General features: G+C 44.1%; 1 protein-coding gene and 1 pseudogene across 2 annotated transcripts; one reads left to right on the top strand and one right to left on the bottom strand.

Moving 5' to 3' along the window:
- Positions 1-27,462: 27,462 nt before the first annotated feature.
- LOC147457148 (protein-L-isoaspartate O-methyltransferase-like) lies at positions 27,463-105,894 on the top strand. 2 transcript variants are annotated; one of them, XM_086512136.1, is made up of 9 exons: positions 27,463-27,557; positions 27,656-27,849; positions 82,871-82,981; positions 83,106-83,137; positions 100,164-100,268; positions 100,496-100,619; positions 100,722-100,793; positions 100,873-100,946; positions 105,506-105,894. In XM_086512136.1, the coding sequence occupies exons 2-9, from the start codon at positions 27,684-27,686 to the stop codon at positions 105,587-105,589; spliced, it is 768 nt and encodes a 255-aa protein (XP_086368262.1). In that variant the 5' UTR covers positions 27,463-27,557; positions 27,656-27,683; the 3' UTR covers positions 105,590-105,894. The 2 variants fall into 2 exon arrangements, with proteins under 2 accessions (XP_086368262.1, XP_086368263.1); XM_086512137.1 differs by having other exon boundaries at positions 27,494-27,557; positions 27,656-27,722.
- Positions 105,895-127,241: 21,347 nt separating this feature from the next.
- On the bottom strand, positions 127,242-128,692 carry LOC147457147 (uncharacterized; annotated as a pseudogene).
- Positions 128,693-144,179: the final 15,487 nt, after the last annotated feature.

Here is a 144,179-nt window from a genome sequence, read left to right as displayed (position 1 = left end):
CTAGAGGTATTCATGCCTCTAGCTTCATGCTAGAATATCCACTTGTTGAGGTAGAGAGGGCATCCTCTTCTGGGATATTCATCATAGAAATTGGATCAAACAGTTGGATTAAGGGTTTAAGTCTCCATCCATTGACTTTGGTTTGATGCAATTTTCCAATGGCATCCATGAGTTTGTAGCTGCCATTGGTGTAGCATTTGAGAATGATAAATGGCCCTTCCCATCTTGACATGAATTTCTCAACCTTTCAAGTGTCAAACCTATTGTCATATCTAAGCACAAGCATTCCTTAAACCCTTGGCTTTGAGTCCCTTTTTGAATTAGTTGTGCCCTTGCTCAACCTATGTAGCATAATGAGCGATGAATTTATCTTTATCTAGTTGTAATTGCTCTAGATCCAAAATGTTATCCATTAGGTGCATTGCAATAGGTTTTACCTATCTAGCTAGCACTTTGAAGCTTGCTAGTTGGACTTTTATGGGCAAAATTTTTCTCTTTGCCATAAACAAGATGAAATAGTGTGAATCCAAGTGATGTCCTAAAAGATGTTCTATAAGTCCAAAGTGCAAAATAAATGTGTTTATCCCTGTCATTAGGCTAGTTGTTTACCTATTTAGTAATGATCGTGCATATCATATTGTTGGATTTTCCACCATGCCATTGCATTGCAAATAGTATGGTTTGGATTGTCATCGAGAGATTGCTAGGTTTTTCATGAGTTCTTCAACCGGATCCCCTCAAAATCCGAGCTCCTTGTTTGAGATGATCTCAAGAGGAGTTCCAAATCTGCAACAAATTTGCTCAAATACACTCGGCCACTTTCTTAGCAGTGATGTGAGTCGTTGCCATTGTTTTTGCCTATCAAGTCATGTAGTCCACGCCCATGATGATATAGCACTTACCAGATTGAGCATAAAGTAGGGGTCCAATGGCATCTATCCCCCATTTCTCAAATGGAGTATATGAGATGATAGGAGTTTGTGGCTCATAGGTGAGCCTTCATTCCCAAGACGTTTGATAGTATTTACATGTCTTACACCAATGGTGAACATTCCTTTGTAGGCTAGGCCAAACAAACCCAACTTATAGAATTTTCCTACAGGTAATGTGAAGTGAAAAGTGCCCTCCACAGACTTCATCATTACAGCTTGCTAGTATCTCCCTAATGTCAATGGAGAGAGGCACCTTTCTCATGATTTGATCCTTACCCTTGTAGTAAAGATCAACATTGATAAGACAATACTTGGATTCTTTGCATACTAACCATTGCTTTTGGCCCACCACTAGGGCACTCACGTGTTTCTAAGAGGTGGATAATGTCAGTCATGCAATCACTCCCTTGAAATAAACAAGACTTTAGTGAAATTGCTCTTGCTAAAAAACTTTGTAGTTGTGCACTAGCAAGAGCATTAGCTTCTTGTTTCTCTTCTCTAGGGACATGGTGTACTTGTACTTCCCTAAATTAACATAAAAGAGCTTTTATATGATTTAATGACTTAAAAGACCATGATTCTTGCATGCCCAAGTATCATTCACTTGTTTCACCACTAGCGTTGCATCGCCAAAAGCATTGAGACGTTGAATCTCATTTTGTGCGCACCACTCCAATCCTAGGTAAGGCAGCATACTCAACATCATTGTTGCAGTGGACTTCTTCCAATACTCGCCCTTTGGATAACAAGCTTTACCCATGATCATCAAAGATAGCAAAGCCTACTACAGTCTTGTCCAATGAATATTTTGGTCCCAATTGTGAAGTCCTAAATATTTAATTGATTCCACAATGCTTATTTTAGTCCCAATTGTGAAGTCTTTTGTTGTTCAAGGAGGTAGAAAGCCTCAGAGATGCAAAAGAGAAGGTAGAGTTAGCACAAGAGGTGGTTCAAGACGAGGTCATAGAGCTGAAAGATCAAATCCAAGTCAAGGAGCAGACCATTCAAAGGTTGAGGGCACCTCCTAGAAGAGCAAGAATTGGCTCAGCAAGTACCAGCCAAGAAGCCAATGTGTTTGAAGAACAACTCAAAGAATTGCAGAAAGAATTGATGCTAGAAAGATGACAAAGGATAATGATGGTAGAAGGATCCCTTGTGGTGGAGAAGATACTAGAAGACAAAAGGAAGGTCCTTAAGGAAGAGAACGAGCAGTTGATGAAACTCCTAGAAGAGATGAATGACTTGCTTATAACGACAGCCAAGGAAGCAACAAAGGCTGAAGAGGAACATAAAAAAGTCCATAGAAGAACTGAAGAGACAAAGTGTGGAAGAGCCACAGTAAAGCCAAGGCCCTGCCACCGCGAAAGGAATCAACCTAGAAGACTTTGAAGATCCGAAAGCACAACCCATGCAAGAGGAAATCCCTGTAGGACCCTCTGAAGAGCCAAGGGATCTAACCAAGGAAGAAGAAAGTGAGCTACAGAAGGCCCTCACTCCCATATCCTCTACTGAAGTATGAAGCAATAACCCTGAACAAGAGAATACAAGAGGAGGCCATGGTCCCACTTTCCACTAGAAATATCAATTGGCCAGATGAGGCAATCTAATAGTGAATTCAAAGGCGAAATGGAGAAAGGGGTGGCTTATTAAGTACCCACAGTACCTAGTCCATCTGGTAGAAGCACCTAAAGCCATTAGAGATTATCTGAGCTTCTGCATTCTACCACGAATGAGAACCTAGAAAGAGCACTCTCTCATCCGACGCAACCATCCCACATGGCTTCATTACCCAAGGTTACCTCGCTTGAAGGCAGGTAAGAGAATGAGTGAGCAATATATGGTGAAAACCCTAAAGGGTGTCATAAAATTGTTCACTAGCTCTCCTGACGTACCTTGCATAATGATGAGAAAGATATGCAAAACCCTCTTGGAGGTTTTTGACATCTTCCAGCCAGCTCAAGCCTCGGACTCCATCTTTTTCTAAGACCAGGAAACTAATGTCAGATGCGCCTATGACATGTCTACACAGCCGAGTCCAGAGGTGATCCATCAGCCCTATCAACGAATTATGTTTTTGTTGGGGTATAAAGCCCAATGTGGTCGCCCAGGTAAGTGGGCGGGCCGCCAGGTATATACACATATTCTTTTGTAAAAACCTAATAAGAACTCACTATGCTCTATACATTACAGTAGAGCGAGTTCACCATATCATCGTGCTCTTCTTCTCGCACTCTCTCTCGCGTCGTACTTCCACTCGTACTCCTTCAACTGGTATCAGAGCTCAGATCGAGGCTCGAGGCAGCACTACAGGAGGCTAGAGTCACCAGCTCAAATTGGAGTGAAATTCGACAAGCAAAGACACGGCCCCAAATCTTGTGGGAGAACCCGGAGGGCTTGGTCTGCTTAGAATTTCATTATGAGGTCATCTCGGCCACCGTTCGGCTTCGACAAAGTTCTGCGCGGGCCATTTTTGACTACGTGGTCTCAGCGGGTGCAGATCCGACTCTGCAAATTTGGGGTTTTCGGCCTACGACTGCAGGTGCTGAGGATATCGACACTCCCAGAGTGTTGATTTGTGGTTGTCTACACATCGAAGGACAGCTCACAGTTCTTGGAGGCGTGTCACATACGACACGGGCGCATCTACACACAGACTGTAGGCGACATCCACTAGTTCATCAGGTAGCTTGTGTTTGCTGCTTGATATTCCAGATTTCATCCTGACATTGCAGGTACTTCCACATGGGATGTATTGTCAGAGATGATGTATGTTTGTTGAGGGTTTGCTGGCTGTGAGTCACGCAGCAAACAACTGCCACAGCGGTTACAGTATACAGTGGGAAATTTGTGGATGTATGACTCTGTGGGAAGTCTATGTACTGTCAGATTTACTGCAGCCTTTGTTGAGGGTCAAGTGAGGTTTTATTGAGCTGGGGGATTCTCGAATGTTGAGATCCTTTCGGTGATATAGGTCTTGGAGCGATCCCTCGAGCACCCTTAGATAGGCAGCTAGGATGTATTGACTATGAGTTAGACAGTTGGGATTGCATCTTTGCTTTACTGCCGTTGAGGCATTGTCGCAGTCTATGCTTACAGGACAGTGACAGGACAGTGCAGGACAGTGAGAGACAGTACAGGTGCAGGACAGGTTTACCCACAGCTTACAGTGTTAGAGAGATAGTGGTTTTTTGAGCTATTTTTGGTCTGTTTTTGAGTACACCATAGCCATTTTACAAAGGAGACTCTGCCAAAATTTCTGCAGAATCTGAAGCTTTCTTGGTTCATTTGACAGGTTGATATTGGTTCAGAGGTCAGTTTACATGGGAAACTCTGCCGAATTTTTCCTAGGAAAGTAAACTACTGTGAAGCGTGCTATGGCTGGATCACAGGACACTGCTCTTTACAATATCAAGAAGCTGGATGGAACCAATTTCCCATTGTGGAAGAAGCAGATTTGGCACGTGTTGGTACAAAAGAAGCAGATAAAACCTATAAAGCTCAAGGGGATAAAACCAGAAGATATGGACAAAGATGAATGGAGCGAAATGGATGAATTGGCACTTTCTACCATTATGCTGACTTTGGCAGAAAGCGTTTACTTCAATGTAGCAGACGAGATGTCGACTTATCAAGCATGGTTAAAGCTTAGTGATCTTTATGAGAAGCAGAGTGCAGCTTCACAGGTATACTGGCTTAAGAAGCTTGTTGACTTGAAGATGAAAGAAGGGACACCTATGTCCAATCATCTGAATGAATTCAACACAATCTATAGTCAGTTGTAAGCTCAAGGTGTCAAGTTTGATGAACCTGTTAGAGCTATGTTCCTGTTGATCACATTGCCGGAAAGTTGGGACACTTTTCGCACAGCTTTGAGTAATTCTGCACCTCCAGATGGCTTGAACATAGCAGGTGTATAAGGAAGTCTGCTTATTGAAGAAACCAATAGAAAGACAATGGACAAAGGCAAAGGAACAGCCTTAGTTGTCAGGGGAAGAACCAAAGAAAAGTACAAAGGTGGAAAGAGGAATCAGTCTCATAGAAAGTCCCGCAGTGCTAAAGGCAAGAGTGACATAGAATGCTACCATTGTGGCAAGAAGGGTCACATGAAAAGAGACTGCAGAGAATGGAAAGTAGAAAAAGGCAAAGAGAAAGCTGAAGACCATGGTGAGAAGAACAAGTCCTCAGTGAAGATTCAAGAAATAAATGTGACAAACACTGTTGCAGAGGATGACAGTCTAGTGTCAGGAGACATCTACTTTTTGAAGAATACAATGGACTCAGCTCTTCTTACAGCATCTGATGGAAATGCACTGAGTGACTGGATTATAGACTCAGGGGCATCACTTCATGTGTCTCCAAACAAGGAGTGGTTTACCTCTTATGTGACCACTAAAGATCATGTTCGGCTAGGCAATGGGCAGACATGTGAGATCTTAGGTGTTGGAGATGTTCAATTGAAGTTTCAGAATGGCTCTTCTTTCACGCTGAAGAATGTGAGACATGTTCCCGCAATTACAAAGAGCTTGATCAGCACAGGTTTACTTGATGATGCTGGCTACGTCACCACTTTTGGACAGAACATGTGGAAGATATCCAAGGGTTCTATGACAGTAGCACATGGAGTAAAGTCTGGAGGACTTTACATGATTTATGTATCAAATGTCTCTAAAAATGTAATCAATGTAACCGAGCAGCCGAACGTTTCTTTGTGGCATAGCCGGTTAGGACATATGTCCAAGAAGGGAATGGAAATCTTGTCTCGTTTTGGTTATTTGACTGGCTTTTCATTTAATGATTTTGAATTCTGTGAACATTGTCTGTATGGTAAACAAACACAGCAGCCACATAAGCATAGAAGCAGTAGAAGAGATACACAGTTGGCACTTGTTCATAGTGATTTGTGTGGACCTATGCCTAACCTATCTCTAGGGGGAGCTTCTTACTTTATGACATTTATAGATGATTACTCGAGGAAAGTATGGGTTTACTTTCTCAAGCACAAGGATGAAGCGTTTATTGTTTTCAAAACGTTTGTGACACTTGTGGAGAATCAGAGTGGCAAGAAGCTTAAATGCTTATGCACTGACAATGGTTGAGAGTATGTTTCAAAGGCCTTTCAGGACTTTTGTGAGTCAAAAGGTATAAAACGTGAACTTATTGTTCCTTACAGTCCTCCTCAAAATGGTGTTGCTGAGAGGATGAATAGGACCATACAAGAGAAGGTCAGAAGTATGTTGTCTAATGCACAACTGCCAAATGGGTTTTGGGCTGAAGCTGTATCAACAGTTGTTCATCTTATAAATAGATCTCCTAGCAAGTTTTTGCAGAAGGATTTAGTGGTAGAGATGGTATGGTCAGGTAAGGTGCCCTCATACAAGCATCTCAGAGTCTTTGGCTGTGAGGCATATACTCACGTTGCAAAGGAATTTAGGAACAAACTTGAGCCAAAGAGTAGAAAGTGCATCTTTCTAGGCTATGGTAATTCTGGTGAGATGGGGTACAGACTTTGGGATCCTGAATCCAGAAAGGTTATCCGCAGCAATGATGTTCACTTTAATGAAGCCAAATATCATTCTAAACTAGAGAGGGTTGAGGAGATTAGAAGAGTTGTCTTCCAAGAAGATGGACCTGCATGTGCAAGACAAAATGTCAGGGCTCAAGAGGAGCAAGGACAGGATAGAGTGGAACCACAGGTTGTGGCTGAGCCTGAGCCACCTATTGTGCGTAGATCTGGACGTGTCACGTGACCTCCTGATAGGTTTGTTCCATCTATGAACTATGTCATGTTGACTGATTGCAATGAGCCTTCATGTTACAAGGAAGTAGTGCAAATGAAGGACTCCGGGAATTGGCAATTGGCCATGCAGTCAGAGATGACAACTCTGCATAAAAACAAGACATGGAAGCTAGTTAAATTACCACAGGGCAAAAAGGCTCTACCTTGTAAATGGGTTTACAGGTATAAGATCACCGCTCATGATAGTCACCCAAAGTACAAAGCAAGGCTTGTTGCCAAGGGCTTTAAGCAAGAACAAGGCATTGACTTTGATGAAGTCTTCTCTCCAGTGGTCAAGATGACTACATTGAGATGCTTTCTTGCATTGGTTGTCATATTAGATTTGGTGTTGCACCAAATGGATGTCAAGACAACGTTCTTGCATGGTGATTTAGATGTGGAAATTTACATGCAGCAGCAAGAAGGGTTTGTTGAGAAAGGCAAGGAAGATTGGGTATGCCAGTTGTTAAAGAGTCTTTATGGCTTAAAACAATCACCGAGGGCATGGTACCATAAATTCCACAAGTTTATGCTTTCTCAAGGCTACAAACGTAGTGAGTTCGATCACTGTCTATATACAAAGAAGGCTAAGGATGGTAGTTGGCTGATCCTTATTTTGTATGTGGATGACATGTTGATTGCTGGCAAGCACTTGGAAGAAATTTCAGCTTTGAAGTCAAAGATGGCAAAATCATTTGACATGAAAGACATGGGTGAGGCAAGTCATATACTTGGTATGCGCATTGAAAGAGACAAATCAAAGAAGTTGATTTGGTTGTCTCAAACAGAGTATATTGACAAGGTTTTGCAACGTTTCAATATGGAGAAGGGAAAGGCATTGAGTGTTCCATTGCCACCATATGTGAAACTTAGCAAACAAGATTGTCCTGTGTCTGAGGAAGACCAGGCTGAAATGGATAAGATTCCATATGCGTCTGCAGTGGGTAGTTTGATGTATGCAATGATTGCTACTCGCCCAGACATTGCATTTGCAGTGGGAGTAGTAAGTCGATACATGTCAAACCCAGGCAAGAAACATTGGGAGGCAGTGAAAGGAATATTGAGATACCTGAAAGCTACAAAGAGTATGCGTATATGCTATGGGAGTCAGGAGCTAAGTGTAAAGGGTTTTACAGACTCAGATTATGCAGGTGACTTAGACAACCGAAGGTGTATGTCAGGGTATGTCTTTACATTGGCTGGTGGAGCAGTATCATGGCGTTCTAGATTACAAGATTGTGTTACTCAGTCTACTACAGAGGCTGAATATGTTGCAGCATCAGAGGCATGCAAAGAATCAATTTGGATTAATCGACTAGTAACAGATTTGGGAATCAAAGAAGAGATGCCTGTGTTATATTGTGATAGTCAAAGTGCTATACAATTGGCTCGCAATCCAGTTATAACTCAAAGACAAAGCATGTGGATGTGAAGTATCATTTCATTAGGGAAATGCTCGACGATAAGCAACTTCATCTTGTCAAAGTTCACACCACAGAAAATCCTGTTGATCTACTTACAAAAGGACTTCCCTCAGAGAGCTTTGCGCATTTTCGCAAGCAGTTAGGTGTAGGATAGTACATCACTTCTCTACATCTCTTGTATATTAGCTTGTATAGTAGCTTCTCTCACACTTAAAGTACCACATTGGACTTTAAGTGGGAGGTTGTTGGGGTATAAAGCCCAATGTGGTCGCCCAGGTAAGTGGGCGGGCTGCCAGGTATATACACATATTCTTTTGTAAAAACCTAATAGGAACTCACTATGCTCTATACATTACAGTAGAGCGAGTTCACCATATCGTCGTGCTCTTCTTCTCGCACTCTCTCTCGCGTCGCACTTCCGCTCATACTCCTTTAGTTTTTTCCCTCCTACCATATGCAAGCCTTCAAAGAATCTTTCTACATAGGTTTTTTCACCATCAACACGGACATTTTCGGCTCTACCGTTGCCATACTGCATGCGCAATATGAGTCGGTCCTCAAGATGAGGGACCACATCTTCTGAAGATCTAAAAACTCAGCACGTCATGTCGAGGACGACATGAGCTAGGAGGGGGGGAGTGTTAACTCCGGACACTTAGGACATCCTGAACTTTTAGTGACGGGATTTTTCTAATTATTTTTTACGTAATGGAACCCATTTTTCTACTTGTAATATTTTGGGGCTTTGAAGAAGCTTCCAAGTTGTACATAATTCTGCCATTAGATTAGAGTAGATCTTTCACTTTGAACTTTACGGTTTACAAATGAGTGGGTATAAAACCCAAAGTGTAACCTTAATGAGAAAACCCTTATCTTTTTCAAAGTACAGAGTCTGTGTAAGCATACTGAGTGTACGAGAGAAGAGAGAGTTTATCTTGATGTTACGAGCACCTCGGTGATTGGAAATGCAAACGGAGAGTAGCCACGGGTTGCCCACGGAGAGAGATACGTGCCAATACCAACATTGTGCACATTTGGCTTTGTATCTCGAGATCCACCCGCGAGCTTCTTCTGAGGTTTTGGTGAGTATACACTACCCGTTTTTGTTTTTTAGCATATCCACGTGTTCACAACGAGTAGAGCTACACATTAGGTACTCTCTCTCTCTCTCTCTCTCTCTCTCTCTCTCTCTCTCTCTCTCTCTCTCTCTCTCTCTCTCTCTCTCTCTCTCTCTCTCTCTCTCTCTCTAAACATCAACTCTCTCAAAGAGCGCGTGCCGGCTCGTGCTCTTTGAGAGAGTTAAGAGCTCTAAACATCAACTCTCTCAAAGAGCGCGCGCCGGCTCGTGCTCTTTGAGAGAGTTAAGAGTTTTTCTTTTTAAGAGAGAGAGAGAGAGAGAGAGAGAGAGATAGATTTTATTATCGTCCTCGGAGGTCAAATATGACCTATGGGACCAAAGTTACATGTGATGTAGTATGTGTATGGCTGATGAGTGACTCTCGATGCTCCAAAATTGTAGTGATGAGAGTCGCAATGGAGAGCCCACACTTTGGCTGGGAGAGGAAAGTGTGTAGGTCTAAGTTATGGCTGAAAATGTGAGAGAAGCAAGTTCGGATGTGATCAAAAGCTGAGCACTCTAGTAGTGTGTGGTACTCATACTCTCGAACTTGTAGTGAGCATAATGTGCACAATCGATTTGACTCTTCTCCATTGCCCCAACGCCCTATCTCGCATCGAAGGAAATGGGAGCTAAGCCGAATTGCTGCGATAGTGCGTATCGCGGACAAGGGAATAGGCTCAAGCATGTAAGTGTGAGTACGGTTTCCTCTCTTAGCGAAGAACATGGTTTTGTAGTTGGGGGCAATATAGGTGGTGTAATGTATGAAGCGTGACCCACCGGATTTCTCCCAAGCCGTAATACATTGACGTTGTAGAAAAGCTTCATTCACTTGAGAGTCAATTGAAGCATCATGTAGCAAGTGTAATGCATCCCATCTCCCAAACCACTTCTTTATGTCTTGCATCCATCCTGTGCTCAAGATCTTGCTTTTATGCATCTTTTGAACTTTTTTGCTTGCTTCCCATGCAATTGTAGGAAGTCGATGTGAGGGGTTTTGACGCATCTTTATCATGTACTCCACAACCCTTTCCATGCCCATAACCTCAATTGGAAGAGATCCCGACTCAAGAAGTAAGAGCATATATGGTGTTTGTGTCTTAACTTGGAGAAAGTTTGTAAGAAAACGCTTTTGGACATTCTCAAACTCTTTCCAAGTAGACTTTGAGATGCTCCCGCCCCACACTTCAACTCCAAAAAGAAGAACCGGTGTCACCAATGCATCAAAAAAATACTTCTTGAGAATCCAACACTCGATGTTTCCCGCATTACACATGTTCTCAAATGCATAATATGCTCTCTTTCCCGCTTCCAAACGACGCATAGCACATTCATACCACTTGTGATTGGATGGAACCTCAAGCCCAAGGTACTTAAAGCTCTCAACAACTTCAAGTGTCTCGTTGTTGTACACAATGCATGGCTTCTCCTTATGGTTGGTTTTCACAAGCATAACCTTTGTTTTGGATTCATTTACAATCAGCCCACTATGCAAGCAAAAGTTCTCAAGGACAACCATAATCTTTTGTGCATCTTCTAAAGTGTGTGCTAGAAGCACTACATCATCCGCATACAACAAAAGCATGATTACCGTATTGCAAATAGTGACCTCTTCAATGCCTTCTTCTTGCATAAAGTCAAGTACCATTTGTTCCAATTGATCGATGCATAGACCAAAGAAAGTTGGTGACAATGGACATCCTTGTTTAACCCCAATAGTGCTTACAAAAATTTCTGAAATTTCTCTTTCCATGCGCAATTGACAAATCACCTTCTCATAGATTCGAGAAACCGCAAGCATAAACTCACTTGGCACTTGGAGTTCTTCCATCCTTCTCCACAAATTGTTACGTGGAATCATATCAAAGGCTTTCTTAAAGTCCACAAAACAACAATACAATCGCTTGCCTTTCAACCAACTTTCCTCCATGAGAACACGAAGAGTGACAAGATGATCAATGGTGCTATGGCATCGAGGAAAACCCGCTTGTCCCTTTGCACGCTTGTCATTCTCTTCAGCCCAATGACTCAATTTCATCTCCATTATGCACCCAAACAACTTTTCCATAAGAGACCCAATCATTATAGTACGGTAGTTGCTTACATTCTTTACATCCCCTCCTTTATGCAAAGGCTTAACCCAATTAGTACTCCAATCATAAGGCATACCATGTTGAAGTGCAAGGTTGAACATATCACACATCCACTCATGGGTAAAATCTCCCGTCCATTTGATCATCTCCGGCTTGATACCTTGAAGATCTCCCGCTTTGCGAGTGGCCAACTTTTCAAGCCCACCGTATACATCCTCAATAGTAAAAAAAGACAGCATACATGGGAGTGAACCATAAAATGGCATTTTTTCAGTATTTGCTTGCTCATATAATTGCCTACAATGTGTGTACATATCCACTAGACTCAAGTTACCAAAATTCTCAACCCGCTTGCCTCTCAAGTTTCTCCAAAATCTTCCACATGCATGTGCCTTTCCTTGGACTTGAAATTCTTGTTGCTTTACTTCCCATCTTCTTCTCTTCTTTTGAATCAATGCCTTGTATGTATGCAAATGACTTTGATAGTTGTCTTTGTCCATAGTTGCATCAAGCTTTATCAAGGACTTTCGAGCATCTTGACATTCTTTATCAAACCACCTTTTGCGTGATCTATCTTTGTTGATACCATGGAGATGCTTTATGGCAAAGCATTCTTCCGCACAAGAACAAATAGCTTTCTTGAAAGCTTCCCATTTAGTTTCCAGTGGTGCATCACATTGAAGCTTTGTCATCCATAATTTTTGCTCAACCATTTCAATGTACATTGGTGCCCGTTTGAAATCCATACATAGTGATAACTTCTCTTTCCTTTGGCTGAGATTATCATGCTTAGTTGCTTCTCCACATGAAAGGTCAATACATAAGGTGCGATGGTCGGATTCTGAGGTCCATTGACCAAACATAAAACTCTTTATGCGATGCATGATGGCTTCATAAGTAGCATATAGTCAATCACACTATCCCCATTATGTCTCCTACATGTAAATCCATTGGTTCCACTCCACAAAGATACACCATTGGCAATGAGCATACCCGTGCTATTACACATGTGTAAAAGTAACTTTCCATAGTGATCCGGCTCTTTTTCATCCATTGAAGTACGATCATACAAGTGAACTTCCTCCAACTCCCTTGAAATGTATGGCATATCAAATTGTTGAGTATTATGTTGCAATGTTTTTGTGCGAGCATTCATATCCCCAAATACAATAACATCACCTTCACCTTTGAAATAAGCAATGTCCTCTTCCAAATCAGAAAATGGTTGATCTCTATCCATGCAAACATAAATGGGAGAATCATGATGAGGAATGTAGCAACCGGCTACAAAAATGGGTGCTCTTTTTGGTGTCATAATTTTCAGCCATACATAACGTTTGTACTTGTCATCTTTCACAATTGATACAAAATCTTCCAATCCTTTCTTAACCATACATGCTAACCCTCCTTGTCCTCTTCGTTGCTTGAGATTCTTTGACCACATCAATGAATGTACATCGTAATCCTCCAAGCCGTTAATCCTTTGTGTATCATGCTCTCAAGTTTCAACAAGAAGTACAACATCGGCTTTGCTTGTTAGTACATCAATGCCAACCCCCGCATTCCATGGGTATCCATTACAATTCCAAAAGCATATTTTCAATTGTAACTCGGTCTCATAGGTCACGCATCCCTATTTGCTTGAGAGACTTGCCTCCTCCTTGGGCACATTTTCTTCATGAGAGATCTCCTTGTTTTTATTATTCTTTTCCTCATATGCCTTGCGACGCATATTTTGTTGCTTAATAGTGCGATCTTCACATACAAAACATTTTGTATCCCTCAAATAGATCCAAATATTATCAAGGATAATCTTTCGCTTGGTCTCATCCGGCATGGTGCATACAATTGGCCGTTCTCCAGAGCGAGGAGCTCCTTGCTTCCCCACTCTATGTGCTCCATAGACCATAACTCCGGACATGCCAAAGTGGGTTTTGAAGAAATCTTCAATAACAATGGCAAGAGAAGGAGGTGTCTCTAACTTCTCTTCGGGAATTCCACGAATAACAATGTTCTTGGAACGTCGCTCCCGTTCCTTCAACTCCTCCACATCCACATTCTCCACATTCTTTGTTTGAACCATAGCTTGCATGAGTGAGGAATTAGAAACCACATTGCTATCACATACATCAGCCCAAGACTTGTTTGTGCATACATTTTTCATGTCGCATACATCCCGGCTCATAGTGTCAAATTTCTCCTCTTTCAATACATGGTCATGCTCTACTTTGCTCATCCGCTCCTTCAAAGCATTCAAGTCCACAAGAGAGCATTTACATTCCTTGACTTCCTCTTCAAGTTGCATCAAACGTGTTGTTTGCATCTCAAGTGTCCTCTTGAGATTCTCATTCTCAACCACAAGTACCCTTAGTGTGCCATTCTCCATTGCAAGTGCTCATAAGTCTTCGCCTTGTTTGTTTACGGTCTCTTGCAATGATACCAAGTACGCCATGATCATGGTTTCCGATGTCGTTGGTTGGGTGGTTGTGTTGCTATCTCCACACTTAGGAGATTTTGGATCATTTTCCACAATGGTTGTGGACCTTGTTGAAGAAGAAGAACCCTTGCGAGTGCCGGAAGACATTGTATGTAAAACAGGAGATGAGAATCAATTTTGTTGAATCTGTTCACTTCGGAAATGCTGCTACAGAAATGCCTTCCATAACTTTGAAAATTTATATCTTTACATCAATGCGTAGAGGACTTCGTGCTCTTCGATTGAGGCTATAGATCACCCAAATCGGAGTTCGGATGAAGAAGTTATGATCAAAAGAGTCGACTGTTGTCTACTAGGTAAAAAAACGGCTGCGTTTTTTGAGAGAGAGGGAGAGAGGAAGAAGGTGATGAGGAGTGGTGCAAAGGAAGCAAGACTGGTCGACGGTGCAGCAGCTTTCAAGAGAGGTCCCCATTGTTTGAGAATTCGCTTCACTCCAGCCACACTTATATTCGAATCTGCTAAATTCTCCGTGTTGCCATGATCAAACCTCTATGGCACTTCCATGAGCTCCATTGCCAGCTGTGCGCCTCCCAGGCTACTACCTTGGCTGCCTTCAATTGTTCCGTCGTCATGCCCGTCGAATACCACAGAGCTATCACAACATCAATAGCTTCCTCTTCGTACATCCTCAGAAGCTCAAGCATAATATAGTTCCTCGCTGCTACCTTGGCATTTGCATCATTAAGTGTAAAAATAAGAAATAAACTATGGCGGTGGCTTGCTGCAAAGCAGCACGAGGAAGAAGAAACAGCGCCATGCGTTGTGTTGCTCTTTATGAGACGTCGCAGGGTCAAGAGTTTCTCCCCTTGGAGCCGCGACCCCGTTGAAGCCACTTGTGCATGATTTTGACCAGGTCAAAAACTGGTTCTCTCCCACTCCAAGAGAGACTGCACACGATCGCTACCAAATTCTGCTCGACCGCCTACTTAGCCTCCTTGCACATCATGGTTGCATGCGAGACATGCACGTCCTGTTCCTCAAGAAGTTGGAAAAGAGAGAAGAATCCGGGCCATGCTTCATGCTGAGAGAGAGAGAGAGAGAGAGAGAGAGAGAGAGAGAGAGAGAGAGAGAGAGAGAGAGAGAGAGTCCTTCCCCCTCCTCCATAGCTCTGATACTAGTGAAATGCCCTGGGAACTGCCATGTCCGAATCCTCCGCCCAACCTCCCTTTTATAGCCTCCTGGCCCTAGGATCCCTTCTCCACTGGGCAGCCGGCCCTTGGCCAGCACGTCCTTGACCTCCAGGGTGGCCCTTGGCCTGATAGCAACGATGGCTCCCTCTTCTTCGCGGCACATGATCCTTCACGATGGAAAGGATTAAGCGATGAGTGACAGGCCATAGCCCCTTTGGGCTTGCTATGATAGTCTAGTTGTGTGCTTGCACACAGTGGTTGGCAAGTTCCCAACCTCCAACATGTGCGGTAAAAGTGCACAAATTGTCACAAGCTGTGCTTGTTCCTTGGAGTGCTTAAAGTGCACTCACCTCTATTGCAGGACAAAGCTATGCAGTATGTTCTGAATTTTTTTTCAAACAAACTGAAAATCTATGCATACCTCGTTAGTCGTGCAACTCGACTTGGCGTGTTGTCGATCTCTTGCATGTTGCATGACAATGCTGCCAATCTTTTCGTAGCCTTCCATCGCTTGAAGGACTATCCGAGTTCATCTTAGTAGCTAGTTGTGCTCGAAATCTTCTTTCAAAAGCTCCCAAGCAAGCCAATCAACTAGGAAAACAAAGATATTTGTTGTGTGATGTGTAACTTGCAATTTGCTATTCGTCGTCGGTGATGGATTCGAAGAGATTGTCGACGTCCATGGCAAAACCAACTTGAACAACTGGCTGCGAATAGATTGGGGTTAACCACTCCTTGTAATGGCCAAAGGGGTTGGTCAAATGTGAAGGTCAACCCTAAAAATAATAATATAAAACTTCAAATTTTTTCTCTGACGCAGCTATGGCTCCCGTGGCAATGATAGAGAGAGAGAGAGAGAGAGAGAGAGAGAGAGAGAGAGAGAGAGAGAGAGAGAGAGAGAGAGAGAGAGAGACCTGTGTGGCTTGCATCGCTTTGATGCTGTGAATACAATTTCTCAGCAGGTCCGTGCGACCCCTGCGAGCCTAATTTTGCACGATTTTGCTATGCTTGAGCTTCGTCCTTTCCCTGCTCCAAGGGTGCCTATCGGGTGGTTGGCAACACGGGGTCGATTCTTGCTGGCTGCAATCCGCCATAACTGCGGATAGAGAGAGAGAGAGAGAGAGAGAGAGAGAGAGAGAGAGAGAGAGAGAGAGAGAGTAGGTTACTCACAAGTTACAAGATCAAGACACCACTTTAACCATTAAAACACAGAGAGGTCGAGAATGCTCCAACAAAAAAAAAACTCTTATTGGAAGCCATAATTATGAACATGCTTGTTAACAAAAAAAATGGAGAGAGAAAAGATTAAACTTTGGGAGCTTGAACTAGATTGCAATGTTTTAGCGGGTGGTAGGGCGGAGAATCCTCAAAGTAGTTCCCTGGGTTCTTAGATTGGTATCAGAGCTCAAGGGAGGGGAGAGCCATGGAGGAGGGAAAGAGAAGGGTCGTAGTACTTTGCATGGCTTTGCATCCTCTCTCTCTCTCGGACGTATGCGGCGGGCTTAAAAAGTTGGACACTCGCAAAGCGGGAGATCTTCAAGGTATCAAGCCAGAGATGATCAAATGGATGGGAGATTTTACCCATGAGTGGATGTGTGATATGTTCAACCTTGCACTTCAACATGGTATGCCTTATGATTGGAGTACTAATTGGGTTAAGCCTTTGCATAAAGGAGGGGATATAAAGAATGTAAACAACTACCGGACTATAATGATTGGGTTTCTTATGGCAAAGTTGTTTGGGTGCATAATGAAGATGAAATTGAGTCATTGGGCTGAAGAGAATGACAAGCGTGCAAAGGGACAAGCGGGTTTTTGTCGATGCCATGGCACCATTGATCATCTTGTCACTCTTCATGTTCTCATGGAGGAAATTCGGTTGAAAGGCAAGCGATTGTATTGTTGTTTTTTGGACTTTAAGAAAGCCTTTGATATGATTCCACGTAACAATTTGTGGAGAAGAATGGAAGAACTCCAAGTGCCAAGTGAGTTTATGCTTGCGGTTTCTCAAATCTATGAGAAGGTGATTTGTCAATTGCACATGGGAAGAGAAATTTTAGAAATTTTTATAAGCACTATTGGGGTTAAACAAAGATGTCGTCACCAACTCTCTTTGGTCTATGCATTGATCAATTGGAACAAATGGTACTTGACTTTATGCAAGAAGAAGGCATTCAAGAGGTAACTATTTTGCAATGCGGTAATCATGCTTTTGTTTTATGTGGATAATGTAATGCTACTAGCACACACTTTAGAAGATGCACAAAAGCTTATGGTTGTCCTCGAGAACTTTTGCTTGCATAGTGGGCTGATTGTGAATGAATCCAAAACAAAGGTTATCCTTGTGACAACCAACCATAAGGAGAAGCCATGCATTGTGTACAACAATGAGACACTTGAAGTTGTTGAGAGCTTTAACTACTTTGGCCTTGAGGTTCCGTCCAATCACAAGTGGCATGAATGTGCTATGCATCGTTTGGAAGCGGGAAAGAGAGCATATTATGCATTTGAGAACATGTGTAATGCGGGAAAAATCAAGTGTTGGGTTCTCAAGAAGTATCTTTTTGATGCATTGGTGACACCGATTCTTCTTTATGGAGTTGAAGTGTGGGGCAGGAGCATCTCAAAGTCTACTTGGAAAGAGTTTGAGAATGTTCAAAAGCGTTTACTTATAAACTTTCTCCAAGTGAAGACACAAACACCATATATGCTCCTACTTCTTGAGTCGGGATGTCTTCCAATTGAGGTTATGGGCATGGAAAGAGTTGTGGAGTACATGATAAAGATGCGTCAAAACCCCTCACATCGACTTCCTACAATTGCATGGGAAGCAAGCAAAAAAGTTCAAAAGACGCATAAAAGCAAGATCTTGAGCACGGGATGGATGCAAGACATAAAGAAGTGGTTTGGGAGATGGGATGCATTACACTTGCTACATGATGCTTCAATTGACTCCCAAGTGAATGAAGGTTTTCTACAACGCCAATGTATCACGGCTTGGGAGAAATCCGGTGGGTCACGCTTCATACATTACACCACCCATATTGCCCCTAGCTACAAAACCATGTTCTTCGCTGAAAGAGGAAACCGTACTCACACGTGCATGCTTGAGCCTATCCCCTTGTCGGCGATACGCACTATCGTAGTTATTCGGCTTAGCTCCCATTTCCTTCGATGCGAGACAGGGCGTTGGGGCAATGGAGAAGAGTCAAATCGAATGTGCACATTATGCTCACTGCAAGTTCGAGAGTCTGAGTACCACACACTACTAGAGTGCTCAGCTTTTGGTCACATCCGAACTTGCTTCTCTCACATTTTTAGCCATGATGTAGACCTACACACTTTCCTCTCCCAGCCAAAGTGTGGGCTCTCCATTGCGACTCTCATCACCACAATTTTGGAGCATCGATAGTCACTTATCAGCCATACACATACTACATCACATGTAACTTTGGTCCCATAGGTCATATTTAACCTCCGAGGATGATAATAAAATCTATTTATCTCTAAAATCTATCTCTCTCTCTCTCTCTCTCTCTCTCTCTCTCTCTCTCTCTCTCTCTCTCTCTCTCTCTCTCTCTCTCTCTCTCTCTCTGCACAACAGGTTGGTCAGACATGGGCAACGGCCTCACCTGTGGCCAGGGCAGGGGAGTGATCAAATGTAGAACTGAGAGAGCCTGGGGGCAGCAAGAGCTTAACCATTCAGAGCCCAGATCCGAGAGTAAAAAGATTAGTACTAAGGCATTATAGCATTCGTGCGAGCGAGAGAGAGACGTTATAACTCCATGATAATCAATCCGCCTACGTCCCGCAATGTCGCTATAGGAGAGAGAGAGAGAGAGCGAGAGTGTGTGTGTGTGTGTGTGTGTGTGTGTGAGGGGGGGGAGAGAGAGAGAGAGAGAGAGAGAGAGAGAGAGGAGAGAGAGAGAGAGAGGAGAGAGAGAGAGAGAGGGGGGGGGGGGGGGGCGGGGAGGGAGTGAGCGAATTGCTCCTAATTATCGTTTCCACATAAGGGGGGAGTGAGCCGATATGTCGCGGGCACCACGATGGAAGGTGAAGAGGCCACTTGAGCCGCAATTCGTAAATGATCCTCCCTACTATGTTGGGAGCTGGCAAAGAAACAACAGAGAGAGAGAGAGAGAGAGAGAGAGAGAGAGAGAGAGTCCTTGCCCAAGCAGCAAAGGCTTACAGGTACCAAGAAGGAGACACCCGACCATGCTCGTCTCCTTCGTGGCACCTGTAAGCCTTTGCTGCTCGGGCAAGGACTCTCTCTCTCTCTCTCTCTCTCTCTCTCTCTCTCTCTCTCTCTCCCGAGAGCTAGAGAGCTCTCTCTCGGGCTCTCTCAGGATCTCTCTCTCTCTCTCTCTCTCTCTCTCTCTCTCTCTCTCTCTCTCTCTCTCTCTCTCTCTCTCTCTCTCTCTCTCTCTCTCTCTCTCTCTCTCTCAAGAGCTAGAGAGCTCTCTCTCGGGTAGCCCGAGAGAGAGGAGCCGAGAGAGTGCTACTAGAGAGAGAGGATCCGAGAGCTCTCTCTCTCTCTCTCTCCCCCCCCCCCCCCAAGAGCTAGAGAGCTCTCTTGGTTCCTCTCTCTCGGGAGAGAGAGCTCTCTAGCTCTCTAGCTCTTGGGGGGGGGGGGGGGGGGGGGGAGAGAGAGAGAGAGAGAGAGAGAGAGAGAGAGAGAGAGAGATTTATTTAAAATTACATACCATAGCACATGAGACCTTTCAAAAGATACAAAGACCATAGACTGCATTTATAGTAACAGTGATATATAAATTAGACAGTCTATCCAAGTGATACATCAAAAAGTTACAGGCCATAGTGAGTAAACAGGTCCTGTATAATATCAGTAAGTAAGTGCACATCATGTCCAGTTTTCCCATCTAAAGACGAAGGAGAGAGCACCCTTACCTGCATCCACAATAAGAAAACAACCAATCGGTTAGCCTTCAAATAGCATTACAGGTAACTTGGGTGACCCTAGTTGTCATCCATGTCACCTAAGTTTTTAAATGAAAAAACTTAATGTTGTATGTGAAAAAAACAAATGATTGAGTAAGATTTCAGTAATTACTGGAGGTTATCTCTTTTGTCCAGTTCCCTTCTTGTTGTTATAAAAAAGATGAGTTCATTTAAAGTCATTTCTTTTAGGTACCATAAAATCCATTACCAATAACTTTTAGCAAGGTTCTATATTCAAGCTCATTTTATGTTGTTACAAAATAGTCAAGTTCTCATTTCATAGGTGTAACAAAACCAGCCCAGTTTTCACCTTAAGATAGCCAAGTACAGTTATCCAAAATGTACAACAAACCTTTCACGTTGTTTAAACCATCTGTGTACCAGAGAAGGCACAACCAACCAATGTTAGTTAGCATTGATATAGTGCACGCCATCCAGATCAACATTGTTTTTAAGCCCAAACAACACCCCCATTCCATTCAGTATGCCAAAGCTTCATATTACTGGAAAGTTAGTAACGAAAACCAAGAACATGTCTATGAAGCCATAAAGTGAAGCTACACGATTCAAAAAAAGCCAAAACCTTGAATCAATGAGTAATGCCCCAGTATATACTCCATGTACAAGAGTTATATCACTTGCAAATCCAAGAATGCTGACCAGCTACTTGGAAGATAATATAATATAGCCGGACCAGCAAGTCTTATACCAATATTATAATCACAGTAAAAACCAATATATATGACCAGCAAAGTAAAAACCTTTGGTCAGTCAAGCAATCAAATCTAGTATGGTCAACCAACTGAACTAGTCCCCCTTTCTACATTTTGGACCAGTAAGATTAGTAATTAAGAATAACAAGTACTAGTTCTATACAACCAGCCATCTGAGGAGACAAGTATCCCAAACCAGGTTGAAAAAAGTACTAAGTGTAGAGTGTGTAGCCTTCAGTATGCAAGTGTTCTATTATATTTCCGATCCTCCATACCCAACTCAAAACAACATAGCATGTGTACAGCACTAGGAATGAAGTCTTGATTCCTCATGTAGGCTTCATCCACTTCCCACAGCACCATAGTAAGTTAGGTAGTATCACCATAATACATAACCAATTCAGAGAGATAACTCCTTGCCGCGCAAGTACAATTTTATGAATAATTAAAGAGTGCCAAAAACAACCGAATTATGCAGCCCAACAATCCAAACAGAATGAATTTGGGGTATACTATGTTAGCTTCTCCATCATGAATCATAAGGTATCTTGCAAGTATAACAAGCACCAAGTCATCAGCAAAAGATAGTTTAAACGGATGTCCACTTTATCCTATTGTGTATTGACACAAACAAATCAGTTCGGCTTTCAAAGCTAACATCGCCAATAGGAACAACTACCCAAAGCTCAAGTATTTATAAAGTTTGAATGGGTAATCTCGGGAATACACCTAATACACAGTAGTCCCATAAGGAACTATAGTAACCATATAGGAGCATCACCAACCACAGTTTGATCAAAACGAGACTCAAAAAACTCCAGTAATTCATCAGTTAAATCCTAGTTTACTCCTTTGAATCATGAAAGAAATCATTAGGGAATACCTCTGAGGTTCCAGCACCAACGTTCTTGCTGCATGCCATTTGGATGGTGTGTATAACCCTCACTCACAGACAAGGAGAAAAAAATCTACGCACAGTGAATGACTTGCTAAATGAAGGCTAAGTGAGCACGAATGCTCACCTTTTATAGATTTCTAGGTTGCTTCATTCTGCATCTGTAGCACCTGTAGGTAGTAGCAATTGGCAATAGAGTAGGTCCGTGGGTAGAGGAATAATTAGCCCCATATTAGAATCTAAACGGCGCGATGGCAGGGAATACGCCCTTGCAGAAGTCGGTCCAAAAAACCAGTGCAACAACAAACAGGGTCGCGGTGCATTTTCTTAGAGAAGTGCCTTATGCATGTGCCTATAGGGTATTGTTCACACATAGCTCCGCAAGGTTAGGTAAAGACTACCAATATTACCAATACCCACCAGGTATGAGGAGGTTTAGAAGAGTGTTTTATTGAATAAAACTTCATATGACCATAACAGGGAACCTAAACGAATTTGTTAATCTATAGCATAATTATAGGTTAGTGAGTTTTAATATATTAAAGAATTGGCTTTTGAAGGACCAAACAGAGACTAGCCAGCTAATGAGACATGATGTATTAGAAGAATGGGAGGGAATAAAAGCAGACTTCTTAGCCCTGGCAAGGACTCAGAGAGAGAGAGAGAGAGAGAGAGAGAGAGAGAGAGAGAGAGAGAGAGAGAGAGAGAGAGAGAGAGAGAGAGAGAGAGAGAGTCCTTGTCCGAACAACAAAGGCTTACGGGTGCCACGGAGATGAGCATGGTCGGGTGTCTCCTTCGTGGCACCCGTAAGCCTTTGCTGCTTGGGCAAGGACTCTCTCTCTCTCTCTCTCTCTCTCTCTCTCTCTCTCTCTCTCTCCCCCCCCCCTGTGTGTGTGTGTGTGTGTGTGTGTGTGTTGAGGTGGGGCTGTGGATTATCTTGTTGTAGCTATTGTTGCAATAATTGGTGTGGATCATAGGCTATAATACTGCTCTTATAAGGCACAAGGTGAGTGGTGTCAACAGATGCAACAACAAGCGAATATCATTGCAACAGGAGATGTGGCTTATAGCTCATGGCCCACCAGGTGTTGCTCCTAGCAAGCATGGGGCATAGGCACCAGCTAGTCCAAGTCTTAGTGTGCAGGTGTAGTCATTGGATGCACTGCAAGCATTGAGGGAAGGCATCACCAAGGCAGAGATGCCGTCTGCATGCGTGGGGAGTAGGCAGAGGTAGCAAGGTCAACAGATGCAAAGCATGCAGGAGCTGCAATTGCTGCCGGCTGCGACGCAAAAGGGGCAAGCTCAAGAAGAGAAAGGTGAAATTTGGTGTAAAAACCTTAAAATGTAAAGCTTGAGTAGTAAGTGTGTCTAATTTTGAAACTGGTGTTGATTGAGAGGAATCTACCAAGATTCTTACGGGACGGAACGCGGGGGGGGGGGGGGGGGGGGGGGGTGTGTGCCTACAACCACAACCTGTTTGCCAACATGCATGTACGCATGGAAACACGGACGGTCAGGAGATAAAGACCGAGATGGTGAGAGACGTTGCCGATAGACAATGGCGTTCGGGCACCTGCTAACATGGAGGGTCTGCTAGCGGATGGACAACGGCTACAGGACTAGAGATAAGGCACAAATGTTTTTTTTTAATATTGAAGGGGTTGGATAGGAAACAAGGATGCCAATTGGTTAGGATGGCTAGCACAGAGGACTCCTTTTCTCAAGTGAATGTCTATGCTTGATTCCAACACATCTGTGGAGATTCGCGCTAATTCAAATAGGAAAGTGGAGCATGTAAGGTGAAATTTAGTGTAAAAACCTTAAAATTAGTCAGCTTATCTTTAAAATTTTCCATTATTAGATTTTGTACTATTGGCATTGATTCAGGCTTCCACATGTCCAAACATGTGTGTCCAACATTCTTTTTAGTCCCCTGTCCTACCTGCAAATCCATATAGCCTGTGGGATATCGATCAAATGAAACTAAAACTCTGCATAGTGGCTACATACAAGGATGTTCCTCAAGTCTCTAGGATGGGTCCTCAGTGAACCTCTTACTTATATAGTAGAGAGAGAGAGAGAGAGAGAGAGAGAGAGAGAGAGAGAGAGAGAGAGAGAGAGAGAGAGAGAGAGAGAGAGCTTGCTCCTAATTGCCGACGTCGAACGTTGCCACTTGAGCGGATGGGCACCCCCCTTGTAGCAGCCAAGAGGAGGGTATCATCAGTGGGTTTCCACTAGAGGACAAGAGGAGATTCCCTTATCTATCTTATATCAGCCGAGCACGGTTTACATGAAAATTTGAATCCTCTTTTCAATGAGTAGTCATTGCTTCCTCTTGCCTCAATGTTGTTGTCCGTTCGAATTGCATGTTGCATCTTGAAGCTTCATAACTTCACATGAAGGCATCGAGTCCACTCCATAGAGAGAGAGAGAGAGAGAGAGAGAGAGAGAGAGAGAGAGAGAGAGAGAGAGAGAGAGAGAGAGAGAGAGAGAGAGAGAGTTCTATTATCGTCCTCGAAGGTCAAATATGACCTATGGGACCAAATGAACATGTCACGTGGCGTGAGTGGAGGTCATAAGTGACTCTTGATGCTAAAAAATGGCTGAATGAGCGTCGCAATAGAGAGTCCACATCGTGGTTGGGAGAGGAAGGTATGTAGCAATTAGAACGGGCAACAACATTGAGGCAAGAGGAAGCAATGACTACTCGTTGAAAAGAGGACTCAAATTTTCATGTAAACCATGCTCCACTGATATAAGATAGATAAAGAGAGAAGAGTTTTAACGTGATAGCCGCTAGGAAGAGAGTTAGGTGATGTCTCTATCTCATAACTATAGCTTGTCATAGGTCCCTTGGTCGGGCAAGGAGACTCTGTCTCTCTCTCTCTCTCTCTCTCTCTCTCTCTCTCTCTCTCTCTCTCTCTCAAGCTGCGTTCCAATGTTATTGTTACTGACGTTGTGAAGGAGGCCTAGCTTATCAATATTGCCGCGACCACAATCCTATAGTAGAAAAGTTGGCTCAGGGTGGAGACGATGCCATATATTGGCCGTTCTTCTGCAACCTCCCCCTCTCTCTCTCTCCTGCATGTGTCTTCACGATATATTCATCTCTGAGGCCAATCATTCTTCTTCGAGCATTATCACCGACACCAGCTTGGCCTCTACGGATATGGCATCAACGATGCTCACAGTTGGCATCAACATTGGCACCTTCTTCTTCACAATGTGGTGTCACCCCGCACAAAGACACACACACACACACACACACACACACACACACACACACACACACACACACACATGGATCCTTTGGGTTTTGTTGGTTCCACGAACCCCATCGAGCACCCTTCATACTACAAAATGGGCTCAATAGTATATGAGTCGTGGTCTCTTTCCATGAAAAAATGAAGTTTTGGGTGAGCTAGAGGATTCAAGCATGTTATGTGGATCATGATACGAAGTTGGTGCCATTCTGCATGGCCTTGGTGCCGACCTATAGGAGGTGAAAATCTGAAGAGCGTTTGGGTGGTAGGCAAAGAGGCACCGCCTCTTGGTAGTTGAGAGAGTGTGAGAGAGAGAGAGAGAGAGAGAGAGAGAGAGAGAGAGAGAGAGAGAGAGAGAGAGAGAGAGAGAGAGAGAGAGAGAGAGAGAGAGAGAGAGAGAGAGAGAGAGTAGACTCCTTGCCACCATCGCCAGGAAATCCAAGAGGAGGGGAGTAGCCTACAGCCACCTCTCAATTGTAGGACTATTCATTGATGGATCAGTCATTAGGAGGCCTAAGAGGAGGGGATGAGCCTACAACTACGGAGAAGAGGGGGCTTGTCCACAGCTGCTAGCAGGAGGAGACTAACTGGTCTCATAACGGGGATATTTGATGGGCACTTAGAGACATGTTTTGTGCCAGTGATTGATTCTTTCCACATTCAAATGAAATCTTGCATTTGAAGGCATGTGGCATTACACAAGATTATATGGACAAAGAATTCACTATAATATTATTAGTCAGGGGTTGTTGAAAGAAAATGTCCTACTCGGCTCTGCCTTGGTTGACATGTTTGCCAAATGTGGTGCACTTTGTAAAGCATGTTAGTTAGTATGTAAGTCAAGTGTGGTGCAGTCCGCTACGAGCTTCCTATCCACAATGTTTCCTCACAGAGTGCAATGTCCAACAGGGTTAAGGTTAGGAAGCTCGGGGATATTTTGAGTAGATGTAGAGAGAGGGCATCTCTCCTAACACAATCATGTACACTTGCACCTTGAAATCATGTGGCATTACACAAGATGTTGATATGGGCAAAAGAATTCGCAAAGATGCAATCACATACTCTTGCCCCTTGATCGACATGTATGCTAGATGCGGTGCACTTCATAAAGCACAAAAGGTGCTTGAGGAGCATCCTCTTCAGGATGTCGTCTCTTGGAATGCATTGATTGTGAGATATGCCCAACTTGGGCAAGGACAAGTAGCTCTGGGCATGCAAAGTGAGGGTGTCTCTCTAGATGCAATCATATACGCTTGCATCTTGAAGGCAAGGGTCAACTGAGGTCAAGGAGCGGGTGGGTTGTTTTTAGCAGATGGAGAGAGAGTTCAACTCTCCAAATGCAATCACGTACACTTGCACCTTGAAGGCATGTGGCATTACACAAGATGCTGATATGGGCAAAAGAATTCATGGTTAGCATCCTCTTCAGGATGTCGTCTCTTGGAATGCATTGATTGTGAGATATGCCCAACTTGGGCAAGGACAAGTAGCTCTGGGCATGCAAAGTGAGGGTGTCTCTCTAGATGCAATCATATACGCTTGCATCTTGAAGGCAAGGGTCAACTGAGGTCAAGGAGCGGGTGGGTTGTTTTTAGCAGATGGAGAGAGAGTTCAACTCTCCAAATGCAATCACGTACACTTGCACCTTGAAGGCATGTGGCATTACACAAGATGCTGATATGGGCAAAAGAATTCATGGTTAGTCAGGGGTTGTTGAAAGGAAACGTCATGCTTGGTATTGCCTTGGTCGACATGTATGCAAAATGTGGTGCGTTTCATAAAGCATGTTAGTTAGTATTTATGTCAACTGCGATACGGTCCTCCAACAATCCACAATGTTTCCTCATGGAGTGCATTGATTGCAAGATATGTCTAACAGGGCTAGGGTCATGAAGCTCTAGGCTATTTTCAATGGGTGTAGAGAGAGGGCAACTCTCCAAATGCAATCACGTACACTTGCACCTTGAAGGCCTGTGACATTACACAAGATGCTGATATGGTCAAAAGAATTCCTGATAATATTGTTAGCCATGGGTTGTTGAAAGAAAACATCGTGTTTGGCACTGCCTTGGTCGACATGTACGTCAAATGTGGTGCACTTCATAAAGCACAATAGTCAATATGTATTTCAAGTGCACTAGAGTCCTCGACAAGCTTCTTATCTGCAATGTTGCCTCATGGAGTGCATTGATTGCAAGATATGTCCAACAACGTCAAGGTCAGGAACCTCTGGGCTATTTTGAGCGGATGCAAAGAGAGGGCATCTCTCCAATAGCAATCACGTACACTTGCACCTTGAAGGCATGTGGCATTACACAAGATGTTGATATTGGCAAAAGAATTCACAATGATATTGTTATTTAGGGGTTGCCGAAAGAAAACGTTGTGCTTGGCACTGCCTTGGTTGACATGTATGCCAAATGTGGTAATGATTACATAAGAGTTATGTTAACATGGGCTATATTAATATGAATAAATAGATTCACGAGATCATTATGGGGGTTCTATGTGTGCATTTGAGTAAGCTTGAGAAAAGAAGAGAATTGGCCATTCGAAACCATTGGTAAGAGCGAGCAAGACCCGCCGTATGCCTGAGCTCGTGTTCCCTAAAATTTAGCTCAAATTTTCAAAATGTCCTTTGGAAAGCTCATGAAAAAGGAATCGTATAAGGTTGTCTTAATGAGTTTTCCCAAACATTGGAGAGAGGCAAACTGTGACGTCTTCGTGGTCCAACTTCCAACGTTTGCGCTTTTGCGAGGTATGGATGTTTGCTTCGTAAGGTATTGATGCTCTGCTTTGTGAGGTATTGGTATTGATACTCTGGTTCCTGGGCCCTCGCTGGAACGGAGTGGGCAGCAATCCTTAGAGATGAGCTGGACGTGCCATGGAAAGGACAATGCGGACATGGTGGAGAATCTGCAGAGTGCGTGATTTTGCCTTGCTCTTCCTTCTGTTTTCTTGCAGCCTTGCATGTTCTCTTGCAGCTGCTGCTTCCATGGGAATTTCAGCTTCCTCACCGTCCAACTCTGCCATGGTTGCCACCCTCAAAAGTTCGCTCTCTTGGCCTTTTACTGTGTGCTTTAGTGTCCGATGTGGAGCTTGTTTTTAAGATTGTCGATGTGACCATAGTTGCATGCCAAATGGGGTGTGGATGTGTGCCAAAAGGTACTGGCTATATGTTCATGAGTAAAGGTCTTTTTTGTGTGTAAGGAGCCTTGTGGAAGTTGGAAGATCCACTTTCTTTTGTCCAGAATGTTATTTCCATGTTTATTGCATCAAGAGAACTCTTATGCAATTATAACCGCACTCTCATGGACCATGCATAATCGTTTTGTGTGTTCTTGTTGTGGTTGAAGCCACATGCTGGATCTTTGGACGAGTTATGTGATTGCAACATCCTCAAGGTACAGGTGGAGTGGTAATTATTGAGCCTAGCAAATCTTGCTTGATCAATAGGAATTGTGGTTTGGGAAGGAGGCAAAAAACAGTAAGTTTTAGTGGGGTTTATCCTAGAGGAGAACAACTCAATGTCACAAGACCTCGAAGGGATTAGGGAGCAACTGATGATCTTCTAAGATGCTTGAGGAAAGAGACCCTACGAATTGGTACATGGTATTGTAGGCAGAGACCCGAAGAATTACTACGAAGAATTACTATATGTGAGTGCGGATACAACAATAAGAGATGCGAGCAATATACATAGTGTGATCATGCTTATCTTTGAAAGGATCCATTTTATGCTATGAAGAACACCAGATGCTTAGAGACAAAGGAGTCGGAGATAGATAGAGAGAAAGAAAAAAAGAATTTATTAACGTCCTGGAAAGGCTGAACTCGAACCATGAGACAAATTAATGTACATATGTGATATATTCTTTGTCATCCCAAAAAAAGGAAGAGCTGAACTAAAAATAGACTCTACCTAAACCTAACTGATAAACTGGTGATATGGGGTGTACAATGAGTGGTGACCATGATGGTGGATTGGAGGATGGAGCTCATTTAGACAATCATAGTTGTATTGGTAGCACTTTCGGCAAGGAATCATAAGGAAACACAAAGATAACTGCAAAGTACATGCTTGGCACACTTTTAGTACTTCAAAACAACTTGAAAAAGAGAAAGAGAGAGACGACATGGCGCGACGGAGTTCCGAGTCAAAACGCGTTGGCCCAAAGATTGGTGCCCCTTCCAGTTTTTCTTTGTTATTATTGTTGCAATGTACAACTCCCAAGGGTCAGACTCTCTCCGAGACTTTGCGTCTAGATGCCCTCTAGAGAGTGGTCTGTGGGCACTTATAAAGAGTCCAAGGGATGCTATGAGCAGAGCCCCAAAAGCATCATATTCAAAAGCACTTGACCCTAAAAGCATCTGGCCTGAAAATCTCATGTAAAAGTTGTCAGAACTCAGCCAGCCAGCGAAAAACGCGAAATTTTGTACTGCTGCCACATGGCACCTGTCAACGCAAAACCAGAAAAATCCGTACAGACTTGCCACGTGTCATTTGCAACGCGATTTGCGAAAATGCTATACTACTTTGCCACATCATTATTAGTTATGCAAGGCTTTTGTGTGTGTCCTCTTTTATGAATTTAGGCCCCTCGACGGGCTGTCGTAAGTTGGTACTCTTTACTCTAGGTTTTAGGCCCCTCGGTGGTTCCTACAAAACTAAGTCAAGTTAGTCCAAGACGCGGTCATACATTTATCCTAGCATCATGCAGATGCCTTCAGATGCAAATACCACAGAGAGGATTTCGGTTTTGACCAAGAGATTGGCATGGACCACCTTCCTAGGGAGTGTGAATCTGGGGTGGGCCAAACAAACGTAGTGGATTGATGCATCTATGACCTCGACACAACCCGTCACATGTATAGCCATTGCGAGGAACTTGATGTTTTTTCCTTGGCTATCTTGGCCGATAGTCGACTTGCGAGGATTTGGCTGAGAAGGCGTCTAATAAAGGAAACAACACCGACGTGTCTTTGAGGACGACTCATTCTTCTTCTTTTTCTTGTAGTCCTAGTTTCAGTGAGGAAGAAAGGCACAAGTCTAGTAAAAGAAAGCACAAGAAAAGCATGTTAAGAAAGCATTATAAGCGATTATGTAGTTCAAATACATTAACTTCTCCGTCTTCTGATGATTTTGATGATGGATTATATACTTTCTGTAAGGTGCAGCGGAATGAATGTTTGAACTTTGCTCAAGATGAGTGCTCCGAACTGTGCTCAAGGTTCCTTTTGTTCTTATGGAAGGGAGAGCCTTCCGTTCTTAATGAGAGAGTGCTATGATCACAAACAAAGTGAATGGACACTGTGCGTGCAAGTGTATGAGACTGAGAGATAGAGAGAGAATACGACACCAGAGACGTTGTAAAATCCTCCTCCAAAGGCCTCACTCTCTATGGCGAGAGCGGTCTACTTATGATTGCACAAATCTCTGCAATGCTTGGACTTGCCGACGATGTCGACGACGACGAGACGGCTGAAATCTGAAAACTCTAATGGCTGAAATTTGCAAATCTTTATCTGCTGAATTCTGACTCTATGTCAGAGACGATGTTGATGGCGATGATGCGACGACAACGCGTTAAAAACGCAGATGCTAAAATCTGCGTTTTCCTGGCTGAATCTGTAAACCTTGCGGAAACTGATCGTGCGGCGAGGAATTGCTGCGGGAAGGTGAGATCTGCGAGGTTCGGGACTTGATCTGTGGTGTCTAAAGGCTGAAAACTGAAAACGCTAGGGGTTCTTGGGGTTCCGTCGCGATGATCTGCAAAAACGCTCAGGTTGTGATGCAAACCAAAAACGCTAGGGCTGAAAATCTGCAAATTTGTCGCCGGTTGTTCTGCAAATGCAAAACGCTAGGCTGATCTGCTGTGTCTTGATGGCGCCGGGACTCAACTGCTGTGCACCAAAACGCCAAGGCTGATCTGATCCAAAAACGCTAGCTTTATGCTAGAAGCAAAAACGCTAGGGCTTGGGGTTCTGCTGAGAAGTTGCCTGTTGAGCGAGTGCTCCTGCTGCCTCTTCTGCCAATTAGTGCTAGCCTACGTTTGCTTATATACAAACTTACTCAATCTGCCCTACCTACTTTCCAACAAAAGTCACTTAAAAATAATAAGTGAAAAATGTCAAAAATATGTAAAATAGGCTAACTGCACTGGAAAATTCCCCTGAAGGATTCTGATGGGAATGCTTATGATCATGCTGTGTGCAACCAAAGAATATGCATCTACAATAAGTGACTGGACATGCACGGTCTGCGAACAGACTCACAAAAGTGCCAGATCACTTCCTATTCTAGACTGACTAGATTGAATTGAACCCTTGTCGTGCTGTAGCTTGTCCACGGACACATAGGGTTGGATGTGTCACGTGACACTTTCGGTCCCAACTTTTGGTAAAAAGAAGAACCACGAAGTATGACAATTTGGAACCTAGAAAGGGAAAGAAGGAATTCAAGGATGGTGGACAAAGCGTCAAGTTTGACACTTTTTCAGGTCGTAGAGACACCAACAAAGTAGTATCAAGTGTCCTTTGGGGGAAAATTTTAGAGGCTACTAAGGTTTGCAAAGTGGTTTCATTTTTGAAAGGCAACATGCAAACGTGGTGGTCAATACTCTTGCTGCTGCACGACAAGGCTCCAATGAAGTTCAAATGTTCTTTTGCATCCATTTGGTTGACATTGCAATATGAAGGTGATTTATTGATGGCATGGAATCACCTTCGCATATAGGAAGTAGACACCTTGTTTACTTTCAATTAGAGATCTTGGGACACTATAGCTTCTTTTTGGAAGGTTTCTTTAAAGGAATAGATGGAGAGATATTTTTGCAGTCTATCCAAGGAAATACAACATTACTGTTTGAATCAGACAACGGCTAGCATTCAACAACTTATGGATCATGCTATGGAAATTTACCCCATGTTCTCTAGTTCCTTGACTTATTCTACAGATGAGCCATTGTTCAAACCTTCATATAAAGACTATCCAAGGAGAAGAAGGGTAAAAAGCTTGCCCACAAAAAGAAATCCACAACCCCTCAGTTGTCTGCCAAACAGGGGGCGGAATACTACAAGCAGGGAAAGTGATACGGGTGTTGTCACCTGACACATCCAACCCTATGTGTTCGTGGACAAGCTACAACGTAACAGGGTTCAGTCAATCCAGTCAGTCTAGATTAGAAGTGATATGGCACTTTTGTGAGTCTATTCGTAGATCGTGCATGCCCAGTGTAACAGACTTGGACACTCCAAGTCAAGAATCAACCGCGACAGCACCAAATAACCACTTCAAAACAATTCACAGATCACAATAGATTTGCACTGGCCTGGCGGAGTTCCGTGCCTAGAGATATTGGCCCCAAAGACTGGCGCCCCTTTCGGTATTTCTTTTTGTATTAATCAATCATCAAAGTACAAGAGAGTGGTTAGGGTTTCACTCTCAGACTCTGCGTCCAGATGCTCTCAGAAGTGAGGCCCTCACCACTAATTTAAAGGTTACAAGGGATGCCCAAAAGCAGAGCCCCAAAAGCTTTTAAAATCAAAAGCATCAGTTCTCTCTCTCTCTTAGAGACTCTTTTCTTTTTTTTTATAAAAAAAAAGCAAAAGCAAAATTCGCATCGCTCATCATTTTCCAAATTTTTTTTTTTTTTAATAATAATAATCCGCCTCCGCGATTTCCGGAATTTAGGGTTTTTGGCAAAAATTAGGGTTTGCAGGAATTTTAGGGTTTCTGCAGAAATTATGGTTTCTGCTGTCCGCCACGTCATCACTTTGTGACATACCCCCCTCTTGAAAGCATTGTAATCGACCGCGATTACGCGTGCAAAACCGACAAAAGCCATAAACCGTCTTAGCAGACACTGACTGTTAGTACCTACGTACTAGGAACGCACATCTAGCACATGTACAGAATCGACAGTCACATCACACGACATCACAGGACATCACATGACATTCAACATTCATTCGGATCTTAGACCATGATTTATCGGCAATGTAGCTAGCAATCACATCTAGGTCCAATCGGGACCTCATCGATGTCCGATTGACTAACCCCTATTGCAACCATGTCTATTCGAGATCAATCAGACCAAAATGCTGCAGTCATTTCGGCTATCAGTTCCTGCACTCACAAGAAGTCAAGAACAAATCAGTATCATAATCAGGAATTCCATTTCATAAAGTCATCCAGCAGAATACTGTCAGCTCTCAGTATCCCTGAAGCTCAAAGAGACATCAGTGACTTTAGTATCAAAATCGAGGCATCTGTTGACAAAGGAGCGGAGTAGCTCCCCTCTTGTGCATCCCACTGCACCAGATCTTCGGCCAAGCTGAGTTTTTGGGTTCCGTTTGGAGTAGACTATGCTAAACCAAAACATCGAGGTAAAGTTTCACAATCCGAGGAGTATCTGCTAGGTCCTCCTCCTCCATCCACTTCGCATCAAATGCAGGAAAGTTCTTGAACTTAACCAAGAACCGCCTTCGGACTTTACCTTTCTTCGTATCATTATGTGCCAAAATCTGTTCAGGAACAAGGATCTCCTCGTTTTCTTCCACTTTGGGTTGCTCATTAGGCTCCCCATCATAAGGCACATCACCCTTAACAGGGTTCAAGAGACTCACATGCAATGCATTGTGAATCCTCCAAGTATCTGGCAGTTTCAATCGGAAGGAGACATCATTTATCTTGTCAGTAATCTGGAAAGGTCCGTAGTATCACATACTAAGCTTTGGAAAAAGCCTCTCCTTTCCCTGTTTCTTTCTTAGGCGCGCCTTCTCAAAAGTAAGAGCACCCAATCATCCTCCTTCAGTTTCCAGTCGCGACGATGGCGATCCGCTGCCTTTTTCTGTCGTTCTTGAGACTCCTGCAAAGTCTCGCGAACCTTGGCAAAAGCCGTATCCAAATCTCGCGAATATTCATCCGCTTCAAATTTCTAATCTTTCGTGCTCAGGAAGGATGGAACCTTCGCAGCAGTTTCAACAATCTCACATGGCGTCTTCCCCGTCGAAGAGTGTATCGTGTTATTGTAGGCAAATTCCACCAAAGGTAAGTTCTTTTCCCATTGAGTCTTCTGATCCGAGATACAAGACTTCAATAAATCTAAAATCACTGAATTGGCAATCTCAAATTGCCCGTCAGTCTGCAAGTGGAACGATGACGAGAACTGCAACTGCGTGCCAATGTTCTCCCAAATTGCTTTCCAAAACAAACTCATAAATCTGGGGTCTCTGTCGAAGACAATCGTCTCAGACGTGCCATGTAATCGGAAAATCATCGTGATCATTCTGTGTTCTCGGGAGATCAAAAATGAAATCCATTGCAATACTTTGCCAGGGGTGGGTGGGTATGGGTAAAGGCTGTAACAATCCCTATGCCTTATGCCTGTCAAACTTGACCTTCTGGCATACTGAGCAACTGCGCACAAACTCTTCGATATCCTTCTTTAGTCTCTGCCAAAAGAAATCTCTCTCTACCCCTTTCATGGTGGTAGCAATGCCGTGGTGACCCTTAAAAGGTGGACAGTGGCAATCAGTCATAACCTTTTCCCTCAACGGCTGTGTAACGCACAACATAGTCTTTTTCATCAAGTAGCCTTCCCGAAGGGAGTATCCCGCTACTGTCTCCCCATCCCGTATCCGTGTGAAAATATTTGCAAAATCTGTATCTATGGCATACTGATTGACCATATCCTCGAAGCTCCTATGATGTATCGCGGAAATAGCCAGAACCAACGGTTTCCGAGACAAAGCATCTGCCACCACATTCTTCTGTCCCTGCACATGGACAATCTGGAAGTGGAACTATGACAAGATGTTCACCCACCGCATCTGTTTTTCCGAAAGCTGCTTCTGTGACAAGAAGTAGCGCAAACTCTGATGGTCTGTAAAGACAGTAAAATCCGCTCCGAGTAGGTAATGCCGCCATTGAGTAAGAGCATGGATAACCGCCAAAAGCTCTTTCTCATAGATCTGTGCTGTCATCTCCGGCCTAGAGAACAAACGGCTCTCGTAAGCTATGACATGGCCTTCTTGCATCAAGACCGCACCCAGACTACGACCACAAGCATCACAAAATACTTCAAATGACTTCTGCAAGTCCGGCAAAGTCAAAATAGGTCCCGTAGTCAATTTCTCTTTCAACGTCTGAAAGGCAGTCACCTCTGTGGGTCCCCACGAAAAAGGTACTCCTTTCTGTGTCAAGGTATGCAAAGGGGAAGCAACCTCTGCAAACTTTCGTATGAACTGCCTGTAGTACGAACACAGTCCCAAGAAGCTTCTAGCTTCATGGACATTCCTCAAATCGGGCCAATCACGGATAGTCTCTATCTTGGGCGGGTTCATTTGCACTCCTGTTGTTGACACAATGTGTCCCAAAAAATGTATCTTTGGTAGGAAAAATTCACTTTTCGTAGCATTAATCACTAATGTGTGATCTCGTAATGCCTGAAAGACTTGAAGCAGATGATCTCTGTGTTCTGCCTCATTCTTGGAGAAAACAATGATGTTGTCAAAGAAAGTGCCAACAAATAGCCTGTACTCTCGAAAAATCCTATCCATCATTCGGTTAAATGTCGTAGGAGCATTGGTTAAGCCAAAAGGCATCACCAAAAACTCAAATAACCCAAAAGTCGTCCGAAAAGCTGTCTTGTAGACATCTCCTGGCGCTATCCTGATCTGATGATATCCACTCTTCAAGTCAATCCTACTAAAGCACGAGGATCCCTGTAACCTGTCGAGTATATCATCGATCCTAGGAATCGGAAATCTGTTCTTGATTGTGATTTCGTTGAGAGTGCTATAATCGATGCACATTCTCCAAGATCCGTCTTTCTTCAAAACCAACAACACTGGAGAGCAATACGGTGAAGTACTAAGCTGGACAAGACCCTTTTCCAAGAGGTCTTTCACTGAGTTCATAATCTTTTCATTCTGTACTCGGCTCACACGATAAGGTGGCCGATTCGGTGGCGTGCTTCCAGATATCAGATCAATGGTATGATCTTCAGGCCCTCTCAAAAGCAATCGGCATGAGCGTGGAGAAAAAAAATCTTGGCGTTCTTTTCTTCAGGTCAAAACATATTCAACCTTTATCCATCGTTCAGTTCTCCCAAAAGAATGAGTAAGAAAACTGAAGTTCATCAAGTACAATCTCTAAGCCCTTCATTTATCAAAGTCGCTTTCTCGGCCCGGTAGTCAACCACGGCGTAGTTCTTGTGGTACCAAGGGATCCCGAGTAGAACGTCACTCACGTGCCCTGAACACCCCTGTCATTGCAAACGAAGTTTGCCAATGCTCGGTGTAATGGCAACATCCCATCCGGGTGCCAGTCGAACTACCTCCGCCTGTGGCGTCAGTCTGTCGGGCACAGTTCCAAATCGAGCCGCCAATTCCAAGTGAAAAGAAGTTGGCCTTGGCTCCTTCAAAAAAGCTTCCTGATCCTTCACTTTGCCCCAAAAAAAAACGGCAAAGTTTGTACTTTCATTCATTTGATTCGGTGCAAGTCCCACGCCATGTGGTACCAGTTCTGCTTTTCTATCTGCCTTTTCTGCCACATTCCTCAGCTGCTCTCGAACTCTCAGACCTGTCGTCTTCTTTATCATTCTGTTCTTTCTGTGCCTTATCAGGGCACTTCGCGGAAATATGTCCATGTTCTCCGCATCCAAAGCACTTCCCCTCTCTGATGAAGCGAGCTGTCTCCTCAGGAGTAAGCTTGGGTCGTGCATCCTTTTTTTTTTCTCTGGGTTGCTCTTTTTCATTCTACTTTCATTCCCAGAAGTCTGTTCGGCTCGTTGTGTCATGGCCTCATCTGTGGGGTAGGTCAGACTGCCAGAGTGAATGGCAAAGCCCCGCTTCTCATGACTCATCAACTCCTGAACAGAAGCTGACTTCTGTTCCAAGCAGTGATTTCGGATCTCTATAGGTAGACCCAAGGTAAACCGCTCAATCTGTTCTCTGAACGAGATCTTCTTGAATGAAGAGGCGGGTAGAAAAGAGCTCCAGAATCTTTCACAATAAGAATTCACTGTATCGCTCTTGGTCATCCGGAGATGGTTCCAAGCAGCTCGTATATCTCGCTCAAACTCTTGAGTCAACCAAGAAGAAATAAAAAGCCTCTTGAATTTCAGCCATGTAACTGGCATAGTCTTGCTTAATAGAAGCGTGGACCACCAAGTACGAGCATTCCCCTCAGAGTAAGAGGCAGCTCTCCGAATCTTGGAGTGCTCTGAATAGTGTCCTCCCGCGAAAGCGATGTCAAACTGCTGTATAAAAGACAAAGCCTTCGAAGCATCTGAGTATCCTGAAAAGTATCAAACTTGATCGAGTGGCCACCTTCCTTAAACTCTCGGACTTTCTTGCTTTTATCTTCGAGAAAGTCATACTGGTTGGCTTTGTAAAAATTCTTCTTGTTCGCATAAAACTTTTCGTCATTGGAATCTGAGCTGTCTGTAGACGAGTCCTCAGTAGAACTGTCAGTCTCTGGGCGAGATGTAGCCTTCTTTGCCTTTTTCTTGCCCGTTCCGAAGCTTTGTGTCTTGCTTCGCTTTTTTGCTTTTTTTCTGTCTTCTTCGCTCTAATCCGAGGAGCTAGAAGAACTGTCAGAAGAAGAAGAAGAAGAACTGGGTACTCCTTCAAATTGAACACGCTTCTTCCGTTTCTTTGCTTTGTCGAATGTCGACTGACGACCCAAGTATCCCGGGAAGTCAGTACCTTTGTTCTGCTTTTTGCCGTGCTTTTTGCCTTTCTTTTGCACGTCGAAAAGCTGAGCAATCCGTGCATCAACCACGTTCTCCAGTTCCTTCTCCGTATATTTCTTGGAGGCAGAAGGTTTCTTGAGAGCGGGTTTCGGGAGTGGTGTTGTGGTTCTCTGCCACTCCATCTGTACCTCTTTCAAAGAGGTCTGGTTCATATATTTTACCATCTTCGGGTCCTTGGCAAAATTGAGCATCATCTTTGTTGCATCGCCAATCAATTGATGACGCTCCATCTCTGTTTGCTCCGCCTGAGTAGGCCGAGGCGGGCGATACTCTCTGTCTGGATCTTCGTTGTGATCCCAGCCCGCATCTCCATATGCAGAGGGAGTCGACTGATCATTGCCTAAAGCCATAGGTGCCGCGGAAAAAAAAAATTCGGGGATCGGATTTCCCGTAGAAGAGAAATCGGCCGTGCTCTGATACCACTGTAACAAACTTGGACACTCCAAGTCAAGAATCAACCGCGACAGCACCAAATAACCACTTCAAAACAATTCACAGATCACAATAGATTTGCACTGGCCCGGCGGAGTTCCGTGCCTAGAGATATTGGCCCCAAAGACTGGCGCCCCTTTCGGTATTTCTTTTTGTATTAATCAATCATCAAAGTACAAGAGAGCGGTTAGGGTTTCACTCTCAGACTCTGCGTCCAGATGCTCTCAGAAGTGAGGCCCTCACCACTAATTTAAAGGTTACAAGGGATGCCCAAAAGCAGAGCCCCAAAAGCTTTTAAAATCAAAAGCATCAGTTCTCTCTCTCTCTTAGAGACTCTTTTCTTTTTTTTTATAAAAAAAAAGCAAAAGCAAAATTCGCGTCGCTCATCATTTTCCAATTTTTTTTTTTAAAAATTAATAATCCGCCTCCGCGATTTCCGGAATTTAGGGTTTTTGGCAAAAATTAGGGTTTGCAGGAATTTTAGGGTTTCTGGCAGAAATTAGGGTTTCTGCTGTCCGCCACGTCATCACTTTGTGACACCCAGTCACTTAGTGTAGATGCATATCCTTTGGTTGCACACAACATGATCATCGGTATTCCCATTAGAATCGAGTAGAATCAGTTAGGGGAATTTTCCAGTGCATTGAGCCTATTTTCCCTATTTTTGACATTTTTCACTTATATTTTTAAGTGACTTTCCAACAAAAGTAGGTAGGGCAATTTTGCTAAGTTTGTATATAAGCAAATACAAGTTAGCACTTTCTGGGAGAAGAGGCAGTAGGAGCATATGCTCAACAGGCACCTTCTCAGCAGAACCCCAACAGAACCTCCCAAGTGACCTAGCGTTTTTGCTCCCAAGCAACAGCCTAGCGTTTTTGGAGCAGATCACCGCAGGTCAGCCAGCGTTTTGCATTTGCAGAGCCACGGCGACAAGACCACAACAGATCAGCCTAGCGTTTTTGCATCTGCAGAATCCCGGCGACAGAAACACCAGAATTCAGCCCTAGCGTTTTTGGTTGCAGATCAGCCCCGGCGTGTTGCACCACCATTGCGACGGAAACTCTAGAACCATCAGCGTTTTCAGTTTTCAGCAGTTAGACTTCGCAGATCAAGTCCCGAACCTCGCAGATCTCACCTTCCCGCAGCAGTTCCTCGCCGCACGGTCAGTTTCCGCAAGGTTTACAGTTTCAGCCCGGAAAACGCAGATTTCAACATCCGTGTTTTCAGCGCGTCGTCGTCGCATCGTCGCCATCGACATCGTCATGGACATAGAGTCAGAATTCAACAGATAGAAGATTTGCAGATTTCAGCCCATAGCGTCTTTGTACAGCAGTAGAAAGATTGCAGATTTCAGCCCTAAAGTCGTCGTCGTCATCACCATCATCGTCACCGACATAGTCCCTGATTGCATCAGTCCATTGCATCGTCATTGTACCACTTTGTGCAATCATAAGTAGACCACTCGCCGACGAGAGTGGGGCCTTCGGAGGAGGGTTTTACAACGTCTTTGGTGTCGTATCTCTCTTCTCTCTCTATCTCTCAGTCTCATACACTTGCACGCACATTGTCCATTCAATTTGTCGTGATCATAGCACTTTCCATTAAGAATGGAAGGCTCTCCCTTCCATAAGAACTAAAAGGAACCTTGAGCATAGTTCGGAGCACTCATCTTGAGCAAAGCGCAAACAATCATTCCGCTGCACCTAATAGGTGTGTTGAAGAGTGATACATTCTTGCGTTGTCATGTGCACATGGCTCTGTGTGCCATGTGCACATACTTCATCGACTTTCAGAGCCAGTTTTCCCCTTCTTCCTAGATAGGGCTCTCTAGTCTTAGGAGGATTAGTACCTGCAATTTTGTGAGCCTGCTCGCAGGACCTGCATGTCCGGACAAGTCCATTAGATTAGGTTTTCCAGTTTGGAACCCTCTTGCATAAATGGTTTGTATACGCGTTTTGACAGATGTTATTACACTATGGTGGGCATCTGGCATGACGAGCATGTAGTTCTAGGTTAGAGGAATCCGACGTGCCAGACCCAGTTGGGACGGAGGTGCGACAGTTTCACAAAATCTGGACCAATTTTTAAATAAATCATTTTATGATTTATTTGTTGGGAAAACTGGTGGTGGCTTTTCCTGGCGTAAGGACTGAAAAAAGCAAACGCTGGCTGATCTGCTGCCTTCCCGAAACGCTAGGGCTGGTTGCTGAAAACGTTGTTGTATAGGGTTGAAAACACCAAGGGCTAAATCCTGCAGTCCTATGAGAATGAGAATAAGCGCTAGCTCTTGGGTTCAGCAGATCAGGCCAGCGTTTTCAGTTTTCAGCCCGTCCTTCGCGACAGAAATCCCTTGGAAAACTACCTACGCGTGTTCACGTTGCGGTATGGTACTTCGGTAGCCCATCGAGCCTCCCCTTGGCCATTCCCTCGCCGGCATCGAGTGTTGCATTGCTGTCCATCATCAGCCTCGTCGAGATCTGCATTTTTAGCCCATCATTCTTCTCACATCGGAAGTGCAAATCATCCTGTGGTTGTCATCCGCAATTCCTACATCGAGAAGGATCCAAGGTGCATCAAATTAGCCCCGGAGGTGCCTCTTCTTGAGGAGTTACGGCGGTGATTTGTCGTCGTCAAGTCATTAGAGTCTGCATTGAGGTTTTGCATTGTGTATACATTCCATTTACGCAATCTAAAGCAAATACCACATCGGTAACGGTGTGGGGGGCCTTTGAGAGGGTTGGTTGGGACCCCATCGGGTGTCGCTCTCTTCGTCTCTCTCCCTCTACACATCTCTATTGCACTCTCTCAACCCCTCTCATCAGGGGAACATAAAAGGAACATTCATTGAAGCACAAAGTACTCATTAACGCAAAGAAAGAAGAAAAAGGATGTTGTGGAAGTGTAAAACTAGATCTTCACCATGTTAATTCCGCTGCACCTGACATTGGTATCAGAGCTTTGAAGATTTTGCACTAATCCGCTAATCCCCAAAAAGTTTTTTTCTCTCGTGTTTTTTGGTCGTGTTGGCAGCCCTTCGGTGTATACTCCTCTCACTCTTGGAACAATAAACTTGCCATAACGCGTAGAGCCGTGTGCCTTGAGCGTCGTAAAATAGCAACCAATTGTATACCGGGTGTTGCATGAGGGGTGCGTCGACGAGGGAGTGGATAGTCTCCCGAAGATTAGTCTGCGACCTTCCTTGAACCAAGAGGAGAAATCCTTGCATGGTCAAGACTTGTAGCAGTATGGATACTTCCACCAATCAAGAAGGCGAGCAAGTGCCACCTATGGATCCTCCAAGCCCTCCCCCAACTCCTCCTCCTTCGCCAACAATCCTATGGATGCTATGATGCACATGATGATGGAGATGATGATGCGGCAAGACGAAGCTCGACGACAAGAGCGTTTGGAAGCAGAGGAGGCACGTCGATTAGAGCATGTGGAAGCGGCGGAGCATGATGAGCATTGATTGGCGGCCGAAGCCGAGGCTCGTAGGCTGGAAAGGGATTCCATGCGTGATCTCATCACCACCTTGGCGATGCGACCCGATCCCCCATCTTCGTCTTCGGAGCTTGATTATGAAAATCTTGCCAAGACCATCGTGGAGGCAACCATTGCTACATGGACGACCACTGATCCAATTCCCAAGATGATCACGTTTAGTAAGTATGACGGTAAGATGGATGCTATTGTCATTTACTCGTGGTTACATCAATTTACACCTATTTTGCGGTTGCTAGAAAGTCTGATATTAACAAGGTTCTCTTGGCTTCCATGCATCTCACAGGTGATGCCATCACTTGGAAGGATGAATGGATGGAGAAGCAAGCGGCGGCCCATACGGCTGCCCATGCCGAGTCCTACCTCGTTCCCCCTCTCGAGCTTAGTTGGGAGGAGTTCGCGGAGGATCTCAAGACTCGCTTTCTCCCTCCACAGTACTTGAAGCATTTGAAGGAGGATTTTCGGGCTTTGTCTCAACAAGGTAAACCGGTGATGTCGTATGCTAATCGTGTGTCACAGCTAGGTGGACAATTGCGGAAATTGGATGATGAGAGGTTAGAGGCTTTTCTCTTTGGATTGGACCACTCGATCAAGTTTGACATGGAGGCCGGTGATCCAAAGACATTGCAAGAAGCGATACGCTTGGCTCAACTCCAAGAGATGAAGCACAACAAGGGTAAGCTCAAGACGGCCTCATGTAATGGTGATTCTTCCTCTTCTGACTCGTCTAAGGAAAAGTACAAGGATTCTATTGGGAACGGTAGCCATAAAAAGAACTCTCTCAGTTCTTCTTCTCGATCTAATTCTCCATCTCGATCTTAATCTAAGGGCGATAGGATAAGGGTAAAGGAAAATCTGATAAACCTCAACTCACACATGATGAAAAGATGGCTCAAGGAGTTTTAGGTGGTCGATTAAGTGAGGAAGAACAAGCATTATATGCAAAGGAACATAGGTGTTTTCATTGCCACGTAGTAGGTCACATGAAAAGGGTATGTCCTAAGAAAGAATCTAACAAGGAAACCTCTACTGCGTCAACTTCTGATGCTACCCCTCAAGTGAATGCTATGAGTGTGGTAGAGCAAGAAGCTAAGCAGGAGGGGACTTTTGAAGAAGATGAACTCATAAAATGTTATGGACGACATGTTAATGGTCAAAGGGTCATTGTGTTGTTTGATTCTGGAAGTTCTCAAGATGTCATAAGTGAGTCTCTTGTGAAACGTGCACGTCTTCAGACTTCTCCCATCCCCACCCTCCCGGTGCAGGGGTTCTCTGAAGGCATGGACGCTTTGATTTTTCAAGAATGTGACGATGTCAAGTTGATCATTCAACAAACCCAATTTACTTGTCGTTTTGTAGTCTCTAAACATGCAGGATGTGATATCATTTTGGGCATTAAGTGCTTTCACATGTTCAAACCCATTATCGATTGGGAGAAGCTCACGTTTCTCATCAAAGATAATGTGTCGCAGCCCGTCCTCATTCGAGGCGAGAGCGGTATTCCCTCTCTCCCTCTCATCTCTCATGTGCAGGCAATCAGAGAGCTACGTTGAGGAGCCCAAGCGGCGGTTGTCTATGTCAACCCCACATCAAGGAACTTGGGTATTCCTGACAGGTATAGTGAAGGTTTTGTTAAGGTCAATTCGGTGTTTTCCCAGGATCATCATTCCCCTACACACCCTCCCCATTGACCTATGGACATTGTCTCCGACAAATTGCATGATGAGGAACATGTAGGTAAATTTTTTTTTCCATTGGATAAAGAGAAGCCAAAACCAGGTGATTTCTCATTTAGGAGGCTTCGCCCTCCCAAGGTACGGTCCTTTGGTTTACCAATTCTCTTTGTTCATAAGAAATCAAACTCATTTCAATTTTGTGTGGATTTCAGGATGGTCAAATTCCGGAAGCTGAGACCTCACATGACCGTTTCTCGTTGTGCCTCCTGTGGACGCTCCAAAGTGGACCCATCGAGTTGCTGCCACAAGGGTGGACGTCCAAGGAGCAATCCAAAAGAAGAACGAGTGGAGATCATTGTTCCAGTCGAAGTTACCTAGTCGAAGTGTTTTCGAATTTCAATTTGGCATTAAGAAAGAAGCGAAGCAACATTTCCTCAAATTCAAGGATCGAGGTACACATGAAGCGGCTTGGGTGAGCGAGGAATTCTTCACTGATTACCTGGATTTGCCAGCCTCATACAAGGAGGCCATGCAGATTGGTACTCGCACCTCACCTTAAGCAGGAGGGGATGTCACATGCACATGGCTCTGTGTGCCACGTGGACATACTTCATCGACTTCCAGAGCCAGTTTTCCCCTTCTTCCTAGATAGGTACCAGCAATTTTGTGAGCTTGTTCGCAGGACTTGCATGTCCGGACAAGTCCATTAGATTAGGTTTTCCAGTTTGGAACCCTCTTGCATAAATGGTTTGTATACGTGTTTTGACAGATGTTATTACACTATGGTGGGCATCTGGCATGAGGAGCATGTAGTTCTAGGTTAGAGGAATCCGACGTGCCAGACCGCTCATCGATCGGATTCCCGGTTGGGGCGGAGGTGCGATAGTTTCACCAAATCTGGACCAATTTTTAAACAAATCATTTTATGATTTATTTGTCGGGAAAACTGGTGGACAGTTGCTGTCACAAAGTGATGACGTGGCTACGGACATAAAAAACCCTAATTTCTGCCAAAAACCCTAAAATTCCTGCAAACCCTAATTTTTGCCAAAAACCCTAATTTCCGGAAATCGCGGAGGCTTTTTTTTTTTTTGAAAATGATGAGCGACGCAAATTTTGCTTTTTCTCTACAATATGAGAAAGAGAGAGAGAATGCTTTTGCTTTCAAGTTTTGACTCTCTGTGAGAGAGAGAGAGAGCAATTGTTTTTTATTTGAAGCTTTTGGGGCTCTGCTTTTGGGCATCCCTTGTAACCTTTAAATTAGTGGTGAGGGCCTCACTTCTCAGGGCATCTGGACGCAGAGTCTGAGAGTGAACCCCGAGCCACTCTCTTGTACTTTGATGATTGATTAATACAAAAAGAAATACCGAAAGGGGTGCCAGTCTTTGGGGCCAATATCTCTAGGCACGGAACTCCGCCGGGCCAATGTAAATCTATTGTGATATGTGACTTGTTTTGAAGTGGTTATTTGGTGCTGTTGCGGTTGATTCTTGACTTGGAGTGTCCAAGTCTGTTACAGTGGTATCAAAGCACGGCCGATTTCTCTTCTACGAGAAATCCGATCCCCGATTTTTTTTTTCCGCGGCACCTATGGCTTCAGGCAATGATCAATCGACTCTCTCTGCATCTGGAGATGCGGGCAGGGATCACAACGAAGATTCTGGCGCGGAGTATGGCCCGCCTAGGCCTACTCAGGCGGAGCAGCAAGAGATGGAGCGTCGTCAATTGATTGGCGATGCAACAAAGATGATGCTCAATTTTGCCAAGGACCCAAAGATGGCCGAGTATATGAACCAGACCTCTTTGGAAGAGGTACAGACGGAGTGGCAGAGAACCACAACAGCACTCTCGAAACCCGCTCTCAAGAAACCTTCTGCCTCCAAGAAATATACGGAGAAGGAACTGGAGAACGTGGTTGATGCACGGATTGCTCAGCTTTTTGACACGCAAAAGAAAGCCAAAAAGCACGGCAAAAAGCAGAAGAAAGGCACAGACTTCCCGGGATATTTGGGTCGTCAGTTGACTTTTGACAAGGCAAAGAAACAGAAGAAGCGTGTTCGATTTGAAGGAGTACCCAGTTCTTCTTCTTCTTCTTATGACAGTTCTTCTAGCTCCTCGGATTCGAGCGAAGAAGACAGGAAAAGCAAAAAGCGAAGCAAGAAACAACGCTTCGGAATGGCCAAGAAAAAGGCAAGGAAGTCTAAGTCTGGCCCAGTGAGTCACACTTCTAGAGAGGACTCGTCTACAGACAGTTCAGACTCTGACAACAAAAACTTTTATGCGAACAAGAAGAATTTTTACAAAGCCAACCAGTATGACTTTCTCGAAGATAAAAGCAAGAAAGTCCGAGAGTTTAAGGAAGGTGGCCACTCGATCAAGTTTGATACTTTTTCAGGATACTCAGATGCTTCGAAGTCTTTGTCTTTTATACAGCAGTTTGACATCGCTTTCGCGGGAGGACGCTATTCAGAGCACTCCAAGATTCAGAGAGCTGCCTCTTACTCTAAGAGGAATGCTCGTACTTGGTGGTCCACGCTTCTTTTAAACAAGACTGCGCAAGTTAAATGGCTGAAATTTAAGAAGCTTTTTATTTCTTTTTGGTTGATGCAAGAATATGAACGAGATATATGAGCTGCTTGGAACCATTTTCGGATGACCAAGAAAGATACAATCAATGCTTTTTTTGAAAGATTCTGGAGCTCTTTTCTACCCGCCTCTTCATTCAAGAAGATCTCATTCAGAGAACAGATTGAGCGGTTTACCTTGGGTCTACCTATAGAGATTCGAGATCACTGCTTGGAACAGAAGTCAGCTTCTATTCAGGAGTTGATGAGTCATGCGAAGCGGGGCTTTGCCATTCACTCTGGCAATCTGACCTACCCCACAGATGAGGCCATGACACAACGAGCCGAACACACTTTTGGGAATGAAAGTAGAAAGAAAAAGAGCAACCCAGAGAAAAAGGATGCACGACCCAAGCTTACTCTTGAGGAGAGAGCTCGCTTCATCAGAGAGGGGAAGTGCTTTGGATGCGGGGAACATAGACATATCTCCGCGAAGTGCCCTAAAAAGACATAGAAAGAACAGAATGATAAAGATGACGACAGGCCTGAGAGTTCGAGAGCAGCTGAGGAAGGTGATAGAAAAGGCAGATAGAAAAACAGAACTGGTACCACATGGCGTGGAACCTGCATCGAATCTAATGAATGAAAGTACAAACTTTGCCGCTTTTGGGACAAAGTGAAGGATCAAGAAGCTCTTTTGAAGGAGCCAAGGCCAACTTCTTTTCACTTGGAATTGGCGGCTCGATTTGGAAATTACGCCCGACAGACTGACGCCATAGGTGGAGGTAGTTCGACTGGCACCCGGATGGGATGTTGCCATTACACTGAGCATTGGCAAACTTCGTTTGCAATGACAGGGGTGTTCGTGAGTGACGTTCTACTCGGGATCCCTTGGTACCACAAGAACTACGCCGTGGTTGACTACCGGGCCGAGAAAGCGACTTTGATAAATGAAGGGCTTAGAGATTGTACTTGATGAACTTCAGTTTTCTTACTCATTCTTTTGGGAGAACTGAACGATGGATAAAGGTTGAATATGTCTTGACCTGAAGAAAAGAACGCCAAGATTTTTTTTCTCCACGCTCATGCCGATTGCTTTTGAGAGGGCCTGAAGATCATACCATTGATCTGATACCTGGAAGCACGCCACGGAATCGGCCACCTTATCGTGTGAGCCGAGTACAGAATGAAAAGATTATGAACCCAGTGAAAGACCTCTTGGAAAAGGGTCTTGTCCAGCCTAGTACTTCACCGTATTGCTCTCCACTGTTGTTGGTTTTGAAGAAAGACGGATCTTGGAGAATGTGCATCGATTATAGCGCTCTCAACAAAATCACCATCACATTTAACCGGATGATGGACATGATTTTTTCGAGAGTACAGGTTATTTGCTGGCACTTTCTTTGACGACATCATTGTTTTCTTCAAGAATGAGGCAGAACACAGAGATCATTTGCTTCAAGTCTTTTAGGCATTACGAGATCACACGTTAGTGATTAATGCAAAGAAAAGTGAATTTTTCCTACCAGAGATACAGTTTTTGGGACACATTATGTCAGCAACAGGAGTGCAAATGGACCCGGCCAAGATAGAGACTATCCGTGATTGGCCCGATTTGAGGAATGTCCATGAAGTTAGAAGCTTCTTGGGACTGTGTTCGTACTACAGGCGGTTCATACGAAAGTTTGCAGAGGTTGCTTCCCCTTTGCATATCTTGACACAGAAAGGAGTACCTTTCTCGTGGGGATCCACAGAGGTGACTGTCCTTTAGACATTGAAAGAGACATTGACTACAGGACCAAAGTTGACTTTGCCGGACTTGCAGAAGTCATTTGAAGTATTTTGTGATGCTTGTGGTCATAGTCTGGGTACGGTCTTGATGCAAGAAGGCCATGTCATAGCTTATGAGACCCGTTTGTTCTCTAGGCCGGAGATGACAACACAGATTTATGAGAAAGAGCTTTTGGCGGTTATCCATGCTCTTAATCAGTGGTGGCATTACCTACTCGGAGCGGATTTTACTGTCTTTGCAGACCATCAGAGTTTGCGCTACTTCTTGTCGCAGAAGCAGCTTTCGGAAAAGCAGATGCGGTGGGCGAACGTCTTGTCACAGTTCCACTTCCAGATTGTCCATGTGCAGGGACAGAAGAATGTGGTGGCAGATGCTTTGTCTCGGAAACCGTTGGTTCTGGCTATTTCCGCGATACATCATAGGAGCTTCGAGGATATGGTCGATCAGTATGCCACAAATACAGATTTTGCAGATATTTTCACACGGATACGGGATGGGGAGACAGTAGCTGGATACTCCCTTCGGGATGGCTACTTGATGAAAAAGACTATGTTGTGCGTTACACAACCGTTGAGGGAAAAGGTTATGACTGAATGCCACTGTCCACCTTCTACGAGTCACCGCGGCATTGCTACCACCATGAAAGGGGTAGAGAGATACTTCTTTTGGCTGTGACTCAAAAAGGACGTGGAAGAGTTGTGCGCAGTATGCCAGAAGGTCAATTTTGACAGGCATAAGGCACAGGGATTGTTAAAGCCTTTACCCATACCTACCCGCCCCTGGAAAAGTATTGAAATGGATTTCATTTTTGATCTCTCGAGAACATAGAATGATCACGATGATTTTCTGATTACATGGCACGTCTGAGATGATTGTCTCCGACAGAGACCCCAGATTTATGAGTTTGTTTTGGAAGGCAATTTGGGAGAACATTGGCACGCAGTTGCAGTTCTCGTCATCGTTCCACTTGTAGACTGACGGGCAATTTGAGATTGCCAATTCAGTGATTTTAGATTTATTGAAGTCTTGTATCTCGGATCAAAAGACTCAATGGGAAAAGAACTTACCTTTGGTGGAATTTGCCCACAATAACACGATACACTCTTCGACGGGGAAGACGCCATGTGAGATTGTTGAAAGTGCTGCGAAGGTTCCATCCTTCCTGAGCACGAAAGATTAGATATTTGAAGCGGATGAATATTCGCGAGATTTGGATACGGCTTTTGCCAAGGTTCGCGAGACTTTGCAGGAGTCTCAAGAACGACAGAAAAAGGCTGCGGATTGCCATCGTCGCGACTTGAAACTGAAGGAGGATGATTGGGTGCTCTTATATTTTGAGAAGGCACGCCTACGAAAGAAAAAGGGAAAGGAGAGGCTTTTTCCAAAGCTTAGTATGCGATACTACGGACCTTTCTAGATCACTGACAAGATAAATGATGTCTCCTTTCGATTGAAACTGCCAGATACTTGGACGATTCACAATGCATTGCATGTGAATCTCTTGAAACCTGTTAAGGGTGATGTGCCTGATGATGGGGAGCTTGATGAGCAACCCGAAGTGGAAGAAAACGAGGAGATCCTTGTTCCTGAACAGATTTTGGCACATAACGATACAGTGAAAGGTAAAGTCCGAAGGCGGTTCTTGGTTAAGTTCAGAACTTTCCTGCATTTGATGCAAAGTGGATGGAGGAGGAGGACCTAGCAGATACTCCTCGGATTGTGAAACTTTACCTCGATGTTTTGGTTTAGCATAGTCTACTCCCAAACGGAACCCAGAAATTCAGCTTGGCCGAAGATCTGGTGCAGTGGGATGCACAAGAGGGGAGTTACTCCGCTCCTTTGTCAACAGATGCCTTGATTTTGATACTAAAGTCACTGATGTCTCTTTGAGCTTCAGGGATACTGAGAGCTGATAGTATTCTGCTGGATGACTTTATGAAATGGAATTCCTGATAATGATACTGATTTGTTCTTGACTTCTTGTGAGTGCAGGAACTGATAGACGAAATGACTGCAGCATTTTGGTCTGATTGATCTCGAGTAGACATGGTTGCAATAGGGGTTAGTCAATCGGACATCGATAAGGTCCCGATTGGACCTAGATGTGATTGCTAGCTACATTGCCGATAAATCATGCTCTAAGATCCTAATGAATGTTGAATGTCTGGTGATGTCCTGTGATGTCGTGTGATGTTACTGTCGATTTCGTACATGTGCTAGATGTGTGTTCCTAGTACGTAGGTACTAACAGTCAGTGTCTGCTAAGACGGTTTATGGCTTTTGTCGGTTTTGCAGGTGTAATCGCGGTCGATTACAATGCTTTCAAGAGGGGGGTATGTCACAAAGTGATGACGTGGCTACAGACATCAGAAACCCTAAAATTCTTGCAAACCCTAATTTTTGCCAAAAACCCTAATTTTCGAAAATCGCGGAGGCTATTTTTTTTAATTTTTAATTTTATTTTTGAAAATGATGAGCGATGCAAATTTTGCTTTTTCTCTACAATATGAGAAAGAGAGAGAGAATGCTTTTGCTTTCAAGTTTTGACTCTCTGTGAGAGAGAGAGAGCAATTCTTTTTGATTTGAAGCTTTTGGGGCTCTGCTTTTGGGCATCCCTTGTAACCTTTAAATTAGTGGTGAGGGCCTCACTTCTCAGGGCATCTGGACGCAGTGTGTGAGAGTGAACCCCGAGCCACTCTCTTGTACTTTGATGATTGATTAATACAAAAAGAAATACCGAAAGGGGCGCCAGTCTTTGGGGCCAATATCTCTAGGCACGGAACTCCGCCGGGCCAATGTAAATCTATTGTGATATGTGACTTGTTTTGAAGTGGTTATTGGGTGCTGTCGCGGTTGAATCTTGACTTGGAGTGTCCAAGTCTGTTACAGTTGCCCTACCTAGGCCTTAATAACTACTTAAGGACTATTCCTCAAGAAAAGGATGTTGTGGAAGTGTAAAACTAGATCTTCACCATTTTAATTCCGTTGCACCTAACATGCGAAGTGTCCAAAGAAGAGAGAACAAAGTTGAGGACATACTAGATGCTTCAAAGGTGGCTGAGGATAAAGCAGAGAAAAGAAAGACAAAAGCACGACTTGCATCACTTTTCATGGGAATGCTTGTAGATCATGAGGACGATAGTACTAAGCTCTGCAAAGCGTCGGGCAAAGTACGAGATCAAGGAGCCCTATGCGTCTTTGAAAGTGGAGCGAAGGACAACTTTATTTCATCAAAGATGGTGGCTTGTTTCGAAGTAAAGACTGAGGAGATGGGACGACAGATGGATGTGGTGTTAGCAAGGGCATGAAGTTGCCCTATCGTCTGATATTGGCAAATATTTGGTTGCATTGCCAGAGTTACATAGGGCATGAGGACTTTCACATCATGCCTCTGGAAGGGTGTGATGTACTCTTGGGGATGCCATGGAACCACAAGAACAATGTTGTGGTGGAGTATTGGGCTAGGAAAATCTAGCTTAAGAATAGTAAGGGTGCATATGTGATCTTGGATGTAAAATTAAAAGGCGAGTTAGTCCCACTTGTATCAGACAAGTGTGGCTGTTTCCAAATTAATGAAAACAAATCTTTTTGTTTACTTGATCTTTCTGAATAACCTAGAAGAAAAGAACAAAATTTGTCAGAGTTAAAGTGACAAAATTGTCTTCACACTCAAGCCGATTGTTTCTCATGTCAGAATAGGCAATGGAAGACGCAATGGAGATACTAACTGGTCTCTGATCGAGTGGACACCTCAACTCCAATTTGGCTCAACTCCGAATAAATCCTTTGTCACTAGAGAAACTTGCAGTGCCACATACTTCTACAAGGCAAGTTGTCACAAGACGGGCACCACGTGCCAATAGAAAAGAACAGATTGAACAGACTTTTAGCACTTCAATAACAACTGAACTGAGAGAGAGAGAGAGAGAGACGACACGCGACACGCAGTGGCGGAATTCCACCTCAGAGAGTATTGGCCCCAAACCTTGGCACCCCTTTCGGTATTTCTTTAATATTACTGTTGATTCGCAAAGTACAACAGCCGGGGAGCACCTCCTCTGCAATCTGCGCGTTGAAGAGTGCCAGAGAGGGCCCCCAAGGCTCATATTTAAAGGCCCAAAGCCTAAAAGCATCAAATATGAAAAGTTGACCCCAAAAAATCACTTTCCTAAAATTTTGGGATTTCCCTAAAAATTCATCGCGAATTCCGAAACGTCCGTACAGGTGCCACATATTCATATTTTGATGTGCAAAGTCTTTTGAGTGTGTTTTGCTTTATTTTTAATGTCTTTATGTCACTTGGGGCCCCATCGAACGGGGTCCCCATAAGTTGGTAGGACTTCTTCTTCTGTTACTTGTTCTTCTTAGGGTTTAGGCCCCTCGGCCGATATCTGCAAGTTGGCTTTATTCTTCAGGGCTTTGACACGTCAGCTGTTTGTGACATCTCCCCTTCTTGAAAGAGAGTAATCGTCCGCGATTACAACATATCTGCAAAACAACTCAAGTTAGCTCAAAAATTTCCGAGGGTCATTTCGAGGGACATTCCGAGGGACAATCAGTTTGCTCTTTTTATTAAGGAGTTAGCTTCTCCTTTCTGCTCTTTTGATCAAGGAGTTAGCTTCTCCTTTCGGCTGTTTTGATCAAGGAGTTAGCTTCTCCTTTTTGCTCTTTTGGTCAAGGAGTTAGCTTCTCCTTTCGGCTGTTTTGATCAAGGAGTTAGTTTCTCCTTTCTGCTCTTTTGATCAAGGAGTTAGCTTCTCCTTTCATCCAGATTGGAACTCTTGATATTCCCGCGTAGTAAAATTAGCCATCACACCCAGACCGTACTGATCTTCCACGGGTGTCTTGATGCACTAAAAAATTACATGCCCAGGCAATCTCATCCAATTAGGAATATTCAGTAGTTAGCACATCACAATGCAACACAAATGCTTACATATGCATGTTACAAGACATAGAAACATAAAGTCGCCGATGAACACTCCCCCCTCAAATAACCATCCAGGTTCGGGCCATGAGCTGTTCAACAACTCCCTCATCACTCCTCTCGCAAATAACCTAAAAAGGTCCGAGCCATGAGATATAGAGGCCTTTTACAACCAAACGCCCCCCATATCGCAACCTGCGTCGTTTGGAGGTGCTGAGAGTAACCACTGCTCAGACTTCTTAATACTCCTCCCGCATAACCATCTAGGTCCGGGCCATGAGTAACAACAACAATACTCCCTCCGTAAATAACCACAAGGGTCCGGGCCATGAGTAAAAACCATAGTTACATGGGATGGCGGGTCGGGGTCGGGAACGGGGTCGGGACGGCAAAAGTCAGGAAACGGGGACAGGGGTCGGAACGGCAAAAAAAAAAAAGAGAGTTTTTTTGGCATTTTTTGACCTACACACATGCCACACACATAGAGCATCACTTTGACCATAAATTTACACTAATTAGACCAAAGAACACGAGTCATATAGGCTGAAATGTGCTAATAAAACATCGATGATCGATGGATACAAAATGAGAAGTGCATGCCACAAGGGCTCAAGAGTCAAAAAGCCTAAAGGACTTAGGACAAGCCTGAGGCCTCAAGGATAACAAAAAGTACAAAGGGCTATGTAGTAGGTAGAGTCGTAGACTCAAGAGTCTAGACTCGAGAGTCAAGTGATCAATGATCATCAAACTCAAGAAGTGCTCGCCTGCTGAATCTCCACATCGTCGTCGTAGTCGAGGTCGTCAGCAACGTATGAGGGCTCCGGCTCGGGAGGCTCGCATTGAGGCTCGAAATCCTCCTCTAGCTCCTCCAAAAGAGTATCGGCCATAGATGGATTCTCTTGTGCCATCTCCCACACAGTGAAAGGATCTGCCTTGTGTGTGATGCTCTTGGCAAGCATGCGCAAGTTAGCGCTCACAAACACCAAATCATTGGCCCTCTGAACGCCAAGGCGATTCCTCTTCTTAGAGGCAATGTGGCTGTACACACTCCATAGTTGCTCCAAGCAACTAGTGGTACATGCTTGGCTAAGGACACGAACAGCCAAGCGTTGCAAATGTGGGCCATCTCCTCCATAGTCCTCCCGCCACAAAAACGAGCCAATCTTGTTGCGATCAAGCTGTGCATCTACACATCCATAGGAGCCCTTCTTTTGCCTGTAGTTGAGTAGCTCGTCTCTAATCTTGCGCCTAATGTCACTGCTAGGCTCAAGGCGCTCCAATGCAAGCCGCCATCCTTTGCTCACCTCCTTGTCGGTCTCTTAACGCCTTCCTTGAAACTTAGGGTCAAGCACATAAGTTGCCGCATGAAGTGGAGAGTAGTATCGATTCCACCTCGACTCACACAAGCCATGAATCTCCGCATACTGAACAGGGTCAGGCACAAGCTTCTCAAGTGCCTCTATCATCCGATCCATGGCTTCGTAGACTTTGCCAATGCATGGCTGCAAGCCATCCACCACTCGAAGTAGGTGTAGAATAGGCTTGACCATGGTGTCAAGAGTCTTCACCTCCTCCCACCAAGCGGCGTCGTCGGCCCATTCTCGGCATTTCAATCCTACTGCTGATGTAGACTCCGGCATGGCCTGGAACTCATCACTGAGAAAGAGGCCCCTTAAGGCTCCGCCACATGTAGACAAGCGGCCTAGCATAAGCCAATTGAATGCAAATCTTGTCTCTGAATATTTGAGCAAAGACAACTGGCTCCTCTTTGAGAATTCATGGCGCACTTTTTGATGGTTGAGCACAAAGGAGACAATTCGAGAGGCGTCACCAATGGTGGGTGAAATCCATGACAAGTTCCCTATGTCCTTGAGGAGGTTATTGAGGCAATGCGCCATGCAAAATGTGACATGGATGCTGGGATACATGCCCTCAATGATAGCTCTGGCTGCCCTATTTGACGCCTCTCCATCTGCAACCATACAAAGGACATTCTCCGGGCCGGTGATCTCTATGGTGCTTGTCCACTCCGCAGCAAGCATCTCGGCGGCCTTGCCACTATCGGATGCATCATGTGACTCCACAAAGTATATCTCCCCCCGAGAGTAGGCCACCACCCCGTGGATGGACCGCTTGCGGGTGTCGCTCCATCCATCTACAAGAAGAGAGACACCATTGGTCTCCCACAAATCCTTTGTTGCTTGGCTGCTTGCTCCACGGCAAGCTTCTCTTTGTCAAGAAGGGTGGTGCGAAGCCTCTCCGATGAAGGTGGCACATAAGAGGAGCCATATTCCCCTATTTTCGTAACCATGGTTCGAAAGTATGGAGACCTATCCACACAAAATAGAGCATGTTGCGTTAGTATGGAGAGTCGAGAAATTATAACCCATTATGAATACAAAATGGAAGATTGCAATGTGCATATGCCAAGGGAAACTCACCGCGAAGCATGGAAGGCAATGTGGTCGTGGAAGAAGAATCGGGCAACCGACCTATCTACCTCTTCCTTCAATTTAGGATTCCAATTTTCGTTGAGAGTGGTTTGGCGATGCGGAAGGGAAGAGGACGGTGTAGATCCATGGCTCTTGAAGGTTCGAGAGATGTCGTCAAGGTTGGCTTCCCTTTGCTCTCGCGGTGTCGCCGTGGCGGAGGGATCAACGGCAACAAAACGGCCCCTCTTGGCCGCTTCCGCAACCTCATACACCGTGAGTTTCTCAAGAAGATCCAACCTCTTCTCGGGAGCTACATGAGGGCAAAACTTCACCTCGTGACAGGGTTCATGAAGAAGATGGGCTCGCACTTTGTTTGAACCACCCGATCTCTTGTATGGACATAGCTTGCACGTCCATGGTCTTGCACCGCCACCTTTGCCACGCGAGCTAAAGTTGACTTCATCCCACCACGACCACGTTTGCACGGCGGGCCTCCTTCGAGAAGAAGCGGCTTGAGAAGTGGAGTTGGCTTGAGATGACATGATGGTGGAGAGACTCGAGAGAGTAGAGCTTAGAAGTTAGAAGGGTTAGAGGAGAGCTTGTGTGGAGAGAGAGAGTAAAGGAGAGCTTCAAAGTGGGTAGAAGAGGGAGAGGAGAGCTTCAAAGTTCAAACTTGAGCCTTGAGCTAGAGGGAAATGGAATGAGCTTGAGCCTTGAGCTTGAGGGAAATGGAATGAGCATTGAGCATTGAGACTATGAGTATTAAGAGGCCCAAGGGAGCCTTTTATAGCCTCCCAAGGGCCAAGGCTTAAAAAATATGGCAGTTGGGGCTGCACAGAGCCGTTGCAAACGGTCAAAAACGGTCACTTTTTTGAATCTGACCCCGGCCGACCCCTGCCGTCCCCGTCCGGTCCGTCCGACCCCGGTCCGGCCCCGGCCGTCCCTGGTCCGTCCCCCTTGCGACCCGCCCGTCCGGCCCGTTTTCCGTCCGTCCCTCGGCGTTCCCAGCCGTTCCCGGCCCGGTTACGGCCGTTCCCCGGCCCTAGGGCCCGTCCCCCCCGTCCCCTGTAACTATGGTAAAAACAACACTTTTCAAACATTCAATACTCCCCCCGCAAATAACAACACAAACAACACTTTTCAATCATTCCATACTCCCCCTGCAAATAACCACAAGGGTCCGGGCCATGAGTATGAACAAGCATTCTCAAACATCATTTCTCACTTCTCCACCCGGGAGTAAAATCACCAATCATTGAAACCATTATCAAACTAGAGTCAAACAATTCAAATCGGCACCAAAACATGTTCAAAACAGATACCATCCATTTCAAACAAATTCCAAATAATATCACCAAACAAGAACAAACAGAACTCAAACTTAAAAAGCAATCTCGACATTAGTTGAGCTCGAAAAGTCGACTGACTTTCCATCTTGAAACCTGCACCAAAAATTAGGGTTAGGTTTCTTCCATGAGGTCGTAGCCGAGCACAGCATGGTTCATCAGCTCTTTGAAAATTAGTGTTTCTTTGGCGACGATGGTAGTCCCAAGATAGCAATCGCACCGAACCTCCAAGGTTATCAATTCAAGAAGAGACATCTTATTGAGAGATGTGGAGAAATTTCAAGATATAATCTGCTAGGGTTTCCATGGAAAGCATTTTAGGCTACCCCACTCTGCCAGAAGCTGCACTCCGAAGGAAGATGTCAGAAACCATATAACTTCGGGCAAAACCCTCAATGCCACCCTTTGAAGGTAAGGCAATTGATAGCCAAAACATTCCCACCAAAAAAGAGGTGCCTCGTCGCAAATCGATGATACATCAAAGACGGACAGAATTTTGTAGAGAAAACCCGCGAAAGACAAAGTTGAAAATAGTAGATACTTGAAAGTGGAAACATAAATTTTTACCTCTTTTATGGCTTGACGGATGTGGCGGTATATGATGTCACAAATCAATGACGTGGCAGTTTTGCCCGGACACACACACACACACACACACAAACTGTACGGACGGTGCTGATGTCACAAACTAGTGACGTGGCAAGCTCCCTAACACACACACACATTGCTGGAAGACTCCCGGAAAACGCGTCGACACGCTGACGTGGCAGTGTCGTACGGACCTTCGCAATTTTCACTGACATGCTGACGTGGCAGACGTACAGAATTCCGTGATTTACGGAGACAGGCCATACGGAAATTACGTTGGCTAAATTTGGCAGCTTTTTGGACATTAAAGCTGTTGAGTTTGAGAAGCTTTTGGGAAACTTTGCTTTTGAGTAACTTTTGGGGCTCTGCTTTTGGTCATCCCTTGTAAGAATAAATAAGCCTTAGGGGCTCACTCCTCGGGGCATCTGGACGCAGAGACTGAGAGAGCACCCGCGGGCTCTTATACTTTGCACACAGATTAATATAAAAAAAAAATACCAAAAGGGGCGCCAGTTCTCTGGGGCCAATACCTCTTGGCACGGAACTACGTCGGGCCGTGTCCCCTTTTGTGAATCTCTGCTATGTCACGGTAGAATCTTGACTTGGGGTGTCCAAGTTTGTTACAGTGGTATCAGAGCACGGCCGATTTCTCTTCTACCGGGAAATCGGATCCTTTTCTTGCGATACTTATGGAATCCAACAAGAATCAGTCGAATTCTTCTGCATTTGCTCATGCGGGAGGAGATCACGAAGAAGATTTAACCGAATTAACAGAGGAAGAGTACGGGCTACCTCGGCCTACTCAGTACGAACTTCAAGAGATGGAACGTCGACAAGAGGTTGACGAGTGCACAAAGCAGATGATTAAATTTGCGAAGGACCCTCAGTTTGCAAAATTATCAAGCAAAAAGCAAAGCTTCGGAAAGGGCAAGAAAAAGGCAAAGAAACCCACATTTCGCCCAGTTTCTGACAGCTCTACAGAGGATGACTCCTTTGACAGTTCGGACTCTGATGACCATATGTTTTATGCAAAGAAGCATTTTTACAGAGACAACTAATATGACTTCCTCGAAGACAAAAGCAAGAAAGCAAAAGAATTCAAAGAAGGTGGACAATCAATTAAATTTGAATCCTTTTCTGGGTTCCGAGATGCTCCGAGGGCTTTGGCCTTCATTCAACAGTTTGACATAGCCTTCTCTAAAGGGCACTACTTAGAGCACTCCAAGATTAGGAGGGTTGTATCTTTTCTTTAGGCTCTTTATATCTTCTTGGCTGACTCAAGAGTACGAACGAGATATACGAACCGCTTGGAACCATCTTCGCATGACCAAGGGAGATTCTTTGGACGCTTATATTGCGAGAGATTTTGGGACTCTTTTCTACCAACCTCTTCATTTAAGAAGGTCTCTTTTAAGGAACAAATTGAGCAGTTTTGCTGCAGACTCCCTACAACCTCTTTTCTACCAACCTCTTCATTTAAGAAGGTCTCTTTTAAGGAACAAATTGAGCAATTTTGCTGTAGACTCCCTACAAAGATCCGAGACTACTGCCTTGAACAAAAGTCAAATTCTATTCAAGAATTAATGGGTCATGCAAAACGGGGTTTCACGATACATTCGGGAAATTTGACTTACCCCACTGATGAGATTCTGACTCAGAGAACCCGACAGACCTCCAACAATGAAAGTAGAAAGAAAAAAAGTTCTCAAGAAAAGAAGGATACACGACCCCGGTCACTCTTCGAGAGAGGGCCAATTATATCAGAGAGGGGAAGCGTTTTGGTTGCGGGGAACATGGGCACATCTCCTCAAAGTGCCCCAAAAAGGCACAACAAGAACAAACTGAAGACAGGCCAGAGAGTTCAAGAGCAATAGAGGAACGCAACAGAAAAGGCAAGATGAAAGCAGGACTGGTACTAGATGGCATGGGTATTGACCCAAGCCTGATTGATGAAAGTACAGAACTTTGTCAAGCTTGGAGCAAAGTGAAAGATCAAGAAGCCCTGATTTTTTCGATGGAGGAGCCAAGGCCAACTTCATTTCACCGGTATTGGCGGCGCGGCCCGAGACTACACGCGACACGATGAGACCACCAGCAGAGGCAGTTCTAGCGGCACCCGAACGGGACATAGCCATTACACCTGTCATTGGCAAACTTCGGTTGCATTGTCGAGGGTATTTAGGGCATGAGGACTTCTACATAATGCCCTTGGAAGGTTGTGACGTCCTCCTAGGAGTCCCTTGGTACCATAAGAACAATGCCGTGATCGATTATCGAGCAAATAAAGCAACTTTGACGAATGAAAAGGGCCGAAAAATTTTACTTGATATAAAACTGAAGGGCGAGTCCATCCCTATTGTATCGGCTTCGGCCATTTCCAAATTAATGAAATCCAGTCTCTTTGTTTACTTGATCTACTTGAAAGAGTGAAATAATTAACACAGAACGAACATGTGTGAACTTGATAATGAACGCCATGATTTTCTTCACACACATGTTGATTGTTTCTCCGAGGGCCTGCCAAGCAAGTTGTCCCCACCTCGACCTGAGGATCACACCATTGATCTGATTCTTGGAAGCACACCACCGAACCGACCAATTACCGTGTTAGCCAAGCCCAGAATGAAGAGATCATGAACCAAGTGAAAGATCTTCTGGAAAAGGGTCTTATCCAGCTGTAAGGTGCAGCGGAATGAATGTTGAACTTTGCTCAAGATGAGTGCTTTGAACTGTGCTCAAGGTTCCTTTTACTTACGGAAGGGAGAGCCTTTCGTTCCTTTAGGGAGAGAGTGCAATGGACACAACAAAGTGAATGGACACTGTGAGTGAAGGTGCTGAGACTGAGAGATAGAGAGAGAAGAGAATACAATAGCAGAGACGTTGTAAAACCCTCCTCCGAAGGCCCCACTCTCTATGGCGAGAGCAATCTACTTATGATTGCACAAATCTTTACAATGCTTGGACTTACCGACGATGTGGACGACGACGAGACGGGCTGAAATCTGAGAATGCTAATGGTTGAAATCTGCAAATCTTCTATCTGCTGAATTCTGACTCGAAAATTTCCCTGAAGGATTCTGATGGGAATGCTTATGATCATGCTGTGTGCAACCAGAGGATATGCATCTACACTAAGTGATTGGGCATGCACGGTCTGCGAACAGACTCACAAAAGTGCCAGTTCACTTCTAAATCTAGACTGACTGGACTGACTGAACCCTTGTCGTACTGTAGCTTGTCCACGAACACATAGGGTTGGATGTGCCACGTGACATCCCCTCCTTTTCAAAGTGAGGTACTAGTATCGAACTGTATGGTGTCGAGGGGATCGCCAATAGCATCCGGAATCCTGGAAGGGACTCTTCGCCGCCCCACTCTGATGTGTGGGTCGTGCGGTACTTGAACTTCATAAAAGTCTGCAAAGCTTGCTTCTTTGGGCCGCGTCGAAAGCGACACAAAGTCTTCTGTGGCTTCTTCAATGCTTCAACTTCATCGAGTGTCATGCTTCTTTCTTCTTCAAGAATCTCCATGGCTGAAAATTCCTGAACCCATTTCCAATACAAAACCATGAACATACCTATTCCATGTAAAGTGAGTGGAAAAAATCATGTCGTCCTAATAGACTGTGCATGCAATGTAGATGAACAAAGAGACGGAGTGCCAAACCGTTCACCACACACACACAAACAATGAGGTCGAATCTTGACTTTCTGATCTAAATCAATCAACTGTGGCAATTCACAACGGAAATGCCCATGCTTGATGCTCATACTTGCTTGTGCTCTTTCTACGAATGTGTCATGCCAAGGAAGAGACATGGAATGTGACTTCCGTGAATGCATACTTTTCAGCTTTTCATGAACAATCTGCATACATTTGTTCTCATTCATGAGTGAAACGTGCTCAACGTACAATATGTCATGCCTAGGAGAAGGGATCACATAAAAATGCCTACGAAAATACAGGAAACGATCACGAATGGAACACTCGAACAATGCGTGCGTATGAATCATGCGAACACATAATACTTCGTGTGAGGGTTCTTTGGACCGAGGCTCGAGAGCCAAGATCGGTTCTTCCTGATTGATCGAATCTGCAACGAGGTTAGCTTCGCTAGAAAAAGCATCCACTAACTCATCATCCTTCTGAACAATCACATCATCTTCATGCAAATCATCATGCTTGTGAGAAATCACATCTTGATCATGCAAATCATCATGCTCAGCATTATCATCCAAATCATCATGCTTATCATTGTCATTCAAATTATCATGCAAATCATTGTCATTCAAATCATCATGCAAATTCTGTGTATCATGCTTGGGAGAAGAAAAGACTGAGAGAGTCTCCGTCTCCTGAATCTCTTGCATCTGTGCCTACACTTGAGAAAAGAGTCGCAAGAACTCTTGCATGTGTCGGTCGCTCTGTTCTTGTCTTGCTTTGGCTCCGCTCCCTTTCTTTCTTCTTCTCTTTTTGCTTTGCTTTCTGCGTGTCTGCAATCCTTTTCTGCTTTTCTTTCTGCGTGTCTGCATTCCATTTCTGCTTTTCTTTCTGCTTGTCTTGCTTCGGCGGAATGAATGTTGAACTTTGCTCAAGATGAGTGCTCCGAACTGTGCTTAAGGTTCCTTTTACTTACGGAAGGGAGAGCCTTCCGTTCCTTTAGGGAGAGAGTGCAATGGACACAACAAAGTGAATGGACACTGTGAGTGAAGGTGCTGAGACTGAGAGATAGAGAGAGAAGAGAATAGGACACCAGAGACGTAAAACCCTCCTCCGAAGGCCCCACTCTCTAGTGTTGGGATATAGGCGCCTGTGCCTTGCCCGGCCGCCCAGAGTCTGGGCGCCCACTGACTTGTATACCTTATACATAGCATAAGTGTATAGGGGGCTGCTCACTCTTTGAGTCTCCCCACCCACATCGTGTGTGTCTCCTTCTCTCTCTCTCACTCTCCATCTGTGGTGCTCCCCGATCCCCTTCAATTGGTATCAGAGCTATGGTGACCGCGGAGAGCACGACGGCTTTGAGAGCTTCGAGGCGATAGCTCGCTCGCTCTCGACGGTGGAGTTCGATCGCGGAGTTTCACGGAGAGCGATTTTAGCTTGAGGAGCATTGTCTTCGGAGCTTAGGAGCTTGGTGTGGTCAAGCTTGGTCGAGGAGGCGGTTGCGGCTTCCTTGGTGAGAGGAGCTTTTGAGCTCAGTGGAGCTCGTTAGAGAAGTGCTCGGCGGAGGAGAGCTGGACATTCGAGTGCTTGGATGCTGTTGTGGCAGAGCTCTTGGGGTGGAGCTTGCATTGAGAGGACATTGCATCACGCAGAGTGGAGCAGGAGCAGGTTCAAGACTGTGTGCAACTCGTTTTTGCCATTTTCGGGCTCTAAAACGCAGTTTTTTGCGTAGCTCCGTCATACAGAGTGAGATCTACATGATCCAGGAGTCTAGGTCAGGGTTTTGGCACGCTCTGGACGCGATGGTGATGTCTATTTGCTGAAATTATGCTTTGAATTACAACAGGTACAACAGCAGGTTTATTTGTGCACTTTCGGGTCCCAAAAACACTGTTTTTGGTATATCTCACACACACGGAGTATTTTCTGCAGCAACCAGCAAATTCATAGGTGTACACAGGTTTTTGGATATGCATTTGTCCAGAGAGCCACTCATGCGAGAGTGAGCTATGTTGCCATGGTCTTGGCGGTTTATGTATGCAATATATGGATTTGTGTATTTGTTTGTGGGTGAGATTATTTGAGATTTGGCTCAATTTATAGAAGAAATCTATTGGATTTTATCCAGGTTCTCGCCATAGCTTCTACGTATCCATAGGTTGCTCTTTGACAGTTTAGTGGTTGAGTTTACTCCCACTTTGACAGGTGATTTTCAGTCATCATTTGGTTGGAGTTTGGAGTCACTTGTGTATGCCCTTGTGTGCCGTATTTCGTATTGTGCATAGCGACAGATCTTGCAAGGTTTTGCGAAATGTTGCTATAGTTATCTGGCAAACATTTGGTCATCGATTGAAAGGTATTTTGGTAGCAATCATCACTCACATGTATGTCATTTGAGGTGCCGTTGAGTGGTACTCCGGCAAGAGCGGGTATGCTCATATGTATGACTTTGTGAGGTGATTCCGGTCGAGTTTATTCCGGGATTGGCCTTTGTTGCATATATTATTGTCTCTTTGAGGTTTACTGTTGAGATTTTGCTCCAGTTACAAAGGAGACTCTGCCAAAATTTTGTCAGATATTTATGCGCGATTGAGTCATATTGACTTGTGATTTTGTGCAAGGTTTTGCACGGTTATTGGTGGAACTTTGCATCAGGTTTTGAGCCATATTTGCAGACTTTTGTTGATGCGATTCGAGCCAGTTTAGGGTTGATTTGGTTGACATTTGCTACTCATTGTTGGTTGCTCTTTTGCGAGCATTATGGCTGATTTTTCATTTGACTTCCAGCATTATGGTCTGACACAGTTTGATGGTGTAGATTTTGTTGCTTGGAAGGAACATATGCTTGTTGCATTGGTGGATTTGGGGCAGGATAAACCCTTGCGTGGTTTATCGGCGAAGCCCAATTCTATGCGTGATGATGATTGGCAGGATCTTGATGAGTTAGCCATGTCTACGATTTGTTTGCATCTGGTTGAGTCTGTTTACTGGCAGGTCTCGAGGGAGACTACAACTCATGCTTTATGGCAGAGTTTATATGCTATGTACGCGACATCCATGTCTACAGGGGAGTCTAGTCCCACTTCTATGTCCATGGGAGAGATTGGTCCCACACGCAAGTCTTGACGGCATAGAGACTTGACATGTTGGCATTGTGGACATAGAGGGCACATTAGGCGTCGATGTTTCAGGCGTTTGAGACAATGGAGGTGACAGATGCGTGATGCAGATTTGGGCATGACAGATGCTAGTGAGATCAGTACGGTGGTTACTGAGTATGCTTGTGACGGCGATGCCACATTTACATCTAGCTTGTCTTCAGACGACCTTATGTCTACGGATTGCATATCGGATTGCACATTGTCTTCACATTGGTTACTAGATTCAGATGCTACTTTCCATGTCACATCTCATCGTGAGTGGTTTAGCACGTTTTCTAGTGGGAGACTTGGTTGTGTGCACATGGCTGATGGTGCTGTGTATGACATTGAGGGTGCAGGAGACGTATGTTTGTCCTTGCCCAGTGGTATGAGATTTACCCTACGTCATGTGCGTTATGTGCCAGATCTGAGACGGGATTTGATCTCAGTCAGACAATTACGGGATAGTGGATGTCGGGTATTGCTGCTTGAGCGATCTTTTGCGTTGCATTTGGGTTCGCTAGTGATTGCGAGAGGTGCTAGGAGTGGTACAGGTTACCCATTGCATGTGGATTACGGGAGAGACGGTGTTGTCTCTGTGATCACGCAACCAGGTAGACAGCAAGAGAGCAGGCGAGTCTCTTTTGCTTATGGGTTGCAGGGTACTTTGCATGGAGTGCAGAGTAGTGAGCTCGTTGTGCACACAGTTGGGGCACGACTTGAGCAGTCACACAGAGAGGTGATAGAGTCGGACATGCATGCTTTGCTAGTGACTGAGCAAAGCAGAGAGTCAGTTGTGCGAGATACTTCTATGCAGGATAGACAGGCAGAGCGGTCTTGCTCTAGTGAGTCACGACAGGAGGACGTTGTGCAAGAGTCTATGCATACGGAGTTAGAGCATGAGAGCTCTAGTGAGTCACAACAGATTGAGTGGTCATGTTTGCAGTGGATGATTGTAGAGGAGGCTGAGACGTCAGCGATTATGCAATCATTCCTTTCTATGCTCGACAGTGAGCATGGGGATATAGTTGTGCAGGATATATCTTCCAGCAGCTAGTGTGCTCTGAGGTTGCACGACAGGTTGATGCGTCTTTTGTGGACAGTCAGGAGATGCATGTGGCTGACACGCCTTGTCAGTCAGAGATGCCTATTGCCAGGGATATATATGTTGATGCATGCTCCGTAGAGCTAGCAGGGCCCGCTAGCATTGCATCGGCATTCGGTGGTCTCATGTATGAGATGTTGATCTTGAGACCGGATATCGCAGCTGCAGTGGGAGCATTTGCAGTTGGGGTTGTCAGTCGTTTGTTGACTGATGATGGCATAGTGCATGAGGGAGATATGCAGGTATTGCGTACATACTTGCAGTACGTGTGCGGTACGCCTAGTGGTGTATGGACTTAACACGGGAGCAGGACAGCCGGATGCACACGATCACAGCCAGCCAGTGGGTATCGGTTGAGAGCGGTTTTCTCTCACCTTTTGTAGTCTTTAGACTAGGTTCCCTTGCTTAAAGGCACAGTCGCCTTTAAGTGGGAGGTTGTTGGGGTATAGGCGCCTGTGCCTTGCCCGGCCGCCCAGAGTCTGGGCGCCCACTGACTTGTATACCTTATACATAGCGTAAGTGTATAGGGGGCTGCTCACTCTTTGAGTCTCCCCACCCACATCGTGTGTGTATCTCCTTCTCTCTCTCTCACTCTCCGTTTGTGGTGCTCCCCGATCCCCTTCATCTAGGGCAAGAGCAGTCTACTTATGATTGCACAAATCTCTACAATGCTTGGACTTGCCGACGATGTCAACAACGATGAAGACGACGACAAGACGGGCTGAAATCTGAGGATGCTAATGGCTGAAATCGCAAATCTTCTATCTGTTGCATTCTGACTCTATGTCAGTGACGATGTCGATGACGACGATGCGTCGACGACATGCTGAAAACGCAGATGCTGAAATCTGCGTTTTCCGGGCTGAAACTGTAAACCTTGCGTAAACTGACCGTGCGGCAAGGAACTGCTGCGAGAAGGTGAGATCTGCGAGGTTCGGGACTTGATTTGCAGTGTCTAAGGGCTGAAAACTGAAAACGCTGGTGGTTCTTGATGATCTGTCGCGTTAAATCTGCAAAACGCTGGGGCTGATCTGCAAATCAAAAACGCTAGGGCTGAAAATGGCTCTGCTGTCGCCAGATGGCCTGCAACTGCAAAACGCTAGGTCTCTTGTTGAGTCTTCTGTCGCCATGGATTTGCAAGAGCAAAAACGCTGGCTGATCTCGTCCAAAAACGCTAGGTGGTGGTTGTGGAGCAAAAACGCTAGGGCTTCGGATTCTGCTGAGAAGGTGCCTGTTGAGCAATGGTGCTCCTGCTGCCTCTTCTGCCAGAAAGTGCTAGCGCTAGGTTTGCTTATATACAAACTTAGCAAAATTGCCCTGCCTACTTTCCAACAAAAGTCACTTAAAAATAATAAGTGAAAAATGTCAAAAATAGGAAAAATAGGCTAAATGCACTGGAAAATTCCCCTGAAGGATTCTGATGGGAATGCTTATGATCATGCTGTGTGCAACCAGAGGATATGCATCTACACTAAGTGATTGGGCATGCACGGTCTGCGAATACTCACAAAAGTGCCAGTTCACTTCTAAATCTATATTGACTGGACTAACTGAACCCTTGTCGTGCTGTAGCTTGTCCACTGACACATAAGGTTGGATGTGTCACGTGACACCAGCCGAGTACTTCACCTTACTGCTCTTCGGTATTTTTGGTTTTAAAGAAAGACAGATGTGTGTTGATTACAGAGCTCTCAATAAAATCACCATCAAGAACAGATTTCCGATTCCAAGGATCGATCATATTCTTGACCGACTTCAGGAATTCTATTGTTTTAGCAGGATTGATTTGAAAAGCGGATATCATCAAATTCGAATCGCGTCGGGAGATGTCTACAAGACAGCCTTTCGGACGAGCTTCAATTTGTATGAATTTTTGGTGATGCCTTTTGGCCTTACCAATGCTCCAGCGACTTTCAACCGAATGATGGATAGGATTTTTTGAGAGTATAGATCCTTTGTCGGCACTTTCTTTGATGACATTATAGTCTTCTCCAAGGATGAGGCAGAACATAGACACCATCTGCTACAGGTTTTTTAGGCATTGCGAGATCACAAGTTAGTTATCAATGCCAAAAAAGAGTGAATTTTTCTTGCCGGAGATACCCTTTTTGGGACACATCGTCTCAGCAGCAGGAGTATGGGTGGACCCGACCAAGATTGAGACTATACGTGATTGGCCCGATTTGAAGAATGTTCATGAAGTTAGAAGCTTCTTGGGTTTGTGTTCTTACTACCGGCGGTTCATTCGAAAGTTTGCGAAGGTAGCTTCTGTCACAATCTGGTGACGTGGCAGGCCCCAGGACAAACTAAGAAATGCGCCGACAGGCTGCGGCGGAAAATCTGCTGGAATTCACGCTAACATGCTGACATGTGGCAGGCCGTACGGATCGCCGCAATTCGCACTGATATGCTGACGCGGCAATGTATGGACGTCCGTAAATTACGTTAACTGATTTTCTGACAGCTTTTGGACTACAATTGCTTTTGAGATTAAGAGCTTTTGATTTTCAGATTTTTGTGGCTCTGCTTTTGGGCATCCCTTGTAACAATAAATAGCTCTCTTGGGTCTCATAACTCACACCATCTGGACGCAGAGTCTGAGTGTGAGATCCTAGAGACTCCCTTGTACTTTGCTCACAGATTAATATAAAAAGAAATACCGAAAGGAGCGCCAGTCTTTGGGGCCAATACCTCTTGGCACGGAACTACGCCAGGCCGTGTTGTCTTTGTGAATCGTTTTGAAGTGAATCTCTGTTGTGTTGCGGTAGAATCTTGACTTGGGGTGTCCAAGTTTGTTATAGTGGTATCAGCGCGCGGTCGATTTCTCTTCTATCGGGAAATTTGATCCTTTTCTCGCGAAACTTATGGAGTCCAACAAGAATCAGTTGACTTCTTCTGCATCTGCTAATGCGGGAGGAGATCACGAAGAAGATTACGATGATCAAACAAAGCAAGAGTACGGGCCACCTCGGCCTACTCAGTACGAACTTGAAGAGATGGAACGTCAACAACAGGTTGACAAGTGCACAAAGCAGATTATTAAATTGTGAAGGATCGCAGTTTACAAAATTTTTGTCGCAGCAATTTATCGCAGAAGTGCACACCCAGTGGCAGAAAGCCACATAACCACCCATCAAACCGGCAATCAAGAAACCTACTTCTCCGAGGATGTTTACAGAGCAAGAATTACAAGAGGTGTCAGTCGGCTTTTGGACGCAAACAACCGATCCGAAAAGCAAGAGAAAAAGCACAAGAAGGGGACTGACTTCCCGGATTATTTGGGTTGCCAATCTTCTGTTGCATCGGCAAGAAAGCAGAAGGAGCGTGTATGATTTGAAGGACTATCCAGTTCTTCTTCTTCTTCTTCTTCTGACAGTTCTTCTAGCTCTTTTGATTCGAGCGAGGAGGACAGAAAAGGTAGAAAGCGAAGCAAAAAGCAAACTGTAAGGTGCAGCGGAATGAATGATGAACTTGGCTCAAGTTGAGTGCTCCGAACTGTGCTCAAGGTTCCTTGTTCTTAGGGAAGGGAGACCCTTCCGTGCTTTAATGAGAGAGTGCAAGTGGTCACAAACAAGTGAATAGACACTGTGCGTGAAGGTGCTGAGACCGAGAGATAGAGAGAGAAGAGATTACGACACCGGGAAGTTGTAAAACCCTCCTCCGAAGGCCCCACTCTCGATGGTGAGAGTGGTCTACTATTGATTGCACAAACGGTACAAGACTTTGATGTACTTGAGAACTATGATGCAATGTGTGGAGACGACGGTGACGACGGCGACGACTCGAATTGCTATCTGCTGTTGGTGACTTGAAGGCTGAAACTCTTGACAACTGCTAGGTCCAAAAACGCTAATGGCTGTAGTATGAAAACGCTGATTTTGCTGGCTGTTTTGTCCTGTTTACTGCTGAAAAAAAGCGCTGTCTTATGGTGCTGGAAACCGCCCTAAAAACGCTGTCTAATGGCTAAGGTACTGCTGCTGAAAACGCTGCCTGCTGGTGCAGAAAAACGCTTAATAGGCTGGATGAAAGCGCTATGTGCAAAGGCTGAAAAACGCTGCCTGCTGAGGCTCCTTCTTGCTGAATTTGCTGGCTGAAAACGCCAAGGCAGGGGGCTGAAAACGATGATGCTGTTGGAGAGGAAACGCTAGCTTTGGTGGGAAGATCTTGCTCGAGAGAGAGAGGGGTAACCTGCTGCACTTGTGCTTGTGTTCTCCTTGCTCTTCTGCCAAATGATGCTAGTCCTGGTTTCCTTATATATTATCTTACCCATTTTGCCCTACTCAGTTCCCAACAAAAGTCACTTAAAATATTAAGTGAAAAATATCAAAAATAGGGAAAATAGGTTTAATGCACTTGAAATTGCTCCTGATGGATTCTGATGGTAATGCTAATCATCATGCTGTGTGCAACCAGAGGATATGCATCTACTCTAAGTGTCTGGACATGCACGGTCTGCGAACAGACTCACAGAAGTGCCAGATCACTTCCTATTCTAGACTTGACCGACTGAACTGAACCCTTGTCATGCTGTAGCTTGTCCACGGACACATAGGGTTGGATGTGTCACGTGACATCTCTTCCTTTTTAAAGTGAGGTATTGATACCGAGCTGCATGGGTTCCTTGTAGTCCGCCAACAACTCCGGGTAATCCTTGAAAAATTCTTCGTCGACCCACAGTGCTTCGTCGGTTCCTCGATCCTTGAACTTCAAAAATTATTGTCTCACTTGCTTCTTCGAACCATGTCGAAACCGATGCAACAACACTTGTTCCGGTTCCATAACTTCAGCTTCATCTATGATCTCAGGTTCTTCTTCTTCTGAAATGTTTTTTGGAGGTGTTCCTTGAAACACTTTCAACCAAGAAACATGGAAAACGTTGTGCATTGACCATGAGTTAGGCAACTGCAATTTCATTGGAACCTCATTTATCTTTTTAATGTCTGGAAATGGACCATACATTCGAAAAGACAATTTTGGACACTTCTTTCCAACTTGCTTAAGACGTTGCTTCTGATTCTTAAATACACCCAATCCCCTTCCTTGATCGAAACATCCTGACAATGCTTATTAGCTTGCCGTGAATAAGATTCCTGAGCCTTGCTTAGCTGAAGCTTCATACTCTTAGAAATCTCATCCAATGACTGATTTTCAGCATTGACATCAGGCATTTGACTGACCGAGCGAGTCAAAAGTGATTGGAATGGACGGCCAAAAGCTGCCTCATACGGAGTTCGACCAATGGCAGAGGAAAAAGAGTAATTTAAAATAGCCTGAACCAATGGGAGATAGAGCTCCCACTGAGACTGCTGATCATGTACATATGACTTTAAAACATCAAAAGCCAATTGATTGTAAATCTCTGTCTGGCCATCTGATTGTGGATGAAAAGTCGATAAAAAATTCAACTTAGTGCCAAAATTTTCAAAGAGTGCGCGCCAAAAATTGGACGTGAACTTAACATCCCTATGTGAAACAATGGATTTTGGCAAACCACAGAGGGGGTACCGATGCTTAATGAACAACCATGCTACATCTTGTGCGGTGACTATGGCATTACAAGAAATCAACATGCAAAACTTGCTGAAACGATCAACAATTATCAAACATTGAGTGTTCCTTGAATGCAAACTTGGTGGAAGGTTAGTCACAAAATCCATGGAAATATCTTGAAAAGGTCCATCGGGAATAGGCAGCGGAAGCAAGAGGCCTTGTTGCTTACCCCGAGGAGCTTTTACCTTTTGACATATAGTGCACTGTGTGACATAACAAAACACATCCTTTCGCATTTTAGGCCAATATAAGAATCTTACTATTTTTTTCAAAGTGGTGTTTATTCCCCTGTGCCCACCCGTGAGAGAATCATGTGCATCATGCAATATGGTTGGCCTTAGAGAGGGCAACACACATAAACGTTAACGAAAATACAACAAACCATCACGAATGAGATAGTTGCTTGGCCCTTGGGAAGCAAGAGCCTGCAACCAATGCTTACTAAACTCGGAATCCGCATATTGATTCTTCATGCTGTCGAAATACACACCCCGATTAGAAATTGTGGACCTTGGCTCAAGAGCCAAAATCTGTCCTTTGCGACTCAACGCATCTGCAACAGGGTTAGCTTTTTTAGGCACATATTCAATCAAACCTCCAAATTGCTCAAAATATTGTGACCATCGTGCTTGGCGATCACTCCAATGTGCACTAGGCATAGACTGGAGCCACTTGAGGGCTTGATGATCTGTGCGAACTGTAAACTCTCTACCATACAAAAAATGCTTCCATGCTTAAGAGAGTGAATGATAGACAAAAGTTCTTTATCATAAACTGAATAATTCTTTTCTGCACTATTGAGCTTCCGGCTAAGGAAAGCTACAGGACGATCATGCTACTAAAGCACAGCCTATGGCGACATTGCTCGCATCCGTCCATACCTCAAAGGGGTCATCCCAAGAGGCAAGGATAAAACACTGTGCTTCTGTCACCGCAACCTTGAGAGCTGCGAAAGCCTCAATGGCTGCTTTGGGCAAGTCTACGCACGGACGGCGAGTCTTGACCCCTTTCAAAACATCAATCATAGGTGCGGCAATGCGTGCAAAATTCTCTATGTGCGAACTATATGCTTGACATAAACCAAGAAAAGAACGCACATCATATGCAATTTTGGGCAAATCCCAATTACGAACCTGTTCCACCTTCGCGTAAGAAAAAATTCAGACTTCTTAGCTGCAATTTACAACTGACACTCATCCATGTTGATGACATGCTGCTTGCCGGGAAACATAAGACTAGTCTTGATGCTTTGAAACATAAGCTAAATTCAGCATTTGCTATGAAGGATTTGGGTGATGCAGAGCATATTTTGGGCTTGCGTATTAAAAGAGATAGAAAGATGAAATTGCTGTTTTTATCTCAAGAAGGTACATTGCAAAAGTACTCGACAGATTTAATATAGCTGATGCTAAGCCTCTTGGAGTACCTTTACCTCCATACACTAAGCTTAGCAAAGCAGAGTGCCCAAAGGATGAGGTGGCATTGAAAGCAATGAAGGGAATCCCTTATGCATCAGCTTGTGGTTCTCTTATGTATGCGATGGTTGCCACTCGTCCTGACATTGCTTATGCAGTGGGAGTTATTAGTCGATACATGTCGAATCCTGGCAAAGGACATTGGAAAGCTGTCAAACGCATTCTGAGATATTTGAAAGGTACACAATCAAAGTGTATTTGTTATGGCAAAAGTGACTTAAAGTTGCAGGGATATCGTGATGCTGACATGGCAGGTGACATGTATACTAGGAAATCTACCAGTGGATATGTATTTGCTATTGCTGGTGGTGCAGTCTCTTGGTGTTCCAGGTTGCAGAAAATTGTGGCACTGAGTATTACTGAGGCTGAATACATTTCAGCCACAGAAGCTTCAAAGGAAGCTATTTGGTTGGGCAGACTTGCAAAAGAACTTGGCATGCTTGCTCATACACCCGTGTTGGGTTGTGATAGCCAGCGTGCTGTCTACTTAGCCAAAAATGCCATTTTTCATTCGCGTACCATATACATAGATGTGCGGTACCACTTTATACATCAGGTATTGGAGGATCCATACATAGGATAACCTTGCAGATATTCTCACGAAGAGTCTTGCTAAGGCTCAACATCAACATTGCATACAGCTGGTGGGAGTTGGTTAACTTAAAGGCGTCATTTATGTCTTTAAGTGGGAGGTTGTTGGCCTAAATAACCCCTTATGTACACTTTATGTACATTTTTTTACTTTGTCCAGGTTCACATTGAATCTGGACACATTTTTAAAAGGTCACTTCTAATAAAAGTGGAAAACCCACAACTCAACATTAGTGAGTTTTCCCAAAAATGTACGAGCTCTCTCCCCCTTCCTGCTTCAATCCCTAGCACTTCCTCTCTGCTGCACTCCGCCTTCTACTTCTTGCCCCAATCTTGCACTATATCGCGACGTGCACCTACCGGTACCTTTTGCTTTGCGCTTTCATGAAGTTGCTATCAGCAGATAGGATCGCTCTTGGAGATGTCTACAAGACTGCGTTTGGGACATCCTTTGGATTGTACGAGTATTTGGTGATGCCTTTTGGTCTCACAAATGCTCTCGTAACGTTCAATTGGATGATAGATAGGATCTTTCAAGACCTAGAAAGTTTGTGGGCACGTTCTTCGATGACATTATTGTTTTCTTCAAGAATGAGGAAGAACATTGCAAAAATTTGTTACACATGTTAATGCATTGTGTAAACATAGATTGGGATTGACCAAGAAAAAGAGTGAGTTCTTTCTGCTAGAATTACACTTTTTGGGACGTATTGTTTTGTATAACGGGAAAGAGTGAGTTCTTTCTGCTAGAATTACACTGTTTGGGACGTATTGTTTTGTATAACGGGACGGGCACCACGTGCCAACGGAAAAAGAACAGACTGAACAACTTTAAGCATTTTAAATAACAATGATCTGAAAGAGATGCACGACACACCAGGTGAGGAGTGGCAGAGATCCACCCCAAGAGAGCACTGGTCCAAACTGTGGTGCCCTTTCGGTATTTCTTTATATTGCTTCAACTCAGTACAAGCGGGTACTTTGTCCTTTGCATTCCCACACGGAGACATGCCAAAGATTGAGCCCATGACGCATATTTAAAGGCCCTTGGCCATGAAAAGCGTGAAGTTCTAAAAGTATCTGGTCCCAAAAGCCGATGCTAAAAGCTTCCAGCACGCTTCATCGAAATCCGTATAGCTGCTACGTCGTCAACGTAAAACGCAAAAATCCGTATAATATGCCATGTCAGCTAGTTAGCGAAAATTTTGGGTAGTTCTCCGTACAAGATGCCACGTCAGAAAGTCTTTACACGGGATTTTGGTGTGTGTGTGTGACGGTCCTGCTTTGTTTATCCCTAGTCACTTGGGCCATGTCGGACAAGGTCTCACAAGTTGGAAGGAGTTCTTTTGTTGCTTCTTCTTCTTCTTCTTCTTCTGCTATTTCTTCTTTGGGTTTAGGCCGCTTGGCTAAGACTTGCAGGTTTTGGCTAGGGTCGGATCTAGGAACCCCAACCTGCTGGGTCTTCAGTGGCTTGACACGTCAGCAGTTTTTGACAGTTTTGTCCAAGGGTGTTAGCATGGATCCAACTAAAGTGGCGGCTATTCGAGATTGGCCTACATTGAGAAATGTACATGATGTTTGGAGCTTTTTGGGATTATGTTTGTACTATAGGCGGTTCACCAGACAATTTGTGGAGATTGCTACGCCATGGCATGCTTTAACTTAGAAAGGGATACCATTCACTTGGGGACCTTCACAAATTGCAGTGCATCAATGGTATGCATCAATCATATAGTGGCTAGGGATGGGCATCAGCAATGATCAGAGGAGACGGGCAAAGTTCTTGTAGCAAGGCAGTACTGTGCGCACTCAAGATGCTACATTATAATGGCAGAGGAGAGAATAGGACGTTAAGATGCTAGAGCCCGTGGAAACAGAGCCTCACATAGTGATAGCAATGGATGCGACATTATCGCCGCATCCAAGAGAGGAGATAGCTTCCCTACCAATCATGGCATCGTTTTTCAGGCACACGTTTTGACATCCCCGATTTGTGAGCGGTTCCGTCCCCCATTGCACTAGATGAAGCTACTTGATTATTGACTTTTGAGCATGATGTATGCATCTTACCTAGTGATAGGTCTTCATCCCAAGCTTCCCCAGCTGTATATTCCACCCATACACTATTACAATTCAACATCCAGTTCTATTGTTGTAATTTCAGTTCCATTGTTGTGCTTGCATGATCTCTAGAGAACGTAGTCACTTGAAACCGGCCTGTAGGGTAGTAGACTTTGGCTTTCACCTGAAGCTTTATTTTAACTTTACGACACGAAGGAACTTCATGAATAAGCCTGTGATTGGAATTCAACACTTCAAGACATTTCACAACTTGGTAGCTAGAGCGCTACCAAGCAGACAACGACACCCTGTTGGCTCCAAAGACATGCGTCCCCTTCGGTATTTCTTTATTCTTATTAAACTTGAGAAAAACCTGTAAACTTCTACAAGATGTCCCACTTTCATCGGGCTGAAATTCCTCTACTCTAACGCAATTTCGGTAACATAACCACAATAGAAGTCTCCACAGACAAAATCCCAAGTACACGGTGACTCTCCACGCACTTTAGAGCACTTTACAAAACCTGGCAAGAAATTACAGCATGCTGAATTCTCTGTTTTGCGCTCCGATTTGTGTGCCGATCACTTCTGTGGATAGCCCTCAAGCTCTCGCACCCATAGGGTCACTTGCCCCTTGAATTAGACAAGATTCCTCATGGGAAATCTCTCTAAATAAGCACCCAATGCTTTCTTGAGGCTCCCCTGGAAAATAAACAATCCGAATGCTTCCACTCAACCCTCACCAAGCTGTCCAAACCTGTCCATGGCTGTAATTGTAGGTCTTTGACCCAATTTCGTCAACATAACGATGCAAATATCCCTGTAGGTCAAAAGTACACGTCAAGGACACTTTCCCTTGCGGTATGGAAGCTTTTTAGTGAGCTGCAGGTCAATTTCAGCATGCTGTAATTTTCTGTTTTGCCACAGTTAGGTGCCTACTGCCCTGTTAACGCATCCCAAGGCCTTTCCGAGGCTCCCCTGGCGATTCCTGCAGTTTAGGTGCGAAACCCTAAACCTGCAAAAAAAACAGCAGGCTATAATTCTCTGTTTTGGACTGTTTTGAGCGGAGCGAGCACGCCTACGTGTGTCTCAGGTGCTCCCGCGACAGTTCCCTTGTAAATCGGACAAGTTTTCATGCGAGAAAACTCTCCGTTTTCGCATTCCTTCGCAATGGAACTGTGCGTACGTGAAGGGGATTAGCAATTAGTTAATCCGGCTCCTGTACAGAAGGCTCTTGCCTTGGCAAACATGCATAAAACCCCCTAGAACTGTACATGGTCATCTGAGAAGCCCAACTAGTGGGGCATTACCATATGTGCAAAGGGGGGAGTGTAACAGACTTGGACACTCCAAGTCAAGAATCAATCGTGACAGCACCAAATAACCACATCAAAACAATTCACAGATCACAATAGATTTGCACTGGCCCGGCGGAGTTCCGTGCCTAGGGATATTGGCCCCAAAGACCGGCGCCCCTTTCGGTATTTCTTTTTATATTAATCAGTTCAAACTACAAGAGAGTGGGTCGGGATTCACTCTCAGACTCTACGTCCAGATGCTCTGAGAAGTGAGGCCCTCACCACTAATTTAAAGGTTACAAGGGATGCCCAAAAGCAGAGCCCCAAAAGCTTCAAATCAAAAGCAACTGCTCTCTCTCTCTCTCATAGAGAGTCAAAACTTGAAAACAAAAGCATTCTCTCTCTCTCTCTCTCTTTCTCATTGCGTAGAGAAAAAGCAAGATTTGCGTCGATCATCAATAAAATTTTTTATTTTTTATTTTTATAAAGCCTCCGCGATTTCCAGAAATTAGGGTTTGCAGGAATTTTAGGGTTTCTGGCAAAAATTATGGTTTCTGCTGTCCGTAGCCACATCATCACTTTGTGACATACCCCCCTCTTGAAAGCATTGTAATTGACCGCGATTACGCCTACAAAACCGACAAAAGCCATAAACCGTCTTAGCAGACACTGATTGTTAGTACCTACGTACTAGGAACACACATCTAGCACATGTACAAAATCGACAGTCACATCACACGACATCACAGGACATCATCAGACATCACAGGACATCACATGACATTCAACATTCATTTGGATCTTAGACCATGATTTATCGGCAATGTAGCTAGCAATCGCATCTAGGTCCAATCGGGACCTCATCGATGTCCGATTCACTAACCCCTATTGCAACCATGTCTATTCGAGATCAATCATAGCATTTTAATCATACCAAAATGCTGTAGTCATTTCGTCTATCAGTTCTTGCACTCAAAAGAAGTCAAGAACAAATCAGTATCATTATCAGGAATTCCATTTCATAAAGTCATCCAGTAGAATACTGTCAGCTCTCAGTATCCCTGAAGCTCAAAGAGACATCAATAACTTTAGTATCAAAATCAAGGCATCTGTTGACAAAGGAGCGGAGTAACTTCCCTCTTGTGCATCCCACTGCACCAGATCTTCGGCCAAGCTGAATTTCTGGGTTCCGTTTGGGAGTAGACTATGCTAAACCAAAACATCGAGGTAAAGTTTCACAATCCGAAGAGTATCTGCTAGGTCCTTCTCCTCCATCCACTTCGCATCAAATGCAGGAAAGTTCTTGAACTTAACCAAGAACCGCCTTCGGACTTTACCTTTAGTCTTCGTATCCTTATGTGCCAAAATCTGTTCAGGAACAAGAATCTCCTCGTTTTCTTCCACTTCGGGTTGCTCATCAGGCTCCCCATCATCGGGCACATCACCTTTAAAAGGTTTCAAGAGACTCACATGCAATGCATTGTGAATCCTCTAAGTATCTGGCAGTTTCAATCGGAAGGAGACATCATTTATCTTTTCAGTAATCTGGAAAGGTCCGTAGTATCGCATACTACGCGTTGGAAAAAAAACCTCTCCTTTCCCTTTTCCTTTCGTAGGCATGCCTTCTCAAAACGTAAGAGCACCCAATCATCCTCCTTCAGTTTCAAGTCGCGACGATGGCGATCCGTTGCCTTTTTCTGTCGTTCTTGAGACTTCTGCAAAGTCTCGCGAACCTTGGCAAAAGCCATATCCAAATCTCGCGAATATTCATCCACTTCAAATATCTAATGTTTCGTGCTCAGGAAGGATGGAACCTTCGCAGCACTTTCAACAATCTGAAATGGCGTCTTCCCCGTCGAAGAGTGTATCGTGTTATTGTAGGCAAATTCCACCAAAGGTAAGTTCTTTTCCCATTGAGTGTTCTGATCCGAGATACAAGACTTCAATAAATCTAAAACCACTGAATTGGCAATCTGAGATTGCCCGTCAGTTTGCAAGTGGAACGATGACGAGAACTGTAACCGCGTGCCAATGTTCTCCCAAATTTTCTTCCAAAACAAACTCATAAGTCTCGGGTATCTGTCGGAGACAATGGTCTCAGACGTGCCATGTAATCGGAAAATCATGGTGATCATTCAGTGTTCTCGGGAGATCAAAAATGAAATCCGTTTCAATATTTTCCGAGGGGCGGGTGGGAATGGGGAAAGGCTGTAACAATTCCTGTGCCTTATGCTTGTCAAACTTGACCTTCTGGCATACTGCGCACAAACTCTTCCACATCCTTTTTGAGTCTCGGCTAAAAGAAGTATCTCTCTACGCCTTCATGGTGGTAGCAATGCCGCGGTGACCCGTAAGAGGTGGATAGTGGCATTTAGTCATAACCTTTTCCCGCAACGGCTGTGTAACGCACAACATAGTCTTTCTCATCAAGTAGCCTTCCCGAAGGGAGTATCCAGCTAGTGTCTCCCCATCCCGTATCCGTGTGAAAATATCTGCAAAATCTGTATCTGTGGCATACTGATCGACCATATCCTCGAAGCTCCTATGATGTATCGCGGAAATAGCCAGAAGCAACGGCTTTCGAGACAAAGCATCTGCCACCACAAGCTTCTGTCCCTGCACATGGACAATCTGGAAGTGAAACTGTGACAAGATGTTCGCCCACCGCATCTGCTTTTGTGGCAAGAAGTAGCGCAAACTCTGGTGGTCTGTAAAGACAGTAAAATCCGCTCCGAGTAGGTAATGCCGCCACAGAGTAAGAGCATGGATAACCACCAAAAGCTCTTGCTCATAAATCTGTTATGTCGTCTCCGGCCTAGAGAACAATCGTAAGCAATGACATGGCCTTCTTGCATCAAGACCGCACCTAGACTACGATCATAAGCATCACAAAATACTTTGAATGACTTCTGCAAGTCCGGCAAAGTCAAATCTGGTCCTGTAGTCAATTTCTCTTTCAATGTCTGAAAGGCAGTAACCTTTGTGGATCCCCACGAGAAAAAGATTCCTTTTTGTATCAAGATATGCAAAGGGGAAGCAACCTCTGCAAACTTTCGTATGAACCGCCTGTAGTACGAACACATTCTTCAAATCGGGCCAATCACGTATAGTCTCTATCTTGGCTGAATCCATTTGCACTCCTGTTGCTGAGACAAAGTGTCCCAAAAAAAAGTATCTCTGAAGCATATGATCTTTGTGTTTTGCTTCATTCTTGGAGAAACCAATGATATTATCAAAGAAAGTGCCAACAAATAGCCTGTACTCTTGAAAAATCTCGTCCATCATCCGGTTAAATGTCACAGGAGCATTGGTTAAGCCAAAAGGCATCACCAAAAAAACTCAAATAATCCAAAAGTAGTCTGGAAGGCTGTCTTGTAGACGTCTCCCGTCGCGATTCGGATCTGATGATATCCACTCTTCAGATCAATCCTGCTAAAGCATGAGGATCCCTGTAACCTGTCGAGTATATCATCGATCCTGGGAATCGGAAATCTGTTCTTGATGGTGATTTTGTTGAGAGATCTATAATCAATGCACATTCTCCAAGATCCGTCTTTCTTCAAATCCAACAACAGTGGAGAGCAATACGGTGAAGTACTATGCTGGACAAGACCCTTTTCCAAGAGGTCTTTCACTGGGTTCGTAATCTTTTCATTCTGTACTCGGCTCACACGGTAAGGTGGCCGGTTCGGTGGCGTGCTTCCAGGTATCAGATCAATGGTTTGATCTTCAGGCCCTCTGAAAAGCAATCGGCATGAGTGTGGAGAAAAATCTTGGCGTTCTTTTGATCAGGTCAAAACATATTCAACCTTCATCCATCGTTCAGTTCTCTCCCAAAAGAATGAGTAAGAAACTGAAGTTCATCAAGTACAATCTCAAAGCCCTTCATTCATCAAAGTCGCTTTCTTGGCCCGGTAGTCAACCACGGCGTAGTTCTTGTGGTACCAAGGGATCCTGAGTAGAACGTCACTCGTGTGTCCTGAACACCCCTGTCATTGCAAACGAAGTTTGCCAATGCTTGGTGTAATGGCAACATCCCATCCGGGTGCCAATCGAACTACCTCCGCCTGTGGCGTCAGTCTGTCGGGCGTAATTTCCAAATCGAGCCGCCAATTCCAAGTGAAAAGAAGTTGGCCTTGGCTCCTTCAAAAGAGCTTCCTGATCCTTCACTTTGCCCCAAAAGCGTACTTTCATTCATTAGATTCGGTGCAGGTCCCATGCCATGTGGTACCAGTTCTGTTTTTCTATCTGCCTTTTCTGCCACGTTCCTCAGTTGCTCTCGAACTCTCAGGCCTGTCGTCGTCTTTATCATTCTGTTCTTTCTGTGCCTTTTTAGGGCACTTCGCGGAGATATGTCCATGTTCCCCGCATCCAAAGCACTTCCCCTCTCTGATGAAGCGAGCTCTCTCCTCAGGAGTAAGCTTGGGTCGTGCATCCGTTTTCTCTGGGTTGCTCTTTTTCTTTCTACTTTCATTCCTAGAAGTCTGTTTGGGTCGTTGTGCCATGGACTCATCTGTGGGGTAGGTCAGACTGCAAGAGTGAATGGCAAAGCCCCGCTTCGCATGACTCATCAACTCCTGAATATAAGTTGACTTCTGTTCCAAGCAGTGATCTCGGATCTCTGTAGGTAGACCCAAGGTGAACCGCTCAATCTGTTCTCTGAATGAGATCTTCTTGAATGAAGAGGCGGGTAGAAAAGAGCTCCAGAATCTTTCACAATAAGCATTGATTGTATCTTTCTTGGTCATCCGAAGATGGTTCCAAGCAGCTCGTATATCTCGTTCATATTCTTGCGTCAACCAAGAAGAAATTAAAAGCTTTTTAAATTTCAGCCATTTAACTGGCGCACTCTTGTTTAAAAGAAGCGTGGACCACCAAGTATGAGCATTCCCCTTAAGATAAGAGGTAGCTCTCCGAATCTTGGAGTGCTCTGAATAGCATCCTCCCGCGAAAGCAATGTCAAACTGCTGTATAAAAGACAAAGCCTTCGAAGCATTTGAGTATCCTGAAAAGTATTAAACTTGATCGAGTGGCCACCCTCCTTAAACTGTCGGACTTTCTTGCTTTTATCTTCGAGAAAGTCATACTGGTTGGCTTTGTAAAAATTCTTCTTGTTCGCATAAAAGTTTCCATGATCAGAAGCTGAGCTGTCTGTAGACGAGTCCTCAGTAGAACTGTCAGTCTTTGGGCGAGATTTATTCTTCTTTGCCTTTTTCTTGCCCTTTCCGAAGCTTTGTTTCTTGCTTCGCTTTTTACCTTTTTTGTCTTCTTTGCTCGAATCTGAAGAGCTAGAAGAACTGTCAAAAGAAGAAGAAGAAGAACTGGGTACTCCTTCAAATCGAACACACTTCTTCTGTTTCTTTGCCTTATCAAAAGTTGATTGACGACCCAAATATCCCGGGAAGTCAGTGCTTTTCTTTTGCTTTTTGCTGTGCTTTTTGGCTTTCTTTTGCGCGTCAAAAAGCTGAGCAATCCGTGCATCAACCACCTCTTGTAATTCCTTCTCTGAGTACTGTTTGTGATCAGAAGGTTTCTTGAGAGCGGGTTTCAGGGGTGATGTAGTGGTTTTCTGTCACTGCGCATGCACTTCCTGAAAAGAAGTCTCGCTCATATATTTTGCCAAATTCGGATCCTTCGCAAAACTGAGCATCATCTTTGTTGTATCGCCGATCAATTGACGACGCGTCATCTCTCTTTGCTCGGCCTGAGTAGGCCGAGGCGGGCCATACTCTCTGTTTGAATCTTCGTTGTGATCCGTGCCTGCATCTCCAGATGTAGAGGGAGTCGACTGATCCTTGGGTGAAGCCATAGGTGCCGCGGAAAAAAAAATTGGGGATCGGATTTCCTGTAGAAGAGAAATCGGCCGTGCTCTGATACCCATGTAACAGACTTGGACACTCCAAGTCAAGAATCAATCAGGACAGCACCAAATAACCACTTCAAAACAATTCACAGATCACAATAGATTTGCACTGGCCCGACGGAGTTCCGTGCCTAGAGATATTGGCCCCAAAGATTGGCGCCCCTTTCAGTATTTCTTTTTATATTAATCATTTCAAAGTACAAGAGAGTGGGTCGGGATTCACTCTCAGACTCTGCGTCCAGATGCTCTGAGATGCTCTGAGAAGTGAGGCCCTCACCACTAATTTAAAGGTTACAAGGGATGCCCAAAAGCAGAGTCCTAAAAGCTTCAAATCAAAAGCAACTGCTCTCTCTCTCTCACAGAGAGTCAAAACTTGAAAGCAAAAGCATTCTCTCTCTCTTTCTCATTGCGTAGAGAAAAAGCAAGATTTGCGTCGCTCATCATTAATTTTTTTTTTAATAAAGCCTCTGCGATTTTCGGAAATTAGGGTTTTTGGCAAAAATTAGGGTTAGCAAGAATTTTAGGGTTTCTGCTCTCCGTAGCCACGTCATCACTTTGTGATGACAGGGAGAGAGATGTGAGAGCAAATCATCGTGCTACATAGAGCAAGGGAGAAGGCAAGCTTTCCATTACAACTGTGATCATTTGCACCCACTACTCACACACACATTGTAGCACTTCTCAAGTCAAATCAGCCCCCTCTCTCAATTTGGGCGCCCCCTCTTCATGTAGATTTAGCAGAATCAGCAAGGAGCCACCAAGTGTCCTTATGCCTCTTTTGAGTTAATTTCCTAGTACCCACCAACTTATAAGTGTCACGAGGGGCCTAGATGACTTTGAACTGAGCCTAGACACCCTTTTATTGCTCGGATTCCACTGCCGACTGGCCCGACCATCTCGTGGCGACTTGCCCTTCTCGACTGCGGGTGAAACTCTCGGCCGTCGGCCGTTTCACACTGGCCATACAATGTCCAGCCATTTGCAACTTCAAAAAGAGGGCCCCAAAATTAAACAAAAATCATCGGAAAGAAACCAACAACTCAAGTTAGCAATTGCCACGTCCTCGTGACAGTCACTTGTATGTGGTTTTGTCTCATAAGCCAGTTCTTTTTGCCGCTAGAAGTCTGAACACATTAATATAACCTTTCTTTCCTTCTTTCCCCCCCCATGTTTCTTCTCTCGAGTCTCTACTACTCACTCTTGTGCATCAGAGCTTGCTTATTGTCCGCAATTTTACATTATTGTTATAATATAAATTATGGTTTTGTGTAACAGTTCAAACTTCTGCCATTTGCTGTTTGTGCAGGGAATAATATACTCACATCAGCTGCAGCGGCACAGGCAATGAAGGAAATTGACAGAGCAGACTTTGTCTTATCCAACAGTCCTCCATATGCTGATTCTCCTCAACCAATAGGTTTGTCAATTCTTGTCACTCATTTTACGTATTCTTTTACATCTATGTAGCAATAAAGTTTTAAGCTATAATTTGTAAGGGCCAATGAATAAAGATGGCTTGTTACTTTTGACTATTTTGACAGGATACGAAGCAACTATTTCGGCACCTCACATGGTTGGTTGCTAGTTTAACAAATTTCTCTATGCTGTTTTCATCATGTTCTAGGGAGCTACCAAAGATTTCCTTTCGTCCTTCCATGTTAAAGAGTATGTTGGGAGAGACAGATTTGGAATGATTATTATCAATGACAGTCTATTTGTGATAAGAAATGACCTTAGAGTTGTTTGGGGTCTTGAACCAAGGAAACGTGTTTCCAAGGGGTGAAACAACTAGTTACTGTTTTTTCACATTCTATCCTTATGTCTCGAGCGTGGAACTCCTTATAAAAAAACACCAGAAGGTTATGTACCTTATGGTAAACTGCAATTTACTATTAATTAAATCAAAATAAGGAAAACTATAGGGCTTGTAGGTGTAGACTCTAGCCCTTCGTATGCCAAGCTCTTGAAGAGTGCCATGCAAACACTTAAAAAGGAGGAGGGAAATTGTTGACTCTCTAGATACAGGAATTGCTTCTCTTTTGACATTTTCCAGAACAAAACTTGCATCTTAAATCTTTCGTATGTCCAAACTTTGTGATGTAGACTTTACAAGCATCCATTCAAGGATGGAAATCGAATGTGCTTGGATTGCGTGGTCTACATTTTCTGGATGAGTTAATCAGTCAAATTCAAAGAATTTATTCTTGTATTTCTTTGAGGGAGCACTTGATGTCTCAAATTAGAACCCTTCAACGTCCTCTCTCAAGGGGGAGATGGTTCAAAATCTCAAATGAGAACCTTATCTACTATTTGCGTGTTGGGATTTGTGGGCTTTGTGAAACTGGCCTGTAGGGCGGTAGTCTTCAGCTTTTCACCCGATCTTTTAAACGGTTTAAACCTTACGACACAGAGGAACTTCACGATAAACTTGTGATTGGAATTTACACTTAAGACAAAAACACGGCTTGGCAGCTAGAGTGCTTCCAAGTAGACAATGACACCTTGTAGGCCCAAAGACTGGTGCCCCTTTAGATATTTTTTTATTCGTATTGCAAATAAACGATTCATACGCTTTCACCTAAATCTCACCAAGCTGTCCAAACCTGTCCATGGCTGTAATTGCAGGTTTTTGATCCAATTTTGCCAGCATAACGGCGCAAAACCCCTGTAGGTCAAAAGTACACGTCAAGGTCGCTTTCCCTTGCATTCTGGAAGCTTTCCGGTGAGCTGCAGGTCAATTTTAGCATGCTGTAATTTCCTGTTTTGCCATTGTCAAGCGCCCAAAGTCCTGTGTAAGCACCCCAAGGCCTTCCTGAGGCTCCCTTGGTGATCTCTTGCAGTTTAAGGTGTGAAACCCTAAACCTGCAGAAAAACACAGGAGGCTGTAATTTGCTGTTTTGGATCGTTTTGAGCAGAGTCATATGATGGAAGATCTAGATGAATCCTCGCCTCTGCAATGGATGTGGCTATGAATGTAGGCTCATGATGCCTATGAACTCCCGACGGTGGTTGCCTTGAATTGGAACCTTTTGGCAAAGGATCGATGGCCACCGATTGCTAAGAAGACGCAGATGGTCTGGACCGAATGGGTGTGAGTGCATGGATGTGACTCCTTTTTTGTCGCTTTCTTGTTTTTTCTCTCTTGGGGGTTTGACCTTACTAGACCCTCTTTTGGTGGTGCTCTTTAGTGGCCATGTGGTGGTTGACTTGAGGTCTTCTCGCTTCTGCCATGGCATTCACTGGTGGTGCTTTCTTCCCTTGTTGGTGGTTCCTTTTTCAGCTTCGATATTGACCCTACGCCTGCTCTTTTGGTGTTGCTTTTTAGCTGCTTTTTCTGCAGTTGCCTGGTGGTTTCTTGGACTTCATTCATAGCATACCATTAGCAGTTCCCTTTCTCTTGGATGGGCATCTTCTATGGCAACATTTTGGTTAGGTTCTTTAGCCTCTTCTCACCATCGTCCAATCTCTTGTATAGTGGTGGATTTTCAACGCTCCTTTTGATGCTGTCTTGTGCTTCTTAAGGTACGCCCCATACCTTCTTGGGTGGTTTTTCTCTACACATCAGCTTAGAGATGCCTATCTTTTTAGAGGTTTTGGTTGATACCCTCTCTCTCTCTCTCTCCCCCCCCCATGGGTTTGGACTCTCTTGCTGCTTTTAGGGTTTTGTCACCTCTTTTTTGCTGTTTTTAGGGTTTCGTCATTTTTGGCTGTTTTTAGGGTTCCATCACTGTTTTTTGCTGTTTTTTAGGGTTTCAAATATGTGTTTTACTGTTTTTTAAAGTTTCGAAGCTGATTTTCTCTGTTTTTAAGGGTTTCACAAGCGTTTCTTGCTATTTTTTAGAGTTTCTTGCATTTTTTTGGTTATTTTAGTCTCTCTCTCTCTCTCTCTCTCTCTCTCTCTCTCTCTCTCTCTCTCTCTCTCTCTCTCTCTCTCATGGTCTCCCTCCACTGGGCTACCCATTGACCCCCTGTCACATGGCATCTCCAGTGGCTATAGCCCGCCTCCCTCTCAACATGAAGTTCTCGATTACCAACAAGCGGATATCAACACTTGAAGTTGAAGTGAAGGAGTGGAAGAAAGAAATGGAGGCAACCTTTCTTCAAAAGATGGAGGAATGGAAAGAGGAAAAGAAGAACCTATGCGAAAGGATTTCTCGTGTCGAAGAGCAAGCGGCTTCACAAGAAGCCACGATCGGAACTCTTCAATGTGAACTTCTTGCAGCAAAAAGTGGGCGGCTCGAAGAAGGCGAAATTCAACCATCCATGATGGAAGAATTGAATACCATGAGAGAAGAAATACGGATTATCAAGGAAGATGAGGAGAAGAAGTCATGGGGCCGCGGTCATCTTCGCAGCACAAAAGAAAGTAGAAGAGGCCGAAAAATGGATTGAGGTCACCAAGAAAGGGAAAGGTAAGGAAGCTCCTTGTACACCCACTCTTATAAACATGACCCTCGAAGAGGAACAAAGGAGGAGCATGCGGGCTCTACATGTGAGGGTAACCGGTCTCAAGGACATAAACAATGTGGAAAAAGAGGTCACAATCCTCACATCCATGATGGGGGTGGACAAGCCTTCACACACAAAGGCATGGAGAGTGGGCAAGAAGAGTGGTGGCTCGTGAGAATCTTCAAAAGAGAGAGCTCTCATACTACGCTTCCCCTCCTTGGAAGAGAAGAAGAAATTTCTGAAAAAGAGGCCTACTCTCAAGAAGACAGGTATTTTCCTTGGTGATGATCTCACTCTCTCACAGCTTGCGCATATGAGAGAGGTAATGCCAGAGATTACGGCGGCAAGGGAGAAGGGAAAGACGGCCTTTTACAGAGATGGTCGGGTGGTGATTGTAGAGCGGCACTCTACATGACGGTGTGAGTCCTATGGGACCACACGTAAGATGGCTACTTGGAATTGTAATGGATCTATGAGGTTGGATGTTGGTGCCTTCGACAACAGTTTCAGAGAGAGGGACATTGTTTTCTTCTTAGAGACTCATGAGGCCCCTGGACAGCTTATACCACAGGGTGCTGGGATACAGATGGGAGACAGCCCACAAAACAATCGCGAGATCTGAGCATGGGAGTAGAGGTTCAGGACGAGTAGCAGTGCTATTTAGGGAGGAGTTACAGCCACTACTACAGATTGTACGCAGAGATGATCATGCTAGATACATGTGGGTGAGGTTGAGAGCAGACATAGGCCGATTTCTATACATTGCCATATGTGACTTCCCCCCTAGTACGTCAGTATATGCTGCACCCAGAGGACAATCGCCTTTCTCTATACTAGATGATGATATATGGGAGTTTTCTAGGGATGGTGATATCATCCTCCTAGGGGACTTCAATGCCCGAACGGGCAACTCTGAGACAGTCTTCTACGACACGTCGGATGAGATGCTTGAGAGCCGGATGTGGATGACTTGGGGCTTGACAGATGCTCACATGATAGAGAGCAGACGGAGTATGGGAGATACCTCACGGAGATGACAACCACACATGGGTTAGCCATACTTAATGGCTTACAGCGATTTCCTGGAGCAGCCGGCTTCACATGCTTTCCACACAGACACAGAGCCAGTACAATGGACTATGTTTTTTTTTTCCGAGAAAAAGATCCTTCTATTAGTTAATGAAAGCTGCCCATAGGGCTACATCCACCTCTGCAGGAGAGGGCTACAACAAACATGATGGGGAGACTCTCCCAATGAAAAAACAGCATATATACAATAGGGCTAAATCAAGAGATGGGAGGAGGGAAAAGCCACACAGGTGGACAGTAGTGCCATCTGAGCACCCCCTGGACCATGGAGTAAAACGGCCCAGGGCGCCAGAGACGAAGGAAAGCCTCGCGGCGCTCCCGCATGCGGTCGGAGCAGCCCTGTAGTCCCTCAAGCTGTCCTCTGAGAGTATGGATCAGCTCTAGCCAAAAGTCACGAACAGTCTCTGCTGGTGGTACAAGGCGAGCCTCAAAGATGCGGAAACAACGGGCCCGCCAGATGAACCAGAGAGCTAGGCCGCTGATGAGCTCCCAACACTCCGCTCTCTCACTGCTCCACTCCTGTGGAGTAAGGTCTGTAGCAGGCTGGAGTGTAGGTCGACCCCCCTGTATCACTATCATCCTGCTGGTGGAAGATAGCTCAAACTGAAGTGCCGGGCCCGTGAGGGTGGACCAAGCCGCCGCCCCCCAAGTGAACTGTCGAGCCGTGGAGAGGGCAGGCATCAGCCGAAGAACTCGTAGCCACACTTGCTGGGCCGAGGGACAGTCCCAAAGACAGTGTCGCTGACTCTCCACCAACTGGTCACAGGCTGTACATGCGGCTGAGAGACCACAATGTACAAGCCAGCTCCCTACTGCTGTGGCTCTGTGTGCAACCAACCACTGGAACAAGGTGACGCGCCTCGGCTGTCTGGAGTCCCACAGCCTCTGCCAAAAAGCTGCCAAGAACTCAACTGTGAGACCCTCCTCCTGCCAATGACGTGCTGCAGCGGAGCGGGCCTCTCTGTGTGCTGCAAGTATATGACGTCCAAGCCGAACAATGTACTGAAAGAAAGGGACTCCTGGGCGGTCTGCAGAAGAGAATGGGTCCCTCCATAGCCACTCACCAGGATCCCACTGTACTCGTGCCAGTGGACAACACTCCCAAGCCCATAGCCTCCAGTGTCCTGTCTCAAGAGCTGCTGGGTCAGGGTCTATGACGCAAGTCCTCCTACAGATGCCCACAACTCGGATCCTCTGGAAACAACACTCTGCTACCTGTGGGGCCTCTACTGCAACTCTCTGTAATCGTCCCCCACCCTGAAGCTCGAAGAACAGGGCTGGGACAGTCTCTGAGCAAGCCTTGACTGAAATGAGAACCTCCAGTCGTGTGAAGGCTCCCATCCACCGGGGTGCTACTGGCTCGAGAGGCGTGAGCCAATCAGCTGGAACTGACTCTGAGATGTCCTGACACATGCTCTGAACCCCTCTCATGCCCTGTAGCTGGACAACCTGCACCTCCTCTGACAAACCTGTGAACTCTAGCCAGTCACCTAGAGAGCGCGCTGGACCTGCTGCCATGGGACCCCAAGAAACATGAGGCCTACTCCCAACCAAGTGGCCTCCCTGAGTGCTAACCATGGGGTTCCAGACGAGGGGCTGCCGTAGGCGCTCCTCCGTGCACGTAGGCTGTCGCTGCTCTAGGCCACGCCGCAATAGCTCCCAAGACCGAAGCAAACTCACAGCGAATCGGTCCTCCAGTCTCCTGCTCAAACCAACTCGGCGCAACTCTGTAAAGATCCATCTGGTCGAAGGTTGCCAAGGGCCTCCTGCCAGAGGCACCCTGGCACGAAGCCTCTGCAACAAGAACTCCTTCCAGGGCTCCTCGCCTGGAAGAAGTCCTCTGACGACGAACTTCCCAAGAAGGGCTCTGCTCTGCTGTGCTGGATCAATGATCCCAAGCCCTCCCTGAGAACAAGGAAGTGTGATGACCGACCAAGCCACCTTGGCTCGGGCAATCTGAGTGTCGCGACCAGACCAAAGGAAGTTCCTGATCAGCCTCTCTACTTGGCTGATACAAGAACTCGAGAAGATCCAGCAAGAAGTGATGTACCACATAGTCGCCAACAACACCTGGTTGGCAACTACTACTCTACCAACCAGCGAAAGTCGTGTTGAGCTCCAATGTAACAGCTTTCTCCTAATGGACAGGAGAAGAGGAGCAATCTGCTGCTCGGGGGACAAATCCAAACCAACCTGACAACCCAGGTACCGAACTGCAGTCCCTGGAGGAATCCACCTGAAACCCTCTCCTGGCATCCAATCTGGCACAGGAGCACTACCAACTGAGAAAGCCACTGTCTTTCTCCAGTTGATCAGTGCGCCCGATGCACAGCAGAAGGTCTCCAAAGCCTGCCCACATCTGTGTAAATTGGCCTCCTGGCCCTCTAAGTACAAGGCTGAGTCGTCGGCAAACTCAGCGTCCAGAAGCTCATCTCCCCGTATAGGGAGTGCTAAGCCCCTCAAACCAACCTGCTGTGACACCAAAAATCTGCTCATCGCCTCCGCATAGAACAGAAAGAGAAAGGGGGCAAGAGGACAACCCTGTCTGACCGATCGTGTGAGCATGAAGCGCTCACCTCTACCTCCTGCCAAAAGCACCTGACTGTGGGCCTGTCTGTACAAAGCTGACACCCCTCTGATCCAAGCCTCTGAGAAGCCCATCCTACGTAGCGTGCCCTCAAGAAAGTCCCAGTCAACTCTGTCGTATGCCTTCTCAAAATCGAGAAGAAGAATCACAAGGTCCTCCCCACGGAGCCGTGCAAGGGCAGAAGCCTCCCAAAAAGTGAAGATGTTGTCAAGGATACTGCGTTCCTTGACAAAACCTGTCTGAGTCCCATGTATAAGGCTCTCCAAAAGTGGCTGAATCCTCAAACTCAGAGCCTTGGCAAGAATTTTGTAGGCTGAGTTGAGAATGGTGATGGGACGCAACTGTCGAATCTCATCCAAGGAGCCACCCTCCTTAGGAATGAGGTAAATCAGGCCCTCACTCATGCTATCCGGCATCACTCCTGTGTGCAGAATGTACTGAAAGGCACTACAAAGATCTGGGCCAAGCAGGTCCCAGTACTCCAAGAAGAAGCTGGGAGTCAGCCCATTCTCACCTGGACAGCTACCACGAGGGAGGGCCCTAAGAGCCGTGTGCAGCTCCTCAAGCTGAAGAGGTAACTCAAGCCTCTGCCGCATCTCCTTAGTCACAAGACAAGGCATCTGTGCCCAAACCCGCTCCCTGTATGCATCCTGCCTCTCTGACTCTGGCTCAGCCGACAGTAGCTCACGGTAAAAGTCAGTAGCAACTGCACGCATATCCTCTGGCTCGCAAACAACTGACCCATCGGGTCTCCTCAACTGATTGACCTTGGCATGCGAGTGCCGAGGTCCCACTGTCTCAAAAAAAACACCTGTCACTCTGTCACCCACCTGAGTCCACTTAGATGCATGCCGGTGGAAGGCAAACTCAAGGCGCCTCTCCTCTGTGCAAGCAAGCTCCTGTCGAGCCTGCTGAAGCTGCTCCTCCAACCATGGACTGTCTGGATGCTGCTCCTGCATCCTCTGTAGTGAAGCAATGCCTCGTCTGAGACGCTGCTCCTCCTCTCTCGCTGCAGCCCGTCGAGCCAAAGACTCTTGGAGAAAGAAGTGGCTGAGCTGAGCTAGGCCTGAGGCCACTCTGTCTGCAGGTGGAGCCTGGCTGTCCATGCCCTCTATCCATAGAGCCTCGACCCTCTCTCTGAGTGCTAAGTCCAACAAGACCCGCTCTGGGATGCGAAGCATCGTGCTCCCACTCCTCTGCCTGTCTGCCACTGTGAGGATCACTGGTGCATGGTCCGAGAAGGATGTCCCTGCCAGGATGCCCACTGATCCCCCCAAGTCACTGAAGTGGTCACTAGTGTAGAAGCGATCTATGCGCGATAGATTCACTCCTCCCACTCGGCGGTCCGATCTAGAGAAGGCAAGACTCTCTGGAGGCCTCACAAAGCCAGAATGCAGCCATGTATCCGAGACCCTCAACGTCATACAAAACCTCTCCCAAGCTGCTAACTCGACTCCATGCACAGTAGCATGGCTGCCTCCGATTCTGTCAGAAGGGTCCTCCAACATGTTGAAGTCCCCTCCTACACACCACTGGTCAACCTGTGGCAAAGACTCAACAATCTGTGACCAAAACTCTGCACGAGCACTCGCCACATTGGGCGCATAGATGTTCAGGAAACCCACAAGGCTACCCTGAACCTGCATAGTAATCCACTGAGCCCTGCCTCGTACAATAATCCCTCTGCCCACAATGGCCTGCTGTAATGAGTCCGCAATAGTCATACATACCCCACCCTGGATGCCTCCAGGTCCAAAAGCAGCTGACCAAAAGATATCATAGCGTCCACGCAAAATCTGACCACATCGCCGAATGCGGCTCTCAGACAAATGGTGCTCCTGAAGCATAAGGAGATCAATCTCTCCTCCCACAAGGCATCGCTGAAGCTCCTGACGCAATCGGCCCCGCTGTCGCTGAAACTGGGGCCCACCGAGTCCCTGCACGTTCCACGAGACGATCCTCATGGGGAGCGAGAGAGAACAGATGCTGCCGCAGCAGCAAGACGAGCTATCTTCGAAGCAGGCTTGGATGGGGAGTAATCCGCATCCGAGCGTCCTCTAGATAGGCGAGACTGCAGTGAGTGCCTGGTCCAAGCCCAAGTAGAGCGAGCCGTGCGCAAAGCAACCTCCTCTGTCCAGGAGTCCTCATGAATGAATACATAGCAAGGCAAACACTGCGTATCAGCAAAAAAGTACACCACAATGTGTCTACATCCTGCTGAATCTGGGGGAGTCACCGCAAACTTGGCCAGTGGCCACAAAGTCTGCAGCAGATCTGTAACGCCAAGTTCTCCCATGTGGTGAGAGAACTCGAGAACCTGTGTATGCAACCATCCCACCACTGAGTCGAGGGACCACTCTGTCTCAGTCCTGCCACAGAGGGGGAAGGAGAAACCAACTGCTGAGTCCAAGGCCTCTGTCCCCCTAGCGGCGAGGAACAGAGCGTGGACTCTGAAGCAGGATGCCTCGTAGTCTGCTGCGGAATCGCCAAGAAAACGAGTAAACCCGTAATCGAAGAAATCCCAGCGGCGTCGGAGGTCAAAGCTCGTCAAACCACGAGGGATAGCTGCAAGAGGAGATGTCTGAATCTGCAATGGGGGCCGCATGAAGGGCTGACCCTCTCTCGCTAGGCGACTCGTGGCGAAGGCGCTGCGAAGAGATCTCCTGGCCGCCGGCAAGGGTCCAGTCTCCAGAGCCGACTGTGGTATTGAAGCAGGAGGAGGGGGAGAAGGGGTTGGGGGGGGCGGGGGAGAGGAGAAGCAGGGAGGGGCGGCAGAGACATGGGGGGGGGCGAGGTGGGGAGTGAGCGGTAGCAGAGGGCGGGGGAGGGCATGCGGAGGAGGAGGGGAGATCGGAAGGCGGAGCGGCTGGCGAGGGTGAAGCGGAGGTGGAGGCTGGCGTAGGGGGCTCCTCCTGCTCAAGAGGACCAAAGCGGTTCCCCGTGGGAACCCACTGCTGCTGAGTAGGCACCTGGGGGCCACTCTGAGTGCCAGGCTGTCGCTGTGGCCCCTGGCGTCGACGGCCACGGGCCTGCTGCCACCCCTCCTCCGCTGGAGCCCCAGGCTCGGAGGGTGGCATTGGATCTGTGCTCTGCGTCGCTGGCTGTGGCTGCGGCCCAGCCTTGGCAGGCTGGGGCTGAGGTTGCGGTGCGGGTCGTGGTCTCCTCCGTGGACAGGCCTTCGCTAGGTGGCCCATCTGTCTGCAAATGAAACACTGGTTCGGGAGACCCGAGTACTCCACACTCTGTCTAAACCAACCCCCACTCACCCGAGGCAGAAGGATGACCTTCGGGAGCGTGTGGGTATCTCTGACCAAAACTCGAACTGAAGGGATGCCAGCCGCCTTGGCAGCTACTGATGCTGCCGTACGAGGTGTCTCCAAGACAGTTCCGATGGTGGAGCCAATCCTGGAGAGAAGTGGAAGGTACTCCCTCCGTAAACCCGGAAAGCAGACTGATATGGGGATGTCCGCCTCCTCTACTAGCACATCCGAAGACGGGTCAAAACCATGTCGCCACTGTCGAAAGTGGGCGCGTGCTGCTCGGATGGCCAATGGACTCATAGCTATGACCTTGGAGGCCATCTCGGAAGTCTCGAACTCAATCTGGTAGTACCGAGAATCTGGATATCCAAGATCTTGCCCACCTCTGCGAGGAGGCGGGCCTGGAGAAGATCTCGCAGCTCTCCTCTGCTGGGACGAGTGCCGAGAACCTTGCAGATGACAGAAGTCGCCTGCAAGCGTTCTACCTCTGTGGCAAGGCTCGCTTGCTTTGCCGGCGTAAGAGCAAGTCGAATGGTGGGCTCAGCGGGGTCGGGCGAGGGGGCTTCAAGCGAGTCCCTCTGAGGTGGAGCTGGAGCCTCCATCTGTGTCTACTGCTGAGTCGAAGAAGCGGGCGATGAAGAAAATCTGCGAACGAGTACGCCAAGCACTTGTCTGAAGAGAAAGCGTTGCCGAGCCAGGTGCAGAAGACCTTCGGGAGCAAAGAGGACGGGGGGGGTGGGGTGGGGATGGCAACGCGAGAGGAGGGCAGCGGGCAGCCTGTGGGGCAGCGCGAAAACAGGGGGGGGCAGCAGCGCGCAGGGGCAGAGGGTGGGGGGGGGGGTGGGGGGGGGGGGGGGGGGGGGGAGAGGTTAGCGCGCAGGGGCAGTGAGTGGGGGGAGGGGGGGGGGGAGAGGGCAGCGATGGCGCAGCAAGGGGGGGGCGAGCAGCAGTAGTGAGCACCCGTCTACAGTGGACTATGTTATGGCACAGCCGAGCTTTATTCCTTGTATTTAGGATTTCATAGTGGGAGCCAGACCAGTGGGTGTAGCAGTGGATCATGCTCTTTTGACATTGTCCGTTTCATTTCAGTATAGTACAGCCCAGACATCAGGAGGCAGGTCACATACCGGTTATATATTTACACCAAAGACTGACTCGGTTTATACAAAGGAGATCTATAGCCGTCTATGCACAGCTAGTCTTGGTCTCTTAGTGGAGGAGTGCACCACTTTACTGACTGCATGGTGTAGCATCAGAGGCATACCCACACACTCAGCCAGATCGGAGGCGACATTCTGGGAGCATGCCCCAGAATAGTTGGTATGATGAGGAGTGCAGAGAGATGAGAGCCCAGCTCCAGAGAGATCTTCTTTTAGGAGTCATCACTTACAGACAGTCTCGGATTTCTTTCCGACGCCTTGTGCAACGGAAGAAACGAGCTTATTACCCAGATGGAGCGAGACTTGTATCAGCTGTTCTTGAGTAGAGACTCAAGAGAGGCATGGCGATTCTTTCATGAGCACTCCCCTCCCCCAGTGATTACTTCTCTTGATGTGTGGGGCTAGTATGCGACATCGTTACATACAGTTCCTGGACAGGACCCCCTTCCAGATCCTACAGAGCCATGCCCTCCTATCATCACCTTCTTTACCACTGAGATGGTAAAGAGAGCCATTGACAAGATGAGGACCAACAGGGCATATGATCATGATGGTCTAGTAGCAGAGCACTTTATACATGCTAGAGATATGATGGTAGCGGTTCTTGCAGTGTTGCTCAATTGTGCCATGTGTGAGGGGTTACTTGAGACTTGGAGGTTGTCTACTATGGTGCCTATCTTCAAGGCAGGTGATCCTACAGAGCCTGGGAATTACCGCACTATTATGGTTGGCACACATTGGCACGGTTGTATGCATCCATTCTTGAGCAGCAGTTGAGTAATTGGGTAGAGGGTGAGGGTGTACAAGCAAAGGGCCAAGCCGGTTTTAGGAGGGGTTTCTCCACTCTTGATCATATTCTGACACTCAGAGCCATCATTGAGGAGGGCAGGTCACATGGGAGACGGATTTATTGTAGCTTTGTGGATTTCCGCAAAGCATTTGACATGGTACCGAGAGCTCGATTGATGCGCAGATTGCAAGAGATGGGGGTGCCCATAGTGTTGATTTGGGGGATTATGGCTCTATATAGATCATTGATGGGACATTTACGCACCTTGGAGGGGATATCTGATTTAGTTCACTCCACCATTGGGGTGAAACAGGGTTTCCCATTGTCCGCTACTCTATTTGGTATGTATGTCGATGAGGTGTTTGATTACATTGACAGAGAGGGTGATAGAGGTGCCGAGCTGGCAGGGAGGTGGATCCCATTGTTGTTATATATTGATGATATTGTGTTGATCTCTGACTCACCAGAGGGTATGCAGTGACAGTTGGATGCATTACACAATTTTGCAGAGGATAGTGGATTGTCTGTAAACCTTGGTAAAACCAAGGTTATGGTGTTTAACACCACACCATAGTGGATGAGGAGATCAGCATCGACTTTCACATATGGTCAGGAGATTGTAGAGTATATAGATGCATACACTTACCTTGGGGTTGTCTCCACTGGGCCGAGGTTTTCTTTGGGGAGAGCAGCAGAGACTAGACTGACTAGAGCTTATACGGCCTTGGGAGACTTGGAGAGGATGTGTTCGCAGGTTCAGTTCCAGGAACCTCGGACAAAGTTATGGCTCTTTGATACTTTAGTAGCCTCAACTATGTTGTATGCGGTGCAGATATGGGGACCTTTTGTAGGCTAAGATGGTTGGAGACGTATGGAGAGGCCCTTGGTATCTATGATCTCTCGACTGATCAGAGCCAAGGCCTCCGTACCCCACGCTATCATCGAGCAAAGCTAGTTGTCCCTCCTATGGAGATTGAGGCGCTTACCAGATTAGTCTCCTTTGTGCACAGCTTGTGGGACACTACTAGAGACAGATATGCTAGACTGGCCCTTGAGTCTTCTAGACAGTTAGCTCTTCAGGGGGACACTTCATGCTGGTATGCACAGATGACATCATGGTTTTAGACGCATGGTTTCACCATGGGCAGGCTGCCCACTTTCCAGTACTCTCTTCAGGCACTCTCGATGTCTCTTACACGGGTGGAGATTACTAGACTCATTCGTCAGGACCTGATCCAGTTGGATACCAGGAGGACATGGATAGAGCCGCCACAGGAGTTGGGCACGAAGATGAATTTCTATAGAGAGCATCTTCTCCACCTCATAGGAGATGGGTTTGTGATTCGACCCAGCTACATGGATACACATATGTCTCATGGTGTGCAGTGTGCCATTGGTCAGATACGCACATCCTCACATCAGCTGGAGATTGAGACTGGTAGATTCAGAGGGATACCAGCAGACTAACAGGATATGCCGTTTATGCCAGCTAGAGCCACAGAGAGAGCTACATTACATATGTCATTGCACAATGTACTATGAGATTCGGGGCCGTTTCCATTGCTTATTCAGAGAGGGTTTCGGTCCTTTCTCTAGGGTCATGAGTTATGAGGATCAGAGATGTCTTGGGCAATACCTACTTGAGTTACACAAATATGGAGACACTTTACTGGGGAGAGCTAGAGAGAGACAGTCCCAGAGACGGATTACAGATTTATTTTCACTAGATATGGACAGCCAGAGGAGCAACTATCAGTGTAGAGCTCCGCCCACACTCATTTGACCACTACCGGCACTCTCATCGACCGAGCACTGGAGCTACGGAGATCCAAACGGCCACGATTGAGGAGAGGGGCTACACAGCATTGACGGAGACTAGAGTAGAGGATTCGAGCCATACTCTCTCGACATCTAGAGTGCAGATGAGGATGGATTCTAGTAGTAGTATTTTTGTTCTAGTCTTTTGTACCCAGACATGGTATCAGATTCACAATTTTGTAACAGTTTGGTCTCATAGGTCATTTTGGCCTTTTGAAGACGTTAATATAACATTTCATTTCATCTCTCTCTCTCTCTCTCTCTCTCTCTCTCTCTCTTTTCCTCTTCCTCCTCTCCCTTCATAGTTGCCAGGGCAGCTTTCAGTATTTTTAGCTTTTTCTAGTTTGTCTACTAGCCCTTGTAATGGCCTATGGGTGTCTTTGTGACAATTTCAGGTCCCCTTCAGGTCGGCACCATCTTGGGCGCTTCGAGGGAGGTCACATAATAGAATATCAGCTACACTTTAAAAAAAATATATTTCAAAGAGCATATAATGGTACCTAATTTAACATCCACTATTGGGCATTTGCGACTTTCATTGGGAATGTCATAGTAGTTAGTCAATATTCTACTTGATGGAGTTGATTGTTGTTTGTCTATGCCTTCCAGTTTTCTTAAAAGGTGAATTTGGGCTTATTCTGTATGTATAAATTGTCACAAAGTCATGACGTGGCTTATTGTACTGGACTAGAAGAGGGGAGCAAGAGTCCAACTAGAACTTGACCAGAAGGGAGGACCCATCTTTGAGCCCGGCCATGTGTGGTGGTGAGATTTACGATGCGAGTCGTGAGATTGGTGATGTGGCAGTACAGATGTGTGGTGACGTGGCAATTGGACGCGGGGATGCTTTTCCAAGGAGTTATGAAAGTCCAAGGCTTCTGGGTGCTAGCTTTTGATTGATTGTTTTTAAGCCACGTGCCTTTAAATATGAGCCTTGGGGGAGCCAAACTCGTCGGTTGTAGAGTTGTCTCTCCCCGGCATTGTATTATTGAAGTTCAATAAACAAAGAAGTAGCACAAGGGACGCCTACGTTAGGGGTTACGACATCTGAGTGGAGTGTCTTGTCTCCAGTTGTCAGTCCTCTTTCAAGTTCAAGTGTTTGTTGTTTCAATTCAGTTTGTGGTGTTGTTGCCTGTTTCACTGTCTTGTCAGTGTTTCCTGGATAGAGTGGTTCAGAGCACAATAGATTCTTCATCTAGAGTCTGTTTTTTAACTTTACAACAAGTGACCATGGATGCAGCAACAACTCATGACTTTGAGGAAGAGTACGAGTATGTGGAAGAGGAAGTCTCTGCCTGGTGACGGCTATATGATATGTATATAGTTTACCATGATATGTGATGTTATGGTTTTAATTCCAAAATGCGCGATTGACAAATGATGCATACTCTTTGAGTGAGGAATTTATTGCATTGAGACATCTGTGCGAGGTCAGGGAAGATGTGAATGTGATTGCTGATTGTTATGTGTTCTTTGTGCTAGTGCATGTCAGGTGCAGTGGAAGGTTTTAAGGATTTTAACTCAGATCTAGTACTTCGCACAAACACAAGGTTACCTTACTTCACTTGAGAGGAAACAAAACTGAATACAATGAAAGAAAGAGGCAGAGAGATTCTAGAGAGAAGAGGGATGACATTGCATGTTGGGTCCCAACCACCCTCAAGGGCCCCCTTGCTTTGTTGTTGCTTGCTCTATGCTACAATGCTGAAATGCTGAAATTGAGTGCTTCATGCAAAAGCGCTAGGCTGGATCTGATGCTGACGCTGAGGATTTACAAACGCTAGGGTTGACCTAATGTGATAGGCTGAAAAACGCTGATGCTATGGGCTGAAAAACGTTAGGTACCGTTGCTGATGGGTGTTGGATGTCTCTACGAGTATTCGGTTTTGATGGCCCAAGGGAAAGCCCCATGCCTACTTATATAGGGTCAGAAGGGTAGGTTAAGCAGCAGGTTTTTCCCGATGACTTCACTTAAACGAGGTTTATTTAATCAATAAATTGGCTAAGAGATTGTTCACATGCTACATGACTCTATGAGTGCTTTATGCAAGTGAGGGTATGCAACTATTGACGTGTTTGGGCATGTAGGTCCTTTGAGAGGCTCACAAAGGTGCCAAACTAGATTCGAACTAAGATTGACATAATCTGAAGCAATGCGCACGTGGCACTGCATGCTTTTGAGATTGTACAGCCTTGGGAATGATGGTCAATGTCTTGTGAATCTTGGTTTGATATCGGTTTTTCAAGCATAATCGCAGCCAATTACTCTTCTTTTTTTTTGTTGGGGGGGGGGGGATGTCACACAATGAAGACATGGCATGTTGAACTGGACTGGGCGAGAGGAGCAAGAACCGAGTTGGAATAGGATCATAAGGGAGGATCCATCTATTAGCCGAGTATTGACAAGGCAGTTGGATGTGGACTGCTTTGTTGGCCAGTTATGAAAGCTTTGACTTTCTATGACTTTTTGGGTGCCAACTTTTGGTAGTAGTTGCTGTTGGGCGAGGTGCCTTCAAATATGACCCCTGGGAGAGCCAAACACATCAGTTGCAAAGCTGGCGCTCCCGTCTATTTTATCTGTTTAAGGTCAAGAAATAAAGACACCTAGCTTGGGGGTAGCCTTGTCATTGACTTGCCGGTTACTGTTACATAAGCTTTCCCTCTTGCAGTTTGTCCTTTTCTGGCGTGTTAAAAGTTTACTAGAATTATGTCCCCCTAAGTGGTCTTGTACACCCCTGATTGGGTTTTTATCAACCTTTCCACGAATTTTCAATATTATTATTGTAAGAAAAAAATCCTGTACAGCTTCTAATGTACTAGCCCTACATCCAAAAGTATGTAAAGCTAGCTTTACATTCAAGTTCTTGAGATAATAGGGCGTAATATCTGGGAGTGGTAGATGCATGAGTGTTTTTCAAACTGTCAAGACCTTGGATGCCTGCACCAAATAGAAAAATAGCAGTATTACTGGTATATGCAGGCAATGACACCACCTAAGTGTAATTTATGGACAGTGTAAAACTTTTACTACTGGAAAGGGTGTTGCTCGGCAGTCATTGTATATTGTTGAGGGCGTTTTATGGTTACTGCCTTGCTAGAAACTGTGTGGGGTTTGTCCTTTGTGAAAGCAACATTAAAGAGAGAGGGTAGGAAGATTCCTACTTGGAGTTCATATCTGAGGTAATGCAGAGATTTTTGGTGTAGGCTAGTTTCTGCATGACGGCTAAAAGTAAAGCAATGAAGGTGGTGTAAGCTTTATAGCAGTACTTATCCCTTGGCACACTCGTTTCCATGGCTTTACACTGCTCTTGAAAAAGGTCTATGCAGCCATCATTCAATGATGAAAAGTTTGACTCAGCTGCCTTTGAAAAGATGAATTACTGCCATCTGTTTATGTAATACAATGAGTGATCAAGCTTACTGATAAGAAACAAATTGACATGCAGCATGCCTACTGCCTTGATCTTCTGTCTGACTATTTAAAGCCTGGAGCGACTGTTCTTGATGTTGGCTCTGGATCGGGATATTTGACAGCAGTCTTTGCAATCATGGTAATAACAAGTTTCGTTAACCAATTTTAGCATTGACAAGCTTTTGAAACATATAAACTGGGTTGGCATAGAGGCATTTTGGGTGTATTAAATGGCTGGTCATAGCTTTGATGAGGAAAATAACATGTTGCATAGTGCTTCTTTATTATTCCAGAGGCTCAAGTGCTTATTTTTTATAAAATGGACTAGGGATTTTCTAAGTGGTTTCTTTTTCAAATTTGCTTAAGGTTGGAGAGAATGGAAGAGCAGTTGGAGTGGAGCACATTCCTGAACTTGTACAGAGGTCTATTGAGGCAATAAAAAAGGGCAAAGCTGCACACCTGCTTGAAAGCGGACAACTTTCTATCCATTGTAAAAAAATTCAATTCAGAATGATTTTCTCATTTAAAAATTATGGTTTATGCTAGAATGGCTTTAAGTATGTGTTAAAAATTCAGTTTGCTTGAACAATAGCTAGTGATGGTAAGCTTGGCTATCCGGATGGAGCACCCTATGATGGCATTCATGTTGGGGCTGCGGCTGCTGGTACCCTACCTTGACTTTCTCAAAAGGAAGTAAATTTTCTCTTGCCGCTTGTTTTAAGTGGTGCTTGTCATGGTAGCAGTTGTTCCTGAGAGTTTGGTGGCACAATTAAAACCTGGAGGACGTATGGTGATTCCTGTTGGTCGAAGTCTACAAGTAAGTGAAAGAAGAATCAAGCTATATACATATAATCTTTGAGGGTAGGGTCTTCAGATTAGATCTGCAAGACTGTGTCTCCATTTTAAACTCTCAAGGTCCTCTTTTTGGGTAGTTGAGTGTGCTCATTTTAGCCCAATGCATCTTAACTCATCTTCTTTATATCATGACAGAGTGAATGTTGTAAGCATATAAGGTGTGCATGACAATGTCAAAATATTGAGTCTTGAATAGCTAAGAGAAAGAGAGAGAGAGAAAGAAAGAAAGAGTATCTCAACATCCACAAGAGCCCAAATGGGACAAATCATGGACATCATTTTCAATACATTTCCCGTGGAAAGAAAATATACTAACCCGTAGGATTACATTGTAGGCATTGTAGCATGAATAATCCACCTTTGTTGATCTTGGGTGTTCAAAACTCCTTCCACGATGAGGGTTTCCCATAAACAGCCCATTTTCCTTGGTTCCTGGCCTCGTAAACCTTCGCCAATTCTTGTTTCTTGGACTTGAGCTGAAGAGGTGTGAGCTCGTCTGCCATCCATACTTTGGTACCTTACAGTGAGCGGGTTTGCTTTATCATTTTAATATTTTCCTGCAAATTAAATATTTAATCACCACACGATTTCCTTTCATTTCAACCTCCATCCATACTCTGGTACCTTACAGTGAGCGGGTTTGCTTTATCATTTTAATATTTTCTTGCAAATTTAAATATTTAATCACCACATGATTTCCTTTGATGTCTATGAATGGTATGGCTCAGTTCATCTCAGCAGATTCTGGCCTTCGTATCAGACTTAGAGGCCACTGTATAGTTTTTAGAATATTCCGTGCGTATTGGTCGTATATTTACTCAGACATGACCCCAATCCCTCACTGGCCTTGTTGTATGCAGCATTGGCTCCAGCTGAGGGCTTCCACCATACTTTCGTTGCACAGATCTGGTCATGTATCTGGGGACTTTGGATAAGCAGGCAGATCTTGTATTTCATGTGGATGCTGTTGCATGAGGGTCTACCTGTTGGCACGTGGGAAGCATAAGCTGGACATGATCCGACTTGTAAGCGATGCTCCTTGTAGACTGATGAGTCATTTAGCAGTGGCTTCTTGGTATGTCATTTGTTTTGGCAAATGGTATGTATGCTTATGTGCAGAGTCAGATTGCCTCATGGTTCTGTGACTGGGAGGAGTCACTTTGCTTTTGCAGTTTCTAGGGTTATACTTGCTGTAGAGGGAGCCAGCTTCATATCGTATTTTCATGCTTATGGATTTAGGCTATCGACGGGGCACTTTGGATATGCTACCTCCACTACATGATTTGGATCCCCACCCACACAGCATTGTTTTTTGGTAGCAATCTGCTGCATTACTCTGGGGTCTTTCGGAAGGCTGGTTGCATGTGCCGAGCCTTCAACTACACGTGTGGTGTGCTCCACTTCTGCCAAGGCATTGTCAGTTGTGGTTAAAAACTCTACACGAGCATTCACATGGTTGGGGGCATAGACATTCAACAAGCCAACCGGCTCAACCTATGAGTGTATGGTGAGTGAGTGAGCTCTTCTAGATGCAATGAATCCCCTGTCCACAATGGTATGGTGTAAGGAATTGGGAAAAGATATATGTACTTCTCCTTGGAGCACTCAGAGTACCAAAACCAACATATTAAACAGTATAGTCTTATATGTACAGCATTCAGGCCAGGACTCTCTAAGGAGGAGATCACCACTTTACTGACTTAGACATTGCATGATGCAACAGTAGAGGCATACCCACACACTTAGCGTGATCAGAGACGCCGTTCTGGGAGCATGTCTCAGAAAAATTGGTATTACGAGGAGTGTAGAGAGACGAGAGCACAGCTTCAAAGAGATCTCCTCCTAGGGTCATCAATCACAGACAATCCCAGATAGCCTTCCGAAGCCTTGTGCGATAGAAGAAGTGAGCGTTCTTAGCTCAGATGGAGCAAGACTATTACCAGTTGTTCTCGAGTAGAGACTCAGGAGAGGCATGGCGTTTCTTTTATGAGCATTCCCCTCCCCCGGTGATTACTTCTCCTGATGTGTGGGGTCAACATGCAACATCCTTATATACGGTCCCTGGATAGACACCCCTCCCAGATCCTCTTGAGCCATGCCCGTCTACGAGTACCTTCTTTACCACTGAGATGGTAAAGACGGCCATTGACAGGATGAGGACCAGGAGGGCATATGATCATGATGGTTTAGTAGCAGAGCACTTTATACATGCTAGAGATATGCTAGTAGAGGTTCTTGCAACTCTGTTCCATCGTGTCATGTATGAGTGTCTACCTGAGACTTGGAAACTGTCTACTATTGTGCCCGTCTTCAAGGCAGGTGATCCTACGGAGCCTGGAAACTACTGTACTATTATGATTGGACACACATTGGCATGGTTGTATGCATCTATCCTTGAGCAGCAATTGAGCAGATGGGTGGAGAGTGAGGGCATAGAGGTAGCAGGACATGCCGGTTTCAAGAGAGGATTCCCCACTCTTGACCATATTTTGACACTCAGAGCCATCATTGAGGAGGCTAGGGCACATGGGAGACGGATTTATTGTAGCTTTGTGGATTTTTGCAAAGCATCCCAAAGCCAGATTGATGCGCAGACTACAAGAGATGGGAGTGCCCATTGAGTTGATTTGGGGGATCATGGCTCTATACAGATCAATGGTGGGACATGTATGCACTCTAGAGGGGATATTTGATTTGATTCATTCAGCTGGTAGGGACATGGATTTTATTGTTGTTATATGCTGATGATTTTGTGTCGATCTCTTACTCACCAGAGGGTATGCAACGACATTTGGATGCATTACATAGCTTTGGGGAGGATAGTGGATTGTCTATAACCTTGGCAAAACCAAGGTCATGGTGTTTTAACACCACACCACAGTGGATCAAGAGATCAGCACCTACATTCACTTATGCTCAGGAGACTGTGGAGTACACGGGTGCATACACTTATCTTGGGGCAGTCTCCGTTGGGCCAAGGTTTTCTTTGAAGAGAGCAGCAGACTAGACTGACAAAAGCGTATGCGGCCTTGGGAGGACGTGTTTGCAGGCTCAGTTCTAGGAACCTTGAACAAAGCTCTGGCTCTTTGATACCTTGGTAGCTTCAACTCTGCTCTATGGGGTTCATGTTTGGGGACCCTCTGTGGGTTAGGATGGGTGGAGAGGTATGGAGAGGTCCTTGGTATCTATGATCTCTTGGCTAATTAGAGCCAAGGCCTCCATGCCACACGAGATCATTAGAGCGTAGTTAGCAGCCCTCTCTATGGAGATAGAGCGCTTACCAAATCACTCTCCTTCATGCACAGCTTATGGGATACTACTAGAGACAGATATGCAAGATTGGCCTTTGAGTCCTCCAGACAATTAGCTTTACAGGGGGACACATCCTGCTGGTATGCACAGATGGATGTAGATACATGGCTTCATCATGGACAACTTGCCTCCCTTCCAGTTCTTCCTTGATGCACCATCGCTGTTTCTTATACAGGTGGAGATTACTAGACTCATTCGCTAGAACCCGGTTGGACACCAGGAGGACATGGATAGAGCCGACACAGGAGTTGGGCACGAAGATGGCTTTCTAAGAGAGCATCTTCTCTAACTCACAAGGGATGGGTTTGTGATTGGACTTAGGTATATGGATACACATCTATCTCATGCGTTACGGTGTGCCATTGGTCAAATACAGACTTCTTCACACCAGCTTGAGATTGCGACCGGTAGATTCAGAGGAATACCAGCAGCTAGCAGGATATGCTGCCTATGCCATACCGAGCGAGAGACAGAGATACATTATATATGTTAGTGCATAGTGTATTACGAGATATGGGGTCGCTTCCTCTGTCTATTCAGAGACGGCTTCGGACCCTTCTCTAGAGTCCTGAGCTATCAGGACCAGAGATTTCTTGGATTGTATCTACTTGAGTTGCACAAACACAGAGATAGTGTACTGAGGAGATTTGGAAAGAAACAATTCTAAAGATAGGTTACGATTTCTTCACACCAGACATTGGACAGATAGAGGAGCATCCACCACTGCAAAGCTCAGCTCATACTCACACGCGCAATACTCTCATTGACCAAGCATTAGAGCTAGGGAGTCGAGACGCCCACGACTGAGGAGAGGAGCTTCACAGCATCGATGGAGACTACAACAGAGGATTTGAGCCATACTATCTCGACATCCAAAGTAAGATGAGGATGGATTTATCACCCATTACATCACCCTCCTGTATTGGCACCCATTGTATAAGTGGTCACAGATACCCCACACAGTTCCAGCTAGTAGCACTTCTAGATTCATTTTCATCTCTCTTTTTTTGTACCCAGACATGGTATCAGATTCATCAGTTTGTAACGGTCATTTTGGCCCTTTGAAGATGTTAATATATCATATCATTTCATTTCATTTCTTATTCACATGCATTTCATTTCATATCTCTGTCATCAAAAAGTTGAGGTTCTATTATGTCCTTATGTGTTGGCTTTCTTACTGTTTCTTGCCTCTAATTTGCCTGGCAGGATTTGATGGTCATTGACAAGCAGTTGGATGGAACATTGAAGCAGCATTCAGAAATGGGTGTTCGATATGTGCCTCTCATTTGAACATCTGGACTTCAAAGTGCATGCATATGACAGCCCTTCACATGTAATTATTCAGCTTATACATCCTTGTGTAACTAAAAGAGAACTGCAGAAACTTTTCCATGATTATTGCTGGTTTTTGGGTAGTCATGCAGACTGGTTTCCTAAACGAATTACTTCGGGCCTTGTAATTTTCAGTATTGAACACACATCATTAGCACCTGTAGTTTTAGCCTATATAGTTTTGTGAATACACATAAGAGAGTTTCAATGGTCTTATGTAAATTTGATAGATCCATATTAATGCAGTATACTTTTTGTCCAGATATGCTACCAGCGGGCTGTACTTGCTCAGTCACTTGTTTACATTTGTTACCTAACTCTAATTTTTGACCCACCCAAAGGGCAAAGGCTACACTGATGTATACTCTTTTTGAATCGGAACATATATTTTCCTTGGTGTAAATGAGTGGTTCACATACTTAGATTACTTTTTCAATCACAAACCAACTAGTTATGATGATCTCTCCTTGAAGCCATTTGCACTCCAAAAAACGATGGAAGGCCCAAGCCCACCCCCCCCCCCCCCCCCCCCCCCCCCCCTAACCCAGAAAACAAAAAGGGAGTCTTCCGTCATGTACCTCTTCAAGGCGTGTAAGGTGCACGTTGCGTTGGTAGAAAAGTGGAGGCATCCGAGGATCGTCTGTGTCCCTTTCTCACTCATTTCATCCATGCTAAAGACACAGCCTCTTTGTGCTTTACATTCCATATATGCTAAGACAGCCTCACTCCAGTGGTAGAGCAAATTAGTTACATGGTGAAAGAACCGGGTGGCCCCTCGCATCAGCGAGGTGGAGAGCAACCTGGCAGTCTCAGTTTGATACAACAGATTTGTGCGTATTTGGAAACGATGGATATGCTAAGCATCAGCAAATTGGCGATGATTGTGCATTTGTCTCACAAAGCTATGTGGGAGATGAAACATCTAGCAATGGGATGGGTAGGGCTCTCCCCATTTGTCGTGACATGATAGTCTCTAGTTCTCAGTTTCATAGCTTGCGAGACATAGTATCAAATTCTATTGGGATATAACTTATGGTCTCATAAGTCATTTTGACTATTTGAAAACGTTTAATGTAACATTTCATTTCATCTCTTTGCTTTCTATAGAGAGCATCTTCTCCACCTCACAGAAGATGGGTTTGTGATTCGACCTAGCTACATGGACACACATATGTCTCATGGTTTGCGGCGTGCCATTGGTCAGATATGCACATCCTCACATTAGCTGGAAATTAAGATTGGTAGATTCAGAGGGATACCAGCAAACAACAGGATATGCCACTTATGCGAGCTAGAGCCAGAGACAGAGCTACATTACATGTCATTGCACAGTGTACTATGAGTTACGGGGTTGTTTCCACTGCTTATTTAGAGAGAGGGTTTCGGTCCTTTCTCTAGGGTCATGAGTTATGAGGATCAGAGATGTCTTGGGCTACATCTACTTGAGTTACACAGTTATAGAGACACTTTATTGGGGAGAGATAAGAGAGAGACAGTTGGTCACAAATTTCTTTTCACTAGATATGGGACAGCTAGAGGAGCATCTATCACTGCAGAGCTCGGCGCACACTCATTCAACCACTACTGGCACTCTCATCAACCAAGCACTGGAGCTACAGAGATCCGGACGGCCACGATTGAGAAGAGGGGCTACACAACTTCGACAGACACTACAACAGAGGATTCGAGCAATACTCTCTCGACATCCACAGATGAGGATAGATTCTAGTAATAGTATCTTTGTTCTAGTTCTTTTGTACCCAGACATGGTATTAGATTCACCATTTTGTAACAGATTGGTCTCATAGGTCATTTTGGCCTTTTGAAGACGTTAATATAACATTTCATCTCTCTCTCTCTCTCTCTCTCTCTCTCTCTCTCTCTCTGGGTCCCATGTGTTTGCTTATCAAGTTAAATGCTTGAGTATCTTGTGCATGCAACTGTTCTTATGGTGTAGCTAGCATGCCTCAAAATTCCATATTGCTCCCTGAGAATGGCTTGCAATATATATGCATTATCAATTGCACAAGGAAACTCATTTTTGGTGTATTCTGAGCTAGCGAAAATTCCATTTCCTGGGCTATAGTTCAAACACGTCTTGAAGAAAACTAGTAAATTTGTAAACATTTTAGTGTTAATACTGATGAAAAATCCATATCTTTTTCTCCTTGCTTGGAGAAAAGATTTATTGCGAACACTCCTTTGTCGTAGTATTGTGAATGCATGCTTTGTGATGCTTCGCAAGGGCTTAGCTTGTTCCCTTGAATTTTGGTGGTGACGCTAGCTATCAAACTTTGCACCTCCTTTGCTTGTAGCTAATATATTTGCTCACAACACAGTCCAATACCGCAACTACTTTCAAATGCAAGGCTCCACATCCCTCTTCTTTTGTGTCCAGATACTTGGCTAGCCATTTGGCTGCCTTGTTGTAGAATGTAGACTCAAACTCTACTTCTTGATGAACCTATGAGGGATCGGCATCCAGGAGTGCATACCACTTCTCAGAAGAGCAGACACCGCATCTTTGTCATCCATAGATTTCTCAAAGAATTCAATGGATTGAAATCAGAGTCCTGTCATTCTTGCAGTAGATGAAGCTGCTGCAACAAGGATAGAGGTAGGGAGGGATGTGCCTAGATGAAAGGTTGCACAAATTGGGGAGGAAGGGGCAATAAAATCTATCGTCAGTGAAAGAAAAGTCCCTTCCTTTGCATCATCAATTGAGGCTTCTTGGTAGGAGTCTAAAGGCGGCTCATTAGTTTCCCAATTTTATACATACATAATGTACTGTTGATAGCTAGTGTTTTCTTTGCCATCTCCACAACTTGTTCACACCTTCACATTCACTCAGATCTTGTACTAGAATTGCCAACTTCTATAAGATTCACCAAGGCCCTCACCATATGAATAGTCAAGGAAGGGCCCTACTGCTACTTCCAACTTCCTCTCAATAGGAGACCGCCACTCTCCACTAGTTTCTTTTTAACATCCACCAGTACTTTGTGTTTATGCCTGCCAGAGAGAGTGGTGTATAGTCCACTTGCATCTTCTAGATGAAATGTAGATTGAACTTTTCTTGTTATGAGTTCTCAAGCGCGGGATGTAGAGGTCTTGTAGACCTATCATAGTTTCTCCATTGGTTTTTGCACAATGGGTTGGAACTCACAAGAAGTTTTGGACAAATTCTCACAATAATTCCCACATTCTGACTTACCTCAACATCATGAGCTTCTGTGAGGGAGGCACCGCATACCTAGCTAGGTACGATTGGGGGTTGGGGACCGCCGGCCCGGCGGGGGGGCCGGGGGTCCTTTGCCCCCAATCGTACCTAGTTAGGTATGCGGTGCCTTTCGAGCAAAAGCTCATGATGTTATTCATTGTATGAAAAACACTGGAAAAGACTCCATTTTTCTACATGAGAAAATTTCTAAATCTTCTTGTGACTATGCCATCAACTAAAGTGCCACACCTGATTGCTCTAGGGTGAAAGCATGTTAACCTGTCGCGCTTTTTGTGTTAGTTAGCAGTTTCATCTTTGAAAAGTTGGGCGGCCAGTAAATTTTTTACAAATAATACCAAAATTTGTCGGTGGTTGTACATTTGGATTCCTTGTTTCAAGTGCTTTCTATTGATATATCATATGTCATAGATCTTGGAGATGTAGCTCAAGTTCTTGTACTAGTTAGCATATGTTAAAATTGTGCTAGTTAGCATTGTCCGGGACATGAAAAAGCATGACAGGTTAACATGCTTTCACCCTCTAGTGCGACAGGTAGTTTAGAAGATGTTTTCTCTTTGGCCGTTTTGTCTTGTCAAGGGTTCAATCCCACTAGCATAATCCATGATGCTATATTAATACTCTTCACATCACATTCCCTTACTGATGGTTAGCTTAGCATTTTAGGTTGCCAAAATAGATTGCAGGTCCTTTGTAGTTTAGATTAAGTACTTTTGAATTTAATAATAAATGATTACATCAAAAATTTTATATAGAAGTTAACTCTTGAAAGTAAGGGCACGCCTTTGCATGTGTGAACAGAGTGCAACTTTATAGAGTGCCTGGCAAATATTTGGTTGGTGTTTTTCCTTTGGCCAGTTTATCTCGTCAAGAGGTTAATCCCACTAGCCTCATGTAATGCTATTTTCTCTTCACATCTCATTCTCTTGATCTTAGCAACTCAAAGTGCCACAAAAGATAGTATGCCCTTTGTAGCTCAAATTTTCTTAATCTCGGGTGCCTTTCATTCAACGATAGTATGTACATCTAGGATTGCATGTACAAGCCGACTCATGAAAGGCAATGCCTTCTTATGTATATGTGCTCAGGGTTCGGGGCTATATAGTGCCCGAGAGTATTTCAATATCTAGGGTAGGGGCAACGATGTGCTAGATCTATAAGTATAGTAAAAGGTGTAAAACATGTGTTTAGTATGTGATGATATGGACAAGATCAATGTTTTTGTGATTGTTGCTTCCATCCTTCCTTCAATGATGTGCTATCTATTGAACTAATCAAACCTTATTTAGCTTTGATATGACTTGTGCTTGCTCCTATTGATGCTCTTCTCACTAAAAATGAACACACACACACACACACACACACACACACACACACACACCCCTTTTTTTAATTGAGATGAGGAGGCCATATTGCCCTTGTTCTCTCCCCCCTCTTATCACGACTTCTCATTACATAGTAGTTGGCAATAATTCTAATGATTACGTAGTCTTAATTGAATAAACACATTAAGAATACACAACAATGACAGTCATGATAGTTTAAACAACAAAAATTAAAATAGCTGGACATTTTTGCCAATGTCAATGAGAAAAACCCGCAACGTTAGATATAAGAGCACACTAAAGGTCTAGTTTCAAAAACCTTGAAATTTGGGTGTTTAAAGTTTTATCCCATTCACCTATTGAGTAGTATTGCAACCTTTCATAGCAAGCTAGCCAAGAAAACCTTGTGCATTTTGACCGATCTTGTTAACCAAATAGCCAAGAGAGAAGAGATAGAAAGACTCGAGCAATTTTTGCGTTAGCAGGCCGAGGTAGAGCAGGGCACGAGCCATTAGTGGCTAAGAGAGAGAGAGAGAGAGAGAGAGAGAGAGAGAGAGAGAGAGAGAGAGAGAGAGAGAGAGAGAGAGAGATGGATGAATGAAAAGAGAGGGGCATGCCTTGGACATGGTCTATCCCCCTCTTCCCTCCACTTTCCTCTCGACCTCTATCCCTTCCCTTTTCCAGCTGGTACCCCTACTGGCTTCAAAATAAATAAATTCAATCCTTTTACATAGTGCAAAGAAACTCTAAAGAGAATAAAAGCTAAGAGAAAGGTAATGAATACAAATGTTGAAGTCACTGTACACTCCTCACCTCTTTATATGGACAAGAAAAATGTTTTGATTTTACATTTTCATTGGACATTTTGTTGGGTTTTTAGGCCCGTGGTCGATTATGGCCGGGTAGGCGACCGCCCACTCATTCTTTTGTTCATATAGCAAATAAGGAGGAGAGAGATATTACTCTCTCAAGCCCCACTAAAAGAACTTTGTGTACTCTGCATCCCCTTCCCATTTCTCCTTCCTCTCTCTTGCACTCACCATCTAGGCACATCAAGTGGTATCATAGCTTCACGTGGATCACACAACCACGGCGTGCAGGCCTCCTAGTCGGATAGGAATCATAAGAACTTCTGAAAGACACTAAAGACGTCATTCTTCTGCTTCAAGAGATAAACCCACACCTTTCTAGTAGAGTCGTCTATGAATGTTAGAAAGTATAACGCTCCCCCTAGAGACTTGACTGACATAGGTCCGCACAAGTCGCTATGAACGAGATCTAAAGGACTCCCTAACTCCTTGTCCAAAGGCGCTGATGTCAACTTAGTTTGTTTTCCATAGATACAATGCTCACATAAAGAGAAGTTAGAGTAATTTAGCACAGGGTTATAACCAGAACGCTACAAGACTTTCATTCCCTTTTGACTCATATGTCCTAGCCGGCTATGCCATAACTCTGTAGACGGCAGCTCCGCTCCAAAAATAGAATTCTCTTTCACAGAAGAGACATAAGGTGAGTACAATGAGCCAGACTTCTAGCCTTTAAGCATGACCAAATTTCCCTTCTTGTTAATCCAAGAACCATGAGCAAATATGGTAGTGTAACGTAAATCATCCAGCTGTCCAACTGACATCAAACTCTTTGTCAATTTGGGTACATGTCTGACATTATCTAACTTAAACTCAGTGCCATTACTTATAGAAAACTTGATGCTGCCCACACCGCATATATCAAGCTCATAAGAATCGCCTAGCTTCACTGTGCCATGTGTAACAATGTACGTAGAAAACCACTCCTTGTGAGGAGTCACATGAAAGGCACCCGAGTCCACAATCCAATTCTGCACATAGCACTCATCATGAGCTAACAATGCATCATAACTCAAATACGATGTAAAATTAACACATCATTTGACACTTCAAAAACATTTTCAATGGCTAGAGACTCAACCATATTAAGCTCTTCAATTTTCATGATGCTTTTAGGTTTGTCAGACTTTGCTTTCTCTTTGCCCTTATCACGCTGCATTGTGTGGAAATCTTTCTTCAAGTGTCCCTCTTTATGGTAGTAGTAAGACTCTACATTTTGCATGTCTTTGCATTGTGCATGTCTTTGCGGTGACTCTTGCTACGACCTTGCTTGCGATCCTGTGAACAACCGCAGCTAAGACCATACTACTTTTGCTTGTCAGAATTGCCACTAGCCACATATGAATCACCATGCCCACTCGCATCAAGAGATTGACGTCAAATCTCCTCAGTGAGCAACGCACGAGCAAAACTAGTGAAATCTAGTTTTCCATGGACTACTTGCTAGTCACTGATTGCATTGAATCCACTTGCTACAAAGAGGCCATTCAAATGGATGATAGCGTGAAGTGGGAAGAGACTATGCAATCTGAGTATAAGTCAATTTTAGCCAATGAAACTTGGTAATTGATAGAGTTACCTACGGGTAAACAAGCATTGCCATGCAAATGGGTGTACAAGAAAAAGTATATCACAGATGATCTCAAGCCTAAGTATAAGGCAAGATTGGTTGCCAAAGGGTTCAAGCAAACAAAAGGCGCTGAATTCGATGAAATCTTTTCTCCAGTGGTCAAGATGGCTACATTGTGTCTTGTGCTTGGTCTAGTAGCGATCGAGGACTTGGAATTGGTCCAAATGGATGTGAAGATAGTGTTTCTTTATGGGGATCTTGAAGAAGATTTTTACATGAAACAGCCAGAGGGTTTTGCAATAAAGCTTGAGAAGCCAAAAAGGGTAGAGCTGGTGTGTAGACTCAAGAAAGATTTGTATGGATTAAAGCAAGGCTCAAGGCAATGGTACATCAAATTTGATAAGTATATTCATTCCCAGGGTTACATATGGAGACAAGAGGATCACTGCTTGTACACAAAGAGGTTGAACGATGGTTCCCTCATCATTTTGATTTTGTAAGTGGATGATATGCTCATAGCCAATAAGTCAAAAGATGAGATTGCACTTCTCAAGGATGCCTCAAGCAAACAGTTTTCTATGAAAGATTTGGGTGATGCACATCACTTTCTTGGTATGCGTATCAAGAGAGATCACAAACGTGGTATACTTGACCTTTCGCAGGAAGAGTATATTCACAAAGTCTTGCAATATTTTGGTATGCAAGGGGGAAAAGCATTGAGTACCCCTATGGCTGTATACGAAAAACTTAGCAAGCAATGATTGTCCCAAATCGAATGCTGAAAAGGCGTATTCTTCGACAATTGGTAGTCTTATGTTCGCCATGGTTAGCACACGGCCAGACATTGCATATGCAGTGGGAGTGGTCAGCAGGTTTATGGAAAATCCACGCATGAAGCATTGGGAAGCAGTGAAGCACATCTTGAGATACGTCAAGGGCTCAACTGGAAAGTGCTTACGCTTTGGAAACAGTGATGCATCCATAGTTGGATACACTGATTTGGATTATGCGGGTTGTGTGGACACTAAGCAATCCAAATTTGGCTACGTTTTCTTGTTCGCTGGAGCGGTAGTTTCTTGGAGGTCATGTATCCAGAATTGCACTTCATCTTCCACCACTGAGGCAGAGTATGTTGCAGTTTCTAGTTCCAGTAAGGAAGCTGTGTGGTTATCTTGTCTAGAGGAAGATTTTGGTATAAATCAGATTTCAGTGCTACATTGCGATAGTCAAAGTGCAATTGCATTAGCAAAGAACCCCGTGTTTCACTCCAAGTCGAAACATATAGAGTTCAGGTATCATGTGGTACGGGATATTTTGGCTAGCAAACGCATTGAGTTAGTCAAAGTTCACACAGATGAAAACCCAGTAGATGCTCTAACAAAGAGCCTAGCCTCAGAGCGATTCGCACATTGCATAGAGATGATGGACGTAGGGTGAAGCTACAGTCATGCTTCACGGTTTTTTACATTTGTACATAGTAACCCCCACATTATTTAGCCACTTGGGCCACACTGGCCTTCAAGTGTGAGATTGTTGGGTTTCAGGCCTGTGGCCGGTTATGGCCGAGAGGGCAACCGCCCACTTATTCTTTTGTTCATATAGCAAATAAGAAGGAGAGAGATATTACTCTCTCAAGATCCACCAAAATAACTTTGTGTACTCTGCATCCCCTTCCCCCTTCTCCTTCCTCTCTCTTGCACTCACCATCTAGGCACATCACATTTCATTTTCTAAACTCACCCTTCACTTATGCATTTGATTCGGGTCTTGGGTGGGTGGGTGGGTGGGTGGGTGGGTGCTGTTGTTGTTTCGGGGGGGATGTTTGGGTGGGTGGGTGGGTGTTGTTGTTGTTTTCTCCATGTGGAAATAATCTTGATGGCAATAACACGACGAGAATATTTTCGTTACCTCAACAAGGTAGCATCAACAAGTTCTTGAAACCAGTAAAAAGATTCTTGTGGAAGAACAACACTAAAGTCTCAACGCCCTGGCAATGGGCGGGGTGGGATTCCTTGGGAAGACCTGTAGAGCAAGGAAATATTAGGGTATTAACCCCAATACTCATGTGGAGGCCCAATGTGCGAAGTTTGTGGTTTCAATCACAAAGCAAGACCATGCATGGGCTATTATGACGAAGGCCACGATCAACAAGGCCAAATTGTGCTTGCAAGGTGGTTAGTGGAAAGGACTTGAGTTTCATGACATGTTGCTCACCCCTTGGTGGTCCAACCTGAAACTTAGGAGCACAATGGGCGAGGTTGTTAGGAAATGCATTAGAGTAGCAGAGGCCCTTGAATGGGGAGAGACAACAAGGTACTTTCATAATTCTATGAATCACTAGTCCCCTTGGCTTTCTAAGGTAGGAATTGTCCTTTTGAACCCATTCTGGAGGGAAGTTGCCACAAAGATCAATAACAAAGGACTTTGACGACTGAGTCAATTTTGGGAAAGCAGATGTAGAAGCTAGAAAGGATTAGACCAATTGGCCTCCTAGATCCACCTTTATGGGACTGAGAGACTGTTGGCTAGTAGAGCCTTAGAATGGCTAGACAAATATTGGCTGCCTTCCTTCTAGTCTAGCTTCAAGTGGAAGGCATGGCGGTGGCCTACGGACATACTCTTCCTTAAACCGCAAACCAAGGATGTGTACAACTCCCTTATGGTCTCAAAGGAGTGGTTTTCCCCCCTAAACAAGGAATGGGGCAAGTAGCACTGGCCATAATCAAAATGGGTAACAATTGCGAAGAACATATCGTACCACATTGGACGCTTTGAAAGTCGTTCTCTGGAAAGCTTTGTGGGGAGACTTGCCTACTGGGGTGAAGGTCCTAGCCAGAGGTATTTGTCTTGAAAGATGCTTACAATGTAGAAAGGCTAGTGAGAACCTCCCTCACTTATTCAATGAATGCCCGACAATCTGTGACTTGGCAGGGAAGATCTGCAAATGGGTGCAAAAGATGTGGAAGATGGGTTTCTACAGGAACGATCTCTTCATGGGGGGGAAGGTGTTTAAGAGCCAGGCGTTTCTTCTCGGCACACAAATTTTAAGATTTCGCTACTTCAAACATGTGTGGAAGGCCACAAATTGTCAAGTCTTTGAGAATACCCTAAATACAACTAAGCTTATAGAGATTGTACAAGAAAGGAGAGAAATGATTGTTGCCATTGGGAAGCGGGTGAACTGTGATGAGTGGAAGAAGGCAAGGGAAGTTTGTGGGTTCCCTATTTGGTTAAGCTTGCTCAATTGTCAGTCTAGGTTCTCCCTTGTGTCCTTTTAGTGGTGTGGTGGGGATTTCCTATCAGCCTATGTATCTATGGTTGGGGGAAGGAGAATAAGCGAGCTATTTCCCCTCTTCCACCCTTGTCGCCCACTACCACCAGATGCCGCTCATTGTCTCCTATACCACCGACGACAGGTGGAACTATTTTATTGAGCCACAACAACCCCTCTGGCGCCTCCACATTGCACCACCAACTTCCCTCCTCTCTCAACCTCTAACCGTCCTCTCTCTCTCTCTCTCTCTCTCTCTCTCTCTCTCTCTCTCTCTCTCTCTCTCTCTCTCTCTCTCTCTCTCGCCTTCAACAAAAACGCAGCCGTTTTTTTGCAATAGTAGACAGAAGTTCAATCTTTTGATCATAACTTCTTCATCCGAACTCCGATTTGGGTGGTCTATAGCCTCAATCGAAGAGCACGACACCCTCTACACATTGATGTAAAGACAAAAAAATTTAAAGTTGTGGAAGGCATTTCTATAGTAGCATTTTTGAAGTGAACACGTTTCAGAAAGTTGACTCTCATCTCTTATTTTACATACAATGTCTTTCGGCACTTGCAAGGGTTTTTCTTCTTCAACAAGGTCCACAACCATTGTGGAAAATTATCCAAAATCTCCTAAGTGTGTAGATAGCAACATAGCCACCCAACTAACGAAATCCAAAACCATGATCATGACATTTTTTATTTTTGTTGCAAGAGACCGCAAACAAACAAGGCGAAGACTTACGAGCACTTGCAATGGAGAATGGCACACTAAGGGTACTTGTGGTTGAGAATGAGAATCTCAAGAAGACACTTGAGATGCAAACAACACCTTTGATGCAACTTGAAGAGGAAGTCAAGGAATGTAAACACTCGTTTGTGGACTTGAATGCTTTGAAGGAGCGCATGAGCAAAGTAGAGCATGACCATGTATTGAAAGAGGAGAAATTGGACACCATGAGTCGGGATGTATGTGACATCAAAAATGTATGTACAAATAAGTCTTGGGCTGATGTATGTGGTAACAATGTGGTTCCTCTCATGCAAGCTATGGTTCAAACAAAGAATGTTGAGAATGTGGATGTGGAGGAGTTGAAGGAACGGGAGCAACGTTCCAAGAAAATTGTTATTCGTGGAATTCCCGAAGAGAAGTTAGAGACACCTCCTTCTCTTGACATTGTTATCAGAGATTTCTTTAAAACCCACTTTGGCATGTCCGGAGTTATGATCTATGGAGCACATAGAGTGGGGCAGCAAGAGCTCCTCGCTCGGGAGAACGGCCAATTGTATGCACCATGCCAGATAAGACCAAACAAAAGATTATCCTTGATAATAGTTGGATCTATTTGAGGGATACAAAATGTTTTGTATGTGAAGATCGTACTATTAAGCAACAAAATATGCGTCGCAAAGCATATGATGAAAAGAATAAGAAAAACAAGGAGATCTCTCACGAAGAAAATATGTCAAAGGAGGAGGCAAGTCCCTCGAGAAAATAGGGATGCGTGACCTATGAGACCAAGTTACAATTGAAAATATGCTTTTGGAATTGTAATTGATACCCATGGAATGCGGTGGTTGACATTGATGAACTCACAAGCAAAGCCGATGTTGTACTTCTTGTTGAAACTTGGAAGCATGATACACAAAGGATTAACGGCTTGGAGGATTACAATGTACATTCATTGATGTGGTCAAAGAATCTCAAGCAACAAAGAGGGCAAGGAGGGATAGCATGTATGGTTAAGAAAGGATTGGAAGATTTTGTATCAATCGTGAAAGATGACAAGTACAAACGTTATGTATGGCTAAAAATTATGACACCAGAAAGAGCATCTATTTTTGTAGCCGGTTGCTACGTTCGTCATCATGATTCTCCCTTTTATGCTTGCATGGATAGAGATCAACCATATTTTGATTAGAAGAGGACATTGCTCATTTCAAAGGCAAAGGTGATGTTATTGTATTTGGAGATATGAATGCTCGCACAAAAACATTGCAACATGATACTCATCAATTTGATATGCCATACATTTCAAGGGAGTTGGAGGAAGTTCACTTGTATCCTCGTACTTTAATGGACGAGAAAGAGTTGGATCACTATGGAAAGTTACTTTTACATATGTGTAATATCACGTGTATGCTCATTGCCACTGGTATATCTTTGTGGACTGGAACCAATGGATCTACATGTAGGAAACATAATGCGGACAGTGTGATTGACTATATGCTATTCTTTGAAGCCATCATATATCGCATAAAGAGTTATATGTTTGGCCAATGGACCCCGGAATCCGACCATCAGACCTTATGTATTGAGCTTTCATGTGGAGAAGCAACTAAGCATGATAATCTCAACCAAAGAAAAGAAAAATTATCACTATGTATGGATTTCAAACGGGCACCAATGTACATTGAAATGGTTGAGTAAAAGTTATGGAGGACAAAGCTTCAATATGATGCACCATTGAAAACTAAATGGGAAGCTTTCAAGCACCAATGTACATTGAAATGGTTGAGCAAAAGTTATGGATGAAAAAGCTTCAATATGATTGGAAACTAAATGGGAAGCTTTCAAGAAGTTTATTTGTTCTTGTGCCGAAGAATGCTTTTCCATAAAGCATCTCCATGGTATCAAAAAGATAGATCACGCAAATAGTGGTTTGATAAAGAATGTCAAGATGCTCACAAGTCCTTGATAAAGCTTGATGCAACTATGGACAAAGACAACTATCAAAGTCATTTGCATACATACAAGGCATTGAATTCAAAAGAATAGAAGAAGATGGGAAGTAAAGCAACAACTTTTTCAAGTCCAAGAAAAGGCACATGCATGTGGAAGATTTTGGAAAAACTTGAGGGGCAAGCGGGTTGAGAACTTTGGTAACTTGAGTCTTGTGGATATGTACACACATTGTAGGCAATTATATGAGCAAGAAAATACTGATAAAATACCATTTTATGGTTCACTCCCACGTATGGCCTCTTTTTTTACTATTGAGGATGTATGCGGTGGGCTTGAAAAGTTGGTCACTCGCAAAGCAGGAGATCTTCAAGATATCAAGCCGGAGATGATCAAATGGACGGGAGATTTTACCCATGAGTGGATGTGTGATATGTTCAACCGTGCACTTCAACATGGTATGACTTATGATTGGAGTACTAATTGGGTTAAGCCTTTGCATAAAGGAGGAGATGTAAAGAAAAAAACTACCGGACTATAATGATTGGGTCTCTTATGGAAAAGTTGTTTGGGTGCATAATGGAGATGAAATTGAGTGATTGGGCTGAAGAGAATGACAAGCGTACAAAAGGACAAGCGGGTTTGTGGTGATGCCATAGCACCATTGATCATCTTGTCACTCTTTGTGTTCTCATGGAGGAAAGTTGGTTGAAAGGCAAGCGATTGTATTGTTGTTTTGTGGACTTTAAGAAAGCCTTTGATATGATTCCATGTAGGAATTTGTGGAGAAGGATGGAAGAACTCCAAGTGCCAATTGAGTTTATGCTTGCTGTTTCTCGAATCTATAAGAAGATGATTTGTCAATTGCGCATGGGAAGAAAAATTTCCAAAAAAAACGTAAGAAAATATTGGGGTTAAACAAGGCTATTCATTGTCACCAACTCTCTTTGGTCTATGCATTGATCAATTGGAACAAATGGTACTTGACTTTATGCAAGAAGAAGTCATTGAAGAGGTCACTATTTGCAATGCGGTAATGACGCTTTTGTTGTATGCGGATGATGTAGTGCTTCTAGCACACACTTAGAAGATGCACAAAAGCTTATGGTTGTCCTTGAGAACTTTTGCTTGCACACTAGGTTGATTGTAAATGAATCCAAAACAAAGGTTATTCTTGTGAAAATCAACCATAAGGAGAAGCCATGCATTGTGTACAACAATGAGAGACTTAAAGTTAATGAGAGCTTCAAGTATCTTGGCCTTGAGGTTCCGTCCAATCACAAGTGGCATAAATGTGCTATGCGTCGTTTGGAAGCGGGAAAGAGAGCATATCATGCATTTGAGAATATGTGTAATGCGGGAAATATCAAGTGTTGGGGTTCTCAAGAAGTATCTTTTTGATGCATTGGTGACACCGGTTCTTCTTTATGGAGTTGAAGTGTGGGGCAGGAGCATCTCAAAGTCTACTTGGAAAGAGTTTGAGAATGTCCAAAAGTGTTTTCTTACAATCTTTCTCCAAGTTAAGACACAAACACCTATGCACTCCTACTTCTTGAGTCGTGATCTCTTCCAATTGTGGTTATGGGCATGGAAAGGGTTGTGGAGTACATGACAAAGATGCAACAAAACCCCTCACATCAACTTCCTACAATTGCATGGGAAGCAAGCAAAAAAGTTCAAAAGATGCATAAAAGCAAGATCTTGAGCACAGGATGGATGCAAGACATGAAGAAGTGGTTCGGGAGATGGGATGCAAACACTTGCTACATGATGCTTCAATTGACTCCCAAGTGAATGAAGCTTTTCTATAACTCCAATGTATTACGGCTTGGGAGAAATCTGATGGGTCACGCTTCATACATTACACCACCCATATTGCCTCCAACTACAAAACCATTTTCTTCGCTGAAAAAGGAAACCGTACTCACACCATTAGGAAAAATATGAACCCTCTAGGGGCCCTTTGGGATTAAGGTTAATTAGAGGTCAGCCAATATGAAGAGGGTGGTGGACACACTCTATACCCTCAAAAAAGTAGGGGGACAAGGTAGCCTTACACCTCTTAATTGTCTCTTACCTAGTGAGAAGGTAAGGGAGGTGGCTAGGGGAAAGAGGGGGGGGGGGGGGGGGACCACTTTGACCTCTTTTCCCCCACTTTTTGGCCCGGATTTCAAAATACACTAAAAATTTCAAATTTTCAAAAAATTTCAAATTTCAAGTTTTCCCTCCTTAAAAGGTCCCCAAACCTATTTCATGGTCAAAAAAGTATTTTTGACCTTCAAAAGTTAAAAACGTGCACTAAAAAATCCAAAAAAATGTTTTTTTTAAAAAACAAATCAAAACATCATTTTCACCCTCCAAAGTCTTTCCAAACCTATTCTATAGCTAAAAGGTGTTTTTCTCTCTCTACAAACCTTTCTCCAAGCTCTACATTGCTGCAACAACCATATGCACCCCCTATAGTCCATCATTATCTCTCTGCTAGCTTTCTCCCATCTCCATTGTAGCACCAAGCAAGCTCCTCCTCCATCTCTTCCCCTTACCCACCACATAGTTTCACACCAAGCTAGCTCCTCTCCCTTCTCTCATCTCCATTACAACATGAAACAAGATTCTACTCCTTCTACTTTCATTCACTCACACTACATGGAAACCTCTACTCCCGAAGGTGGCAAAAGTATGAGCTCACATGAGTTGCATACCACAACAATAGGAGGTGTGAATATCGCATGGGCATTGCAAGGGTTCATCTCCAACATAAAGATAGAATGGTAAGAAAACTACCCTTGTAGCTTACATTCAGAGCTTAACATCATCTCCATCTTTAAGTTTATCATGCTAGAGAGAATTAACCTCTTTATGGATTTCAGTGTTTAGGCTTCACACCTCATAACACTGGGTGGTGCTATTGTGTTGATGACTTATGGATTTCAGTGTTTAGGCTTCACATCTCATAACACTGGGTGGTGCTATTTTGTTGATGACTTTGGTGCACCATCTATAGTTGTGTAGCATGTGATTTGAGTCTCACAATGTAAGTAAGTTGTGTTATCTATGGAGAGTCGTCAAAGATTCTTCTTGTAATTTATTCTTTGTATAATTGTCATTAGATAATTGGAATGATATCATTTTGTACTTTATAACTTTGTGCTCACATAATCTTTTGTTTACTTACAGATTCAACTTGTTTTAAGAGGACATGAGCAAGCAACCATGTGCAGAGATGGAAATCACTCTATTTTTGTTCCTTGAGGAACCTTTCACTACCATGTTAAAAGATTCAACTTACAGATTCAACTTGTTTTAAGAGGACATGAGCAAGCAACCATGTGCAGAGATGGAAATCACTCTATTTTTGTTCCTTGAGGAACCTTTCACTACCATGTTAAAAGATTTTGATAAGAATAGTAGGTGTTTTTTAGAATCTTGAACCAATAGGGACTCTCTAGGAGCTCTCATAGAAGCGATCCATATAGTACTACTATCTTCCCTAGTGTCATAGACACACAAATACTCAAGTGTATATGAATCTCTAGATGAGGAAGACAAATACTTGTAAGATAAGCCTAACAGCAACAACATTGTCTCCATTTGTAATTATTTTTCATGAGGCTGGATTCCTCTATAAATGCAATATAAATATGTTTTTTTGTTAAATGGTGTTGCATTGAGTGAGAGTATTTAATTTAGATTACTGAAGTTTCATACAGATCTGAGAAATATTGTTTACTTTTATGGATATTTTGATTTGCCTGTACGATGATTCAAGTCGCAAGTCTTAATCACTCCACCTTGAAGAAATTCAAGCAATATTTTGATTTCAGTTTAATCATTAATGGTTATTCTTATTAAAGTGGATCATAAACTTTGTCACGATGTCCTCATTTGGGGATGTTGAATATATATCATTAGCAATGTTTCACAAGAACACTAGGTGGACACAAGGAAGTAAAAATTGGCTCCTTGTTTGGTCGATTTCTAGTGTTTAATGTTTAGTGCACAGGATTTGTGAGGCCGTTGACATGGGGAGTTCACTAAAGTATATGTAACATAGCACATGTGTTCAACAGAAGGGATTTTATATTCTTGTAAAGTTGCAGAAACATGTGTAGATAAGGCCTATAAGGGGTACTTTTAATCCATTCTAGTGAACGCACGTGATATAGGAAAATTTTACATAGTGAATGCTCCGGACCTTTGAACACAAAGAAAGGGGGGGGGAGCTCTAATTACATCTGAGTGAAAAGAAGTGGAATTTGTACTGTCATGTTGCATAAAGATTTTCTTTCACTTAATCTAAAAAAAAATTGGTATCCTGGGGTGCAGACAAGGCCATATAATGCAAAAAAAGGGGTGGCCACAAGCGCGCGTAGTGAGCCATCCAAAACTCCTGGATGGGCCATATGTGGGCCCTTGTGGCCACCCTTTTTTTGCATAATTAGGCTATTGCTGCACTCCAGAACCCTGGAAAAGATGAGATGAACCTAAAATTGAACTTTTCAAGCACATTATGCCTTCCTTCAACTCAACTTACTAGTTCCCTGCACCAAAAGGGCAAATCACATTGGACAGTATAAAAATCTAGTCTCATGCTGCATAAACATCTGGTTTCATCAAATATTAACATTCTTGCTATTATAAGGGGCAGACAAGGCCATATAATGCAAAAAAAAGGGTGGCCACAAGGGCGCGCAGGTGAGCCATCCAAAACTGTTGGATGGGCCATCTGCGCGCCCTTGTGGCCACCCTTTTTTTTGCATAATTAGGCTATTGTTGCACTCTTGGACCTTGGAAAAGGTGAGATGAATGTAAAATTTAACTTTTCAAGCACATTATGCCTTCCTTCAACTCAACTTACTAGTTCCCTGCACCAAAAGGCCAAATCACATTGGACAATATAAAAATCTAGTCTCATGCTACATAAACATCTGGTTTCATCAGCTATTAACATTTTTGCTATCCTAAGGGGCAAACAAAGCTAGAAAATGCAAAAAAAGGGTGGCCACAAGGGCGCGCAGATGAGCCATCCAAAACTGTTGGATTGGCCATCTGCGCGCCCTTGTGGCCACCCTTTTTTTTGCATTTTCTAGCTTTGTTTGCCCCTTAGGATGGCAAAAATGTTAATATTTGATTTAAATTTAACTCTTCATGGCCAAAACCACTTAACTTAAAACACATGGATAAACCGAAAAGCCAAATCACTATGGAGACAGTAGACACAACTCTTAATCATTTTGTCATTGCAAAGTCATCTGAAATGATGTGAGCCTCTACAACTTCCTGAATAGCATCCAACGCTATTGCTTGCATTTTATAATGATTTCCATAGCTTTGAAGCACCTCCTTCACTGTGTGAGCATATTTTTGATGCATGGCCATGATTCAAATGTTACGTTTTTAAAAAAAAATAAAAAAAAATAAGTGTTGAACTTTTCGGTTGTTTTCAACAGCTTCTAGATTTCAATCGGCTCCGAATCTGTCTGGGCTTGTCTCACATGAATTTGTTCATCTCATCGCATTCTTCGACCATCATGTGATGAGAAAAAATCATATCTTGCGCGCATTCTCCAGAAATCAACGTGCAAGTTGACAATTTATTTAAAAATGATGTAAAACATACATTTTTTACTTTTTTCTTAATCTACGGGCTCCAACGAGCATTAAAACCATGGAATCTGAAAATACTCAAAGAACCGTTGTTTTTTATTGTGTTAAGGACTGTATTTCCTACATACAAAACTTTCCCAAAATCTCGCCCTAACACCTTCAAAAGTGGCTTCCAAGGAGTGTACTCGGTCAAAATTTGAAACTGAAGAAAAATAATCAGAATGAACTCCTAGACTGTGTATAAACTTTAGAATAACCAAAATTTCCTTCAAAAAAAAGTTATGCTAAAAATTTGAAAATAGCCCCCCATTGGACTCCCCACAACGATAGAAGTCAAAGGGTTCAAGGAGAGATATGGTGTCACAAGTGCATGTTGGGAATCTCATTGAGGTTTATTCCGTCAAGATCTCTTGTACTTTATCATGTCTTCTCATGTACAATCTTACCAAAAAAAAATGACACTTTAAATGACTACAAATCTTATTTAACTTATCAAACAATCTAAAATATGGTAGACCAAGAGTGCTCTTACACATCAACAAACAAAAAAGTCCAAACTTCTTCTCATTAACTTTGATTAACATACATTCGTGAACAACTTCCAAGGGGTAGTGCAGTCATAGTTCTTACATCCATTCCATGACATGGTATGCTCATGGGGTGACCTATCATATAAAAATATCTCTGGTGGGGGTGCCCTCATGTTAGGAAAGGGTGTGCTGCTGATGAAAAGTTGTTGTATTGTCCTACTAGGGATCTCTCCATGTTAGCATAGTGATTTTTGGTGTAGTGGGAGCCACATTGCTTGAGGAGAGCTTTGTGCCACCATAAAAGCTTCATGTTATGCTAGTTCCTTGAGCCATTCTTGCATTAGGATGAGATTACCCACCTCTAATAAGGATGGATTTGAAGCACCTACCTGCAAGATGTAACAAAGAAGGCTGTTTTAGAGGAAAAGTGGTGACACTTGACCTCTCTAACCTGCACCCACTGTTTCTTGTAATGCCACTGTTTTGAGCTGAAGAGCTTGACATTCGTGCATCCACGAATGCAAAGAAGCACCTGCACCCATACACAACCAATTGCAATAGCCTAACAAGCCTACTTATCCCCTCCCAAGATATTGAAGAACCATACACATTCGTCTCACCGACAGTATGACGATCTTGGGATGACCTCTGCTCACCCTCACGTGCGGCCTTCGGTGCAAACACCGTGGACAAGCAATATGTACACTTTTGTTGTGCGGAGTACATGGTGGTGGAGGGATACGATTTGTGATGTCCGTGAGCACCATGGCAGTTGTTGCGTGAGGAAGCAAAGAATGAAAAGAAAGAGGGGGGAAGGAGAGGGAGGAACATGGGTGGAGAGAAGGGGGCAGAGGGGGAGAGGGAGAGAGAGGGGAGGAGGAGGAGAGAAGGGGGTAGGGAGGGAGAGGAGAGGAACATGGGAGGAGAGAAGGGGGCAGAGGGGGGAGAGGGAGAGAGAGGGGAGGAAGAGGAGAGAAGGGGGTAGGGAGGGAGAGGAGAGGGAGAGAGGAGGAAGGAGGAGGAGAGAACAAAGGTTTTTTTTTTGGGGGGCATTTTTTTTTTGAAAAAGTGGACTTTTAGTGTTTGTAGGTTTAAAAAAATGTCAAAAATTGATTTTTTGATGTGTATATATGTTGGGAGGGAATTTTAAGTCAAAAATAAATAAAAATAACTTTTTTGGAAAAAAGTCAAATTTTGGCTCTTAGTGACCCACGTTTTTGCTGATGTGGCCACACCCCTTTACTCCCTTCACTTTCCAAAAGCTAGAGAGAGAAAGTGACCTCCTAGGTCCACATCTTACATGTGTCTAAAAAAAGGCTAGAAAAGTCTACTCAAAACTAGCTTCTTGAATGCCCTTGTTCCCTTAACCCTACACAACATTAGCCTTAATCCCTAAAAATTAGGATTCCTTACAAGGCCCATGCAAGGTTCATATTTCTCCTAATGCTTACATGCTTGAGCCTATCCCCTTATTGGTGATATGCACTATTGTAGCCATTTGGCTTAGCTCCCATTTCCTTCAATGTGAGACAGGGTGCATCGTAGAAGAGTCAAATCGACTGTGCACATTATGCTCACTGCAAGTTCGAGATTCTGAGTACCACAAACTACTAGAGTGCTCAGCTTTTGGTCACATCCAAACTTGCTTCTCTCACATTTTCATCCATGACTTAGACCTACACACTTTTCTCTCCCAGCCGCAGTGTGGTCTCTCCATTGCAACTCTCATCACCACAATTTTCTAGCATCGAGAGTCACTCATCAGCCATACACATACTACATCACATGTAACTTTGGTCCCATAGGTCATATTTGACCTCCAAGGACAATAATAAAATCTATCTATCTATCTCTCTCTCTCTCTCTCTCCCTCCCCCCCCCCTCCCCCTCTTCCTCTCTATCTCTCACACAATTTCATGTTGTCTTTTTCTCCCCCCCCCCCCCCCTCTCTCTCTCTCTCTCTCTCTCTCTCACACACACACACACACACACACACAGAATCTCTCTCTTGATTTCTATTTCCTCCATTTTATTTCTCTTTTTCACCTTTCTCACCCCCTTTGTCTATCCCCTCCTCACACACACACACACACACACACACACACACACACACACACACACACACACACACACACTTGGTCACTTCATCTAACAGTAACTGCTTCATCCAGCTACACACACACACACACACACACACACACACACACATACCTTCTGGCTGTGCATTTTTACTTTGGTTCCCCTAAAAACTCTTGATCTGGCACTTCATTGGGCTGTGTTTGCTTTAGCACTTCATCTGGAGGTGATTTTGATTGTGTTCTAGATCACTTTATCTGGCGGCGGCTGGTACAATTACATCCAACTATATACACTCGTTTTAACTTGAGTTGTTGATTTAATTGATGCCTTGTGGGAGGTTACCTTAGTCTTTACTGTGCACCTCTCTTAATTATAATTCCTAACATTTGCACTGATCATTAATCAGGTAAGCTTCAAAGAAGCTTGACGTGCATCTTTCTGGTATCTTTATTAGCATGGGAGCGGAGCTGCATGAGACCGTGGGATTTGAATCATCGATTTCTCTCTCCTCTTTCTCCTCCTCATCCAAATTAGTAGGTGGGAGAGGGTCGAAGATGGTCTCCACTTCATTAGTGGCAAAAATGGTTCTCCCCCAAGTGTTATGGGAACTAGAATCAAAGTTTTGGTTGGTGGATTGCTGAGATATGGATGACCTGTAGAAGAGAAGTTTAAAGTGAGTAACATTGGTATAATCAATGCTACAAGAAAATAAGGGTAACGAAGATAATCACTACCTGCTCACAATTACGTGGCAAAACTAAATTTTCATCCTCGTTGTGTGATGCAAACTAGAGTCCACCATGTAGAGGCATTTCTCATGCCGTCTAGACACATTTTCAAACCACTTGCACTCAAAGATGAAGGTATGAAAGGTTCTAAAATTGACCTTTAGTATCCTTTTAGTTGTCCATGATGCCACAGTCCATGGTGGTTCGATACATGTCAATGTGGTGTGTACAAAAGTGTCAACCCTTTGACCACATAGAGTTAAAGGAAAGGTATTACAAAATAGAAAAAATCATTTTATTAATTACAAAGATAAAATCAAGAAAAAACTATACAATATGGTTTAAGTATATAAGTACTCTATCTTTGGTACGCACCATCGTGCATACTCCCATTCCTTGTCGGTGATGTCTTCTCCAAGTGCTTTTGCTTCGGTCATTATCTCATGAATCCACTCGGCATTAATGAGATGTGGAAAGCATGCAAGGTGTTGAGGCACTAGGGGTGCCCTCCTACCTCCATGTGCTCGCTTCCATGCTTCCCTCTCTTGCAAATGCCTTGCCTTTTCCATTGTCCACAAGTCCACCCACTTGGTCATAAGCTTTTCATTGAGGATGTAGAAATTATTGACCACTCGACATAGATCCATATCCATGTTAAATAATTTTTCATTTCCCCTTGGCAAGTGTGAATTCATCCTTGCATCCTCCTCATTTGACCACATGCGAGGCATTGAGGGATCAACTTGTGCCAAATACTCTGAAATGTAAACAAATACCTCTTGCACAATCCATCTTTTGGCTATGCATGCCTCACGCTGGGAACGTAGCTGCACAAAATCTTTGAGAGTATTAAAAAAACCTCTCTAAAAAGAACATCCATCGTGCATGCACTACTCCACATATAGCTAACTCCTCAACCACGTGAACCAAGAGGTGGTTTTGGCTAAGAAGAACGGATCGAGGAAATGCATTATCATTGGCAAACGCAATTTCCATGGCAAGTGTTTGAGCAAGAGGGATGGAATCTATTTCAATTTCTTTGGAGCTTACAAATCTACAAGACAAGAGTACACTAAGTGCTTGTTGAGGATATTGTGTACATAGAAAAGTTTAGTTGAGTGGAGATGTGGTGTACTTTACTAACTCTCCGAGTTTGAAATTTTTGTTAGACATGAGAGGGAAGGATCTTGATAATGTTTCTATTGTAAAAATTATACAGCTTAAAATATTTGAGGATATTACACCTGTGCTAAATTGTTAATTCAAAGAAAAGTTGGTTAGGACGGGTCTAGTGGATGGGGGTACACAAATCTGCATCATGACAAAGGGTCTCATGAAAAGAGTAAGCATGCACATCCATGAGACACCTAAGATCAAAGTCAAAGGTCAATAAGTACCTAACAGTCTTTAAGATGATCAACGGAAGGAGCTTGATGCTTATGCTATGGTGACCTTTTGCCTATCCATTTTCTTTAAGATTATGGAAAAGTCTATTGCAAAGGATTTATGGGAGTCATTATACTCAGCTTGGGATTGCAAGGAGTAGCTTGAATAAGATTTTTCTTATGAAAAAACTTATGTATTTGAATATGAAAGAGAAAAACCGTGTCAGTTCACACTTAAATGAGTTAAAGAACTTGTTTACACAACTTGCATTTAAGGGGCTCATGTTCAATGATGAAATAAAAGCAATTTTCTTGCTATGTTATTTTCCTTTGTTGTGGGACACATTTAGCAATACCATTAGTAACTCTACACCTGGCAATAAGCTTGCTTGTCGTGATGTTACTAGTGCTTTGTTCACAGAAGAAATTAGACGTCAGTCCATTGACACTAGTGGATGTGGCAATGCATATATGGCTACTAATGGTCATCACAGGCAAAGATCAAAGTCACATTGATCATAGGATTGCAAGAATGCTTGTAGCAAGGGTCGTGGACGTGACTTGCAAAAAGTAGAGTGTTATCATTTCCATAAGAAAGGCCATTTGGAGAAATATTCCCACATTTTGCAACATGAAAAGGGTAAATCTATTGTCAAGTCTGACCCTCCTATGAGCAGTGTGAAGATCGATGAGTTCAATGTAGTTGATCAAGCCTCCACCAACTGAGGTTGTTCTTGACGTGCCACATCCATCAGATATCTTGATATTCACTATTGACTTGAGTCTAGAGACATGATTAGCTCTTGATGATTATTATTTGAAAAACTCGATCATTGGCTCTAGTGCCATTTTCCATGTTACTCCCCATAGGGAATGGTTCTCTAGTTATGCTTCTATGCATGGTTTAGTCAACATAGGTGACTCGTATCAGCTTGAATTTTGTGTCATTGGAGATGTCAAGTTATTTATGCATAATGGCACTGAGTTTATGCTTCAAGGTGTCAAGCATGTGCCAAAGTTGACTAAAAGCTTATTATCAAGTGGCCAGCTTGATGATTTGGGCTATACCAAAGCTTTTGGCAATGGTTCCTCGATAATTTTCAAGAGAAATTTGGTTATTTGAAAAGAGAAAAGTCTCACTCATTGTACTCTTTGTATGTCTCTTCTATGCAACATAATTCCATTTATGTTTCCAAGCTACCTTCTATTGAGATGTGGCATAGCCGGCTTGATCATATGAGTCATAAAGGAATGAAAAAACTTTGACATTTGGGCTACTTACTTGTATTAAAATATTTTTATTTTAGCTTTCGTGAGCATTGCATTTACAAAAATTAGATTAGGATTAAATATTTTCCATTGAATTGAGAGTTACGATATCCTCTAGGCTTAGTACATATTGATCTATGTGTAACTATGCCACATAAATATCTAGGGGGATATTATATTTCCTAACGTTCATAGATGACCGTGCTAGAAAGGTGTGGTCCTCCTCTTGAAGAGGAAAGATGGAGTCTGTTGCTATGTTTCAAGAACTCCTTGCAATGATAGAGAACCAATCAAAAAAGAAGCTAAAGGCTTTGCGCACTGACAATGGGTGACAATATGTCTCCATTGAGTTCAATAATTTCTATATCAAAAGAGGCATTAGAGGATAGTTGAGTACGCCATACCACCTGCCCATAATGGCATTGTTGAGAGTATGAATAAGACAATACAAGAGCGAGTCACAACCATGTTGTCTATAGCAAACTTACCTTTAGAGTTTTGAGTTGACATCATTTTACATCATCAATTGATCACCTAGTATGCCATTGAGCTATGTGAGTTTGCATGAGATGTAGACTCGCAAGAAGCCAAACTACAACAAATTACATGTACTTGGGTAAGAGGCATTCTCACATGTCCTAAAGATCTACGTAAGAAGATAGGCCTTAAATCACACAAATGTATCTTCATTTTGCAAACAGAGAGATGGGCTATTGTTTCCAGTACTCAAAATCTAGCAAAGTCATTTGTAGCTCACAAGTTATCTTAAATGCATTGAACATGCACATACAACCTATCAAAGAGTAAGTATTTGAAGGTCCAATTTGAGGACGTAGTCTCGAGTGAGATCAAAGAAACAACTCAATCTGCTAGTGACGTTCCTTCCACTAGTAGTGCTCTAGAGAGAGCATAGTCCCAACAATCAAGCAGTGAGGAGACGTGCACGAGTCTCTCATGCCACTGATATTTTACAACTAGAGTCAAACTATTTATTGGTCACTGTTGGCAGAGAGACTACCTACTACCAAGAGGCTATTCTGATGGAAGTTATCGTGAAGTGGGAGCAAGCAACACAATTGGAGTATAACTCAATTGTGATAAGGAAACTGACAAAATTTCTAGAGGATAAACAAGACTTGCCTTGCAAGTGGTTGTATAACAAGAAATACATGGCGGAAGATCCCAAGCCTAAATATAAGGCTGGATTAATTGCTAAGGGATTCAAGTAGAAGAAACACATGGACTTTGATGAGATTTTGTCTCAAGTGGTCATGTCTCTTGTGCTTGGAATAACAGCCCCCTAAGGACATGGAACACATCTAGATGGATGTGAAGACTACTTTCCTTCATAGGGATCTAGAAAAAGATGTCTATATGAAACGTTGACCAAAGGATTTTGAAGTGATATGTGAAAAGCCTATGAGGATAGAACTAGTATGTAAATTATGTAAGGCATTTTATGACTTAAAGCAAGGCTCAAGGTAGTGGTATCAAAAATTTGACAAGTATATGTAGTCCCAAGGTTATGTAAAAGCTAAGAAGATTACTACTTGTATACCCAAAAGGTGAAAAATGGATCAATTATTATCTTGATCCTTTATGTCGATGCTATGCTCATTGCCTAGAAGTCTAAAGACAAGATTGCCATCTTGAAGAAGTCACTTAGTATGCAGTTTTCTATATAGGATTTGTGAGATGCCAGCTCATTTTTTTGGTATGTGTATCAAGAGGGATAGGAAACATAGAATATTGGAGTTATCTCAAGAAATGTGTGTCCACAAGGTGTTGCAACGTTTTAATATACAGGGAGAGAAGCCTACATTGAGTACCCCAATGCAGACATCTGAAAAACTTAGCAAGAATGATGCTTTCAAATCTAATGTTGAGAAATCAAAAATTGCAAAGGTGCCATATTCTTCAGCAGCATGCAGTCTTGTTACGCCATGGTAGCCACCAAATCAAACATTTGCATTTTAGTGGAAGTGGCTAGCAAATTTATGGCAAATCTTGGCAGGAAGCATTGGCAAGTAGTGAAGCATATTTTGAGATAACTTAAGGGTATAACAAACAAGTGCTTATGCTTTGGGAATAGTGATGCATCCATAGTGGGTTGCATGGATGTGTCTATGCAGGTTGTGTGGATAGTCAAAAGATCCATGTCTGGCTATGTATTCCTATTTGTTGGAGTAGTAGTGTCATGGAGATCATGTTTCTAGGATTTCATGCCATCTTCCACCATAGAGACAGAGTATGTTGCAGTTTTTGGTGCTAGAAAAAGGAAGTTGTATGATTAGCTCATTTAGTGGGAGACCTTGGTATTTATTAGACTTTAGTGCTGCATTGTGATAGTTAGAGTGCTATTGCAATAGCAAAGAGCCCCATGTTTCACTCAAAGTCAAAACACATAGAGGTCAGGTATCATGTGATACGAGACATACTAGCTAGCAAGAACATCAAGATATTCAAGGTTCATATGGATGACAAGATTGCAGATGCTCTCACAAAGAGTTTAGCCTCAGAGCGATATGCACATTGCATTGAGATGATGGGTGTAGGATGAAGTGATCTGAATGCTTCATGATTGTCCAAGTTGTATATACATAGGCCACTTGGGTCACGCTGGCCTTCAAGTGAGAGATTATTTGGGTTCGGAGTAATTGACCGGACATCCATTACTAGCCCATAATTACTAACTTTCTTATTGTTTACTTGGATATAGAATAAGGAGCATGAGAGGATAGGTTGTGCTTCACCCACTTCGTGCTCTCCATCCTCAAACAACACTACACTCACACATGCATGCATGTGCACTCTTCAATATGCCAAATGTGGAAAGCACAAAAAGTTCTTGATGGCTAGCCTTTTTGGGATGCCATCTCCTGGAGTGAGGTCATTGCAAAATATGCCCAGCATGGCTAAGCAAGGAAGCTATGGTCTAGTTTCACCATGCATAAAGGGAAGGCCTTTAAATTTTTCCAAATGCAATCACCAATGCTTGTACCTTGAAGGCATGTGGCTTTATGTAAGACATTAAAAAGTTCTTGACGAGCTTGCTATAAAAAATGTCGTCTCTTGGAGCATGTTGATTGCAGGATATGCTCCACATGGTAGTGACAAGGAATCTCTGGGATGTTTTAATTTGATATGAAATGACGGTTTCTCTCCAAACAATGACTCATAGAGTGATCTTATCGAAGGATATGTCGAGGAAGGTCTCATCGAGGAATCTCTAAACTATTTTTTTGGTCTATCTAGTGTGCTCAAAATTGATGTAGTCACTCGGTTCTGCTGGATGAGGGCCAACAATTTTCTGATAGCATGAACAAAAAACATGTCATTATACCAAACAAAGTGCCCTATACTTCCATGGTTGACCTCTTGACACAAATAAGGCATTTTGACAAAGCTATGAGAGTAATCAAGATGACTCCATTATCTGATTATTCTCAAATTTGGTATTCACTTCCATGTGCTTGTCAAGAATATTTGGCCATCGAGCATTCAATAGAATTACATAAATGTAATGTTGCAACATATGCGTTAATGAGAAAGGCGACACAAAATATTGAGTGCATGTTGATGCCTGTAAGCACCCATGACGTAGTTGTTGGTGGACTGATGCAAGTCAAAAGGTTCAATGATTTATTGTTGGGGATACCAAGCATCCACAAAGCATACAAATCTATTTGAAGCTATAAAATCATCATGAATAATGCCTTACATTGATCCGAGCCTATCACAAATTTCTGTTTATCATATTTTGTTGGTTTTCCTTGCTTCTAGAGGTTTACAATAAAAGAAAGAGTGAGAACAACCTCTTGGAAAAATTTTAAAAAAATGATTTTTTCTTGACTAGTTCACCGGAGGTGAAAGGTAGAGGGAGAACCTAGTGGTAAAGGGAAGGGAAAATATGTAAATGTGAAAAGAAAAGATATGATGTGGTTGTGGAGCCATGCACCCATGATTCAAGGGTCATGAGTGGGTCATATCATCATGGCTTTGGAGCCATATGATGATTCAAACAAATGGGACCCAAGTGGAAGACTTGGTAAAGGAAGAAACCAGGCACATGATTTTGTTGAATTTTTAAAAAATACTTCCACTCCGATCCAAGAAACGTTGTCTTCATCAAAGTTGTAACTGACGAGCTGAAGATTCTGGCCATATTTTTTTTATAATTTTTGCATCTACGGTCTAGGAGATATGGCCAAAATGGTGGACGGCAGTTTTTTCAACTGTGGTGGAGACCACCCCCCTACCTTTACACACACACACCCTTCCTTTTCCACATTGAGACCTTCTTTAAAATCAGCCATTAGTCTTCTCACCCTCCTCTCCTTCCTCCTCTCTCTCAAGCTCAAAAACCCATCAAAGTTCCTCTTCTAATCACCTCTCAAGTCATGCTTAATCTTGTTGTAATTCATAAGTTCTCACTCAACCCCTTTCTATTATTACTAGATATGTATTGATTTTATGTAGATTCTTTACATTTTAAAATAAGGAAGCTCTTGGACTCAAGCTATGGAGGAAGGAGTGAAGACAACACAAGTGATGATGGAGCTAATTGGTCAACAAATCACTTGGAAGGAGCTTCTTCATTGGTTGAATGTCCCTAATCAAGCCTCATTTGTACAAATTACACTTGTATCTTAACCTCACTCCTAATCACTCTCTTTCCTATATAAAGAGGCCTTCCCCTTTGTAATTTCAAGCCTCCCTCAGCCCATTGAGCCTTTGTATCACTCACCATGAGCCCATAAGCTCGTTCATTCACTCTATTCTTGCACATTCTAGAGTGCAAATTGTTTCATGCTAGTAACCTCTCCTCCTCTTACTTATGTTAATTAAGAGAAATGTTTTATATGCGCGTGAGAGTGCTTGATGTGATCTTGGCTAATCCTTGAGTGATTGTTTGGTAATCTGTATGCTATTTTTGTTGGGAGTGTTTGAAGTCATCCATTCCTTGTACACACACCACGGTTAATGCTTCATTCATAGTGATCTCTCTCTCTCTCTCTCTCTCTCTCTCTCTCTCTCTCTCTCTCTCTCTCTCTCTCTCTCTCTCTCTCTTCGTGTAGCGGTCCTAGTTCACGCTTCCAAGACTAGGTGGTGCCCTCATCTCATTTCCCTTGTGGCGCAATGGAGTTTGTTTTGGTGTAGAGGCCGCCATTCCAAATTTCCTTCGTCATAAATTGGTGCCCCCACTGAGGAGTTCTCAAGCAGCGCTCTATCAATCCTATGAAGGAAGGTCCATCAAATTCTCCGAGACTTCCACTATGGTCTCCCCAAGAAGCTCGAGAAAAGAAGCGTTTTTATCGACAAACGGCACGTATGCGGGTAAAGAGAGTTAACTACACACACCCTTCTTTGCTTCAAGGAAAATCTTGTAGTCATCAAGTCCCTAGGTCAAAAAATTGTGTGGAGTGCTTTGTGGCTAGTGTGAAGACACTTCCTTTGAAGCCTCGACTTCAGGTGGTGAAAGCACTCTCAAACTCGGGTATTAACAAGTTTTTGGAGGGGGAGCTACACATCATTGGGGTGCGGTATTGGCAAGAGGCTACATATGGTGATGCACTCCAACTACTACTAGCAAGAAGGCTCAAGGTGGTTGAGAGGGTAGCCATCGAACCCTATGAACTCTACAAAGCTAAAGATGGTCACACCAAAGCTAGGCTAATCACTGGTGAGCAAATTCTTCGCATCTCTCAAATGGTGGGATCCAAGAGAGCTCAACTTCAATGAAGTGCTTCATGGAAGGTTGTAATTAATGCACCAATGAATAATCCCATTTTCCACAACTTTCAATCAGTTCAGAATATTAGGGTGAATGTGCGCATTGATAGAAAGATTTTTTTCCAACAAAGATTGGTCTTCTATTTTGGAGATGAGAGGTTGAGAGAGATATTGCTGTCCCCTGACCCTATAATATTTCCTATTTTGGAGTATAATGTATCTTTTGATGTTCACATCTTCATCTTGCTTTAAGCATACTCCATGAATCATAGGGATTTATATGGACCTTTCCAACCTCTTACTAGACAAACTGTGCATATAATAGCTAGCACAAAGCTTAGGTTCCAAAACATCATAAGGGACTTACTAGGCCCTCGTCGTCTAGCTGAGATTAATGCATCTATCAATCCATTTATTCTACCCTTAATAAGATATGATTTGGGCCTAGACGTTTTCATCTTTGTGCTATATTGAGAGGAAGGCAACCCACTTTTATGATGGCTTTCCCAAATTTTTTCGGGCGTAGTGGGGAAAATGCTGGGGATTTTTTGGATAACTTGGAGATGGCTTTCCTTGTCTCCGGGAGGGATGACGAAGCAGTGAAATTGAGAGCTTTTCCTTTGGTGCTCAAAGAAGAAGCTAGGGTATGGTTCCAGGCTCTAGATCCAACCCAAAGAATTGATTGGGAGGGATTGAAGGTGGCTTTCCTACGAATATTTCAACGAGCCAATTCGGCAGAAGAACTATGGCAACGGCTTCTGTCCCTTCATCAAGTTGACCCTCATGGTTATGCAACCTATGAGGAAGGTTTTCTGAAACTTTGGGGGCAATGGTCAGACTTACTAAACCCTGGTGAGCGAGCTCCCAATTGCCTCCAAAAGGATCGATTTATCTCAGGTTTGTACCCCTTGCTAAGGGAGAAGGTAAAGGGAAAATTTCCAAATGCTTTTGAAGATGCCTTAAGAATTGCTAGGGAAAAGAATAGAAAGATTCTCTATCAAGCCCAAGCTCGCCAGCTAGCTTTGGGAGGCAATATCACAACTATGGAAGCTTCTCACATACCTCCAAATGTGCCTAATGCACCAGACCTCAATAGAGGTCAACAAGAAGATATGCTCCAACAAATAAACAATCTCACAAACCAGCTAGAGGGGTTGAGAGTAAATCTTGTGCAGGGTGTAAGAAGGCCTATTGAGGGAAATGGTGGGAATCGGCCACCAATGCGACGTCAAGCAAGGGAAATGATGTGTTACAATTGTGGGAAAATTGGCCACGGCATGTATAATTGCCCTCATCCCAGAAGATATGACTACCCTGTCAGAGGTCCTCGACAACAAGTAAGTCCACCCCGTGCTAGAGCTCAAGCACAAGAGCAACCGCAACCTCAAATTTTGCAGCCACCTCGTGCTCAAGCTCAAGCCCCTGCTACTCAACCAAATGTGAGCATCATAAGGATGGAGGAGGTCCTCAAGGGCAGAAGCAACCAGGAAGAAATAGCTAAAGGGAAGATGAAGATAGATGAAGTGGCTACAATGCCTATCAAACGTGTGCGTGTCCAAGATGAAGTAGGTAAAGAAACAAGCAAGGATGCAAGCAATGAAGCAAGTACATCTCGGGAAACTAAAGATGAAGCCAAGAAGAGAAAGACCCGTACTAGGTCTCAAATTGACATCTCTGATTTCCCTATGGGATCTCGGACACAACCTTATGACTTGACAGTTGATGTGAGTTCTCAAGGACCAAAGATTACTTGGCCACAACTACTTCATATCTCCCCAAAGCTTCGACGACAATGGTCAAAAATGGTGAGCACGAGGGCAAAGCGAAGTAAGCTAGTAAGTGTAATCAAAGCATATGGTCTCAAGGATATAGTGCCTTTGGTGGAGGCTCAAATCAAGGGACAACGGATTCCACAAACTTACATTGACAGTGGAGCAGAGGTTTGTGTCATGACAGAAAAGCTAATGCATCAATTGGGTTTAGAGGTAATGGAATCATCAAACTTTAGGGCAAAAATGGCCAATAATGTCTCTGTCACTTGTGTGGGTGTAGTGAAAGCTTTGAGAGTTTCTGTTTTTGGAATCACTACAGAGGTTGATGCTTATGTGATGCCAGTAAAGGGAGAAGGATACCCCCTTATTTTAGGACGACCTTGGCTTATGGGTATAGGAGCTAGGCAAGATTGGGCAACAGGAGACTTGGAGTTGAGGCCTCGCATGGGTGGCCATAGTCGGAAGGTGGTTTATAACCTACAGAATGGGCGACAAGAGAACCTTGAACTAGAGACGTCAGCTGATGAGTGGAGCTCAAGTGGATGCTCCTCATCCATGGACGAGGAAGAGAGTTCAAGTGAAGAGAGTGATAGCACTCTCGAAGTCATGGGCGTCACCATAAAGGAAACTACCTCATCAGAAGACAACCCAAGGATCCAAATGGAGAATGTGTGGGATGCCAGCCTAGAGGAGATGTTATCCAAGGATATAAAGGAAGAAGAAAAGGAGGGTTATGTAAATGTTCTCAAGAAGCATGCATCGTTGTTTATTTCTGATTACACTCACATTACAGGTGTCACGGCAGTGAAGCATCATATCCATCTAAAAGAAGGGAGCAAGCTAGTGGTACAAAAACTAAGAAGATTAGGAGTTGTGCAACAAAATGCACTATTGTCTGAGGTGAAGAGACTCTTAGAAGCAGGATTCATATACCCAGTAGAAGATTCAGAATGGGTCTCCCCAGTAGTGGTGAGGCCAAAGAAGAATGGTAAATGGCGAGTGTGCGTGGATTACAAGCCACTAAATGCTGCAACAAAGAGGGACCACTTCCCTCTCCCATTTCAAGATGAGATTCTAAATGAAGTAGCAGGCCATGAGAGATACACAGTGTGTGATGGCTACTCTGGCTACTTTCAAATACGCATTGCAGAGGAGGACCAGAAAAAGACTACTTTCATCACACCATGGGGATGTTTTGCATTTCGAGTCATGCCTTTTGGTCTCACCAACGCTCCAACCACCTTTCAACGATTCATGAACATGGTCTTCCAACCTTACTTTGGTAAGTCCATAAGGGTTTTCATAGATGACTTTTGTATTTACAGCTCCAAAAGTATGCATCTCGGCAAGATTGATGAAGGATTTACTCGTTTAGCTAAGCTGGGTGGACAACTAAACAAGGACAAATGTCACATTGGGGAAAGCAAGGTTACACTATTAGGGCATGTAGTGTCCATTGATGGAATCGAGGTAGATCCTGAAAAGATAGAAACATTGCTAAATCTAACTTCCCCAACTTCCATCAAACAATTAATCTCCTTCTTGCAAAAGCTAAGATATTTGAGTAGATTCATACACTTACTCTCCCAAGTGATATTTCCTCTACAACAGCTGACTCGTCAAGAGACTCTTGTTTGGAGTGAAGAAAGTGAAGGGCATTTTAGAGAGATTAAAAAAATGTTAGGGTCACTCCCTGTAATCCTCCAACCTTGTTGGGAAGAAACATTCTTTGTAAACCCTAGTGTGGGAGAAGAAGCCATTGGTGCTGCCCTCCTACAAAAAGATCCAAAAACCTCCTTTATGAGGCCTGTGTATTTTGCTAGCCGCCTCATGGAAAACACAGAGAAGGCCTACACCCTAATGGAACAGCTAGTGTTAGCTCTCATGTTTGCGGTAACCAAATTTCGGCCATACTTGCTGCCGAAGAGGTTTGTAATTATCACTGTGGAGGATATGTTTCCCTATGCACTACAACATATGGAAATCTCTGACAAAATAGCAAAGTGGGTGGTGCGACTTCAAGAGTGTGATTATACAATACAGGTTGAAAGAACAACTCGAGCATGCTTAGCCGACATTTTAACAAACAAGTGCTATGAAAAAGTTTGCCATTTGAAGAGAAAGGAACTTCCACCACCTCCAACTCTAGAGGCTTTGGTCAATGCTTATAGCCTCTACTTTGATGGAGCATACAAGAGAACCAAGGATAAGGCAGCTGCAGGCATCGTGGTCTTATCCCCATTGGGAGAGAGGATCCATGGTGAAGGGATCACTCTAGAAGATGTCCACTCCAACAATGAAGCAGAATATCATGCTCTAATTCATGGCCTTTGCTGGTGCCTCGATAATTCAATTAAGAGATTAAACGCTTTTGGTGACTCCATGCTTTTGGTAAGGCAAATGCAAGGTACATGGGCTTGCAAAAATGCCCGTCTCTCTACTAAAATGAGAGAAGCAAAAGCTCTTATGAGGAGATTTAGGGAGGCACAAGTACATCATGTACCAAGAGACCAGAACAAGGATGCAGACCACCTAGCATCATCAAAGTTAAATGAGTCAATAGTGGGAGCAGTGGCCATCAAACTTCCACTTCAGCAAGGCAAGGAGGACTTGGAAGATATTATGCACATTCTGGAGCAAGGAGAGGCTCCTAAACACTTGAATGCAGGGGAAAGGCGATGGTTAGCTAGGAAGGCTACCAGGTATCGCATAGTAAATGATGACTTGTATTGTCTTGGTAAGGATAGTGTGCTTAGGAGAGTTCCTTTGAAGAGTGAAATTGAAGAGATTTTAAAAGCTTGTCACGATGATATGTGTGGAGGACACTTTGCACACGACGTCACTAGTAGAAAGGTTCTACAAGCTGGGTTTACTTGGCCAAGTCTTCATCGTGATGTCAAATATTGGTGTCAAACATGTGATGAATGTCAGAAAGCAGGACCACGACGGCTCATAGCTGAACCTCAGAACCCAATAAAGGTATATGGGCCCTTTGAGAAGTGGGGAATTGATGCCATAGGGCCTCTACCACGCACTCAGTCAGGTAAAGAGTACATCATCATGGGAGTAGACTACATGACTAGATGGGCTGAGGCTATGCCGACCAATAGAATCACTGCTAAGGATGTGAGTCAGTTCATCTTTGACCACATCTGTTGCCGGTTTGGCACCCCTCTTGAAATACTATCTGATAGAGGACCAGGGTTTAGAGCAGAGTTGGTAGGAGAACTCATGAAGAAACTAAATATTCAGCATCAACACTCTACTCCTTACTACCCTCAGTGCAATGGTTTGGTGGAAAAGGTAAATGGAATCATTTGCAAAATTCTCACCAAACAGGTACATGCCAGGCGCCAAGATTGGGACAAACACCTGAATGGAGCTCTATGGGCCTATAGAACCTCCTTCAAAACCACATTAGGGTACACACCCTTTCATTTGGTTTATGGAAAGGAGGCGCTTTTGCCCATTGAAGTGAAGTTAACAAGTCTTCGAATATTGGGTAGCCAGGAAGGCTCTCAAAAGGAGAAAGTACATCAAAGGATCATGGATCTAGAGAGGCTGCAATTGGATCGTGAAGAAGCCATCAACCACTATTCTCAAGAAGCAGAGAAGCGCAGAGAAAAGTTCAACAAAAAGCTAGCATCCAAAGACATCAAAAAGGGATCTCTGGTGCTTCGATATGACAATCGCTTCGACACTCGTAAGGATGGAAAGTTTCTTTTCCGATGGGAAGGCCCATTCTTGGTCACCAAAAAGTTCAAAAATGGCTCTTACAGACTTCAAGACATTGATGGTAAAGTGCACAAGACCAGGACAAATGGATGGCATCTAAAGCCTTATCACATTAGGATAAGGTCAGCTCAAGATCAAAGAAAGTAGGCTAGAGGCATAAATACCCCTAGCCAGGTTTGGGGGGGCTATGATCCGAGCCTATCACAAATTTTTGTTTATCATATTTTGTTGGTTTTCCTTGCTTCTAGAGGTTTACAATAAAAGAAAGAGTGAGAACAACCTCTTGGAAAAATTTTAAAAAAATGATTTTTTCTTGACTAGTTCACCGGAGGTGAAAGGTAGAGGGAGAACCTAGTGGTAAAGGGAAGGGAAAATATGTAAATGTGAAAAGAAAAGATATGATGTGGTTGTGGAGCCATGCACCCATGATTCAAGGGTCATGAGTGGGTCATATCATCATGGCTTTGGAGCCATATGATGATTCAAACAAATGGGACCCAAGTGGAAGACTTGGTAAAGGAAGAAACCAGGCACATGATTTTGTTGAATTTTTAAAAAATACTTCCACTCCGATCCAAGAAACGTTGTCTTCATCAAAGTTGTAACTGACAAGCTGAAGATTCTGGCCATATTTTTTTTATAATTTTTGCATCTACGGTCTAGGAGATATGGCCAAAATGGTGGACGGCAGTTTTTTCAACTGTGGTGGAGACCACCCCCCTACCTTTACACACACACACCCTTCCTTTTCCACATTGAGACCTTCTTTAAAATCAGCCATTAGTCTTCTCACCCTCCTCTCCTTCCTCCTCTCTCTCAAGCTCAAAAACCCATCAAAGTTCCTCTTCTAATCACCTCTCAAGTCATGCTTAATCTTGTTGTAATTCATAAGTTCTCACTCAACCCCTTTCTATTATTACTAGATATGTATTGATTTTATGTAGATTCTTTACATTTTAAAATAAGGAAGCTCTTGGACTCAAGCTATGGAGGAAGGAGTGAAGACAACACAAGTGATGATGGAGCTAATTGGTCAACAAATCACTTGGAAGGAGCTTCTTCATTGGTTGAATGTCCCTAATCAAGCCTCATTTGTACAAATTACACTTGTATCTTAACCTCACTCCTAATCACTCTCTTTCCTATATAAAGAGGCCTTCCCCTTTGTAATTTCAAGCCTCCCTCAGCCCATTGAGCCTTTGTATCACTCACCATGAGCCCATAAGCTCGTTCATTCACTCTATTCTTGCACATTCTAGAGTGCAAATTGTTTCATGCTAGTAACCTCTCCTCCTCTTACTTATGTTAATTAAGAGAAATGTTTTATATGCGTGTGAGAGTGCTTGATGTGATCTTGGCTAATCCTTGAGTGATTGTTTGGTAATCTGTATGCTATTTTTGTTGGGAGTGTTTGAAGTCATCCATTCCTTGTACACACACCACGGTTAATGCTTCATTCATAGTGATCTCTCTCTCTCTCTCTCTCTCTCTCTCTCTCTCTCTCTCTCTCTCTCTCTCTCTCTCGCTCTCTCTTCGTGTAGCGGTCCTAGTTCACGCTTCCAAGACTAGGTGGTGCCCTCATCTCATTTCCCTTGTGGCGCAATGGAGTTTGTTTTGGTGTAGAGGCCGCCATTCCAAATTTCCTTCGTCAACATGTCTACAAAAAAGAGGAAAAATCATATATATGTATGGCGGGGAGGTGGCACCATCCTCACCCACTTATAAAACGTAGAGAACCTACCCTTCCCTTGTATACTTGCTTCCTCCCCAGATGTTGAAGAGTTATGATATGTTTCTTTTCTAGGTTGAAGGGGGGTTACATTTGCTTCTCCTTTAATATAAGAGGGTCACCTTTTTTTTGGATGCACAATGCATTGGGAAGGATTCATTACCTTCAAGTTTTTGAAAATCGTGGCATCACGATGATCCTACTACAAAATAGTACATCTCACAAGCACCCACAAGTGTGGCCAAATACATGCAATGCCTTCTCTATGCAAACCTGTGTACTTTCTCATCTACACACTATATATAGTAACTACATAGATTGTATGATTCTTCATTCTTTAGAGTATAGCATGGCTAGCAAGAACTACACTAATAATTCACTCAAACTAGGTTCAGTCAACACAATATTGGATGCACTCCTTGTCACAACATCAATTGCGTCGACAAGAGCAAAGCCTCTGTCTGCTTTCATCAAAGCACGAGTATCATTGATATAATTTTATGGCATTGCACAAGTGTGGTTCTTATCTTGTAACCGCTTAACTATTGCATGCTTGTGCTTTGAAAATCTTTTGCAAATACATCTAACTTTTCAATGAGCTCATGAGGAGCTCGTTCCCAGGAAGATGGCCAATACTTTCATCCTTAGTTTGTCCTAATAAGGACGGTGAAGGGTGCATGTTGATATCCATACCCAATTGTCCTTAGGCAATATTAGTTTGGTCACTTGTTATCATCTTAATATTGCCACCCATATTCAAATCTCGTCAAATTGTCTCAACACTATCATGGCAAGGAGTAGATAGTTCGAGGATTTTAGTGTGGTCTTGTACTAGAGATTTAGTATGTACAATCAACTAGGGACTAGAAATTACAATTTGGTTTGGATATTTAATTGTGTAACAAGGGGATAATTTGGTCTAGAATCTTATAGAAAGTTGTTAATGTGGTATCACCTCAATGTTCTAAGTGACTTTGTAAAAGGAATAACAATTGTAGAAGGGGACTTATAGTGGTATTGTGGAATCTTGTTACAAA

Source organism: Adiantum capillus-veneris, chromosome 5, assembly GCF_014529385.1.
Source record: "Adiantum capillus-veneris isolate H3 chromosome 5, ASM1452938v2, whole genome shotgun sequence".
NCBI lineage: Eukaryota > Viridiplantae > Streptophyta > Polypodiopsida > Polypodiales > Pteridaceae > Adiantum > Adiantum capillus-veneris.
This window is presented reverse-complemented; position numbering and strand designations above follow the sequence as displayed.

What these genes read in the sequence shown, in the direction of transcription:
- LOC147457148 (XM_086512136.1), top strand. Translation starts at nt 27,684, where the DNA reads ATGGAAAGGACAATGCGGACATGGTGGAGAATCTGCAGAGTGCGTGAT. An exon ending in CTATTTCGGCACCTCACATG is followed by an intron (nt 83,138 to 100,163) that starts GTTGGTTGCTAG and finishes ATTGACATGCAG; the next exon opens with CATGCCTACTGCCTTGATCT. An exon ending in TGTTGGGGCTGCGGCTGCTG is followed by an intron (nt 100,794 to 100,872) that starts GTACCCTACCTT and finishes TCATGGTAGCAG; the next exon opens with TTGTTCCTGAGAGTTTGGTG.